The 144,179-nt window shown below is 41.2% G+C and overlaps 3 protein-coding genes across 4 annotated transcripts; all 3 read left to right on the forward strand.

Annotated features, from left to right (window-relative positions):
* The first annotated feature begins 1,119 nt into the window (after nucleotides 1–1,119).
* On the forward strand, nucleotides 1,120–51,270 carry POLA2 (DNA polymerase alpha 2, accessory subunit). The gene is made up of 18 exons (XM_063438456.1): nucleotides 1,120–1,552; nucleotides 2,451–2,572; nucleotides 6,795–6,883; nucleotides 8,305–8,362; nucleotides 13,837–13,943; nucleotides 16,123–16,316; nucleotides 28,726–28,814; nucleotides 30,619–30,774; nucleotides 34,692–34,754; nucleotides 35,285–35,327; nucleotides 40,307–40,431; nucleotides 40,541–40,579; nucleotides 41,819–41,892; nucleotides 44,716–44,824; nucleotides 47,874–47,980; nucleotides 48,489–48,551; nucleotides 48,999–49,125; nucleotides 50,896–51,270. Exons 1-18 carry the CDS (start codon nucleotides 1,471–1,473, stop codon nucleotides 51,043–51,045), a joined length of 1,797 nt encoding a protein of 598 aa, XP_063294526.1. The 5' UTR covers nucleotides 1,120–1,470; the 3' UTR covers nucleotides 51,046–51,270.
* A 356-nt stretch (nucleotides 51,271–51,626) lies between these two features.
* On the forward strand, nucleotides 51,627–62,991 carry CDC42EP2 (CDC42 effector protein 2). Its single transcript, XM_063438769.1, has 2 exons — nucleotides 51,627–51,752; nucleotides 61,580–62,991. Exon 2 carries the CDS (start codon nucleotides 61,954–61,956, stop codon nucleotides 62,506–62,508), a length of 555 nt encoding a protein of 184 aa, XP_063294839.1. The 5' UTR covers nucleotides 51,627–51,752; nucleotides 61,580–61,953; the 3' UTR covers nucleotides 62,509–62,991.
* A 50,055-nt stretch (nucleotides 62,992–113,046) lies between these two features.
* Nucleotides 113,047–137,277, forward strand: DPF2 (double PHD fingers 2). Of its 2 annotated transcripts, XM_063437967.1 has the most exons (12): nucleotides 113,047–113,096; nucleotides 114,527–114,687; nucleotides 117,087–117,194; nucleotides 118,118–118,278; nucleotides 122,063–122,155; nucleotides 123,686–123,764; nucleotides 126,987–127,028; nucleotides 130,474–130,620; nucleotides 130,821–130,949; nucleotides 134,129–134,241; nucleotides 135,608–135,689; nucleotides 135,774–137,277. In XM_063437967.1, exons 1-12 carry the CDS (start codon nucleotides 113,074–113,076, stop codon nucleotides 135,845–135,847), a joined length of 1,212 nt encoding a protein of 403 aa, XP_063294037.1. In that variant the 5' UTR covers nucleotides 113,047–113,073; the 3' UTR covers nucleotides 135,848–137,277. The 2 variants fall into 2 exon arrangements, with proteins under 2 accessions (XP_063294037.1, XP_063294038.1); XM_063437968.1 differs by lacking the exon at nucleotides 126,987–127,028.
* The last annotated feature ends 6,902 nt before the right edge of the window (nucleotides 137,278–144,179 follow it).

Raw genomic sequence — 144,179 nt, forward strand, 5'->3', positions numbered from 1 at the left:
TACTTTGCTTTTTATTCAGGAGACAACCATTTTAATACATGACGTATTAATATTATGTTAACAAACTATGCATTGGATGTGTTCTGCTCTGCTATTCACTGTTGATTAGTCACATAACTCCCAATCATACTGAATATAATAATAATGTTTGCTAAAAATCTAGGCTACAATTTTTCTAAGAAAAAAAAAGAAAATTCTCCAAGTCAGCTAATGTCACAGATCATTTTTTTCCAGAATTAATTGCACAATTCGGAGTTTTGTGAATAACATGGCTTATGACCCCCGAGGGGGGGAGAAGGGAGGGAGATGGAGGGTGCTCCCTAGTGGTGTCTGCTCAGTAACCAGCACCATTTGTAAACACACTAAGCCCCGCCCACAGGTTCCTTAGCAACCGCTCGCTGATTGGCTGCCTGTCAGGTCGCTGAGGCAGGCGGATGTGCGAAGCCGCTCTCCTCCAGTGTGCTCGGCAGCGCGGGAAATTTCATTCCGGAACCGAACCTGCCGGCTGCCGCGTTCTGCTGTGTCCTAGCGCGGGCCGCCTGCCGCCACCTCCTCCTCCTGTCATACAGTGTGCTGCTTGGTGATCCATTTCCGGGTGTCATGTCCTCACTATGACTGGTGTCTGTCTGTGATACCAGGGTCTCTGGGTTCGGTTCTGGTCGGGTTCCATGTCTCTGGGTCACCTGGCAGCCCTGGCACCCCAATAATAACCTGGTTATAATATCACTGCAGAACTAGACCATCAGGTTCTGTCTGTTCTGTGTTCTTGTTTAGGATTCGTTTTAGACTCTACTAGTACTTTATAGTATTGTGATTGTTGTGTGTTCTCAAACCCTGTCTTGGTTTCATATTATTATTATTATTATTTTGCTAACTGTGGTCAGGGGCCCTAGTTGTATGTTGTACTGTTATTGTCATACCGTAATTTAGTGATTGCATTGTTTTGTCTGCACCATACAGTGCATTGTATTAAATTTATTATTGTCATAGTCTGCTGATCACTTTTTATTTTCAAGCCCTGCCTTGGTTTAATATTCTTTTTGGTTAGGGGCCCATAGCTGTATTTTGTGTTGTTCTTGTAATTTAGTGATTGCATTGTTTTGTCTGCACCATACAGTGCATTGTGTTCTATTATTGTCATAGTCTGCTGATCACTTTTTGTGTTTAAGCCCTTTATTGCTTAAATATTGTTGGATCTGATTTATATTAAGGGTTGAAGCTGTGCATGTTGTTGTTTCTGTGAATACCCTTTATTTTCGAGTGCTGTGTTGTGCTTTTTGTTTCTGTATATTGTCTCGGGTCTAAGAAGTTGCCCTCACACATTCTGAGTTGATATCAAGATATATCCTTGATTAAAACATCCAGACTTATTTCACTGTTTTACCAGTTGGTTATTTTTTTGTGGTGGAAAGGATTTTTGCAGATTAAGCTAAGTTTGTAAGGATTTTAGTGACACATTTTGTCGCCACAATGACAGTCTCAGTGAAGAGCATTGCAGATGAGCTGATTTTCTTTGATGTCAAGTTTGAAGATGAAGACGTCCCTGATAAATGTAAGGAGCAAGAATTATATAGGAGAAGGATTGGGACTGATTGGGGTTCTAGATGGTAGTTTTAACACTATAGAGTCAGGAATACATGTTTGTGCTCTTTACCCTATAGTGTGCCTTTAAATATCACTGTTTTCACTATGTACGTAATAAATTATGAACACGGGCAGAATGCCACAACACCAGGCGAAGTTCCAATTTTTTATATACTGCAATAATTACCTTGCAGGGTTAACTCCACCTCTAGTGGCTGTCTACTAGACAGCCACTAGAGGTCACTTCCTGCTTCATAGCACAGGAAACCTGTGCTAGAGCGTCGCTGGACGTCCTCACGCTCAAATCCCCATAGGAAAGCATTGAAATTCGTTTTCAATGCTTTCCTATGGGGAGCGCTAATGCGCATTAGGTCTCCTCGGCCGGTGGGCGGGATCAGTCTCGCCCACCGGCCGACGGAAGCACAGGGAGGAGCGGCGCAGAGGAGGAGGCAGCGACAAGGGACATCGCCGCTGCCTCAGGTAAGTGACTGAAGGGGTTTTCACCCCTTCAGTAACTGGGGATTGGTGGGTGGGAGGGAGAGGGACCCTCCAGTGCCAGGAAAACTGATCGTTTCCTGGCACTGGAGTTTCCCTTTAATTTGTAAAGTATTAAATGTTTTCACAATTGGTGTTATACGCTGTAAATGCTTCTCATGCTGAAACATTAAAATCAGTGCTTCTCTATGAGAAACATATAATTGGCTGAGTGTGGTGTTTGCTGCACTTGCCCAATAGATCCCCAGTTCCGCTCTATGCAAAGTGTTGAAACGGAGAACATCATTCTCTCAGATTGATTTCTTTATGTTACAAGAGGGTGGAGGTTGGTAGGTGTTTTTTATCACAGAATTTCCCTTTTTATTTTCTAGTGGTAGAACTCTGCACTCTTCATCGTCTGAAGGAAGATGATATGGTCAATGAATGGATGGCCTTCGGTACAACTCGTAACTTGCCACTCACAGTTGGTAATCTCAGTCTTTTGGAACACGAGGTATAACACATGTATAGTGCTGTGCAACATGTATATTAAGCTTTTCTAAACAAAGGACTGTAAATCATATTCATAGGTTTAATAAAATCTTAATTAGATTAATCAGTGTTTTATATATCACATAAGTGTGTTATGACATTGGCTCAGTCGTTTTTTTTTTTTTTTAGATTAAAGTGACACTATAGTCACGAGAACAATTAGAACTGCAGCTTAATTTAGTTGTTCTTGTGGTTATAGCATGTGCCTACAGGCTTTTTGCAGTAAACACTGTCTTTTCAGAGAAAAGGCAGTGTTTACATTACAGCCTAGGGACACTCCCAGTGGCTACTCCTCAGATGGCTACTAGAGGTGCTTTTCGGGCAGTGCTGCACAGTGCGCGGAACTGACGATCAATGTCTCCACCCTCTACTTGGAGACACTGAACTTTCCTCATAGATATGCACTGATTCAATACATCTCTATGAGGAGATGATGTTTGGCTCCACTCCGAGGCCCACCTCTTTGACTGAGATAATCAGAATTGACAATCGTAGCCAACCCAATGCTTTCCTATAGGAAAGCATTGTGGTTGACTGAGATCATCACTTCTGATGTCAGCCAAGGAGGCAGATCAATGGCAGAGCCAGCATCAGCAAACTGAAATAAAGGAAAGATTGTACTATATTTAATGAGTCAGGGGGACTAGATAGGGATTTTTAAAACTACTGGGTCAGGAGTACATGTTTGTGATCCCAGTTGTAGCATTGTTTTCCTTTGTCTTTTGTGCATATCCCACATATCCACTCTAAAATAATTGTACCAAGTGTTGCAGACCCAGCAGCAGTGAGTAGTTTAATTAATGAAAATGTAATCATCTTGTGTGAGGTAATCGAGGCAGTGTCAGCTTTTGTTAACGTGCTGAGTAGTTTCATTTATAGTTTTTGCAAATTAAATTAGTTGTGACATGGATTCTAAACAAATTTTGGCATAAAAAGTTGTCAGCCACCAAGATTACGTTGGAAAAGCGTGATGTGCCCCAATTAGCGCCATGAATTCCAGAACTAGTTTTGAACATAAACTGGTCCACTAGAAAACACATTGTGAATTTATCATCTTCATCCCAATGAAATAGGATAGAAGAGAAAAACCCAAACCAATGTGCTATTTAACTAACTATTTTCTAGAGGGTCATATAATGGAAAGCTAGCACAGTAGAAGCCCTTTTATATGTCTCTTTTGTAGTGTGACTGGTTTCCTTTGAAAGCCAACCAATCACTGAATCATCACTACTAAGACTTTCTGGGTAATCTCTTTAGTGACTTATATAGGTAGGTTGACTTGGGGACCCTTAAATTCTCATGTCCCAATTACTCTTGGAGCAGAGCCTCTGGTCCTAGAGTAATTAGGACATGGGAATTTGGCATCTGGTGGTCCTCTTATCTTTGGGCTAGGGGGCTTGGCTATTCTAGTCCACCATTGTATAATACATTCTTGGAACCTCCAGTCCTTACTTGCCCTACAGGAAGGACAAACGGGTAACAGAATTATTGTGTAGGTGGTGTAGCACAGGTTGCTTGCAAGCCTTTTTGGGTGTCAGACTGGCATATTTAGTCTTTTCTCATCGTACAGGGAGAGAGAGACCTGCTTGTCTGTCAGGCTGAATGGTCTAAGCATTTGGATCACAAGCATGCAAGTTTTTTTCTGTATTTATTTGTTTATTGGCCATTTCAGGATTACAGAGGCGTACAAAGCATCACACAGCTTAATACTGTGGCTCAGTTTACCTAGTACTAATAGTACATGTTAAGTGGGGCTATGCTAGTAATTAGAACTTGTAAGTAGGAATGTTACCTATTAGATAAGGTGTTCGGTAGATAACCCCCTTTTTTTTCTGAGTGTGTTATATAAAACTTTATGTATTTGTTAGGGGTAAAGAGAAAAAAAATCAAAACCTATGAAAAATTACTCCTTGTTGACTTGATTGGTAATTGTTGGGATAAACAAGGACAGGACAAAAATACCTGTATCAGACACATTGGTTCATTGAGAGAACTATTAGGGAAGGTGTATTTAGACTGCCATGGAATTGACTACATAATAGAAGGGATCCTACCAATCGTATATGTAGTTCATCTAGGATAACCAACCAGATTAGCATACATGAGACTCGTCTTCTGATGAAAAAAGATCAGCTCTGCGTGAATCTGTTCTGTCAGACCTATGGCAACCATGCCGCCAGTAACTGGGTATAAGAGAAATGCCGCAATGACAATGATTTTTATGGTTTGTGTATTTTTTTTAGATCTTTTAGGAGGTTCAGTAGCTGGTTTTGTGGAATGTTATTATAAACTAAGATACAGATCTCAATGTTGTATTACTGGAGAATATGTCATAGAATTACTTATTGATACACTTATTGCTTACATATACTTAACCAACATTTTACCCATTAACTATATAACTGTCAACAGGTTGCTTTAACGCTATACATAATTGCCGGTGAATTAGTATTTCTCTTAGAATAAGAATATCTGTAATATTTTAGATTTTAAATTAACTCTGGAATACACAGAAACGTATAACTTTGTTTTCTTTAGGTTAGAAACCTTGACTAGAGAATGTGACCACTGTGCTTTAACTTAATGGCGTTTTTTCTCTCTCTCCCTTTTTTTTTTTTTTTTTAAAACGTTAAAACAGGTCCTTTTAATTGGAAAACAAAATGGTCAATAGGATGCCTTATTTTTAAGTAGATAATACATGCACAAAAAAAGTCAACTTTACCAACAGGTCTTCCTGTTGCTATAGGCAACCCCCAAACAAGAAAAAGGGAGTGCTTGAATCTGTCCTGTCGTATTTATTATTGTCCCCTGAATCTTTGTTAAGCAGGGCTTTATGAGATAAGTCTATTATTCCCAAGCGCAGGTCCACTCATTAGATACAATGATGGAACAATTCTGTAAACTGACAACAGCCATACATTGGAATCTACCAGTTTATACATAGCATTGTTCACGATTTAGTCCAAGGTATAGTAGCGGTCTTCAGCTCTCACTCCTTATTATAAGTTATGCGTTGCACTCACAACTTGGGTGAAATTGATTTTCCTAACCAAGAAAACATGCATAGCTGTCTGAAAGTCTGAAGGTGGAGCTAAATGTTCCAAATCAAAGCTCATGGTCTTGCAAGGTAATGAGGTTTGAAAGGGGAAAGTGCATAGGCAGATCTTTGCCCTTTAATAACTGATGTGATTTTAGTGTTTAGAGTGTTTTTTTTTTTTTTTTTAAAGGAACACTCCAAGCACTATAACCACTACAGCCAGCTGTATTGGGTATTGTTGGCACCCTCCCACATTAAGTAGTTAAACCACATTCCTAGAGCCAGAACATACAGAGAAGTATAGATGTATCTTGAATAAAATTAAGCAACAAGGTTAAACTACAGCCTGATGGGCGTAGTTCTCTAGTTTACCCCTTAAGTTCATAATAATTATGTCTCTAATTTTATTTAATTTCAACATATCCAGTTATGGTTGAATAGTTCGACCTTTGGCACCATTTGAACTGAGGATGGGACAGAGGACTGAGTGGGGGGAGGGATGTTATGATAGGGTGCACACCTTAAGCCATTGTCTCTTACACGTCTACTCATACTCACAGTTAAATTATTGAGAGAACAAGATACAACAAATACAGGGTGCGCTAAGTAGGACAATGAGAGATAATAAACAAAAATAATATAAAGATTCTCTTAAAGTACAGCAAAGACCTGGAGTGTATATTCTTCAGTTCTTGCTTTGAATCCTCAGTGGTAAATATGAAATACAAAAGCAAAAATAGAGACCAATAGTGCAAAACCATTTTAGGAAAGCTGGATCAAAAAACAGCTTTCCTAAAACGGTTTTGCACTATGTTTGGCAAACTTATTATTGCTCTATAGTTGGCACCACTCTCTGTTAATGGAATGTAATCTTAATGTAGTACAGACAAAAACAAATGGGATTCTAAAAAGAACATAAACAGAACATAGTGTAATACAGTTTAAAGTGAATAATTGCACTTGAATAAAATGCACAGGAAGATGGTAAAAAAAAAATGTGCTCAATGGGTGTTCCCTATTTGTGTGTTATCGAAAGAAATCTACATGTGATCCATAAAATATGATTTGAAATTCTAATGCTAATGTACATCATCCGTCTGTTTCGTACTCTTTTTTTTTTTTATTTTATTTTTTTTTCTCCTGTCAGGTTCTGAATAAAAAAGACATTCGGTCCCGCCAAAAAGTAATGAAAGAGAAACATTGTGGCACTAGAGACAAAAATACAATTGAAGACCTGTATCCTTTGTGTTTCTGTGTGGATTACAGTGAGTGGTGCAGCAAGGATAGTTAAGGAAGGCCCACTAGTATCATTGAATACCTTGGTCATATATTTAATGTGAGCTTGTAACATGTTAGGATTTTTGTCTCATTAAATTCACATACAGGAACAGGTTGTATGTTTGGATTCAAACATGACAGGCTGTGAGCACTGGGGGTGACTCAGCTCAGTGATTGCACCATGTGATTGAATTTTAAATTGAAGCAGATTTGCCTGGATAAAAGCAAATGTGACTTTTCCACATCATTGATGTGCCATCGGAAACCCCAGTTTTAATCCAACCAGTCAAGTGTTTTAACAGAAACCACACGGTCTGTACTCTAGGACTCTGTAACAATAGCTCCTGCTGTACATTTTAGTGTTTATGATGCTTGGAGTGTTGCCTAAATTCAGTAAAAGAAAACTTGTTTTTTTTCTTCTTCTATTTGGTTTTTTACTATTACTGAAAATAAGAATACATGCATCTTGTGCAGTCATTCATCATAAACATATAAATATTAAAATATTTTGAGTGTGTTCAATGGCGTATTATTGCTCAACGAAGGTGGCCGTTTTTAGCCATCTCTGTCAAAAGCGCCGCCTGCCTGCTAAAACCATACACAATTTAAAGGTCTGAAGTCCTCAGTGGATGTTTTCTGATAAGCACAGAGCTTGCTCGTCATTATTATTTATAGAGCACCCACAAATTCCGCAGCGCTGTACAGTGGGATTTATAAATGTACTTTGCAGTGTTTTTACCTGGATAAGCTATGCTCTTTTTCTTTGAAATTCCAACACAATCAAAATATATCATAAGATAGCTTGTGGTAAAGCCTCAAGTTGACAAAAGGCAAAGCTACCTCCATCAGCTAAGGATCATTAAATGTCATCATGCCCAACATGATGGCCGAATGGTGTTAATGCTTTTCATTATATTAGGAGCGAGGCAATTGCCATACATATCTACCCAACGTTTCTCTTTGAAAAAGCATTTGATTGGACAAAAGTCCTCAACGCTGATGATTTTATGAGAGGCAAAGAAGTTGTTCTGAGAGCATTAACCAGAGGCTGAATTTAAGGACATTTTTATGCTGGTGTATGGTGTTGTTGTTTTTTTTTTTTTTTTTTTATTGTGTTTTTGTTTTTAAACTTCAGAAATAGGAGGGGGCTGAATCTAAACGGAGTTCCTTTAAAACAGTCGTCACTGGACAGTTTAGATTTTTATGCAGAATAAAGTTGGACAATGAGATTGTAAAGATTAGATGTATCATTTATTTCTATGGATTTCTCTTGTAAGCTATTTAAAGAAGATGCAATATTAATGACACTTAAACAAATAGTTGTATATGTCCTAATAACTATTGTAATTTAGATATTTATCCTTAATGTATAATGTTAGTATCGAGGTGGAGACAGAAGAAGAGAACCTCCTGGAATCATACACCACGCCTGCCAAGGTGAGGAAAGAAAACTACGAGTGACAAGGTCTGATGGTTGTACTAAATGCAAAATTATAGCTTGTGTTCAAATTATATAACACAGCGGATATTCCTGAAACTAAAGGTACTTGCTAAGTAAAAACTCTTCAGTGAAATGGCAATGTTTACATTTGTCTGATACCACCCCTCTTGTGGGTGTTTGGCTGAGAGCCACTAAAGGCTTTTTTTTTCCTCATAAAGTTCTTTGAAAATTTGCCATGGAACCATCTCGCTCAGCGTGACATTGATTGCTCCTAATGCTTTGCTCTGCCAATCAAATGCTTCTATTAGAGATGCCTAAATCCAGTGCTTCTATACGAGAAGCATTTGATTGGTGATTGCTGCACATGCACAATGCTCACAATGCATTTGTATGCAAGGTGAAGCTACAGCTTTGAGACTTGCCTCATGCTGGAATAATGGTTTGGGTAGTAATCTAAACTCTAACACTCTAAAATTAAAAATAGACCTGCACCTCCTATAGGACCTGCTCAAACCTCAGCATCGTAGGTTTAACCTCTTGGAGTTTAGACTCATAATTTCTTTCTTCTGAAGTCAATAAAACAAGCACCAGTGACTTGCCTATGAATAGTATGTATCTCCTCTGAAACACCCTTATCACATAACTCTTTGCATTAAATAGACAGTAGTAATCAATAAAAAAAGTGTGTGTGTGTGTGTATACAGTGCCTTGCAAAAGTATTCAACCCCCTTGGCATTTTTCGTGTTTTGTTGCCTCACAACCTGGAATTAACATGGATTGTTTGAGGATTTGCATTATTTAATTTACAGAACTTGTCTACAACTTTGAAGATGTATTTTTATTTTTTTTTATTATGAAGCAAACAACAAATATGACAAAATAACAGAAAAAGTCCATGTGTATAACTATTCACCCCCTAAAGTCAATACTTTGTAGAGCCACCTTTTCCGGCAATCACAGCTCCAAGTCGCTTTGGATAAGTCTCTATGAGCTTGCTACATCTTACCACTGGGATTTTTGCCCATTCCTCCTTGCAAAACTGCTCCAGCTCCTTCAAGTTGGATGGTTTGCGCTTGTGAACAGCAAACTTTAAGTCTGACCACACATTTTCTATTGGATTGAGGTCTGGGCTTTGACTAGGCCATTCTAACACATTTACATGTTTACCCTTAAACCACTCTAGTGTTGCTTTAGAAGTGTGTTTGGGGTCATTGTCCTGCTAGAAGGTGAACCTCCGTCCTAGCCTCAAATCACGCACAGAGTTGTACAGGTTTTTCTCAATAATATCCCTGTATTTAGCACCATCCATCTTTCCCTCAACTCTGACCAGTTTCCCAGTCCCGGCTGCTGAAAAACATCCCCACAGCATGATGCTGCCACCACTTTTCACTGTGGGGATGGTGTTCTTTGGGTGAAGTGATGTCTTAGGTTTGCGCCAGAAATAGCGTTTTCTTTGAAGGCCGAAAAGTTTTAATTTTAGTCTCATCAGACCAGAGCACCTTCCTCCATACATTTTGGGAGTATCCCACATGCCTTTTCTCAAACTTAAAATGTGCCATTTTGTTTTTTGCTGAAAGTAATGAATTTCTTCTGGCCATAAAGCCCAACTCTATGGAGCATACGGCTTATTGTCGTCCTATTTACAGATAGTGCAGTCTCTGCTGTGGAACTCTACAGCTCCTCCAGGTTTACCTTGGGTCTCTGTGCTGCCTCTCTGATTAATGCCCTCCTTGCCCGGTCCGTGAGTTTTGGTGGGCGGCCGTCTCTTGGCAGGTTTGCTGTTGTGCCATGTTCTTTCCATTTGGTTATGATAGATTTGATGGTGCTCCTGGGGTCATCAAAGATTTGGATATTTTTATTTTTTTATAACCTAACCCTGACTTGTACTTCTCAACAACATTGTCCCTTACTTGTTTGGAGAGTTCCTAGGTCTTCATGGCAGTGTTTGGTTAGTGGTGCCTCTTGCTTAGGTGTTGCAGCCTCTGGGGCCTTTCAACAAAGGTGTGTATGTATGTAATGACAGATCATGTGACACTTGGATTACACAGGTGGACATAATTTCACTAATTATGTAACTTCTGAAGGTAATTGGTTGCACCAGAGCTTTTTATGGGCTTCATAACAAAGGGTGAATACATACGCGCATGCCAATTTTCTGTTTTCTATTTCTAAAAAATAGTTTTATGTATATATTTTTCTCATTTCACTTCACCAAATTAGACTTGTGTTCTGATCCATCACATGAAATTCAGATTAATAAAACATTGAACTCAAGGCTGTAATGTAACAAAATAGGTAAAAAGTCAAGGGGGTGAATACTTTTGCAAGGCACTGCCCTATAGGAGAGAGCAAGAGACATTCACTCCCACCCTATTTGATTGATATTTCCTGTCCTAACGTGTCTTATACCCCACCTCCTATAGACTGTAAGCTCGTTTGAGCAGGGTCCAATTGAACCTATTGTTCCTGTAAGTGTTCTTGTAATTGTTCTATTTATAGTTACATCCCCCCTCTCATAATATTGTAAAGTGCTACGGAATCTGTTGGCGATATATAAATGGCAATAATAATAATAATGTGTGTGTGTGTGTGTGTGTGTGTGTGTGTATATATATATATATATATATATATATATATATTGATTGATTGATTGTATAAAATATGATGCCAGAGTATTACAGTATGCAATGATACCTTTTTTATTGGACTAACATAATATTCCAAAGACAAGCTTTTGAGAGTTTTCCTTTCTTCCTCGTGTCTAAAACAATACTGATCAATCTCAATCTGATAGAGTTTAACACTTAAAACAACTGATGTTAGGGGAAGGGGAGGGGGGGTGAGTGGGGTGTCATAAATAGCAGAACATGTGCCTGAAAGTGAAAGGTGCAGGTTGGCTGAGAATAGCCAGAAAAAGTAAATAAACAGAGGAGAGTCAATAAGCTAGTTAAAAAGAAAAACTGAAAACAGCAGAGCAGGGCATGCAAGTATATAGCTGCATATATGTGTGTATATAAATTGATCAAATAAAGGTGAAACGAGAAAATATTATGTTAGTCCAATAAAAAAGGTATAATTGCATACTGTAATACTCTGGTATGTATATGTGTGTACATGTATTTTTAAATGGACACTGCAGGCTGAATCACCACCCATCCCATTTTATATATTCTACAGGTTATGCTTTAAATGCCAAAAAAAATACAATACTCCTCTCACTTGTAAGTTCTGTGCACATTCAGAAGTAATGGGTAATAAGGAGCAATTCGTTTTGGTCTACAGTGTCTGAACAGATCTCATATATGGAATGGACGTACAGTAGGTTCTAATGGTGCTTCTGTTTCTTTAAATGCAGAACCTTAACCATGCAGCTTCAAAATGACTATTTAATATGGAATGCTTGGTGCCCAAGTGCAAACGTAAAACAGCCAAAATCGGTCTACACTAGGGGGACCCAGAGTCGTGTTAAAGGAACTAATACAATGAGGTTGACCAAGCTAACAAATGTAGTTATACTAAAATCTAAAACTTCCAGACTGAAAGTATTTAGAAAGAACAAGTCCCTTGAAGAGCAACAGAAAATAAAATCACTAAATAACTTTATTTATTATACATAAAAAGGGGACTTGGAGAGTCAATCAAAAATTGCTAAATCTTTATAAAACACCTCCTAAAAATTGCAAAGGAGATATGCAATTATTGCCTATCAGGTTTCTCAAAAATGCAATCACGTCTCCAAGTATGGTGTGAATATTTTAAAGGAGCACTATAGTGCCCTGAGGGTGCCCCTCTGTGATGAGGAAAGGGTTAAAACGTACCTTTATTCCAGCGCTGGGCGGGGAGCTCTCCTCCTCCTCTCTGCCTCCGATCCTCCCTTTCGGACACTTGCGTGCTTTCACTGTGATTTTCACAGTGAGAATCACGCAAGCACCTCTAGCGGCTGTAAGTGAGACAGCCACTAGAGGATTTGGAAGCTGGATTAACCCTATTATAAACACAGCAGTTTCTCTGAAACTGCTATGATTATAATAAAAAGGGTTAATCCTAGAGGGACCTGGCACCCAGACCACTTCATTAAGCTGAAGTGGTCTGGGTGCCTAGAGTGGTCCTTTAAGTAATTGAAATCCCCCTATCTTTTATATACCACAAGAGTTACTGAATGAGTCACTGTATCTCCCAGGATACACAAAGTAACAATATGGAAAATGATCTATGAAATATAGATCATATATACCGTTACAAAGTAATCAACATGATGGTAGGAGAGAGCCTGGGGAATAACGTTAACCTATTAATCTGGTGTAATAACTAAGTTGCCAACTACCATATCTACTTTTGAAAGCAAATGAATGAACAGAGTGTGTGTCCTTGTGCCCTAGTATAGAAATTTAATTAATAACCCTTTAAATACTTTCTCAGCCACAGAAGTTAGGCTCACAGGTCTATAATTTCCAGGCAAAGATTTTGAACCCTTTTAAATATAGGAACCACATCTGCCTCCCTCCGATACAATCCCAAAGACTAAAAACAGTTTTCCTTATTTCCATACTTGGCTCCTTAAAGTGACACTCCGGGGGGAGAGGAGAACAACACATAATTATATACATACGTGTTTTCATTGTAGGGTGTCTACTAAACAGTAATTAAAAAAAATATTTGGTCAGTGGAGTGTTCATTTAAGTATTTGTGGTTGAATACCATCAGGCCCTGGGGCTTTGTTTTCATATCTCTTGACATATGTTACTCCTTAATATATACGACGGAAAAAGTTATTCTAAATTTCTGCTCTTTCCTGGTCTTCATTAAAGGGGCACTCCGGGTACTAATACAATTTCAATGCATTTTGATAGATTTTGGCATTATTAATATGCTGCATTTGCATGCTCAAATCTCCACAGGTTCAGTAGATGAGAGAAAAAATAATTTTGGGACAAATCTTATATTTTGTGTTTTTGTTTTTTTCTATAGAACAATAAATACAAAAAAGATAATAGATGGAGGAAAATACAGTGGATCATACAGGACTACATGGCATTTTTTTTTTAAAGTCTGTAGAGTGTAATTATTTCTATGCAATATTCTAGTTGTTATGATCCTAAACAGTTACCAATTTAATTGTAAGTCTTGAGATATCAGGTTTTGTACAATGTTTAACAATTGCTTTCTTAGTCACCAGGAATATGTGGCACTACAGATTCTGGTTACTATGGGATAAATGAAAGGGGAATCTATGTAAAGTGGACAATAATTTGATCCGGTTGAAATCCAGCCTTGATAATGTGGCTAGCTTCATGTCAGAGAGGATTTAAGTGAAAGCCCACTGTATATGCTTGTGTGTACGCCAACTTTCACAGGAACTCCAGCATTGATCAGATTTAGAGGATTGTTGATTTCACTATTTAAAAATAAAAATCTCTCAATCGGTCCCCATAACTTTGTGTACGTTTTTGTTTGTTTTGATTTCCACTAGGGATCACAGAAACGTGTCTTGTCCACTCCAGAAAATCCTCATTCCAAGCGAATATCTGCTATAAGTCGAAGCCCTCACCTCTTCTCTCCTGCCAGCTTCTCACCTAGGTATTCAATGTGCTTGTACTAAACATTCATGTAAACTTTAGTTTAACCCCTTAAGGACCAAACTTCTGGAATAAAAGGGAATCATGACATGTCACACATGTCATGTGTCCTTAAGGGGTTAACCAGATGCCATTTTTCAGAATCACATAAAAACATAAAAACATTTTCATCGTGTTCCACATCGTAAAGATTATAATATCAAAAGGCTGTTTCATAATTTCAGGTTTTAAACAGGATAAGAAAACACAAGGTTGTACTCATTAACTAGGTCACTTGGCACGAGATTTATTGTAAAACAAATTATCTATTACAGTTAAACAGACTCTAGTGTGAAAAAGATATATTTATCGCATGGACTGGTGTCTTTCTTGAGCCATCACACTCCAATCCTGTTTAATAGATTATGCACAATGCGACCCAGACATGACTTAATATGTTATGCAGGTGTCAGCATGATTCTACAGGTTTTATTTAGCTGTGCAGCTTCCAAAAAAGGAGGTACTAAGAAATTGTGTATAGTTTTTCCTAATCTGATCCAATGTAGTTCTAGTCCATCCGCCAGAACCTCACGACCAGGCCTGCTGTAATCCCTGTGGAGGTCATATGGCCTTTCAAAATATTCTTCAGTACTCCTGATCCTCTCTACCCCACTCCACACCCAACCCCACGCAAATGTCATGCTTTCCTTGTCGATATAGCATTTCTGTACACTGGCAAACACACATGGAAGATTGTAAAGTGTGGATATTACAGTATAGGACAGAAACAAAGCAGATCTAGCTTATTACGCCATAAAACTGTACCCACGAATGTTTGCACTAAATCAGTACACAGAGTTCCCAATAAATTCACTAACCTATAGCTCCATCATGAGGAAATACTCTTGGAGGGGGATATGTCTAACCCAGACCAGTGATCAAAGTGCCTGGGTAGAGACAACTTTATTAGCCTGATGTTAACAAATTTCTTCTGACCTTCTGTTCATAAGTCTGGTCAAAGGCCAGAGGCCACAGCAAAGGGTAGCATGTGCCAGTGAAAAAAGGATTGATGCGCATGTTCACAGGCCTAAAAACATTTGTTCGTGAATCAAATTAATCTGTTTATCTGTGTTATGCACATTATTGCAAATGTTTCAGTCAATCGTAGCTGCAGTTATGTGTTAAAGCATGTTGTGACTTCAGGTGTGTTGTAAGTGACATTGGGGCCTGATGTAAAAAATTGGTTCACTTTCAGTATGCTCTCTGGAACATTAATTGAAGACCCCTGGCAATATGAGAATTTTTAAAGGGACCCTCCACTGCCCAAATACAAAGGAATCACTGTTTAGTAGATATGCCCCAAATAAAAATATGCACACTTTTAATTGTGTGTGTCTGTGTATCTAAAAACAATAAAGGGAAGGTGGAGTTATAAAGAATATAAAAATAAGGGGAAGAAAACACAACGCAGAGAAATGGGGGAGAAGGGGGTGTAATTCTGTAAGCCAAAAAAAAGTGTTTAATCCCATGATGTAGATGAAAATCTAACAAATAGTGGTTTGCACTAAGAAATACAATAAAACTTCCCTTTTAATACAGTATAAAACGCACCAAACCAAAGCTAAAAGTTATAAAATCCTTGTAATGGTAAATATCCTACAGAAACCAAATCGCACACATAGGATAACAAGCAGTAAAGTCAACAGGGAGAATCATAGTAAAGATACAATAATAGATAAGTAGTTGCAACTATGTAGTCAATATGTAACAGTATTACCAAAACCTTTATGAATCACTAAGGAAACCCACATAAAAGGAGATCGGGCAACTACAACTAAGGAGTGGAATAATACCATATAATGAAAAGAGCCTGTCACACTACCCCTATCATGCCTTCGTGGGCACCTACCTAGTAAAGTACTAAGTAAACTAATATCCCTAAAGAGAGATTGTGCCATAATAAATAAATGAAAAGTCTAAAATGGTTAAGGAGAATAATATGACTGCATTCCAGAGCAAAGTCAAAGATCAAATGCCGTAGGGGAATGCACTATAAGAGCCCCTGACGCACGTGTTTTGCCACAAGGCTCGACTTGACTTGACTTTAAGGACATCTCTGTAATTTCTTATGCATTGTTCATAAAGTAGATTTGTAATATGTGTTGGTTTTAAACGTTCCCATTTGTTGACCTTTACACTAGTGCCACACCATCACAGAAGTACAGCACAAGAGGTAACCGTGGTGAAGTGGTGACATCGTATGGAGAAGTTCATGGGACAACGTGGAGTGGAGGAAGCGGAAGAAATACTTCTGTAGGACTGCTTACTTCCCAGGATGAATCGCTGACAAAAATGTATAAATTCATGTTTCAAAAGCTGTTGGACATCAGAGACGGTATGTTTCCATCTTTAAATTATCATGTAACTAACAAAGATACTATGTTATTAAAATATATATCCAAGAAAACAGATACATACACACAGTGACACATACACACATCTTGACTCACAAATACACACACATTCAGATACACACAGTGACATAAAGACACAATTGCACCTACAGATACACACACTCGGATACACACACTGACGCACACACAGTGATACATACACACACATACTCAATATGACATACATCAGAGCCACCCTCATTTCATTTTAACTTACCTTGTGTGTTCAGGAGGGTGGCTTGCTTGTGGTCCTGGTGATGTTTTGGAGCCATGAGTCAGAATATTGACTCTCTTGCTCTCTCTGCAATGGAATAATTCTCCCTTATTATTTTGACCATTGAGCATTTATATTATATTATTCTTTAGGGTTGTGGCTAGGGGCATGGCAAGGGTAACATCTTGGGGGCATGGGCTGGTTAGGATTCCTATTATTAGAGCTAGGGTCAGAAATGTGTTTCCTGCTAATACACAGAAATTAAAGGCTGTGGACTGCGCAGTGGCATTCGCCCCCTGTGCTGTATGCAGTTTCAAATAAATATATGATCTGCCCATTATTTCAATGAGCAGATCAGGTTTAATTTTTTTTATATATACACACCATAATGGAAATGTTTGTTATTGTTTAACACATTGTTAACAAATACCATCATAAAAGCATTTCTGGTGTTTTAATTATTACAATTATTTAGTTTTTTGCTTGTAGGGCTTCGACATAATTTACAAAGCTATTACTATAACAAGATATGATTAGTGCAATCATTAAGGGAATTTCTCCTAAATGAGGATGTTCTCAAGCTAACAGTCTCCTGTCTCCTACCTCACTATCGCGCGGCAGCAACTCTGTGAAGCTGGGAGGAAGTGCTATCATTCCCGGTCATGCTCTTAAAGGGCCACGACTCCCGACCGGACCCCTGATTTACAATAAAATTTGGGGAAATCACGGCGGAACCCCATTTGTGTTCTCGCGGAACCCTGATTGGGAAAGGCTGCTTTAGAGTAACTTGTATGATAAGTCAAGAGCAGCAACATGTATTTGGAAAGCAGGGGTGTGGCATTCCTATCTCCTGATGTCAGAGACATGTAGTTAAGGGTTCACACCAACAGGCAGGCAGTTTATTTTTTGTTTTGTTTATTTCCTATTAGGCATGTGGCACAAAAGTGGCAGAGCTGCTACAGGGGGTCCAGGGCAGGGAATGTGTTGTCCTCACCCAGCAGATGTAGTCAGGGCCGGATTAACATAGGGGCTGATGGAGCTGCAGCTCCAGGCCCAGGCCCATGGAATAGGCCCATTGATTTTAAAAAAAAAAAAAAATTTTTTTTTTTTTTTTTTTTTTTACACACTACTCTTAGGGATTCCACCTGGCTTTTATTTTATTGGCACAGCCAGTATTTGAGGCTGCCTGGCTGGTTTCAATGTTACAGTGATACTGGCAATACAAATGCTGGTATTTTTCTCAGTATAAAGAGATTACTATGCAATACCAGCACTGGCCAGTAGGGGTCGCTGTGTGTGGAGACAGGCAGGGATAGGAAGTTCCAGCATATCCCTCCCTACCTATATATACTCACTGATCTGCAGGGGTGCAGCTACAGAGAGTCCAGACAGCAACTCCCACCCTGCAGAGACAGCCTACAGCTTAGGGAAGTAAGGGATGGGGGGAAAGGCTGCAAGGAGACATACACTGAGACACTAAGGGACATTGGGAGACATTATGACACAGACACATGGGGACACAGAGTCCCCATGCCTCTCAGTGTCCCCATGTCTCCCAGCCAGTGTCCCTGGTGTCTCAGTGACCCCTAGTCTCCCAGTGCCCCCAGCCTGCCAGTGTCTCACTGCCCCCATGTCTCCTAGTGCCTCCATGTCTCCCAGTGCCTCAAGTGTTTCAATGTCCCCATGTCTCCAAGCTAGTGTCCCTTGTGTCTGTGGCCCTGGTGTCTCAGTCTCCCCATGTCTCCCAGTACCCCCATGTCTCAATGTCCCCATGCCCCCCAGCCAGTGTCTCTAGTGTCTGTGTCCCCATGTCTTCAAGTGTCCCCTATTTTCCCAGTGTCCCCATGTGTCCCAGCCAGAGTCCCCTAGTCTTCCAGTGTCACTGGTGTCTCCGTGTCCCTAGGTCTCCCCGTGTCCCCAGGTCTCCCCATCTTCCTAGTGTCCTAGTGACATGGGGACCCTGGGATACATGGGGACACATGGAGACATGGGGCATTGAGACACTGTGATACATAGGATCACTGGGAGACCTGGGGACACGACACTAGGGGACACTGGGAGACATGGGGCACTGAGACACTGATACATAGGAACACTGAGACCTTGAGTAATCGACACATGGGGGCGCTGGGAGATATGGGGGCACTGGGAGGAATCCATCTATACAGCAGAATCAAACTAAGTAGTTTTTCGGTGATTTTACAGCATTTTCTCTTATGTCACTCCTTGTGATTTACATCATGTGATGTCACCCATACATATTTAATTATGCAAATTAGCAAGGCCAGTATGTTTTTCCAAGAAAGGTGGCAACCCTAACTACTTTTCACATACTCTTACTTAAGTATGGAAACTTAAGAGGGATGTATGGGAACAAAACTTGTGGAACCAGTGTGGACTGGCTGACAATGAATATAGTTAAAGGGACACTTTAGTCACCAGAACAACTACAGCTTATTGAATTTGTTCTGGTGAGTAGAATCATTACCTTCAGGCTCTTTGCTGTAAACACTGTCTTTTCAGAGAAAATGCAGTCTTTACATTACAGCCTAGTGATAACTCCACTGGCCACTCCTCAGATGGCTGTTAGAGATCCTTCCTGGGTCATGACTGCCTAAAATGCATCCAAACATTCAGTGTCTCCTCCCTCTGCATGCAGACACTGAACTTTCCTCATAGAGATTCATTGATTCAATTCATCTCTATGAGGAGATGCTAATTGGCCAGGGCTGTGTTTGAATCATGCTGGCTCTGCCCCTGATCTGCCTCTTTGTCAGTCTCAGCCAATCCTATGGGGAAGCAGTGTGATTGAATCAAGCCACCACTTCTAATGATGTCAGCAGACTGCTTGTTTTTCTGAGTCTAACAGCATGCAGAGTTACAGCTTCAGGCTTGAATACAGTAAGATTTTGCTATATTAATGGAGGCATGAGGGGCCCATGGGGGCTAGATGGTGGTGTTAACACTACAGGGTCATGAATTCATGTTTGTGTTCCTGACCCTATAGTGATCCTTTAACCCTTAAGGACCAAACTTCTGGAATAAAAGGGAATCATGACATGTCACACATGTCATGTGTCCTTAAGGGGTTAAGATAATGCTGACTTTGGTCTCTCTAACACTGTGGCATGTTCCCTTTCATTAGGCTGAAAAAACAAAACAAACAAAACAAAACAAAAACAAACAAAACAAACCCATCAGAGAGATGGCAAAAACATTAGGTGTAGCCAAATCAACTGTTTAGAACATCCTTAAAAAGAGAGAACGCACCGGTGAGCTCAGCAACACCAAAAGACCCGGAAGACCACGGAAAACAACTGTGGTGGATGACCAAAGAATTCTTTCCCTGGTGAAGAAAACACCCTTCACAACAGTTGGCCAGATCAAAAACTCTCTCCAGGAGGTAGGTGTATGTGTGTCAACAATCAAGAGAAGACTTCACCAGAGTGAATAGAGAGGATTCAACACAAGATGTAAACCATTGGTGAGCCTCAAAAACAGGAAGGCCAGATTAGAGTTTGCCAAACAACATCTAAAAAAGCCTTCACAGTTCTGGAACAACATCCTATGGACAGATGAGACCAAGATCAACTTGTACCAGAGTGATGGGAAGAGAAGAATCTGGAGAAGGAAAGGAACTGCTCGTGATCCAAAGCATACCACCTCATCAGTGAAGCATGGTGGTGGTAGTGTCATGGCATGGGCATGTATGGCTGCCAATGGAACTGGTTCTCTTGTATTTATTGATGATGTGACTGCTGCAGGATGAATTCTGAAGTGTTTCGGGCAATATTATCTCCTCAAATTCAGCCAAATGCTTCAGAACTCATTGGATGGCGCTTCACAGTGCAGATGGACAATGACCCGAAGCATACTGCAAAAGCAACCAAAGAGTTTTTTAAGGGAAAGAAGTGGAATGTTATGCAATGGCCAAGTCAGTCACCTGACCTGAATCCGATTGAGCATGCATTTCACTTGATGAAGACAAAACTGAATGGAAAATGCCCCAAGAACAAGCAGGAACTGATGACAGTTGCAGTAGAGGCCTGGCAGAGCATCACCAGGGTTGAAACCCAGCGTCTGGTGAAGTCTATGCATTCCAGACTTCAGGCTGTAATTGACTGCAAAGGATTTGCAACCAAGTATTAAAAAGTGAAAGTTGGGGGGGCGGGGCCAGGCCGCCAAGCAAGATGGTCGCATGTCGGATCAGCTCCTGACACTTACAAAGGAATAAGCATGAAAACTGGACTTTTGGCACAAAAAGCCGACCAGCTGAGGTGGACCACATCGGGTGGAGAGTACCGGACCCAGGGTGAGGCTGGCCTGCCTGGTTTCAGTCCCCTGGAGGAAGAATCCTCACTGGCACAACGAGGCCTACTCCGGCGGTGAGTGGGGCAGACGGCCGCTGCCCCACTATCCTGCCCATCGGTACTCAGCCAAGGCCAGACCCGTCAGGAAATGGCCCCGTTCCCCCCCCTCTGGACCGGGGGGGTGATCCCGGTCCTTACCATCGCATGCCCCGATCACCCAGGGCGCAGCAACAGGGCCGCCCTGCTCCGACACCAGGACGCGGCAGACAAGATGGCGGATGTTAAAAGCGATGGCGCCAATACCGGATCCACCACAGGCCTTCAAAAGAACTTACCTGCGGGCAGACCCGGCAAGAGGTGACACTCTAATAAGAGATTTCTGCCCGATTCATCTGTACAACGGGGCTGCAGCGTCTGACGACGGCCCAGCCGTGAGGGGCACCAGCACCTAAGAACTCCTCCTGCCGCAGCTGAAATCCATGGGCAACGTGGCTAGGCTAAAAAAGGACATCTGCTGTAGGTTCCTGGGACGCCTGAGAAGTCTGCCTTCGCCACGCTTCAGCACACGACACCAGGCTGAATGAGTGAGGGGTCAGGCCACCTACAGGGCACAGGAATGGATGGAGACCTCGGCTAGCCCAGGCCACATCATCGCCCCGGAGGGCCACAGGGCATCTGCCAGCACGCTGCCCCTACTCATGTGGCAACACAAGACCCCAATCCGACTCCGCTACCACTTTATTGGGAAGGACTTGAAACAGTCCTCAACACGGGCCCAGGGCCCCCACTCAAGCGACTCGACCACAGCCCCTCGGTGCTTCCTGAGTACTGGAATCGACTGACCCGGGACTCACACCATTAACCAGAGCTGGCCTCACGGGCCTTCTGAACTTCTGCAGCGCAATCCCACTAGCTGCAGCTTATACTTCACCTGCAGCTACGAACACTTCTTACTAAGCTGAGATATGTTGCCCATGCTGTTTCATTTATACCTGTCTAAACCTTGATAGCTATACCTTTCACCATAATAGGAATGGAGTGGCCTAGCACAGAACATATGTTGTATTATGCGCTGTTTTATATTGTGTCATAGCTAAACATGTACCTCACCTGTCCTAACAAGCAGAACAAATTAACATACTTAATCTAAGTTAATATAATATAAGACAAGCCCTGTCCACTATTTCGCCTAATTTCGCGACCTACCATATATTGCCTAAACAAACATTATGTATGTCACCAAATCTAGAGAGAAATGTTAGCATGATGTTTATATTTGTGTTTAGCCTCCTCCACTACCGCTCCATCATAGCTGGCAACATCCAGGTGTCACTCAGAGGCGATGCACCTTTAATTAAAAGACCAGCACGCTTCCATTGCGTTTTGAGAATCTAGTTACCCCATCTCCAGCTACCTTAAGCATTGTGTCGCACCCTGACTCATAGGATTTATATGCTATGCTTCTCCCATTATACTATAACAAAAAATGTGCAATGACCTAGCCTGCCATACTAATGTCTCGTGTTGCATGACACTGTACTGCTTGATGATGCTGTTGTGGCACTGTAAGATCAGATGTAATTCCCTGCACGCAAAAATAAAGAATTAAAAAAGAAAAAGAAAAAAAAAAGTGAACGTTTGATTCATGACTGTTAATCTGTCCCATTACTTTTGGTCCCTTAAAAAGTGGGAGGCACATATACAAACGGTTGAAATTCCTACACCGTTCACCTGATTTTGGTGTATAGAGCCAAAAAGATTAGAATTGTGTTGATGTCCCAATATTTATGGACCTGACTCTCTGTGTGTGTGTGTGTGTGTGTGTGTGTGTGTGTATATATATATACACAAAGAACGTAGCACACCATTGCCATCACACAAGACTACCAAGAGCTCAGACTGCCAAAAATAATATAGAGCATTGAGTGCTATTCCCATACAAAAAAATAGCAGCGCTCTGCCCAAAAAAAAGATATCTAAAATTTCGGCATTCAATGCCTTTTAGTCTTTTTGGGCGTCAGAACTCTCTGTATCCACGTCCGCCACAAACGCAGTAATGTCATGTGCTTTATTAAGAAGTGTGCACACTACTAAGGAGACAACAAATGAATTCTGATGTCTCTCTTTTTTATTAGGGTGTTATTTTAACACGTGGGTATTGCTATAAAACTGCAAACCGTGCAGAGCTAAGATGAGATCACCTTGAGAAAGGCTTCAAGCTGAAACGTTAGGGTTGTTGTCTCCACTCTCTCTGCCATTTATTGACCGTAACACTTAAAGGGACACTATAGTCACCAGAACAACTACAGCTTATTGTGTTTGTTCTGGTGACTATAATCATTCCCTTCAGGTTTTTTGCAGTAAACACTGACTTTTCAGAGAAAAAACAAGATGGTGGTTTTAACACTATAGAGTCAGGAATACAGGTTTGTGTTCCCAACCCTATAGTGTTCCTTTAAGGGCTTGAAGAGTTCTTTTGTATTTATTTATTTTATTTTTTAATTCTTTATTTTTGGTGCATATAAGAAAGTACAAGCTGACCTGTAATGCCACAACATCAAAATCAGGCCTTTACAGGCATGTTAAAACAACACAATGTCATGGCATAAGATTAAACTGCATATTTTTGTTATAGTAATCATGTTCATTTTGTTTAGTTATATTAGCTGGATTAATAAAACAGTGGTTAACAGACAGGCTTTTTCAAGCTAGTTTCTGCTATCCCTCAGGTTACTTATAGTGGGTCATATACTGTGCAATCTGTATTGTCAGTGACAGGTTATGATGATCCCTGCTTAAGGCTTAGTAGTTAAGTGACAGAGAGGAACGTAGTTACTGGGGTTAAATAATCAAGCTTAGTCGTTCCGTCTGATTTAGTAAGGGAGCTAAATCAGGTGCCATGTGACGACACTGCGTTTGTGACTGACTAGATAGGTAAGACATGGGAAGCATAAATTGTGAGTAGTTACTTGCTAACGTGTGATAACATGGCGTAGTGTTACCACCAGGGGACAGTGGATTGCTGGGCTGTCCAGGTTAGGGTATGCATGCCGAAGATTTAAGTGCTGTTGGTGGGAAGATGCAGAGTTAAAATCTACTGTTAGAAGCACAAAATAAAATTAAAATTAAAGCATGAAATGTAGAATATACAGTAGTCTGCTGTAAACTCGGGCCTGTGTGGCATGCAGCAGCTTAGTCGCTCCCGTTGTTGCGCTGGATTAGCCGATGTCATGACTGGGACCGGGTGTAGCTCACGCTGAATGCATGAGTGCTTGTCAGTTAGGAGTGTGTCCGCTGGCAGCATCCCCAGGCAGAGAAAAGGGCTTGCGCCCCTTTGTACCCACAAGTATAGGCTGGGTCATAGTCCCGGTAAAGTCTCTCTATACCCGCCAGTGCGGTTAGTGGACAGTGGAGGGTGATATCGCGGATGGTGTGGACGGTGCTCCTGTGATTGAGCCGGAATGTCTCTCCGCTATAGTGTTGAGCTGTCACCCTCTGGTGTTACCTGGTGGTCGGGGGGAACTGCGAGATTGTGCTGTCTTCGGAGTGCTGCCAGCGCGTTTATTTTTGTCGCCATCTATCCACAGAACGGTACACAGCCGCTACTCAAGTAATGCAGCCTCCACTCTCCATCATGTAGCAGACGCAGCGGCCATCCATGTGGGCCCAGGCTGGTCTCTCCACTGCCATGATACTGTGCGTGAGCAATGCATCCCTGGTGGGGGCCGGGATAACCCACGGGGCCCCGTATAGGCATGAGAGAGGTTCCGCCGGACTAAGCACGGGAGATCAGCTGTTTCTCCCGCCAGAGCCTCACAGCACGCCGCAAAGTCATCGGCTCATCATGCGGTGCCACGGGGAGGACAGGAGCCGACATTTGCCCGGTAGGTTGCTGCTCGGATTCCCCTTGTCATCTGACAATTTCTTGAGGTTAATTCGAGGCAGAAGGGGTGAGTATAGGCTTGTTAGTGAAGGTTTGTCGAGGAGCTGAAGTGCTCCATGTCCATCCAGTTCGACGGCCGGAACTTTTTTTTGTGTCAGAACAAGTAGATTGCACTTCCACTTTAGTGTCTTGGACAAGTAGTCCTTTTAATACAATTTCTCACCCTGGATTTGGGAAGTGTTTTATTAGGCAAGAAGTTATGTGTGTTTAAAAGATATTTTTTATTTTTTTATTTTTTTATTCCTGCTACACTTGGGTTAACTCGATTATCCAGTTTACAAAATACAACTCCAAATATTGGCCTATGATTAAGGGCAGCAAAACATAGAACATCTGTGTTCTATGAAACCATTCCAGTGAAAGGGAAAACAAACATTTGCTTATTTTACATAGTTACATAAGCTCAAAAGAGACATATATGTCCATCAAGTTCAGTCTTTCTAACATCTGTTTTTTTTCTATTGATCAAAAGAAGGCAAAAAAAAAAAAAACAATTTGAAGCAGTACAAATTTTGCAACAAACTAGGAAAGAATCCTTCTTGACTCCTGAATGGCAGTCAGATTTTTCCTTGGATCAAGAAGCTATTACCCCACAATTTAAAAATGATATCCTTGATTATTATGGTTTTGCTTTTTCTCTGTTGCTGTTTAAACCTCTGTACAGACTCTCTGATAAAACCACTTCTTCAGGCAGAGAATCTTATTGTCCTATGCAATAATCACTTAGGGCGATTAGGTAAGAAAGAAGCCAGATTAAATGTATCTTTTTTAGAAATCATCCTAATGGAATGCATGTTTTTAATAGAATTATGCTGAGATTGTTTTCTGGGGCAGTTAATTGCTGGTTTTGCAAATTTAGAACATTTTCTATGATTCCTGGGGCACTGTTGATTTTGTTCAGTACTTATGGATGCCATTTTTTTTATTTTTTTTTTTAAAGCATCTTTTAAATAAACTCCCAGGAATGGTGAACACATTAAAGGATTGATGTAGTTTTGTGGAAGAAAATAAATGACATGTCTAAATATGCTCTCTATTTGTTATATTGTTGAGTATACATGAAAACAGTTGCATTAGGGCTAACCTCATCAGATTTAGTGGAGCTGCACAGGAAGTAATGTGATAGCAGTCAGGAAATGATTTGATAGTACACAAAAGAAACTTTCTAGCAACAGTTGGTAGGTGTGTATACATTTCCATATCCATTATTATAAACAGACTATAATAACATTAAAATTGGACATTGCAGGTAATTATAGTATTAGTCTATTTATAAATTAACATAAGATATGCAACCATGCCGTGCAATACAAATCATTAGATAATTATCTTTATTGTGGTATTTAGCCACAAAACATTAGCATTGACATCCTGTTCCTACCACATTAATGTCTATGCAAACTGAAACACAAGACATGCTGGGTTTTTCAAGGTGAATTTCACATTTTAAAACCAAAATAGCTAAACGCAAAATATTCTGCAAGTCCGCTATGCTCCCAGTTTGGTGATTTGACCTTAAATTTTAAAGTTACCTTAAATTCTCGCTTTAAAGGACCACTCTAGGCACCCAGACCAATTCAGCTTAATGAAGTGGTCTGGGTGCCAGGTCCCTCTAGGAGTAACCCTTTTTTTTTTTTTTTTTTTTTATAAACATAGCAGTTTCAGAGAAACTGCTATGTTTATAAATGTGTTAATCCAGCCTCCAAATCCTCTAGTGGCTGTCTCACTGACAGCCGCTAGAGGCGCTTGCGTGATTCTCACTGTGAAAATCACAGTGAGAGCACGCAAGCGTCCATAGGAAAGCATTGTAAATGCTTTCCTATGAGACCGGCTGAATGCGCGCGTAGCTCTTGCCGCGCATGCGCATTCAGCCGAAAGGGAGGATCGGAGGCGGAGAGGAGGAGGAGAGCTCCCCGCCCGGCGCTGGAATAAAGGTAAGTTTTAACCCCTTCCTCACCATCCAGCCCGGCGGGAGGGGGTCCCTGAGGGTGGGGGCACCCTCAGGGCACTAGAGTGCCAGCAAAACGAGTATGTTTTCCTGGCACTATAGTGGTCCTTTAATGAATTACTCTCATAGTGTACTAATAGATCAGTGGCTCTTAAGACCTGCTCTAGGACCTTAAAAACAAAACAACAAAAAAACACTGTAATAGATGCATCTGGTGAACACTTTTTTTTTCTTATATTGACATCTAAAGAAAGATGCATTTTTCCTTTAGATAACCGGAAAGTTTTCTTATACCAGTGATGGCTAACCTTGACACTATAAATTGTTTCTGGACTACATTTCTCATGATGCTCAGCTAGCTTCTAGAATCTAAAAGCTAGCTGAGCATCATGGGAAATTTAGACCAGAAACTATTTATGGTGTCAAGGTTAGCCATCACTGCCCTATACTTTACTCCTAATACTGCACTGGACACAACATTAATCAGATAAATATTTGGAGTAAGACGTGAATATATTATATTCTCTTGTGTTTAAATTTCATACGCAACACTTAACAACATGACTGTGGCAAGATCTTTCATAGCTTACTTAAAAGGGTCATTTACTATAGTGAAGATTATTGGGAATTCAAAGTGTGTGTGTGTGTTTCAAATTTGAGTTCAAAGTAGTTAATCTGGAAAAATGTATCCAAGTCAGCTATGCTTCCAGTCTGGTTTCTTTTGCTTTATATTCCTAACAATCCTCACTTTATTAAATAACCCTGAGTGTTCCTGATAATGTGTAAGGCAAATGGTAAACTGATTCACCTTTTAGGAGTATCCCTGAAAAGTGTTCTTTCATATTTATTTCATATGTTATTTTGGAAGACTTGTAAAGCAGATTCTTAAAGGGACATACAGACCTCTGAAGCACTTCAGCCTGGTGCGTGAAGAGTGTGTCCTCACTTTTTTTTTTTTGCAAAACTTGTAAATACATGTGTATAATATTACAGGCATTCATATTCACTAGTTTCTCATGAGACTCTTTGCCCACAAACAAACAGCATTTCATTATCAAAAAACAATCACTTGGTTCAAACTTTATTATTATTATTATTATTATTACATTTTATTACCGTTGCATATAGATTTTTTTTTTTTTTTTTTTTAAAGAATTTAGTGTTACTCTTCCAGGCAGGATCTCTTACTTCCTGTTAAAGACACACTCCACGCACCATAACACCTTAATCAGAATTAAGTTGTTATTGTATCATAAAGTCCTTGGCACCAGCTTACCTTTAGAGGCTAGACTGTTAACAAACTATTTAACCCCAAAGTTAGCATGATTTAACCGTGGTTTACGTTTATCTCCTGATAAGTTGTTTTGGTGTCTGGAGTGTTTCTTTGAAATGAAGAGACTACAGGGTAGAGCTAGGCCCACGAGAAATATAAGACTCGCCAATATATTTGAACTCGAAATTTAGAAGGAAAGATCCCCAACTAGTTGAATGTCTAATCCCCCCACCCCCTCCTGTTGTCTCTTACACTACCCTTGTGTCTCTCCTCCCCTGTTTTCTTCACACCCCGTTTTTTTGTGTCTTTCCTTACCTCGTGTTTTAGCTTAACGTGTCCTTGTGGATCTCAACAGAGAAACTTATTTTATTTATTTTTTTTGTCCTCCAACCGGTCTGACAGAAAGGTGCTTCCAGTGAGTAGCTTTTTGTCAGACCAGGTAAAAGATAAATGTCAGGGGGTCACGCTACATGGAGCGACTGGCAGAGGGGTGCAAGGCGCTCTCTGCATCCTTTTGCCAGTCAACCAGACAATGTGCCAGGTGACATTTGCATTTTTATTTATTTATTTATTTATTTATTTTAGCCTAAATTTGGCCATACACCATAGATCTCGTAAACTTGTCAGCATATTTTAAGAACCTCTTCTTCTTTCCTTCTTTAGTTGTGAGCAGTAAGATTGAGGAGCTTGGGGAGGCTCTGAAGAATAATTTCCATATCGACGAATTTACCTCCGTCTCATTTCCGGCTCAGGTAAGTCAGCACTCCTCTGTTTAAATAAATAAATACATGTTCTAAACTGTAATATAAAACATCGGTTTTACCCAACCCTTCTTGCGATTAAGTAAATTAAACCTCACACATGTCATTATCCTTTAAATATCTTTGGCTGCCTTTTATGTTTATAATAATGCAATTTGATCCACCCAGAGTCTTTGATAATGAATTCAAATGGTCCTTACTTATTTTGTGAATGTATGTCAAACTACATCTTTTTTTTTTTTTTTAATACTGTATTGTTAACTATATATTTGTATTTTTTTAAATAATGGAGTGATGAGAGAGACTTATTCATGTTTGACACAATAAAAGTTTACTCCAAGTACCATAACCACTTCATTAATTTATAGTGGTCATGTTGCCGATAGCTTAAAATTAGTACAAAGGCAAATGTCACCCTGGGACATACAGTCAGTGTCCTAACTCACAGTCGTAGTAGTAACAGGCGGAAGTGACTGACAAACTAGCATTCATCTAAGCAAGTAACCAGTTAGATCAAAAAGAAAGAAACTAGATTTAGAAGAAAAGGGCTGATACAGAGACCAAGGTCCGGAAATCTCTCAACAGGCACTTGGGAAGGAGTTAAGACAGCAAGGAGCGAAAGTCCTCTGAACTAGAGATTACCAGCCATTGCTCCCATATTGCCGTTTATGTCTGTGACCTACCGGAAACATTTTGATATAATCATCTTCTTGAGGATGGAGGTGGGGCTATATAACTTCGTGGACCACAGCGGCCGGCATTGACCATGGATCGCTTCACGAGGGTGCTGGGTGGCAAGCTGACTTGCCTCAGTTAAGTAATTTATTTTACAAACCGCATCACCGCACCGATCGGATGAGGCCACGCTGTATCAAGGCAAGGGAGATGCCACAGTTAAAGGGAAGGTCGAGCTGGCTGTTTCCAAAATAACAGTATCAAGCTTTTACCTATATTCAGTATGCATATTGTCATTTATGTCTTATACACAGCCCTTGGGCTCGTTGTGAGGAGAAACAGGGCTTACTGGAAGGGGGGCAGTTTATCAGGGAAGCTGGTTACGATGGAGTGTATCTGATTCCAAAAAGAAGAATGTACTAACGATAAATGGATTTCACACACAAAACCCATGGCGATACCATTTATATTTGCTTTATGAAAAGAGAGATGCATTGATTTTTCTCACTGCAAAAAAGTAGAACCCAGAGCAGCTTCAGCATAGCTCTGTGCCAGGATGTAAATATTGAATTTTGAGCTCATTCTCCATGTCATCCATGGTGGTGTTGATCATTTCTGCATTAATGGGTAAAACATGATAATAACACAGTTCTACGATATTACCATTACCTAAGCTCTGATATGTAGAAGATTCCGTGGGGGATTTTCAGTTTTTCAGCACTTTTTATTTTTTTTTTTTTTTTATATACGGTCAATCTGTGGTGGCTTTTTTACCGTCTGTTGATTGTGTCTATTGTGCCCAATCTACACCAGAAAAAGTGAAAGATATCACGTTGGCATTTTTCACAGATATTGCTTACCATGGAAAAACCAACATGGTAAATACTTTTTATTTTTTTTTCCCTCCCCACTCAGCATGTGTTTAACTTGCTGTTTTTGTCCTGATTGTGTGGGTTCATGTAGTTATATATTGTAACAATCAAAGTTCTGTGTAACGTATTATCAAAGTGATCGAAGATGGTTAAAACAAAAAATCAAAAGTGCATGATTTGCCACATATCACAGTATCTTATACTTATCTCATTTATTCCTTAACTAATCAGATTATTTCCTCTCATAGGAGACTGTGACGGTTCTGGGACAGATTGGATGTGACAGTAATGGGAAGTTAAATTCCAAGTCTGTTATCCTAGAGGGAGACAGAGAGCACTCGTCAGGCCTGCACGTTCCAGTTGATTTAACAGAGCTAAAGGATTATTCATTATTTCCAGGGCAGGTAAGGAAAAAAATTGTACAAAAGTAAAGCAGCTATGCCAAACAGTTTGCTTACCCCATAAGCAACTGACCCACTTAGGGGTTTCTTCACTAAACCCTAAATTTGTCTGAAACTGAATTGTGAAATTTAGACAGAAAACTACTAGTTGGGGAAAAAACAAAAACATAAAACTCCACTATTTTCACATCTTGGTTATTTTAGCCAGAATGTTGCAGTTTGGATGTCCTATCGACTGTAAGCTCGTTTGAGCAGGGTCCTCTTCAACCTATTGTTCCTGTAAGTTTTCTAGTAATTGTCCTATTTATAGTTAAATCCCCCCCTGTCATAATATTGTAAAGCGCTACGGAATCTGTTGGCGCTATATAAATGGCGATAATAATAATAATAATTACACTTTGATTTGGTTTTGTGTGAATGATCCCCTTCGCATTTCGCACAGTTACACGCAACAACAGTGACGCAGTTAGTATCTGCCTATTCAAAGTGCCTTAACAGGAGTGAAACACATTAAGCTAGCATTGTTTGTTGCCCCCTGACATTTTTTTACCCATACAACCATGCTGTAGACCTTATGATGCCAAGAATTTGTTTGACAACTACCTGGCAGTACTGTTGGGAACCTGGTCTTGACAGCTGTGCTAAAGTGGGAGTTCATACTACAACTTTACCATACCAAGTCTTAACATTATTCACTGGCTTAGAGAATCAGCATGCTGCAGTGGTTATGGTGTTTAGAATGTCCCTTGACAATTTATTTTAAATGGTTTATATTTTCCATACACGGGCAGGGAAGTGTGTCTGTGTCGCAATTATTAATCTCCTTACGTTATTGTCTTATCCATGCTAATGTTGAACATTTGCTCTAGATAAAGTAACCAGAAAATTTGAAAATCCTTCCAAGTATTGCAGGTATTATAGTAACAACACATATGGTGGTCATTAATCTGACTCATATGACAGACAAAAAAAAAGTAGAATTCTGTTTGGTAGCAGAGGATATCTAGTTACATGTGTCAGCAGGCTTGCTAGGGTTTCTATAAGAGCAGATGGAGGAAAGGTCAGAGGTTAAAAGACAAGGAAAGGACATAAAAGCTTAGTGCTCTGTTATGAGAAAAATGTGGGGAGGAAGACAGATGAGCGACTGATTATGTTTAAAGAGAATTATCTGACTGAAAGGGAAAGGGGTACAGTGAACTGGGTACAGTGAATTCTGAGTTTAGGAAATATCATACCCTGTATCTCTTGACCATGGCACATTGGTTAAAGTGGAACTATTACACCCTCCCCCCAACAAAATGAGTATTTCTTAAAGAAAAAAAATATTTGCTATACTCATACTGACTGTGTTGGAGTTTCCATGAAATCAAAGATTTACTGAGACAAAGTAGGGACTACTTTGCCTCGGTATTTTTCCTACGCCTGACACTGGGTGGAGCTACGACGTCTAGAAGTGTTGATTTTCCAGCCGTCATCAGTGAAGGTTACGGAGATATTAGCTGTATCTATGTAAGATCTCGCTGGATCTTCCAAAGACATCAATGCTGTACTCTCGCACATGCGCAAAAGTACAGCAGTGACGTTGGCTCCTGGTGCTAAAGCATTCCAGCCAGAAGAAAATGGCGGCGCCCACGAGGGATAGGTTCAAGTAAATAAATCTCACCTTTCCCTGCCGACACAGGAACACCAGTGTCGACGTCATCATCGATGGTCTTTGCAAATTATGATGCTGACAGTACGGCTTTAAGACCAGTTGGTTAGTGACACAAGGCAATGTGCATTCCCAGGAAAGACAGTGCTTGCTAACAGAACCTTCAGATGTACACACCAAGCCAAGCACATTCAATAGAGTATCAATTAAAATAGTGCCTCTAAAACTCCAAGTTTAAATTGTAATTTGAACAATGCGGTAATAGCATTGTATTTGTAAAAATGCAGTCTCGTTACAGTGATGTAAATATAATGCAATTTGTAATGTTGCTCTTAGAGTTAAGGTGTGCTTTCATCAACCTTAGTTTGAGGGTTCATCGGCACTTCTAATGTGTAATCTGACACTCTTGTCATACCTGGCAAAGCTGGTCAGAGAACAATGGCGGCTACGATATTAAAACCACTGACAGGTGACATGAATAACATTGATTAGGCAGGTGGTTTTAATTCCGCGAATGATTGGTGGATGTTCTACAGCATCACCAGTGTCGACATTACTTCAGGATACTTTCCAAGTGTAACTTTATAATAATCAGTGAGGTAAAGTCTGGATGAGAATGATGCGATGGGAGCTATAATTTTTAGGATCTCCAGTTTCCACATTAACTGCTGTGACAATTGCACTGAATAAAAACTTTGAAAATCACCTTCAACTTGTATTAACCCCTTAAGGACCAAACTTCTGGAATAAAAGGGAATCATGACATGTCATGTGTCCTTAAGGGGTTAAATCTTTTTTTTCCCTCTCATATGATGCTCAGTTATTGTTTCAATATATTAAAGATTTAGCAGATGACATCACAATTAATTTCAGTCCAGGTACAGCAAGGGTGTATGTTGCAAATGTGAGTGAAATATAAACTTTGTATTTCTTCTCTTCTCCCTGGGTATCGACAAGACCCAGTTGCTCAATAAAGAGTGCATTTTTACATGTAACCATTTATTTTCTTGCCTTAATTCAACGCTGGGCTCCCTCTGCACTGGTGACCTCTCCTCCTTCATCGTCAGCTCCCGAGTGGAGCGGAATGCGCATGCTTGGCCAGAGGAGCACGCGCGCTTTCAAACCCGCCCATAGGAAAGCATTACTCAATGCTTTCCTATAGGGATCTTTTTTGACACTGGACGTGAGGACGTCCAGCATCAATAAAGTGTGATTTACTCTGTGTAAATCGCAGAAGCGGCCTCTAGTGGCTGTCGGGGAGACAGCCATTAGAGGCTGGATTAACCCTGCAATGTAAACATAGCAGTTTCTCTGAAACTGCTATGTTTTCAGCTGCAGGGTTAAAACTAGGGTTACCTGGCACCCAGACCACTTCATTGAGCTGAAACGGTCTGGGTGCCTGTAGTGGTCCTTTAAAAAGCTAGGAAGTGATCGTTCCCCTTTTACGTTAAATGATTATACAAGGGTTACTGAATGCAATGTTGAACCCCAACACCAAGCATACTGTGACAGCGTGTGCACCACAATATGTCCTGTAATTACAGAAATCGTTACACATTTAGTCAACTACAATGCTGCACTAAAAATATTGCACCATTAAATGTATCTCCAACCATTATTAAAGAGATTCTTTAATGGGGCAACATTTTTAGCTTGCAGATTTTACTTTATTTTTAGTGAGTGAATCATCAAACAGAACAGCTGTTATAAGAAACTAAAAGAAACACAAGATTCGAAATCTTATAGGGATATTAACATTGCACATTATAATAAATAGGTCCTTCTCGTTCCCAAAGAACATTTCATGTCAGCTAATGTGCTCAGCCTGTCAATTCTGTCCAAATGTGGACAAAATGTTCTGGTAATTCAGGAAATGCAATTTCATATTCATAATACAGTGAGAAAGGGGGGCCTCTGCCAGAGTGTTCTGGGAGAACCCAGTTATAGTCAAACCATACACAGAGCAAGGCATCCGCAAACAACTAAAATCATAATCACTACAACTGACATTGTAGTGCTTAACATGGTCCTTTAATTATGCTAATATGCAGTCTACTTATGCATTTACCTTGAAACACTCTTGGAGTGCTCATGGGGACAATCCTGTCCTCTGAGTAAAGGGAAACTGAATGGTTTCAGTCTCCTACAAGATCAATTGCCATAAATCTGTAAACCGTGCTACTTGAATATGTAAAGCTTGTCGCTAGACTACAATATATGCAGAGAAAGAGAATGGCATATATATATATTTTTATTTATTTTTTTTTAGGTGGTGATTATGGAGGGGACAAACAGCACTGGCAGAAAATTTGTTCCTACAAAACTTTACGAGGTGAGAATTTACAGCATCACCTGTATTATCACATCACTGCTCAACACGCAACAGAACCAAAATAAATCTGCTTTTTTTTATCAGTAATACACTGATGGGGGAGATTTATCATTTGTATATTCCTACAGATTTGTGTGATGCCCCAGTTATGTCCCACTTCAGCAAGTATCATGCCTCGTTTTCTAACACTTTAATAAATCCGTTTTCTACTGCAGTAAACAAAAAGTTTTCCATTTGCATGCCAGAGGTATAAAAAGGTGAATAACTTGATATACTGGACAGTAAATAACGTTCCAATTTTCCTTAAAGAAACACTAAAGTGACAGGAATACAAATGTGTATTACTGACGTTGTAGGTCTAAAACACCATTTAGTCATACATAAATGCTGCGCATACAGACTTTAGGCAACATGGCCACTTTAAATCACCGAAGCAGTCATGGTGCTTGGAATAACCCTTTAACTTGTTTAATACTGTACATGTGAAAAAAAGGAATTAAATTCAAGAATTTTGATATGTCTTGTTTTAGGGGGTCCCACTTCCATTCCACGAGCCTTCTGAAATATTTGAAGGTAAGCATTTTTGTTGTTAAAGATGTGTGGCAATTAGAAAAAAAAAAAGACTACGTGCTCCCTGCCCCCGATCTATCTCCATCAATTATATTCCGCAAACTACTCTGTATTCCAGCTATATATTTATTTTTCCTTACAGGTACATAGCAGTCGAAAATAAACTGCCTTGTTTGTGCTCTGGAACTACATATACTGGGCATCAGCAAAATTCCACATCCCTGTATTGACTAGTTTACTTTGCATTATGAATCCTAATACACCTTTCCCTGCATCTGTTTAGAGAATAATTGAGGCAATATTAAATATAAATAAAATATAACATTACAGTTGCAATGCTTTTTGTCTATGTTGAGCACCCCAAAAAAGGCTACTGCACCCTGCTTATTTACTTGGTATATATATTCTCTATACGCTCCTACTGCCTCCCCTTTCTCTTTTCCTTTCTCACACTTTGTTTTTGAAGGCCTACATATACTTTTAATGTCCCACAGTGTGTTTTTGCTCCTTTCTACTCATTGTGGCATTGCGAAAACAATTCTATCACGCCTTCCTCCCCCAGTGTGCTGCAAACCATTTCAGCCAACTATATTCGCTGTTTTTGTTTAATATTTTTTTTTATTGTTAAAACAGCTAGTTCAGTATTTTGTTTTCAAAATAAGGACAACATTCTTTCAATGGACCTAGAATACTTTTTTTTTTTTTTTCTTGTTTTTAAAACCTTCAGAAAACTCACATTATTTTTAGTTCAAATGCCTGATGTGCTTAGATTTAGATGGATACATAAATGCATTGTGTTAAGGCATTCTAAATTAGAAGGGATCCTGTGTCAGCCATGTGCTTTTAACGCCTTTCAGAACACTAGATAATTGTATTTAAAAGTGTTACTTGCATAATTGGATAATACCACAACTCCACAGACTTCAAAGGTAATTATACCTGAAATATAAATAGAGAATGGGATTAAATAGACCTGCTATTTTGAATATACAGAGGCTAAAACAGCATTGTAAAATGAAGTAAAATTAAAAAATGTATAAAAAAAAAACAACCAAAAAACATAAAACGTTGCATTAACAATGCCCATAAATACTCATGCTTCAGTAGCATATAATAAATATGGAATGTTTTTGGCCTCCAGCCTTGAGTGGGGGCAGTGTAGATTTCGGGTGTTTCAGAAGACTCCCAACCTTAGCCTTGATTTAAGGAGATTTCCAAATTATTCAAACTGTTTGAAAATAAACTTTTCTAATTATTTATCTACTAAAATTACCATAGAATTTAATTGTAATTGCTGTAGAGAAATCATTTGTAAAGTTTTTTAACCCCTTAAGACCGCAGGACGTACTATGCCGTCCTTATTTTGGTGGCTCTAAACGCCGCAGGACGGCATAGTACGTCCTGGGCGGTCTTCAGCCCCACGTGGCCGGCGGAACATGGCCGCTGCAGATCGCGGTCGGGGGGCATGCCTGGCCCCCAGGCAGCCCCCCTGTGCCTGGGGACCGCGGTCTGCAGCTTCCGATCGCAGTGACAGGCTGTCACTGCGATCGGTATTTACCATGTGTCAGCCGATTTTAAAATCGGCTGACACATGGAGCCGGCGGAATTCTCTGCAGCAGATCGCGGTCGGGGGACATGCCTGCCCCCCCAGGCAGTCCCCCTGCGGTCAGTGACCGCGATCTGCAGAGTATGATCGCAGGGAGAGGCTGTCTCTGCGATCTGAATGCAGAGACAGCCTCTCCCTGCGATCTGATCGCAGTGACAGCCTGTCACTGCGATCAGAGTTACTATGTGTCAGCCTATTGGCTGACACATAGTAACTGCAGGCAGGATCCCCCTGCAGATCGCGGTGGGGGGCATGCCTGGCCACCCAGGCACTCCCCCTGTGGCCAATTACCGCGATCTGCAGGAGGTGATCACAGTGACAGCCTGTCACTGTGATCACTGATCCTGTGTGTCAGCCAGTGATGTAAAATCACTGGCTGACACTGTCTCTGCCCCTCTCCTCCCCTATTAACCCCTTAATGTAAAAAAAAAAAAAAATTAGAGTTAAAAATAAAATACACTTACATCATTTATATATATATTATATATATGATCTATATATAATATATATATATATATATACGCACACATTTACACATACACTAAGTGTATTTTAATATTTATATATATATAATTATATATATATATATATATTAATATCAAAATACACGTAGAAGGATATTGATTAAATATATACATAATTATATATATATATATATATATATATATATATATATTATAATAAAAAAATATGTAAATACGTAAAAAAAATTAAAATAAAAAAATAAATAATTAAAAATATATATGTGTGTAATTTCGTTCTAACTGTATTTTGATAATATATATATATATATATATATCTATATATATATATATATATAGATCAAAATACACGTAGAACGAAATAATATACCCAAGTATATACGTATACATCACTATATGTATACCTATATATAAATAAAAATAATAGTAAAAAAATTATATACATATATATACATATATATATATACACACACGTGTATATATAATAATTTTACATATATATTTATGTAATAATTTTACATAATTAGGTATCCTAATTAATTACAATTAGCGGGACCTGCCTAACAACCCAGGCCGAAAGTATAGGGAATTTAATTTGCTAGCACTATATTTAACCCTATAACTTTCCAAGACACTATAAAACCTGTACATGGGGGGTACTGTTTTACTCGGGAGACATCGCTGAATACAAATATTTGTGTTTCAAAACCGTAAAATTTATTACAACAATGATATCGTCAGGGAAAGTGAAATTTATTGCCTTTTTCGCACACAAACGGCACTTACACTGACGATATTTTTGCTGTCATACTTTTAACTGTTTTGAAACACAAATATTTGTGTTCAGCAAAGTCTCCTGAGTATAACAGTACCCCTCATGTACAGGTTTTATGGTGTTTTCAAAAGTTACAGAGTCAAATATAAGGCTTGCGTTTCAGTTTTTTCACAATGAAATTCGCCAGATTGGTTACGTTGGCTTTGAGACCGTATAGTAGCCCAGAAATAAGAATTACCTCCATAATGGCATACCATTTGCAAAAGTAGACAACCCAAGGTATTGCAAATGGGGTATGTTCAGTCTTTTTTAGTAGCCACTTAGTCACAAACACTGGCCAAAATTGGCTTTCAAATTAGTTTTTTGCATTTTTCACACACAAACAAATATTAACGTTAACTTTGGCTAGTGTTTGTGACCAAGTGGCTACTAAAAAAGACTGGACATACCCCATTTGCAATACCTTGGGTTGTCTACTTTTGCAAATGGTATGCCATCATGGGGGTAATTTTCATTCCTGGGCTACCATACAGTCTCAAAGGCAACATAACCAAACTGGCAAATTTCAATGTGAAAAAACTGAAAAGTGTAACATGCTATATTTGACCCTGTAACTTCCCAAAACACCATAAAACCTGTACATAGGGGGTACTGTTTTACACGTGAGACATCGCTGAATACAAATATGTGTATTTTATTGCAGTAAAAGCAAACAGTATTATGACATTCACAGTTAGAATGTCACATAGAACTAAGAAAATTTTAAAAAAATCATATTTTCTCTCATTTTTTTATATTTTATTCATATTACGTTATGTTCCATACCTAAATATTGGATGTTAAATGAAAGCCCTGTTTCCCCTGAACAAAATGATATATAATAAGTGTGGGTGCATTTAATATGAAAGAGGTAAATTATTGTTGAACAGACATATAGTCAAAATCTGTGGTTTGTTTACATTTTTTTTGGTTCACAACTTGTACATTTGGCTGCGGTCTTAAGGGGTTAAAAAGTATTGAATCATTTCGAAAGCTTAAGAAAACCAGGCCTTTGTCATCAAGTAAATAAGGTTCAAAGTTGACAACCCTCTTGTCTATGGGTAGTACTGAAGAACCCCTATAGAAAATGCCATGGGTCCCACTAGGCATTCATGGCCACATACCCTGCTTCCATTTCTATTCTATATTTTCCTGAAGGAGAATATCTTTAGCGCTACAGAGTTAAGCAGGACCACATGTATTAACTGAGAGTGTGTGCTTAGTGATCTCCAGTGAGTTTTATTCTATAGATAGTCCAACTTCTCCAGCAGGATATACCTGGATGCAGCATGGGCCACGTGTAAGTTGTTAAACTGTATTATAAAGGCTTGACTTCTTACTGTGGGACATAGCCAGGGCATTCTTGGCACCATAACCACTACAGCAGGCTTTAGTAGTTATGGTGCTTGGAGTGTTCCGTTAGGGATTCCCAATAAGCCCTGATTAATTTGCAGTCTGCTGTGAATTTTGAGATCTTTACTCAAAGGCTTTGTCTTATTTAGCCCTTGCAGGGTTGTGAGGTTTTAGAGATGGAAAGACTCAAGCACATTTGCATAAATGAGGAGGAAATGTAATTCACAAACAGGTCTAATAGTATTAGAGACTTGAATATTGTAACATCAGGGAACAAAGGGAACTGCACACAATATACTCCTATATTTATCAGAGTTTAGAGAGATATTGATCTGTGTGAAACCAATATATCTTGTGTAAAGAACCCCAATTTAGGTAGTATGCAAGGAGCTGTCTTTTTGGGATTCAAAATTTATATTGTGCAATGGTAAATCCCAAAAAATATTTTGGAAAACAATATGGAGGGGAGGGGGGTTGAGTTTAAAACAAATAGGGAAAATAAATAAATTGATATATAGCAATCATTGGGCAAATACAATTGGGAAGACCTCACTGTGTTCAACCCTGACAAGTGAAACAAGGGAAATTCACACCTTTTTGACAATTACTTTTCTGCTAATCTACGTTTTGCCCTCTGTTTAATTTTGCACAAAGAGCTGTAGCTGTCTCTTATTTCTCTTTCAAACCGTGCAGTCAGCAACGTGTTAATAATGCACTATTTCTCCAGATTGCCCCCCGCAGATGGTTCTGACTGCCTGTGGTCCATTCACTACATCCGACTCAATCACCTACGATGCACTAAAGGACCTTGTGGATGTTATTAACAGAGATCGACCAGATGTCTGCATCCTGGTTAGAATAAAATTATAACTGGAATATATTTTCGATTTCTATACTGTGTCATAATAATTCATGCCATTTTTTTTCTTTATTTATTTTTATATTTTTTTCTTTTTTGTAGCTTGGTCCCTTTTTGGATGCTAAAAATGAACAAATAGAGGTAAATGTCTCATGAATAAAGCTGTGGGCACATAAGTGACAGTAATGTGATTTTTGGGTAAATTCTTTTGATGTTTTCAGATTGCTCCCTTGATTCTCTAAACTTGATCCTCATTTGCATTACCAACTACTGAAGTTTCAGAAGCTGTAGATTATGCAGTAGATAGCGACCCAATTATATAGGGGTACTCCTGAAAGAGAAAAATGTTAAACATGTTGACTTAAAGGACCACTATAGGCACCCAGACACTTCAGCTTAATGAAGTGGTCTGGGTGCCAGATCCAGCTAGGATTCACCCTTTTTTCTATAAACATAGCAGTTTCAGTTTGGTTAATCCAGCCTCTAGTGGCTGTCTCACTGACAGCCGCTAGAGGCGCTTCTGCGCGTCTCACTGTGAAAATCACAGTGCGAAGATGCCAGCGTCCATAGGAAAGCATTGTGAATGCTTTCCTATGAGACTGGCTGAATGCGCGCGCGGCTCTTGCCGCGCATGCGCATTCAGCTGAGGAGGTGGAGAGTCCCCCGCTCGGCGCTGGAGAAAGAGGTAAGTTTAACCCCTTCCACCCCCTAGAGCCCGGCGGGAGGGGGACCCTGAGGGTGGGGGAACCCTCAGGGCACTATAGTGCCAGGAAAATGAGTGTTTTCCTGGCACTATAGTGGTCTTTTAACATAGAAATACATTCTTTTATTTCCCTTTATAACAAGTACACTAATTGTAGCCAAGTGCTGCTACAACTCTGCTTCGCTTTAGTGAATGCAACACTATTCCCAAATCTTCATAGATACTGAACTATGGTAATGTTTCAATAGGGAGGCCACTGAGGGGAATGATACGCGTGTCTTGGAAACACAAGCTTGATGAACAACAGATTTAAAAAAAAAAACATACACCGGAAAAACAGCACTTTGAAATTGATTGATTTGATAGTACGGGGGTACTTGAAAGGCGCGTGTGCCTCCTTTCATTGGTCAGGTGTAGAGCAGAAAAAAGTCTAAGTGTATCACAAGCGCTGACAGATTATGTGCTTTTCCGGAACTAGCTTGGCTGTTTAGGATTAGAAAATACTTGTTAGATTGGTTTCAGTGTTTGACAAGGCTGCTTTGTTTCCACTACTGGGAGAAATGAGAAGGCACTCCTTTTGCTTGACCGTGCGATCTATAGTATTGCGTGCATTGTACTGTAAAATGCATGTTCTAGCTTACTACTTCATTTGTTTTTGCTTTTCCCATTACTTTCAGAACCTACAGCTCACAGTGACATTTGAAGATGTTTTTAAGTGCTGTCTTAAAATGATCGTTGAAGGCACCCGTCCGTAAGTGAAGAGGAATAAGTGGTTCAATTTTCTTGAAGAGAGCAGTGTTCTTATCATTTTTTTTTTCAGTATTCATTGTCTCAGTATTCAAGTTAAATGGTATACCTACATACGCATAGTCTGCTCAGATTTGTTTCTGCATAGACAGTTTAAATAGATTTTATCATCAATAGGTTAGCTAGAAGGGCCTATTCGCTAATTTGGGAATCTCAAATTTGACAACATAATAACCAAATTGGAAGCATAGCTGACTGGGAGAATATGTCCATTTATGACATTTTGTCTTAAAATATTAAAATCTTTTTGAATTCCTAGCATCCTGGGAAACAACTGCACTACCATCACCTCTACCTTGCAGACTAACTGCCTAGGTGTTCTCTTTGACACCGACCTATCCTTCACCCCTCATGTCCAGTCGATCGCCAAATCCTGATGCTTTCATCTCAAAAACATAGTGCCCATCCACCTCCATTTAATGCCAGATGCGGCTAAGGTGCTGGCCCATGCCGTTGTTCTCTCTTGCCTTGACTACTGCATTCCTGTTCTCAGTGGTCTTACGTGCCCTGTTGCAGTCTATAATGAATGTGGCTACAAAGCTCATCTTCCTGTCCGCCCACGCCTCCCCCCTCTGTCAGTCCCTAGATTAGCTTCCAGTAAGATATAATAGGGCTCAATAAGATTCTGGTGCTTGCTTACAAGTCTCTACATAATGCTGCTCCAACCTATCTATCCTCCCTAATACACAAGTAATTGCAGTCTTAGACCCCTGCGTTCTGCTGAAGGGCTATGTCTATCCTCTGTCCGTACTCCCACCTCTGATGCTTGTCTTATAGACTTGTCCAGGGCTGTACCGTTCCTGTGAAATCCCTTCCCTTCTCAGTTACTTTCACCCAGTCTCCATTTCTTCAAAAAATAATTGAAAACTTCTTCAGGAAAGCATATCAATTAAACTGTTAACAGCTTTCCCTCCCTGCACCCTGATTTCTCTCTGGCAACTTTCAAAAATAACCTACTAACCCCTCAGTGGATACTTTTCTACCCCTACCTTTAGCCTTTGTATCACTATACTCCACAACCTCTAGCATGTAAGCTCATTGAGCAGGGCCTTCAACCCCTCTTGTCTGGTTACAATTACGTGTCCGAATTTGCTGGTGGCGCTTTTTAAATAATAAAAGAATAATAATATTGTAGACTGAAGCTGCAGTCTTCCACATCCCATTTGTTATTCTGCGGTATAGATAGGAGATGCAGAGTGAGGCTGCCCATGGTTTTCACTTGACATATCTAGTGATGCAGTCTGTAACGCAGCTCTTTCTGCACATGTGCAGCCTGCAGCAGAGCAAGTTTCCTCCCTTTGTGGCCGCTTCCTCCTACTTTCAAGTAGTATAGGTAGCAGCTGTGGTACCCAATAAAGTTTCTTGCTTCCTGTGTTTTAATGAGAGATGTGCAGAGCACTCTGCTGACTCACTGTAGTTGCAAAGTGGTCCGGATAGGAGCTGCTGTAGACAAGATATGCTGCCAGGGCCTGATTATATATCAATTCTATCTAAATGGCAAGGGCACAAGGCTGGGGTTAGTTGCAAATAATTCCCTAACTGAAGATGTGTTTTTTTATTTTATTTTTTTACATAATATTGTTCTTTACTGAAATAAGAATTTTACAGTGAATTTCAAATTTAAGGCCAGAGTAGCTGAACTGAAAGAATAGAGATTTTTTTTTTCCATTTTGGCTATTTTGACCATAAATATAAAATTCTCTTTAAATTCAAACAGAAGTTTCACTTTAGTGAATAATCCTGATGGATATATTGAATATTTTTTCAAAGTATTTGTACTTTATGTCCCAGCCTTATTCAGAACATATCAATCTGTACATCATTATCTAAGAGATTGATTCATTGAACATCAAGTCGTGGAGGGTTGGCAGCCATGATACAAAATGAAACCAAAATAAGAGATTTGGGGGGTAAATCCTTTTTATTCACCTTCTTGAATAAGCCCCTGTTCGTGCTTGCTGCTATGGACCAATTCTCCAGTGCTTTCCATTGAAAACAAGTGCAAAGGATTACAGCAACCCTACCACGGTGGCTGTGTAGTGATGCAGGAGGCAGGAGCCCTCATAATGTGCATTAGGAAAAACATTTTTTTTTTTTTATATATTTATTAACATGGTTTTGACAGGGAGAAAAAAATGAATCTTTTATTAAAAAAAAAAAAAAAAATACATATTAGATGTTAGTTTCCATTGCAGTGGGCCTGCCAGCACATTCTAATCCTCTTTGCAGATTTGTTGGTTACTGACCAGTAGGAGGAAGGTTAAACTGTAATTAATTGGTACGTAGCAAATGGAAAATTCCTCAGTGCAAGAGATTACCGTACTTTTTATAGTATGAAATACTTTATAGATGTGTCAGAATACACAGGAGGGTGGTCAAACCCATAATATATCTTAATTAGATTTAGTCGAATAATATGGCCATGTCCTGCTTAGTCTGCCACTATACTAAATCACTCATGTTTTGGCAGATTCTAAGCTAATGCACTACTTCTAGAGGTGAACAGCTATTAATAATACACCCATGGCACATATAAATCTTCTAAATCTTGTTTATTTTATTGGTATATGAGTGGCTGACAGCAGAAAGCAAGTAGGTTGTACCTTGCTGTAAAAATGTGTTTTAGGTCTAAAGTTGATAACGGTAAGGACGCTGTCAGTCACTCCTCTGCATAGACAATTCACTTTATCCACCTAGAAAGATGTATAAAATTTTTAATACCTGGATAAAATGCTGTTCTTCTGTTACACTCGGACTTCTATTTTAGATCTGGCTCCCACCTGGTGTTTGTGCCATCCATTCGAGATGTCCACCATTATCCAGTCTATCCTCAGCCCCCATTTACCTGCTATGAACCAGCCAAAGAAGACAAGCCGGTAAATATGCCACTCGTAGAAACGTAGTCACTACACACGTCTCATAGTTCTGACCATCAACTGTTGTTGCTCTTTCTGGCTGAATCTGTAAGTCATGTATGTTTGGTCGCTATAGTTTTTATGTATATTCCATTATTATTTATTTATAATTTCTGAGTTTTCTCAGACATCACAGTCTAGTTGAGTTGTACTGATCATTGTACTTTTTCTGCCATGGTTTTTGAAAGACTATATTGTTATAAATATTGGTTATATTATACTCATCCACAGATGCTATTTTCTCAGTTCATTCTTAGACTATATGATAGATGTATAATACATATACATTGCAAATAACAAGAGCTAAACCATGCAGTAAACAAACATCTAGCGTTTGAATTATTTTTTTTTTTTTAAATTCTTTATTTATAAACAAGGTAAGGTAACCACAGGCACGTGGAAGCAGTATAAAGAGATACATAGTGCAATAACATTGTCCCACATATATAAAACCGTTAGTCCATGAACATACAGTTGGTTTGAAAACATTACGTTAAAGAAAGCAAAAATAATAATCAGTCCACAGTTTTCATAGCTCGTGAGAGTTCCATTGTTATAGATGCAAGAACATGTGTGGAGTTACACCTTGTTGTTTTTTATTTTAGTAATATAGGAAAATAACAGTCCTCCTCTGTACACCGCTCAGGTCTACATACATCCTTAGCGTGTTAGAGCAGTAGGCCTCGGTTTTCCGTCTAAAAAGCCACAGAATCCCAGTTTTATATACAAGGCTAGTTGGTTTACATGAGATCTTTGACCTCGTATCATTTATGGGCGTCGCCTTAGGCATTGGATCGGCACGTATGCGATACAGTGTCCTAAGCCTTCAGTGGGCGGTGTCACTTTGATAGAGGACCGAGCGATGATAAGGCCTGGTGTACATGGAGTCGGACGAAGAAAGGATAAAGAAGATAGGGTGAAGGAACTTAGTGAGAAGAGGGGGAGGGTGTGGGGAAGGAAAGGAGGGAGGGGAGGGTGGAAGGAGTAGGTTCAATCCGTAGTAGCGTGTTACAATTATAGGAAAGTGTCATGGATTAAATTTAAACTGTAAGGCATTGGGCCCTGGTGGAAATCAAGGTGCTGCAAGCATCTTCTCCAAGCCATAACCGGTCCCGACGAGGACGAAGTCTCGGGCGAGGTTCCGGGGTAAATCCCCTTTCCTCTCCCTTAGTCTCCGATTCCGCTGTTTATCCACGGGGCCCAGACCCTATCAAACTTTTTAGTAGTGCCTCTAACTAGCGCCGTCAGCTTATCCATAAGGAAAGCGTCCTTGATCTTTTGCACGACTACGTCGACAGGGGGGGTGTCTGGTTGGAGCCACACTTGGGCCAGGGCTCTTCTGGCAGCTAAGTTCACTTTGTGCAACAGGTTTTGTTCCACTCTGGGCCAGTCATCAAGAGGTCTGGCCAGGAGGAATACCCATGGGTCCAACTTAAGCTCTCTATCAAAAATATCCTTCAAAAGTCCTACCACCCGTTTCCAAAAGTTCTGTGCTGCAGGGCATTCCCACCACATATGTATGTAGGATCCCTTCTGGCCACAGCCTCTCCAGCACAGGTCCGTGGGTGTTTTGCGCATTTTATATAACTTCACCGGGGTGGTATACCACCGAAAGAGGGTCTTATATGCCTGTTCCTGCATGGAGACACATATCGACGAAGAGGCTGCTGCCTCCCAGATCTCCTGCTAGCGTTTGAATTATTAACGAACTTTGAACAACTTCACATCTAAATGAGATACCAATGAAAATAAAGCATAGTTGGAAATATTTAACTAAAACATTGTTTTCCATAACGTTGGTATTTACGAAGAATTTTCAATAAAACTGTAAAGCTTTACAGCTGAACCAGCTATGTGTGAATAGCTCCACTAAGTATGGAGATGGCTTAGTAGCTTATTTTTGACAAAATTTTACAGCACATTTGTATCAACGCAGAAAATACATATTGATATAAATATCATATTGACCCCAGTTAATATTAGAAACCACATCTGTATGTTTTGACTAACTCAGGAGTCCTCATTGAGGTATGGCTATGTTCCACTAGATATAGAATGTAAGGGGTCCACATCTTAGCTTGTACTTAAAAGGTTACTCCAAGCAACATTACCACGTCAGTGATTTTATAAGTGGCCATGGTGCCTGAAGTCTATGTGGAGCATTTCATAGTGAACGATTATGAGGAATGAGCTTGTCTTACACATTGATTTCTAATTTGTATATTCGCAAGTACTTTCCTTAATGGTAAAGGTTATGATCAGATGTGGATCTCTTGCTTTCTGGGCCTAGTCACACATTAGTCATATACCAATCAGTCTATATCTGACATTGTTGTGTAAGGGGATTTGACACTCAGATCTGGAATGCCTTTAGAGACATGCTCATGGATATGTTGTCTTTGGAATGGCACATGCAGCAGAAAATGTGTTGCGTGCTATTGGATAGGAAATAAATTAGTGAATAAAACTACCTGCATTCACATTACCACCATTCCCTTTACTGCTCTTCTTGTGTAACTTTGAGAATGTGCAAATTAAAACTTTTGATCATTTCTTGCACCTTGCAATTATCTAGACTTACAATAAAAATCAAGCAGCCCGTGTTTTTATTTATTTTTTAATCTGTTTTGGAAGCTACCATTTTTGCACCTTGACATCCTGTTACTCTATACATCTGAGCACCTACTAAAAGGGAATATTTTATATATCTTGATATGCAAAAGTGTTCCTTTTTTTTTGTTTCTGTAGCTGTGATGAGTCCAAAACGCATGTGTATAATACCCATTTCATAAAATGTTTAAATGACTTTTTTCTATTTATTTTAATTTATTTCAAATCAGAAATAGTTTATTTTTTGGTCATTTATTTATTTATTTTATTTTTTATTTTTATTTTTGGAAGCATTGGGTTCAGTACCAGGATATTTGAACACAAATGCAATTTGAATTCTTCAGGTATTGTTTAAGCTTTTTGGCACTTTAATACCAACCATTATTTTATTACTTTTTAGAGAGTTCACTTTGTCTCCGATCCTTGCACTTTGACTGTGAACAGTGTTGTTTTTGGCTTCACCTCGACAGACTTGCTCTTCCACATGGGTGCAGAGGAAATCAGCAGGTATGTCTTAAACATCGGAAAAGGGTTGGAGAGTGCTTAATTCAGGTGCAGTAAATACAACGTTTAAGTAAACTTCTTTTAGGAGCTGTAAATCATGTGATCTCCAAAATAATGGTTATAGAAAAGACTTGATTACGCTAACACTCTTTGCCCACCTTATACATGGCAGCAATATTAGCAGTGGAGATTCTTTCCACCAAGCATAGGAATGCTGACACAGGGGCATCTTGCCCATGCACTTGTGTTAATTATTCCCAGTGATTTCAGAAGCCTGACATACTGTCTTATTTGTAATATTTTGTACCATAATTATCCCTACAATACTTTAATTGTTTCTTTAGTTTTGGTGCTGATGCCTAGGTCATGCATCAATAGATAGTGGCATGAAAACATTAAAGCCTACTTGGCAAGCTTCCATTGTGCACCCTGCTTATCTCTTTGCCTGCAACTCCATGACTAAATGCTTAAACCCTGGTTTTGATGAAGTCTTTTTGTTTTATCCAAACAGCAGCTCAGCAGGGGCACCAGATCGGTTCAGCCGGATCCTCAAGCACATTCTGACTCAGAGGAGGTGAAGTTTCTTTTTTAGCATAACTATACAAACCAAACAAACTGCATGTTCCACTTTGATTAATGTTTCACTAGAATCATCATACGAGTAGTGTTCTATTAATGCAAGTGTACAAAAGTTGTGTAACAAAATATCTGCCTTGGTGTTGCATATGAAGAGCAATACCGAGTTACTGTCCTAAAAAGTGGCGCAATTAACATTGGTTTCTATGGAATTACATTCCCTATATTTTTTATTTTTCTTATTTTGGCCCAAAAGTTTGTTAGTTTTAAATTCCCCACAATTCACACTTTCATGAATGATTCTGAAGATAAAACATCTTGCCAATGGATTCTGCTGTCACTTCCTGCACAGATCTTATGGACACCTGTAGCGTATTCTAGAGAACATTGCTTGTGCGAAGTTCACCATTATTGATAATAAACTTTTTGTTTTTTTCTCTTCCAGTTACTACCCACTGTACCCACCAAGTGAGGAAATGAATATTGACTATGAAGGTCTCTATAGCTTTGCATCCATGCCTGTCACACCAGATATCTTTATAATACCTTCGGAGCTGCGCTATTTCATTAAGGTTAGCCTTGTGTTCCACTCCAAAATACTTGTATGCATGGCAGTGCTTTTATTCAAATTAAAAAAAAAAACACAGGTGGTAAATCCCAGCTTGGTATCCTTTTTAATCTGCAAGTTGTCTAATAGACTTGGATCTCTACTTGAGAGAAGCTGGACAGAAAATCACCCTAAATGTATTCCCATTTTCAATGCAAATTTGCACTTGGTAACAAAACAACTGTCAGTGTCTTCAACGTATTCCTATCGAAGACCCAGATTCCCCCAACATTTTTCACGTGCATGCTGTTTGTGTTTGAGTTATACAGTGACAAAATGGTCTGGTTAGCCTCTAAACACCTGTTGAGAATTTTAAAAAAATGTTACCGTATCTTCTTTCTCAGTACGATTTTTAAATGGCTGTCATAAATCATAATGTTAACTTAAAACTGATGTAAATCTCCAGTCTGATGAGTTAGATCAGGGACATTTATAACAAGTGGATGATTTGGCCTGGCAAATACACTCCCACATTATAAATAAATGCATTTAAAGATAATGCCAGAGTGTTGGGAAAGTTCTATGCCCCTTATGCCCGCACCTGTAAATAAAGGGTCAATTTATCATAAATCCAGCAGGCTCCATTTTGCCTGCCAGAGATCATTAGTACCAATGATTTCCCAGCCAATCTAACAGAGAAGCACTGTAATGCAGGAAACCTATATGGCAATTGATATGCTGCGTCTCCAATGCTTACATTTTGTGCTGGGGCAGGAAGCAATCAGGAAGAGCACCCTCCAAACTGTCTGACAGCTGGGAGGCTGCAACCATGTCTGTTTATAAGAGTGCAGGTTTCTATTGAAATCAGCATTTTTATAAAGTGATAAGGAAATTACACTCTGTACACAGAACACTCTTAGCACCTTAACCACTACAGCCAATTGTGGTGGTTATGGTGACAGGAGTGCGTTGGTGCTTTCCCACAGTAAGTAGTCAAATCACCTCTGCCTCCACTGCAAGGAGCTTTGGCTAGCACACTGAGCTAAGCTTTGTTGTACAGGGCTGGCTCATTAGCGGAGTGTCAGATTTCATATATACGTATATTTCTAAAGCATTTTTCTCAATAGGAGGCAAGTGATAAACTGAGAGCATCAGCTGATGTTCTCAGCCTACCACCAGTGCACATGGAAAGGCCTCCTCAGTGAAGCCAGGTGGATGGAACTCAATGGGATTAAACCGTTCATAAGACGGAGCCTCACTGAGATTAAGTTGTTATGGTGCCTGGAGTGATCCTTTAATGGAAGATTTTAATGTTCTACAGCACTGGAACCTACATGCCACTGTGTTGCTTGAGATTAGTGGGAGTTGTGCACTAGGGCTGCATGCTATTGCCATTGATTCAATGTGAGACAGCTGAATTCAAACTGCGGCAGCTGCCTCTCAAGATCTCTACTCCCACTAATTTTAGGCAGATCAGGACATGTATGTCATTACAGGGAATAATTGTGCGGGCGATAGCACCATCTGTGAACTACCAGATTCTGGTATTTGAAATAAATGGCAGATCGTGACACATTGATCTATGTAAATGTATTTATGTGCATCTTAATAGGATTTTATATCTATGAGTAAAGCAAGTCACTAAAGTAAAGCATTTAACATAATTTGTGTGGGAAGAGACATTCTCTGAATGAAGATGTGGGAGGAAAACTACTATGAAGTTCTTTGTGCTTCAAGTTCTTTGCAAATTCTTTTAATAACTTTTTTTTCCCCTTTAAATTCCATTCTACTAAAGGATATCAGCGGCTGTATCTGCATTAACCCTGGACGCCTCACGAAAGGTCTTGTAGGGGGTACCTATAGCCGTTTCCTAATTAAGAGGGAAGCTGCAGGCGCAGAAGGAAGAAAGTCTCCCTGTGTGTCTGCCCAGGTGGTCAGGATCTGATGAAGTACCTCTAGACTGCATTTTGGTTAAGATGATGATGCCTGAAGAAGAATGGACTTTGGAAAAATCTCCCTGAAGATACTTTGAACTGGAGTCAATTATCAGGGGAAGAAACAACTACAATACCAACTTCACTCTGCAGAGTCTCATCATTTGCATTGATTAATAGTGTTTATTAAGAAAGGGTGTGAAATCCTATTTACAAGATCTGGTGCACTGAAAATCAGCTCATCAGCATCAGCTCATGCCTCAGGCCGTGGCTGCTCTTCTTCCTGTTTAATTATATGAATATAATTATTATTATTATTTTTTTGTATCTACTAGTGCAACAATCCCCTGCTTCCTGAGACTGATAGATTAATGAGTTTAGCAACAACAACAAAAAAAAGAATCTTAAGGTGCTATGTATCCTCTTTGGGAAAAAAAAAAAAACCCCAAGCATTGTTTGCTTTTTTTATTGTTGTACAAATAAAGCTTATGCGAGTTGTGTGAAAGAAAAAAAAAAAAAACACGTACTTGGTGCCTGATTGGTCGGGCGTCCTGATTGGCTGCGTGCTGCAGAGGGTGTGTGTATGTGAGCTCCCCTCGGCAGTCTCGGCTGGGCTGCTGAGCGCGCCGTGCTGGATGCTGGTTACTGGGACACTGAGAACCGGAAGTACTAACCACTCCCCGACCACGTCCGCAGGAGACCCGGGACCCCGCTGGAGGTATATTCTATATATTGTAACTATTCTATATGTTATAATGCCACCTATTACTGACTGTGATTACTATTCCCTCTTACAGTCTGCATAGTGTAAGGGCGTGGAAGCCTATTATCAGGGATTGTGGGTTAGCTTGCAGGAAGGTTTCTATGACATCCAAACATAATGCTGTGTGTGACAAACTGCAGGGGTCAATGCTACAGGCTGTGGGGATGGTATATAGTCATATTGTGATTGTAGTTTATATCTGCTTATTATTAATATTAGGTACTAGCTGTGTTCTCCTCATTCGTGGAGTGCTGGTTTGCTCACACCACAGAGTTAAACTGATTTATTTTTGTATTCCCCATTTGTATACAGAAATCTGGCTACACATGCAGTATTTAGTGTTTCTACAGAACGTGTGTATTATAGAAATATGAGACTTAAGTTCAAACTAATCTACTTATTAAAAGGGGGAATATTGTTTAAATATGTATATTAAATAAGTAGGTTAATTTTGAGTTCAGCTTAGTTTCATTTATCTATCTGCACACACATTTTCTGTAGACACAATAAATACTGCATGTGTAGCTAGATATCTGTATACAAGCGGGAAAAACAAAGATTTAAAAAAAAAAAAACACTTAAGCTCAAAAAACCTATTTTATTAAAAGTGGGAATATATATTTTTAAAAATATATTTATTCCCTTTTAATAAGTAGGTTATTTTGAGCTTAGTCTCATTTCAGATGTTACCTGAAAAACTAATATGTTACATATTGATATTGGCAGTCATGTAGTTTTGTTGCAAATTGAAATTGAGGTTAATCTGGAGGCCAAGCCATTATCCATTGTAACAGTTCTTGTCTAACATTACTCTGGTCACTTAGTGCCAATACCGGTTTTCTGAACATGCACCCAAACTGAGTTTTTGTCAGTATCCAATAATACTTTGCATCTTTTGTGGCTGTGCATTAGTAGCAATTTTTGTTAAGATATAGTATGGTGCCCACAGGCTGCATAGAATTAAAATGTAACAAGGTCATACCACACCCTTAGCCATCACAACAAACAGTTCAACATGTTGGTGAGCTGTGTGCCCTGTTTTTGCTGAGTATATTTTGAGGGGTGTGGTAGAAACTGAATTTGGTGTGTTTTGTCAGTTTAATATTGAATCTGCAGCTCACTGTTGGTTTAGCTTATATTCTTTTGTGAAATTCTACACAGGCATTTTAGTGCTTGTATAGAATTTCACAAAATAAGACAATTGCTTCAGTTGTTAAAAGATTCACTCAAAGATTATCAAGTACTCAAAGTTTATCTAAACACTCGAGGTGTGGTAGGTAGTATTGTATACAACAGTACAAACAAGCCTTTATTTGTAGGTTTTTTTTGTGTTTTTTTTTTCTTTCTCTTATAGTAGTCCACTCACTGTACACTTGGAGCTGATGGACACGGCAATTTTTAATAAGCAAAGTTTGGTGGGCTATACCATTGCACTAGACCCGTAAACCGTAGTTTAATATGGGTAGCGTTAAAAAAAAAAATAGATATATATATATATATATATTTTTTATAGGCATTTATATTCAAAGTGCACTAGGACAGGTTAAAATATTTCCAGGGCTCAGTTTTATATTCATATTTTCCTTTATATGCCACTCATAATCATCATGCATTGTTCTAGTTGTTGTATGAGCACTCACACGAGGCTCAGCTAGTCCAATTTATCCTTCTTTTCTTAAGGATGTCTGAGCATCATGGGTTATACAGTTCATCAGTTGGAGAGCTGCTTAAATGCTAGCTCGATGACTCTCATTCATTATCAGTGACTGTAGGGCAGAATTTCAGGAGGAAGTCATAATGTTTCACCCTTATGGACTTTTGTCAAGCAAAACTAAATTCCACACCTGCTTGTAAGACTACAGTTGTTGAGGACATTCTTTTATTTTCTTGGTAAATGTAATTCATGTATTTTTAAGGGTGCTACTTGGTGCTAAACTAACAGGGGTGTTCTGTGAGACAAGGTATCGCTTTAAAAATAACAAAACTAATAAAAGCCTGCATGTAGATGGTGTGTGTGGGTATATAATAGTTTAGAGTCAACACTTTTTTCCAGTGATTAAGCCTTTAAAGTAACACTCAAAACTCCAAGCACCAGTAGTGTTTTAAAGTGGTCATGGTGAAATCTGTGTGTTCAAGTGTTTCAATATGAAGAGGTGCACAAATAGAGATAATTAAAGGTACACTATAGACCACAGAACCAGTACAGATTAATGTAATGGTTCTTTGACATATATAACCTGTCCCTGCAGGCTATAACACTGTAAATAGTGCATTGCTGCTTATGATCACCTTAATGGTATTGGTCCTCTGTATATTTCAGGGCTAACATTTTTAGTGTATCCATGCTCTGCTGTATGCTCTCCAATAGAGATGCATTAATTTATCAAATCTTTGAGGGAAAGCATTTGATTGGATGACCTCAGGGATGCAGGGTGGGGGGCAAGTGATATACAATTAATAAAGCTCCGTTTTTAAATGCTTACAGGTGGGCGATAATATAATTATGAGTAGAACACTATAGCTTGAAGAATATATGTTTGTATGCTTAATGCTGTAGTGATCCTCTAAAGTGACACTGTAGGTACTTTAACAACTTCATCTTATTAAAGGACCACTCTAGGCACCCAGACCACTTCAGCTTAATGAAGTGGTCTGGGTGCCAGATCCAGCTAGGGTTAACCCAATTTTTTATAAACAAAGCAGTTTCAGAGAAACTGCTATGTTTTTATAAATTGGTTAAGCCTTCCCCCTAATCCTCTAGTGGCTGTCTCATTGACAGCCGCTAGAGGCGCTTGCCTGATTCTCACTGTGAAAATCAGTGAGAGCACGCAAGCGTCCATAGGAAAGCATTATAAATGCTTTTCTATGCGACGGCTGAATGCGCGCGCAGCTCTTGCCGCGCGTGCGCATTCAGCCGACGGAGAGGAGGAGGAGAGCTCCCCGCCCAGCGCTGGAAATAGGTAAGTTTTACCCCTTTTTCCCTTTCCAGAGCCGGGCGGGAGGGGGACCCTGAGGGTGGGGGCACTCTAGTGCCAGGAAAACGAGTGTTTTCCTTGCACTAGAGTGGTCCTTTAAAGATGTTATAGTACCTTCAGTGCTGGCCCCCCTGTGGTTCTCTATGGAGGAATTATAAGGACATCGCGGAGAGCGTCGCTCTTGTGCCTACGTTTCCCAATACTCCTCTATGAGGAGCATTAAATTAGTTATCCTGTAGAGACACAGGGTGACCTAACACATAACCTGAGGATGAGATTGTGGAGCTGCAGAAAAGGTAAGTAATTTGTTTTAAAAGTTGGGGTGGCCTACTTGATAAGTGGCAACAGATCTGTAGCCTTAGCAATACAGATGTGTATTCCTAATGCTACTGCCTTCCTTTAATGTTGTCACCAGTGGTGTAACTTCTCTGGCAGCTTTCATTAGCCAGCCCGCAAAAAGAGTTCAGACTTAATGTTAAAGGAATACTGTACTGCATTATAACCATTTCATCTCATTGATACTGGTACTGTCCCTTTACTCAGTGGTAAACCATTTTTAGCAGTTTAACACTACATAAGCATCCTTTGCCACCCAAAGCCAAGTTCCTACTGGAGGTATAGCTGAGGCAGAGATTATACACTTCCTTCTAGCCCTACCGATTCATACCTGAAATAGGTGCATTGATGGGCTGAAAACGGTCAACTTACCTATGTATTCCTGACTCTATAGTGTTAATATCACAGTCTGGCCCCCCCTAAATATAGTAAATTCTTACCTTTATTCCAGTATGCTGCTGGTGGCTCTGTCCCTGATTTGCCTGCTTGGCTGACAAAATCAGAAGTGCTGTTCTGAGCCAATCACCATGCTTTCACATAGTAAAGCATTGGATTGGCTGAGAGTGTCACAGAGGCAGATCAAGGGCAGAGCCAGCACAAGACAAACACAGCCCTGGCCAATCAGCATTTCCTCATAGAGATGTATTGAATCAATGCATCTCTATGAGGAAAGTTCAGTGTCTCCATGCAGGGGGTGGAGACACTGAATGTCAGTCACACTGTGCAGCACTTCCCCAGGAAGCACCTCTAATAGCTATCTGAGGAGTGGGCAGTGGAGGTATCCCTAGGATGTAATGCAAACGCAGCCTTTTCTCTGAAAAGACAGTGTTTACTGCAAAAAGCATGAAGGTAATGATTCTACTAACTGGAACAAATATATGAAGCTGTAGTTGTTCTGGTGACTATAAGAGATATCGGTGTAAATCCCCTTGGAAACAGTGATGCCTTTCTTGCTCATATGAGACGCTTTGCTTCTGAATATCTGCACTTACTGCCCATGTGCCCTTTGTCCAGTGCTTCTGTGAGACTGGCCGGGAGATCATTACTAGAAGATGGTGAGATGTAAAACGTGTTTTGAGGGGTATATAGGGTTGTTCACTAAAGTGAGAATTTGAAGTGAATTTCACATTTAAGGCCAAAGTAACTGAACTGAAAGTTGGGCTATTTTGACTTTAAAATTTACATTTACTTTAGATTCTCACTTTAGTGAATAAACCTGCCTGAATGACAATACTTTGATTTCATTTCCTTTCTCCTGATGTATGCATTTCCTGTTGCAGAATGTCCCCTTTTAGTTTACTTTATATCTCTTTAAAGATTTGTTACTTTTGATTTCTTACTTTCATGCTTTTTTTGTAGTATTTTTTTCCACGCATGAGAAGATAAGTTGCAAACAAGTTTATTTACTCTAGAATAACTTGATATATTTATCATATAAGCTTATGAGGGAACGAGTAGCACCACATATTTTTTGTTTCTTTGGGGCTGAGGGTCTGTTCTAGGCTGCTGTGTCACTTAAGTATTTAATAATAGTGATAAGTTGATTTTGTTTTAACCCCTTAAAGACTGAGGCAGTTTTAAAAGTTCAGATCAAAACGTAAACTAAACGTTGAATTTGCCCTTTACGTTTGTTCAACCATAATTAACCTCTTTCATATTCTGTGCACCCACACTTATTATACGTCATTTTGTTCAGGAGAAACTGGGCTTTCGATTCATCTCAAATATTAATATATGAAACTAATTTAATCTGAATAAAATATTTAAAAAAAATTAAGAAATTTTATTTTTTTAGTTCTGCATGGCATTTTAACTGTGAATGTCATAATAAGTACACATATTACTGCAATAAGTACACATATTTGTATTCAGCTATGTCTCACGTGTAAAACCGTACCCCATGTATGTTGTTTTGGAAAGTTACAGGGTCAAATATAGCACGTTAATTTTTCTGTTTATACACATTGAAATTTGACAGATTGGTTACGGTGCCTTTGAGACCAAATGGTAGCTCTGGAATAAGAATTAACCCCATGATAGCATACCATTTGTAAAAGTAGGCCACCCAATGTATTACAAATGGGGTATGTCCAGTTTTTTTTACTAGCCACTTAGTCACAAACACTGGCCTAAGTTAGCGTTCATATTTGTTTGTGTGTGAAAAATGCAAAAAAACTCATTTGATCACTAATTTTAGAATTGTGCCTGGATTTCAATATGTCCGAACGCTGCCAGCTGGTTGGCCCAGATTTTAAATGTTTTATTTGCCAACTGGCAGTGGTAGATTCTGGCATTTTACAACCGGTTAAGTCGTCCTGAGATCACTCTCAAGCATATAATATGTTTAATAGGGACGGACTTTGAATTTATTTATTTTATATGCCATCACAAGTTAAATACAAAAAAAAGTACTTATGTAGGATAAATACATTATGACCATATGTAAATAAATTGCATAAAAAAAAAACAAATATCAGCTAAATACCAAGCATGTTCCCTGTAAAGTGCAGTTTGTGAAACGATAGAGGTTGAAGTATATAGTACATCACTATTGGAGGGTATGGGAAGGCTTCTCTACATTTCCCGCCAGCGTGTTTTTTTTTGTAAATCACTTGCCTTCTTGCTAAACTTTTAAAGTACCTAACTCAAGAAAATTGAATTTACCACTCATTTAGAAGTCATAGGTCTGTATACAACTGCTAGTGTTTAAATGTTAAGTCTAGACAACATAACTCCGCTGAAGGAGTCTGCCAATAAATAGTTTTAAAATATGTATCAAATTAATATTGCTAATGCAGTAGAGGGGCCAGACCACTAGTGCTTTGTGGCGTTTATGCAGATTAAACAACAAAGAACATATTACTTTCTATGTGTCACTTGAATTTTGGTCAAACTGCAAAGTAGACCACGCACCATGGAATTGCATCTACAGCAAAATGGCACTATAATTTCCTCATGTTGATGTTGTGGTTATGGTACCTAGACTGGCACTTCTATAAGAACGGCCCTTTGGAAAGCATATGTTAATGATGGCACTAACTATGATGGGTCTTAAATAGATTAAAACTTAGATTTTTCAATTTTTCTTTGTGCTTTTATTGCTTCATTGTCAGGTTTCAATAACTTTCAGTAATAAATGACAGACTTGTGTGGGAAACACAGCATGGAATTTGCCAATCTGTGCCTGTTTACTTGTTGCAAAGCTTGCTTTTCCCTGGAAAATATTAGATGGAAGATTTAGCCAGCTCAGAGAATATGCAAAGGCAGCAGCTCTAGAAGAGTTATTCCAGAATCCTTTGCTTTTGGCCGCATGACAACCACACTAACCAAACCCCCCTGAATCAGCAGTTTGTCTTGGTGACAGAGGGTCACAGTGATGTGTGATACTGTATTTAATTGTTTATCACCCCAGTTATTTTTGTTTCCTGTATATAGGTATTCCATTGGAGGTGAAACATTTGTTAATTAATATATGTAATTGAGGTAAATAGATTCCCTGTAAGCACACAAACTATAGGAATTAACGTATAAAGCTGACTGTCTTGTGCTGGTATTATACCAAGCTGGGAATTACCACCTGTGACAGCAGAGTTCATTGCCAAGATGTTTTATCTACAGCATCATTCATGAAAGTGGGAATTGTGGGGAATTTAAAGGGACACTATAGTCACCAGAACTACTACAGCTTATTGAATTTGTTCTGGTAAGTAGAATAATTCCCTGCAGACTTTTTAGCAGTAAACCCTGTCTTTTCAGAGAATATGCTGTGTTTACATTACAGCCTTGTGATAACTCCACTGGCGACTCCTCAGATGGCTACTAGAGGTGCTTCCTGGGGCAAACTACTAAACGCTGTTTGCAACTTACCTGGATCCCAGTGGGCACATACAATGTTACCGGGATTCTCCTGCAGAATATGCCAACAGCTGTACTTGGCTAAGCAGGGCCATGCTCATTGGCCGAGAGCATCATCATTCAGCACAGAACGCTCAAGCAATGAACATTGTCCTTTATTGACTGAGCTTAGATGAATTAAAACATCCAGCTTCTCCTGCATTAGAAGACTGGAAGTGACATGAGTGACACAGGAAAGTTATTAAACCATACTAAAGCAATTTGACTACTTTGGGTGGTGCAATCCTGATGCCATACGTATCACAGCTGCAGTAGTGGTTATAGTACTTAGAGTGTTAATTTATCCATATGAATCGATACAGTTAATCTAGCTAGTATGCTCAATGTCTGTCATGTGTGGTCTGAAAGATGCCTGAAATTGTAATGAGAGAGTTTGTTAAAATGTTTAGAGACGAAGAAGAATGAGCAGAAACAGTATGGAGTACAGGGAGAAATGGGTTGATGGGTGACTGAATGGAGAGGATGAGTAGAGCATTCCTTGGCTATTTGCATTTTAAACTCAAGGTAAGTGGTTGTAATGCTTACTGTGCAGACTGTTAGAAATCGTTTTCTGGAATTCCAGGCTCTCTATTCTCTCAACTGCTCTCACCCCCAGCATTATATCTACTCTTCTAGCCTTTACTTTTATCTCTGGAATGTTCAATTTAGCCCCAAGCCTGCGGTCACAGACCCAGCAACCAATAAAACAAGTGTCCTGTGACTCACTCATACCTTCTATCTTCCAAGAATTCATTAGAAGAAAAAAAAAGTTTGGCTTGTTTTTTAAAATGTTGTTCTAAATGTATGGCGAGTTTGGTAGCATGAGCAGACATTGGGTGTTGGGTTGGTGATTATTAAAAACTTATACTCTATTGGGGCGTATACTTCTGGTCTACTACTCAACATACTTTAATGGGGCGTATACTTCTGGTTTATGTGCTGGTGTGTTTATTTTGTGTGTGGTTTTTTTTTCGGTGTACGCCTTTTTATTGGAAAAGTTTAGGAAATTGATACAAGGAGACATACTTATAGCTCCTATTTGCATGTAACGGAGCTCAAAAGCTAGAAACCATACATTGTATAAAAAAAAAGAGAAAGTAACAATATACTGTTGAAGGACAATGTTGCATATCAGTGACCTAAAAATAGTCTCGCCAACCAGCTCATATGAAAACGGGGTGTTAAACCCTGAGACCTAGGTCACACTTCGACCTGCTGCAGCTGATATCCATCCAAAGCCACCAGACTCCCAAAATGACCACATGCATATTGGTATTTTGTAATCTTACTACTGGCGTATAAAGTAAGGCTCTCTGCAACATCTCTAACGGAGACCAGAAACCGAGGAAAATGCATGGGCTAGATGTTGGGGAACTGAACAAAATCTCATTAAAAGTTGCCGTGTGTATGTGTGTATATATATATATATATATATATATATATATATATATATATATATACTAAAACATAATAACAGAAAATGTCATGATTAGAAGTTGTAGAAAAGAAGACTTTGCATTTCCTTTTTCATTTAGAGACTTATATGATCATTTGCTCTACTAACAAGTCTGTTTTAAAAGCACAAACATATTTTACTTTGTTTTGAGAGAGAGAGGTTTAAATGGAATCCCAAGCATTCTTGAATTCTTTTGCTTTGTCCACATGTCCTTAGGCTATTCCAGTTACTACTCTTTCAATAACGTAGTATTTCAGCACATTAAAGGTGCTGTCAAACTACCATAACTAGTATGCTACAGGCGCCACCTCGTAGTTCTGCATCAAACCGTTTTAGTGACCCAGAGACTCTCGTGGCCCAGTATATATATCGTGGCTTCCAGATTAACACAGAAGTTTGACTTGTGCATTGATTATCCTGTTTGCCAATATTTGAACAATGTTAGTTTTCTGAGCCAACAAAGAACTGACTAACCCTGATCTAAGCCTACTGGTACTATAATGGAAGCATGGCTTTGTGAGGGCACGCTCTATAGATCACTCACCAGTTTCTTCAGTTTAGTCAATAAGGTCATTTAAAAGCAACATTGAGTTGCATATGTTTATACATTCAAAAGGTAGTAGACCCAGGCTGATCTGTCCATTTCAGGGATGTATTTACGTCTGTTTCAGTCACTTTGGAAGTGAATGAGATTTGTCACCTGTGAAAGTCAGTTGCTTGGCACAGATTTTCATGTATGTCCCAGAAGTATTAATGCTAATTCATATATTCAGTTTAATAGGTACACCTTGTTCTCTATAATTATAAGAACATGTACCTGTCAGAGTGAGATCAGATCATTTTATTGATCATGTCTTCAATTTAGCCTTTTTGAAGGAGACAGAGGAACGCTGCAAGTAAGAATATTCTGTCGTTTTACTGTACATTTTGTCAGTATAGTGTATAAATAATGTTTATATACCTACTGGAAGTTGACTTGTTCCTTATTGAACTTTTCAGTGTTGTACTATATTGTTGTAAAAGTGCACTATCCAAGACATGGTAGCATGTTACTGTTGAAAACTGTATTTTATTTACATCAATATTAATTATGTAAACCCTCCTGTCCCTTTTTCTTTCAGATTTGACTTCAATCTCTCGCTTGGAAAAACCCTATAACCCTGAAAAGTTTCCATTGCTATTTAAGGGCCTCAAGGCGTCCAAGTCTCCTTTTTTGTGGAACGATTTTCTTCTCCCTTGCAAAAATTGATCAAAAGAGTTGATCCAGGATTTCAAAGACGTCTGATACATTTTGCAATTTCATATATCTTCTGTATGACTCTTGATCCAAAGACTTGCCGTTCTGTCACACCACTGGCTTTTGTTATTTTAGTACAGATATCTGTTGCTTTCATAGATGAAACTGTTGATTGTTGTCCTACAGCTGGACTCTGCAACATGTAAGCTAGAGTGAGACTTTCAGGATCTGCGTCAACTGTGAGGAAGCTTTATAAAAATGTCAACCAAAGCCCCAATCTACCTAAAGAGGGGCAGCCGTAAAGGAAAGTTAAGGGACCTGTTGTCTCCAGACATGATCAGTCCTCCACTTGGAGATTTTAGACATACCATTCATATAGGTTGTGGTGAAGGAGATGTGTTTGGGGATGTTTCTTTCTTACAAGGCAAATTTCACCTCCTTCCTAGATCACACCCTGGATCCTCAGCCTCTTCTCCGTGCTCTACTCCACCTCCCTCTCACCCAGACCTTCCATCTCCTCTGCTAAAGAATGCTATCTCACTCCCTGTTATAGGTGGACCTCAGGCTCTGTCATTGCCACAGGCTCCCCCTCCAAAACCACCACGACTTCACCTAGACGAAAGAAGTAAGAGTCCAGTGATGGAGGTGGAAGGAGGAGCCCTTCGACCTTTACTGAGCCCCTCAGATAATGGAATTTCAGCGCAAGAGAGGGAAGAACGTATCCTTGCCCATGCTGGATCTCTTCTGTCCCTGCATGTGGATCTTGGACCCTCCATTCTAGATGATGTTCTGGAGATCATGGATAAGGTCTAGACCTTGGTCAGTTGGATGACTGGGAGACTAACTTTGCTTATTCACCAAAAATTGGTTTTTAACACTACAATTATTATCCGGAACAATATCATTGACTGTGGAGTAAACCATGCTGCCTTATATAACAAAAACTATTGCTTTTAAAGCAATCTTATGTGGGGCCAAGCATTTATATTGTGACTAAAACACATTTTAAAGCTTCATATATTTCCACATGGGTTTACTGGAATTGGAAAGGTTCCTTCATTTTTTCTTCTTTTTTTTTTTTTTTTCTTTTTCAGCTCCCCCATTGATCTTTAAGTTTACAGGACACAAACTGTTCATTTCAGGGATCATCTGAATTTGATCTCCATTGTAAATGGTGAGATTTGAATTCTTTACTAGTGCCTTTGCCAGGATTATCACATGAAACTTTTTCTTTTAATTTTCTTATGACCAAAATTTGTAAATTGTAAATGATCAAATATAGGGAGAAAACATATTTTCAAATTGTGTCCACTGTCTGTGTTTTTATTGAGACTGTGTCTTTGATGTCTGTGTGTTTTCTAATGATATACAGTAATGAATTATACAAACTGTGTAATAGCAGAACATTCACTCTTGTAGTTCCAATAGCTCAGTTTTACGTTTCTGGTCCATCGTTAAAAAGGTGTTTTTACTCTGCTTTTTTTCCAGAGCCGCTTTGATCTTGCCACCGCTGGCTCTGCCCCTCCTTGGCCGAGATCATCAAACTTGATGATCTCAGCCAATCCAATGCGTTCCTATAGGAAAGCATTGAGAGGCTACTGCGCATATACAGCAAAGCGGTGCGCCAATCAGCATCTCCTAATAGAGATGCATTGAATCAGTGCATCTCTATGAGGCATGTTCAGTGCCTCCATGCAGAGCGTGGAGACTCTTAACGTCAGTGCGGCACATTGTGGCCGTTTGCATGACTGCTGCTAGAGTAGTTGTTACGCAGAAATGTGAAAAGACAATGTTTACGTTTAAAAGCCTGCAGGGACAGGTAGTAGACAAGAACAACTACATTAAGCTATAGTTATGACGATAGTGTCCCTTTAACCCCTTAGTGACCAGACTGTTTTTACATTTTCTTACAGTTAAGGACCAGGGCTCTTTTTACATTTCTGCGGTGTTTGTGTTCAGCTGTAATTTTTCTCTTACTCATTTACTGTACCCACACATAATATATATACTGTTTTTCTCGCCTTTAAATGGTCTTTCCAAAGATACAATTATTTTCATCATATCTAAATATATATATATATATAAAATATGATTAAAAAAAAACTTTGACAACCAAAATCTGTTACGCATCTACAACCGCAAAAAAAAACACCCATGCTTAATAGTTTATAAATTTTGTTTTGATTTTAGAAATACCCAATGTTAACATGTTCTTGGCTTTTTTTGGAATGTTATAAAGCTGTTTCCAAACCATTTTATTTTTATTGTTTTTAATTAACGCAAGTTACATTGTAACACTGATCCGTCAGGAATCCCTGAATAACCGTTCACATGTATATATATATATTTTTTTAAAAAGAAGATAACCTAAGGTATTAAACTTCGGGCATTTTGACTCTTTTCATGCAACCATTTAACCACCAATCTATGCCAAATAATTTTTTTTTAACAATTGGTGATTATTTTTTTTTTTTTTTACACGCATAGCATTTTAAGAATACATGTATGGAGAACTTTAACCTCCCTGGCGGTATTCCCGAGCGTGACTCGGGGTTAATTTTCGCTGCCAGAAGCGGTAACCCCGAGTCACGCTCGGGGTAGATAAGATTTACTTACCTCCGCCGCGATCCGCTTCGGGAGGACTGCCTCACAGCCCAGGCAGCCCTCCCACGGCAAATCAGGCCCCCGGGGGCCATGTGATCGCTCTCAAAGAGCGATCACATGGCCCTCTATAGCTGGCTGTGGATCTGCCAGCAGGGGGACTGTTTGAAATATCAGACAGTCCCCCTGCTGGTGGGAAGTATAAAAAAAATAAAAAAAGACAAGTGTAAAAATAAATTAAATATATTTTTATATATATATATATATATAATATGTATATATATTATATATATATATATATATAATAGATGTACATATATATTCTATATATATATATATATATATAAAATACAAATAAGCGCAAATATATATATATATAGATAAATACATATAATTACATAAAAGATTACATTAGTATACACGTAGAATTTAAATACCTATAAATGCATATATATTAAAATTCTACATGTATATTTAAATAATCTTTTAACGTAATTATGTGATTTGAGTAATTAAAATTTGATTGACATGCCTGACATGGGGGCGGAACTGGGCGGGTAATTCAAATGAAAAAAAATGGTACCGCTTTTGGTACAAAATTCCTGACATAATCATACCGCCAGGGAGGTTAAAGGACCACTATAGTGCCAGGAAAAAAAAACTTGTTTTCCTGGCAATATAGGGTCATGCGGTCCCCCACATCCTCAGGTGCCCCCTCGGCACTGGGCTGAAGGGGTTAAAACCCCTTCAGCCACTTACCTTTCTCCAGCACCGGGCTCCCTCGGCGCTGGTGACCTCTCCTCCCCCTGCTGACATCTGATCTAAATGTGCATGCGAGGTAAGAGCAGCGCGCGCATTCAATCCGCCCATAGGAAAGCATTACTCAATGCTTTCCTATGTGCGTCCAGCGTCTTCTCACTGTGATTTTCACACTGAGAATCGTGGAAGCGGCCTCTAGTGGCTGCCAGGGAGCCAGTCACTGGAGGCTGGATTAACCCTCAGTGAAACATGTTTTCAGGTGCAGGGTTAAAACTAGAGGGACCTGGTACCCAGACCACTTCATTGAACTGAGGTGGTCTGGGTGCCTATAGTGGTCCTTTAAGGGTTACTGCCAAAGAACACCCTAATATGTCTTTTTCAAACTTTTGGGTAGTAATTTAGTTTTTATTTTTCTCTCACATTGTACTTTAGGCATGGATTCTCAGTTCCTGTTATGTGTTGCTGACAAAGAACACCCCAATATGTGTTCTGCAACAACTGGCCCCCAATGTACAGGTTTTATGGGTTTTTGTAGAAATACAGGGGTCAAATGTAGGGCTTTCCCATTTTCTATGTTTGCACATTAAAATTTGCCAGATTGGTTTGCTGCGCCTATGTTGACTTTGAGACCATATAGCAGCCCAGGAATGAAAATTAATGCCATCATGGCATACCATTTGTAAAAGTAGACAACCCACGGTATTCCAAATGGGGTATTTCCAGTCTTTTGTACTAGCCACTTAGCCACAAACACTGGCCAAACTTAGCTTTTTTTTTTTTTTTTTTAAACACAAACTGCACTGTTATTGGTGATTTCATCATCGTGATAAGTTTTACGTTTTAAAAAAAACTCATATTTGTTTTCAGCAAAGTTTCCTGAGTATAACAATACCCCCCATGTACAGGTTTTATGGTGTTTTGGAAAGTTACAGGATCAATATAGGGCTTGCCCGATTCAGTTTGCCAGATTGATTTGCTGTGTCTGTGTTGCCTTTTGAGACCATATGGTAGCCCAGGAATGTGAAATAACGCCATCATGGCATACCATTTTCAAATGTAGATAACCCAGGGTACTTCAAATGGGGTATTTCCAGTCTTTTGTATTAGCCACTTAGTCACAAACGCTGGCCAAATTTAGTGTTTTTATAAACATTTTTTTTCCTATTTATATATATATATATATATTATACACACACAAACATGAATATATATATATATATATATATATATATATATATATATATACACACACACTTATTTCCTATATATATATTATAATGTAAGCATTTTATAATATATTATATATATGTGTGTATGTATGTATATATATATAGTATATTATACATATGGCTGGCAGCTCCTAGACTCCTCTTGCGGCGATGTGATCACATGGCCCTGGAGGGCCGTGGTAGCCGGAGCTGCTGCAGGGGGACTGCCCCCCGACCGTGATCGTTGCGGATCGCCGGTCCGGGTAAATCCAGGGCTCCTATATGCCGCGGTCATACTAGGTACGTCCGTGGTCCTTAACGACTGTTTTTTATTTTTGTCAGACTTGCGTAGTGCGTAGTATTTTATTGATATATGTGTATATTTAAAAAAAATATATATATATGCTTAGTATGACTTATGACGAGGCACTCAGTACAGACAGAGCATCGGAAGCCGGCCTTACTGCCGAGGTCCACGTGGAGCAACCCGGAAGTGATCGCTCCGGGTGTTCTCCGGCGGCCACCGGCAGTGAGGAGGGTATTGCAGCAATGCCTCAACATCATGATCGCTTCCAGCACTCTAATTCCCCGCGGACGTATCGGGTATGTCCGTGATCCTTAAGGACCGTTTTTTGTCGGCCGTACCTGACACGTCCACGGACGGGAAGGGGTTAAAGTGATAAGGAGTAAAAAGCTGTATTTCTGGTATTATAGCTCCCTCCTCCCTTACCTAAACCCAACTCTGGGTCGTGGCTCCTCCGACGTCCCACACCGAGCAGGCGCATTAGACCTACCTGTTGCTGTTTTGTGAGTGCGCTCGATACACGGACTTCTTAAAGGGAAACTCCAGTGCCAGGAAAACAATCCGTTTTCCTGGCACTGCAGGTCCCCTCTCCCTCCCACCTCCCATCCCCGGTTGCTGAAGGGGTGAAATCCTCTTCAGGTCACTTACCTGAGACCTTGCCGATGTCCCTTGGCGGTGGTTTTGGGTCCGCGTCGCTCCTCCCAGTAATTACGTCAGCCGGTGGGCGAGACTGATCCCGTCCGCCGGCTGAGGAAACCTAATGCGCATGCGCGGCAATGCTGCGCACGCGCATTAGTTCTCCCCATAGGAAAGCATTGAAAAAGATTTTCAATGCTTTCCTATAAGGGAATTGAGCGACGCAATAATTACACTTACACTAATTACACTTACAGGGTTAGGAGTAGTGGGAGTTGGCACCCAGACCACTCCAATGGACAGAAGTGGTCTGGGTGACTGGAGTGTCCCTTTAAGGAGCCACACCTGTATATCTATTGTACAGATCCCTTTACTGTATACTATTAAATTAAAAACGGATTCAATACTTCCCACTATTCTCTGACTGGATACAATAATCACTAACTAATTAAATGTTTTTATACATCCTTTATAAATGTATCTTTTCACAAGAGAAGTTTAACCCCTTAAGGACACATGACATGTGTGACATGTCATGATTCCCTTTTATTCCAAAAGTTTGGTCCTTAAGGGGTTAAACATTTTGTACATATATATATATATTTTTTTTTTTACAACAGTGTCGGTGTGATAATGTTTATTATATACATCGCTTAAGGTTACTTGCACACTGTTGTGATTTTGGGAATGTGCATTCCGAACCTGCTAGAAGATCCATAACAAATAATGATTGTAGTAATTGTCACATACATTAAATGCAGTTGAATGGCTGAAACCAAGAATCTGTTTTGTTTTTTGTTTTTTAATAAATTCTTTATTTTTGTCGTGCATATTGTAGGTAACATCCAACATATTGATCCGCTGGGCCCCTACAGCTTCAGTGGGTTTAGTCAACATCAAGCATTTATATGGGGAAAACAGCCAAACGATAACTTTTGCACGTTTTTTTTAAATGTTTGGACGCGTGAGTAGTAGTGTGTCTAAGATGGGTAGTGGGGTTGGTTGTGAGTGTGAGGCGGAGCCATCGTATTACTACGTGAGTTATGGTTGTTGAGTGTGAGTGAACTTGCCCTCCTTAGGTGTTACCCCTTACCAAGGGGGTAACGGGGGGGAGAGCTGGCCGGTGTGGAGCCAGACACCTGCCTTTTAGCGCCCTATCTCTAGGCTTTAGAGGTCTAGGGGTGTTAGGTACTCCTAAGAGGCCTCTCGTGTGTGTGTGGTGTGTGTTCATATGGATAGTAACTGTGAGTAACATAAAACAAGTTCTGGTTTAACTTTCTGGCAAACAGATTTACAGTCTCCTGGGACTTCAGGTCCCTGTCTGCACGGCTGGGTTGGCAGTGGGTTCGAACGGGGCCACTCGGGATGGGTTCCTGCAGCGGGCATTTGTCTGTCCGCCATCTGTCGGTGCCTGCGTTGGCAAGCCCAGTGCCGTGAGGAGAGTCGGGGCGTCTGCCATTGACAAGAATCTATGTACTGTTCCTTCATGGTTCACTACCAGTGTCCTGGGGGACATCCAGCGGTATGTGATGCCAGCAGTTTTCAACTGGCTTGTGAGAGGTTGGAGGGAGCTCCGCCACTGCAGGGTGGATCTCGTGAGGTCCTGATAGAAGGTGAGGCTAGCGCCTTCAAAGATGAGTGGTGTCTTGCCCCGCAGTGCCGACCAGACGGCTATTTTGCCATAGGAGTGAGAGAATCGCACTATGGCGTCTGCTGGATCTAGGTAGGCGATATGTCCCGTCTAGAGTGACTTTTTTGGCTTGTGCAGCCGGTACGATGGTGGAGACCAGTCGTCTCACATAATGGGGGAGTTCGTCTGGAGTTACCAAATCTGGAATGTCCATTATCTTAAGGTGGTTTCTTTTGGACCTGTCATCCAGTGCGGCTTGGTGCAGAGAAAGGGCTTGTTTCATGATTTGTATGTGTTGGATGGTTTCTTGTACTGTGTTCATACCTTGTTTCAGGTCAGCAATAACCCCCTCTGCTGTTTGCACTCTGTCACTGACTTTCTGCATATCTGCCTGTATGGCTGCTATGTTTGCTGCTAGGAGGTGTTTGATTTCTTCCACCAGGTTGTGGAAGTCCCTTTGGCTGACCGGAGCTGAGCCATCCCCTGCAGACATTATGGTAAGTCCATTTTGTGGCAGGGCATGCTGTGAGTGTGGTGTTGTTGATGGGGTGCCCTCCAGCGTTTCCGCAGCCTTGCTTGTCCTGGCCGGCGCCATTTTAGATGGTGGCTGCTGTTGAAGCATTGTTTCTATTTTCCTTGCCCCTGCTGGGGTATGTGGGGGCGATTTTTGGGACTTACATCCCATCTCAGCGGGTGCTGTATCTTGTTGCGCCGGCTTCCCTCCAGTTATGCCCGGCGGTGTGTAGGCGCCAAACAGAGCCGTCAGGTCCAGGCTTGAGCGGTACAGTAGGCCCCGGCTTTTCTTTTTTTTCCTGGGTGTTTTGACCGCTTGAAAGAACTGCATATGGCGTGTTGGGGTTGCGGTCTCGATGTATTCAGGTGAGTTGCCCGTGTGTGAGTCGCCCTCAGCTTGTTTTAGGTGGTTTTTCTGAGGATGGCGACCGTTCTGGTCCGAGCTCAGGCTCCGCCCTGTTTTTTTCTTTTTTAAAGGATAGTACAGGCTACCATTTATTTATTTATACACACACATACACACACACGTCACAAATTCTGTTTGGAGGTTTTGCATACGTTTGCCTTCAAATGGAAACAGGGAGTTGGTTTTGCAACAAAAGAAATGCTTATTTTGCAACTTGATACTGAAAAAGGAAAACATTTTGAAATATTCTATGGGTATGCATTAATAAACTAAAGGGACAAACACACTGCAAATGGAGTGTGCCAAATTCCAGTAACAAAATCAATGAACATGTTGAACATTAAATGAGGGGGAGGAGGGGTACATCATGGTACAGTACGTTTATTCAAATGATGTAAATATAAAGGTTGTAATAAATGAATCACAAACAAATATGCATAGAAACACTATGTGCAAACAATAACCTAAAAAGGCAAAGGATGAGTTGACCACTTATGGAGCTTGGAATAAGACATGCCGATCTGGTAGAAAGTGTAGTAGAATCGTCACATGTATTGGGTCACTCACAACTCTCAAATCAAGTGTAACTAATGGAGCGGCAGGAATGGTGAGAAGAAAAAAAAATATTGTATCACACTTATCGTTTGTTGGACTTCCTCAGAGATATATATTTACATTTCCTATCCATACCATTTGAGTACCCAAGTTAACCCTGTGTCGACGTAAAAACATTGTATTGGCCATATTTGCTTGGATGCACTCCTATGAGTGGAACGTAAAAAAAAAACTATATGGACCAAATCAAACAGTGCGCTTAATACATATCTCCCCATCAACCAATAGTAATGTGTGTATGTAAAATATGTGAGGTGAGTATGTGCACACTGAAGTCAGTGTCCCAATAGATAAAGAACAAAATCAATATGCACATTAAGGGTTAATAAGTGGGTTTTAGAAAAATGGCCATATCTGTCTCATAAGAGATTTTACCTTTCAGCTTAAAGAAGCAAGGTTAATTGCTATTGTAGGACTCACCTAAGAGGGTTTGCCTTGAGGTGGCAGGTGAGTTTATCTTTAATGGCCATTTGAGTGATGCTAAAAAAAAAAACCTCCAGTTATTTAAATATGCATAGGGATTTGGCCCTGGTCCTAGCAGGGACTCTACTCCGCTGGTTTCTCCAACATACACTCAGGAACAAGTAGAATGCTCCAAAACAGCCAAACAGTAAAAAATACTGCAGAAATCTCCCACCTCCTCCCCAGCAACTGGACGACACTCCGCTCTGGGGGTATAACTGATTTTAATGGAGCCACACACGGTGAATGAGAGAATCTCCATGCAAGGGGTTTCCAAACACACGTTCCAGGGGCATTCCTGAGAGTAGATTAAGACAAAATACACAACATAATTACATTAACTCTCAGGTCCAGGACATGTATAATAATAATAATCACCCCAAAACATACAGTTCCCCACAAGATAGCCTGGATCTAAGAGCCCAATATATCCAAAAAATCACTCAGATCCCACTAACACAGCCGAAACGCCATCAGGGTATAATTTAGGCCGGCCGCACACGAGGTGCCTGCCCAAAAAGGTTCCATGAAATTAGGCTGTGCAGTCGGTCTCTTTTGGCAGTATCAAATAGGCAAAAGATAAGACATGAACTGTTCGTGCAGACATTTTTTCTGTGTATCTTGTTCGGGAGTTTGCTCCCCCCAAACACCACTCTGTTCGTCTGAATCCCCACGAACATAACTGAGGGTGGAAGTTCCAGCGGTGTCGAGTGTCCGATTTTAGTTCCATGCACTCGATGACCAAACACCGCTGTCTCTGTTCGTGGCTAAAGATGGCCGCCGCCACGTGTTCACACAAACGAATGGCAGCTGACCGCTTGGAATGCAGGTTATTGCGGTTGGTGGAGGTGTGAACATAGGTTACTAGGGTTAACGAGCGTCACACTCCACATATGGGTGGTCTGGCGTTCGTAGATTTTTTCAGTTGTCGAACAAGATGCTGTTAATATGTGAGGTGGCTGCTATTTTACCGAACGGCCAGACGAACAGGGGAAAGAACAAGATGATCCAGGGACTTTGAGCACGAAACATAGGAAATATCAGGGGGGGCAAGATACGGACAGACCATAGCAGGAATAAGGAATAGTCCAAGGTTCATTCCGCTACAGATTTCTTTTTTCTGTGCATCAATACCTTTGCAATAAGGAAAATTTGTGAATGTGCTGTGAGTGATTACTTTGACCTTCTTTGTAAGCTTTTTCACACAAAAAAAAGTTAAAATCCTGCATGGCTCTTGACCGGTTACTGGTTTCCCGCTCACTCTTTACTCTTGATATAAAAATGTTGAATGGTGATAATAGTGGCCAAGCATCCTCACGTTATCCAGGCCACAGTCTTATCGTCTGGTCCTTAGGTGAGCAGGCATCTTTGGTTAACTTATAGTTAATAAACTATGCTTCTACAGCGGCGCTTCCGTATTGGTGTTCAGCGAGAACAAAATTGGGGCCCCTATTGTATGGGATGCTGAGAGGAAGTGTCAGCACTTCCTCCCAGACAGAGCGCACGGGCTGGAGGAAGAGAGAGCAGCGGGAACTGAGCTACTGCCGACCTCGCACACCAATCTCAGTCAGCAGCACTAAAGGAAGTCACCCTCCTACAGAAAAAAGGTAAGTGAACAGGAGGGTGACTGCAAATATAAACGTGTGTACCTGTGTCAGTTTGTGTATCTGTCAGTGTGTGTAACTGTATGTCAATGTGTATCTGTGTGCCATTGAATGTCTGTCAGTGTGTGTATCTGTGTGTCAGTGTGTGTGTATATATATATATATATATATATATATATATAGTGTGTATCTGTTTGTAAATGTGTAAGTATGTATGTGACAGTGCATGTACAGAAATCCCAGCGATCAACCACCAACACAACACACACTCCTGCAAACACAAACATGACATAAAAAGACACCCCTGAAGACTTACTCCAAAATTATATACAAACACAAATACTACACCCAAATGTACATCCACATTTTAACACTACATCCAAACACACCTCTGCACACAAATGCAAACATTACATACAAACACACCCCTGCATTAAAATGCTAAGATTATATACAAACGCCATCTCTACACACAGAAACACACCTGCTATAAAAATAACAAAATAAAATCCCAAATTTCCCAATAAGGGACAAAGCAGCATGCCTAACCTTTCCCAAGTCCATCCATAAATAGGGCTATTCACCAGTCCCATCAATGGTTCCATGGGAGGTGTTTCTTCCTCAGCTGCGGCCAATTCATCTTTATTCATCCATAATTCTTACAGATGTTTCCCATCAGTTTCGTCCGTCGTGTCACCTCTGTGTGAACCGGAAGTGATTCCATACATCCACCATTTGAGTTCCAGTTTGTTTCCAAGACCTGGGGTATGTGGAGGATGAGGGTGTATAATAATTAAAGGGACACTGAAGGCACCCAGACCTCTTCAGCTCATTAAAGTGGTCTGGGTGTTGTGTCCCTTTTGCACATAGTGCTGCAATGTTAAATCCCTGATTTTTTTTTTCCCTTTATGAAAGCATTGATTCGATGCTTTCCTATGGGGAGGTCTAATGCACGCGTGGCATTTTCGGCGCATGCACATTAGAGCTCGCTCGCCACAGGGCAGAGGAGGGAGCAGAGCTTGGACCCAGCTTCGAGGGACAACGGCACTGGGATCAGGTAAATAAGTATTGGGTTTTAACCCTTTATTTACCAAGTAGGAGGGGACGCAAGGGAGGGGGGAGTCAGAGGGATTGGTAGTGCCAGGAATAAAGCTTTGTATTCCCTCTTCACTGAAGCCTATTTTATCCACCTTATAATATCGTAGATATCAGAAATTTCAGGCAGTGGAAAGAGAAATAGGGAAGACTATATGACCTGCCTTCTGCATTACCTGGTTTAGAGAATAGTGGATATGACTATTTGATCTCTGGTAACTTAATATTTCACCTCATATGACTTCTAAAGTTATGTGTCATTCTTTGATACTTGTATGCCTGTCTTTGTTACATCATTGCATCCTTTCATTTCCAGGTGTTGAGGTGTAATATTTCAGTTCTTAGATCCCTTTACGGAAAAGTGTCTACAAAACGTTAAGCAACAGAAATAGATTAGTACAGGGGTGCCCAAAGGCAGATCCCCAGATGTTTTAAAACTACAGGTTTCATACAATGCATCATGAGCATTGTAATTCTGCAACATCTGGGGATCTACCTTTTAGGCACCCCTGGACTAGAACATTTTAACAGATATCTCAATGTGGAATTCACTATCTTATTTCTATTTATGCGTTATGTGGGTAATACATTTACCCCCTTCAGATGATGCGTCAGGACCAGGGATGTGAAGTCGATACACAACCTTCGACTCAGACTCTTCAATTCATGGTACCTCCAACTCATATTATTTTACACTAGTAGCCAAAATTGTGGGAATCTTTTGGAGAATTTGTATTTCTGTATTTCAGAGCTAGTAGACATTATTACAACGTGTGGCTTTCCGGGGTCGACTTATATGCCAGCTATATATCATAGATTTAGTCGTAACTTTTTATTTATTTATTTTAAAAAAAAACGTTATCAACTCCAGCAAGCGCAAATTGCTTCCTACTCCACAGCCATGGTTAGAGCTGTAAAGATATCAGGATTTGTCAGTACTTTTGAAGAACAATGCTAGGTCATCTAATTTATATTACACCTCTGCCACATCACAGATCATTCTTTAACATGTCCAGTCTTACATGATGCATTTTGTTAATAGAAAATCTAGAGCAATACTTTGCAATAAAATAAGAACAAATTACATAGAAAGCACTTATTTAAAACAATTTGGTTTCAAAACTTTGAATAGTTATTTATTTATATACGTGGTGTGTAGGACTCTAATGATGGTATGAAAACGTGTGCTTTTTATATATATATATATATATATATATATATATATATACTATCTTACTACAATTTTTTTTATTGTATATAAAACATTCCTTTTGCCTCTTATATGTTCATATTCTACATTTTACTCTGATATAATTTGGAATGCTTTCTATCACTATGCTGCTAATCATAACGACGGAACTACTGGTGGTTGCACTCAAAACACAACGCTGTTCTAGGAGGCATAAGTAGCCCAGGGCTCAAAATCTTGACTTGTCATTGATATTCAGGTGCAGGCTTGAGAGTGGAGATGTGGAGGTAAAATAAGTCAATTAATGTCAGAACCTAAATAAAACTACTGTGGCTGCAATTTATCTCGCGAAACCAGTTTTCATATTTCTACAAATGAAAAAGTAGCCAAGGCCTCAAGCTGTACAATTTTTAATAGAAATGCAAGGGCAAGGTTTGGCTAAGAAAGCTTCCTTCTGTTCATTGTTGAAGCAGCGGACTCCTGTGAATATGCAGCAAATTATTAGAATATTTTTTTAATTTATTTTTTCAGTTATACATTCAGTATTGCATTATTTACATAAAAGAGAGGCTGCTTCAGGCATATATTATTATTATTATTGTTTAAAGTGAATATTTACTAGATAGTCAAGATTTGTTTCCCCAGATTAGATTCTTTGCAGTATCGATTTAGTAGCAAGGAAAGGATGCATGTATTAAGTGTACTGTAATGGATATACAATGATGTGATGTCAGCGTAAAATAGACCGGCCACCTGCAAAGCAAAAACACTTTATACTAATTACTAGACCACTACAAAATGGTGCAAACATCTAAAAAAGATTAACGTACACTGAAATCAACCCAGATATATTGTCCTAGTAATTTTACCCATATTTCCATGGAACCTTCAGAGGAATGATGCAAAAGGATCAAGGATAATTTTAGAGTTACAATATCCAACTGCCCAATGTCAAGACATGCAAACCTTCAAGCAATCAGCCTTGATTAAGCCACAACATTTCTTCATCATTGTTACTTTCAGCTGACAGGAAATTAAAGTGTCATACTCTAGTGGTTATGATTGAGACCTGAGAAGGAAAGGGCAAAAGCGGAAGTCCTTTTAAAGGGAATAGTGTGGTAGTATGATGTAAGAGCCCGTCGAAGTGCATTGGTAAAGGTTTGGACTGTGTTCGTGAAAGATTTATGGGTTCAATCAATAACAGAACACAGGTATCACTTGATGTTCACCTCCACTCACATAAAGCACAGATTAGGCCAGGAGTCTCAATTCCAATCAAAAAAGAGGCGAAGGAGCAATTAAGCTATCAGTAACGTTTCCAAGGATATTGTTGTTTTTTTGTGCTGTTTGTTTTTTTGTGCAGTGACATATGTACATTGTGTACAGTTTGTGCATTCCAACAGCTACACATCGACTCCAACCTGCGGCCCCCCAGATGTTGCTGAACTACAACTCCCACGATTCCGTCTGTCTTTTTAATTGAAAGAATCATGGGAGTTGTAGTTCAGCAACATCTGGGGGGGGCGCAGGTTGGACAGCCCTGACTTAGGCGATATAGATATTTTAACAAGCAATGATATATGCAAAAGTTGTTGAGATATTTTAACTGTTGAATAATAAAATCTTGCAAAATAGGGGCATGTCTATTAAACAGTGAGCAGCCTGTGGCTGCTCAACATTTTTTAACCCCTTCAGGTGACTAGGGGTCCCCAAGCCCCTAGTCACCGCCTCCACAAAAAAATAACCCCTACCTACCCCCTTACCCTAAAAATAATGAGAGGGGACCATAAACTAGATACCTGTAAAAAAAAAACCTTACCATTTAATGTCTTCTAAAAACAAAAAAAAACCAGAGCGCAAAAAAAAAATAATTCTTCTTCACCCATGGAGGGCTCCGCGAAGACTGAGCTCTGCAGGGCGAGGGAAGGCTTATAAAGCCTTGCCCCGCCCTGCAATTAGGCTCAGAGCACTCTGGTTGGTTGGTTTAGGCCATCCAATCAGAATGCTCTGACAGGTAAATGAAGAGACTGACCGGTAAGTCTCTACATTTACCTGTCACAGCACTCTGATTGGTTAGCTGAAAGACCAATTTAGGTCTTTCAGCCTTTTGGTAGATATCTCCCTAATACCGTGGGAATTAGGGAGTTATCTATTAAGCGGCTGCAAGATAAGTCCCGAATTTCCGAATGCCGAACCGAACCGAAATTTTTCCCATGCACATCCCTACGAGTTGGTTCCCCTGGACTGCAACAATGTGTACAATTGTGAAATTCCTCTGCTGATGTGTTCACCTCTAGCACACAGGATTTTGAAGGAAGCCAGTTCCATGTGTACCAAATGCTTTTCTCCAATCTGGGCATAAAATGCCCATACCTGGAAATAGCGGAGTCTTTGTAGGGCTGATGGTGCTTTTTTGTGCATCAAGTCAGGCAACGTTTTCAACAAAGTTGAAGTACACCATTGGTGTAGGTATAACCAATCGGAATCCCCAAAGTTGCGCAAATCAGCAGGAGACAATTCTTCCACTATTGCTGAATTGAACACCAGTGGCATCAGTGAGCAGGGTGTTGACATAAGTTGTCGTTTTAGTCTCAACGAATTCTGTACATTTATTGATGCACCAGTGAAAGGATAATGCATGAGGAGATGGCCTTGTGTAAGTTGCCAAATTGTCGCCATGCAACTTCCCACCTGCCTGTCCTTTCTCTAACTGCATCCATTTTTTAGTCAGGGGGCTTACGTGCCAAACTAGGATGCGGACCACATGTTATATTATGATATGAGAGTGGACCAAGTCAAATGCAACCCCCCTTCCCCAATGTTGTGTGGCTTTGTAATATATTATGAGTCGCTGGTAGTCCCAATCCCCCTAAACGCTTCGGGAGCTGTAGTAGTGTTCGCCAAACTTTAGGTGTTCCTCCTTTCAAAACAAACACTATTATAGCAGTCAACTACCCGAAAAAAGGCCAGCGGAAAAGCAATCTGAATCATCTGGAAGAGGGAGCAACCTAGGCAGGAGGTTGATTTTGATGGCATTTAAAAGCCTGAACCAAGAAACACATAGGCCTCCCCCACCGAGCCTTTTCCATCTCTAGAGTCTGTAATATGGTTGTTAAATTATCTTTGTACAATAGGTCCAACTTTTCTGTAAACCATAAGCCCAGGTACCATATTTTACTAGTGCACCACATGAACTTAAAGAGGTGTTGCACCACCCTCTCTGCCGTTGCTATCAGCAGTGCCTATGATTTATCAGTGTTGAGTTTGTTTGACAATTCACCGTATTCTGCAAAAGCTGAGAATTTCAGTCTAAGCTCAGCTCCCATAAGATTTTTGGATGTCCTAAAAACCACTAGAGCAGAGCTCTGAGAAAAATAAGTCAATAATTTCCATTATTAAGATGAAATTCGCCTTGCAGTAAAAAAAAATATGGCTTGCAGAGACAGTGGTGGAGATGCTCAACGGTTTTGGTTGGATTATAAATAAACAAAATAGAGGATCCACTAGCAAAAAGCAAGTGGGAACTCCAATCCACTGAGCTATACCTCCTAAAGTAAACGTAACATAAATAGGGTAAATTAACCTTTATTATAAATATAATAGGGAAATATATACACCAAATATTGTGTAAAAATAAAGTGAAAACCAACACACAATAAAAAACTTGGGCGAGACCTACGGGTTACCTTGAACTTGGTACAAGGTAGGAGCAAGTGCTAATGTAAAGTATATAATATAAAGTATACAACTTGAAGAAAGTCACTGAGCCCCTAAAGAGACAGCATTAGTATGGAGGTAACCAAATAGTAACGTCTCAAAAAGAAAAATATGGATAGAATAATGAGTGTCTAGCAGTTGTTATGGTACCATAGGTAAGTAGAAAAAGGAGACAGTTGTAAGAAAGATAAGGGATAAATAAGTACACTGGGTCCTGGTAAGTCTAAACAGGCAAGAAAAAAGGTAGCCTATGGAGTAACAGACCTCAAAATAGTAATAAGTAGTAATAGTAATAAAGAGACCCTACAAATGAGGATGGAAAAATCACTTTAGAGTAGAAAACTAAAGTCAAAATAGGAGTATGTGTAAATAGTAAGGAGAATACACCTCCAGGACCTGGTACAGCCCTAAACTAACTGTATAGAGAAGCCCCAACTGACTGCTGCTTCGAGGCAGCCTAACAAAATCCCTCCAAGTTAAATAATAAGACGCATGAATAGCGTCATAGCAGCCCAAGTTAAGTAAAATAAAATTAAATAAAGGGTAGAATCAATCAAGAGTCATAGCGTCGGCTACTGGCAGCTCGACGCGCGTTTCGGCGTATTTAGAATGCCTTTGTCAAGAGCAAACCGGCAAGTTCAAAAAAGGCGCTAATAAAGGGGTAAATGCCCGCCTCTCCTAGTACAGCCTCCAATAGAGTGACGAGAATCCCGGAGATTGACATAATAGTCGTCCGGAAATCGGACCAATCACGAGCGGTGGGCGGGATAATATCGCATCCTAGATTGTCAGAGGACAAATACGGAAAAAGAGGAGAGACAATCTTAGTGACTGCGAAGCATATCGCTAGTTACTGAAAAACGAAAGTGGAAAAGAAACAAAGTATTTAGTCAGAGAGATGTACTGACTATGTAATAGTAACAGATAATAAACTTATATTGATTAGTAATCCATTCAAGGATAAAGTGTCAATGTTGCTAAGAAAAAAATGTAACCAGATATAGGTAATCAGAAGAACTTGGAAAATTAACAGTAATACATCTTAGATAGAAATGCATAACAAGCAGTCAAAAAGAAGGGCCTAATAGGAAAATGCAAAAAATAAAGGAATATTACCATGTAATGTGTACTGAGAATGATCACTATAGTAAAGAAACGGCCACTTAAAGAAAAACGGCCACTTAAAGAAAAATAAACATATGAAATAAGAAATTAAATAATAATAATATAGGTGTAAAGATATGCTGATAAAGAAGAGCTAATAATTAATATTAATAGCAATAGCAATGGTGAGGACATCTGGAAATCAGATGTAGGGGGAGAAAGAGAAACCTTCATTTAAACCTCATGGGTTCAGTGTATTTAAATTGTAGATCCATCTACATTCTCTTTGACGCAGAATTTTGTCAAAATCCCCACGTCTTTGTTCTCGTCTGACGCGTTCAAGGCCGCAAAAGCGAATATCTTTAGAAGACCCACCATGCTGTTCCTTAAGATGTCTTGAGATGGGAGTATCAAGACGATTTTTGGGGGATCTCACATGTTCTTTAATGCGCTCCTTAAAGGGCCGGAATGTTTTGCCAACATACATTAGCTTGCAACTACAGGTAAGTAAATATACTACCCCTGTAGAGTTGCAATTAAAGAACTGGGTAATTTTGAAAGAATGTTTCCCTTCGCGGTCGCTTACTGTTTTGGAGTCTCTAAGGATATACCTGCCAGCTACGCATCTACCACAGGAAAAAGAGCCTGTAGGGATATTGCGTCCAAGCCAGGTAGTATTAGAAGGTTGTTTAATAACAAAGTGACTAGGTACCAAAATGTCACAGAGATTTTTACCCCGCCGGGCCGTGATAGTAACATGTGGACCTAGGACTTTGTTGAGATGAACATCCTTCAAAAGTATCGGCCAGAATTTATGAATATAACGTTTCACTTCATCCCAACCAGTGTCAAACGTGCCAATCATCCTAATGGTTTTGTTGGGACTTTGATGTAATGTTGGGGGGTCTGCCAGCAGATCAGACCTATCCGTTGTCAATGCTCTAAGGTAAGCTCTCTTGAGACACCTGTTCGGGTAACCTTTCTCTTTGAATTGTTGTCTCAAGATCTTAGCTTTAATTTGGAAATCTTTAACATCAGTGCAGTTACGTCGCAATCTGAGGTACTGGCCGGTAGGAATACCCTGTTTAAGAGATCTTGGATGGAAACTGTCCCATTTAAGGAGGGAATTTGTTGCAGAAGGTTTCCTAAATAGAGTAGTTTTAAGACAGCCATCTTGAGAAATTGAAATTGTGAGATCCAAAAAATTCAAAGAGGATCCACCAAATTCTGCAGTGAATCTGAGATTATCAACATTAGTATTGAGGAGTGTCACAAAACTGTCAAATTCATCCTTAGTACCCTGCCAAACTAGAATAACGTCATCTATATATCTGTACCAGAAAATAATTTTGGACAAAAAAGGTGACAATTGGGTGGATGTCTTAATATTCTCTTCCCACCAGCCTAGGTGGAGATTAGCGTAGGAAGGTGCACAAGCAGTGCCCATTGCTGTACCTCGTATCTGGTGGTAGTACTTATTGTGGAATAGAAAGTAGTTGTGGGAAAGGATGAAGTTTAACAGTTTGAGAGTAAAGGTCGTGTGTGTGGGGCAGCCTCAGGAGCACTGGAGATGGGTGCTGCAGGGATGATTCTAACCAATATGGCAGACTTAAAAATTCAACTTTATTATGGGCACCATAACCACTGTATGGTCCCAGACAGATATATACATATAGAGAAAGGAAACTTAATATCCCACAACCGCTATGAACCAAACGGGGAAAACAAAAAATATAATAGGTTGTACCTACAAAATGGCTATAGGAACCTGTGGAAGCTAGCCCTGCTGTATACTGCTTTTGACTGGAGAAAAGCTTGGAATGTATACGCAGAGGCTGGGTAACAGGTATTGCACAGTGCAGACTTATGCTCTTACTGGCAGCTGACCTCTACGACAGGGATAGGTGAGTGAAAAAGGCTCTAGAATGACAGGAACAGGTTGGACCAAACGGTTCGATCCAAGTACTGGAACACTGTGAGTCAATGATAGAGCACACTCAATCCTGTCTATAAAGGAATCTGATGTTGCCTTGGAAAGAGACTATACTCCGTGCTGGAATTACTCAAAACACCCTTGAACCGCTGGTGATGGCACAATCTACCAAACAGGGAGAGTGCCTAGCGGTAACTGACTGTGAGAAGGTAGAGGGAGTTGGAACTTACTAGATAGCAAGGCCTCTAATCGGTGCCAATTGCTAAGGAGCCCCTCCCAAAAAAAATAAATAATAAATAACAGTCTTGCTATAGAGCTTGTCGGTATAACAGCTGGACGGAACAGACTCTCCTATGTATGGAGAGGACCCAATATGGGTAGGGAGACACAGATGTATCCACACTTGGAACGTACAGACGCTACCATTAGGTGCAGTAAAACTGTCTCCCAGTAACCCGTTAGCTGTTTCTGCTTTGTGTCAGCAGCTTGCCGGTATGACAGCTGGACGAGACAACTCTCCAATATGGAGCAAGACCCAATGTGGGTATGGAGACACAGATATATCCACACTGTTAAACGTAAGAACGCTACAGGTGAGTGCAGTAACGCCGTCTCTCCAATAGCCCACTTGTTGTCTTTACTTGATGTCAACAGCTGGAGAGGCTTCTCTCACACGAGTGGAGAGGAGCTAAAGTAATTCACCTGTAAGGAGTAAAAAAAGATTCTGCACTGAAATTATTAGAGTAGCTAAAGAGCTACTTGCTAGCTCAGTAGGTGCTAAGGTAGTTTCCCCTGGTGATCACATCAAATCGTGTAGGTTTAAAATAAAGAAGTTGGCGACCTAACGCACGTTTCGGCGCTGCTACAGCGCCTTTGTCAAAGGTGAGGTATGTACTGCTGCCTACAGCGTTTAAATGCCGATCTAGGCGGCTTTTGCAACCAATCAGGACGATGGGCGTGTACTGCCCCCTGGTGTCTGATTGTGATTGGCTGTATTCGCTGTCACTCCACTTATTCACAGTCTCTGCCGTGGTTGGAGAGATTCAGTGTGGTAGAATGGGAGCTGCAAGTACATGATGAAATACTCTATTGATTCGAAAAGCTTAAAAGAATTAATTAGGAGGGGCCAATGGTGTGAATCAAAAATACTACATATCTATATACATATATACATGAGGTGCTAAAGAATCAAGAGTCAATGAACGGGGTGAAGGTGAACCCTTCATTTAGGCCTTTGGGTGATAGTGTATCCAGTTTATAGATCCAATAACACTCCCTCCTTCTGAGGGTCATATCAAGGTCCCCACCTCTTTTGCCCAGTTGGATTCTCTCGATGCCAGCGAACTTAATGCATTTGGGAGTATCCATGTGATGGATTCTGATATGTCTAGCTACTGGTGTGTCTTTGCTGGAGGTAACGGAGTGGACATGCTCCATAATACGTCTTTTGAATGGGCGTATGGTTTTGCCCACGTATTTCAAGCCACATTTGCATGTTAATAGATACACTATCCCAGAGGTGTTGCAATTAAAAAATTGTTTTATAGGGATAGCTATAGTATTGGTCGAGTCCATGATAGTTTTGGACCCCTTGGCTATATGTATGCATGCAACACATTTGCCGCACTGGTATGTGCCATGTACATTTAGCCAGGTAGTGTTCTTCTTTTTCTTAGATGCGGTGAAGTGACTGGGTACCAGTATCTCCTTCATATTCCTGCCTCTCCTGGCTGTGACCGACACTTTGCTGGAGATGACGTCCTTCAAATGCGGGTCCTGAGTTAACAGGGGCCAGAAGCGGCCCATGACCTTTTTGACTTCGTTCCAACCGGCGTCGTAGCTTGCTATGCATCTGATAAGTTTCTGAGGGTCTTGGTCAGGCTTGTCTGCTAGTAGGTCATCACGTGTACTGCTTAGAGCCCTCTGATAGGCATGTTTGAGACATCTATTTGGATAGCCTTTTTGTTTGAATCTGTGTCTCAGTTCAGTGGCTTTAAGTTTGAAGTCCTCAATGGATGAACAGTTTCTCCTGAGTCTAAGGTACTGGCCCACTGGGATCCCCCTCTTAAGGGGTATGGGATGGTGACTTTCCCAGCGTAACATGCTGTTAGTGGATGTGGGCTTGCGGTATAGTGTGGTCTCAATCATGAGATCCCCAGTGATCCTTAGTGAGCAGTCTAGGAAGTTTAGTGTCTGGTCACCGAACTCCATAGTGAGCCTGAGATTAAGGTCATTCTTATTGAGAGTCTCTACAAACTTGACGAAGTGTGTTAAGGTGCCCGTCCAAATGATAAGGACGTCGTCAATATACCTCTTCCATAGGAAGATACAATCCGTAAATTCTTTGAGAGACCCAGAGAAAACCAACTCCCTCTCCCACCATCCCAGATGCAGGTTGGCATAGGATGGGGCACAAGACGTCCCCATCGCAGTACCCTGCACCTGGTGATAGTGTTTGTTTTGGAAGAGAAAGAAGTTGTGAGTAAGAATGAACCTTAGTAGATTTAATACAAATAGGGTATGGGTGGTGTGTTCGGTGCCCCTTGTCTTCAGGAAGTATTCGACATGATCCAGACCACTAGAGTGTGGTATGGAGGAGTATAGGGCCTCCACATCCAGACTACATAGTGCTGATCCCTCTGGTACCTTAAGTGACGCTAGGCATTTGAGGGTGTCCTTGGTGTCTTTTAGGTAGGATGGTAATTTTTCTACGAATGGGCGTAGAATCCTATCCACATAAATACTGCCTTTGCTTGTAAAATTGTTAGAGCCTGAGACTATTGGTCTTGCTGTCAGGTCTTTATGTTGCTTATGTATTTTAGGGAGGCAGTAGAATGTGGATGTTGTTGGGTTCTTGATATAAATACTGCCATACTCATCCTTCGTGAGTACACCCTGGTCAAAGGCTTGATCCAAAAGGATCTTATAATCACGTTGGTACTTTATAGAGGGGTCAGTGGTCAACACTTTGTAGGTCTTGTCATCGTTAAGGATGACTTCAGCCATCCGTACATAATGTGCTCTATTGAGTAGGACTACGTTACCCCCCTTGTCAGCAGGTTTGATTACAATTCCCTCATTATCTCTGAGATCACACAGGGCTCGCCATTCGCTACCCGAGAGATTGCCCCTTGGTTTGACTGTCAGCATGTCAGTATTCATGGTCTTGATCATGTTAGTGATTGAATCAATGAACGTATCTATATTCTTAAACTCCCTGAAATTTGGAGTGAATTTACTACGCTGGCAGAGATCGGTGTAGGGGGCTGTGGGATTGGTGTCATTATCATCGAGGAGAGATACTAGCTCCTGTAGGCATTGATACTCTCTGGGGTTGAAGCCTAGTTCCTTTGCCCTTTTCTCATCTTTTAGTTTAAAGAACTTATGTAGGGCCAATTTCCTCCCAAAGAGATTAATGTCCTTAATCCATTCGAAATGGTTGAACGGTGGAGTTGGGACAAAGGATAGTCCTCTCGTGAGGACCCTAACTTGTGTGGGGGTGAGGGTGACATCTGACAAGTTGACAACTTTTAATTCGTCGGTTAATAGCGTCTGCGCGCTCTCCCTCTGTATCTGGTTTGTCTTTGATTTTGAGCCTCCCCCTCTCGGGGGGGTTGCCCTAAAAAAGCTACCCCTTTTTTGAGGATCCCTTTGTTAGACTGAGGATTGGAGTTGCCCGTTGGGGTAGTGGCTTGTTCGTTGTCTGTGTCGGACGTCTCATAATCGGAGGTCATGTACTGATCAGAGTCTGCTCTTGTGGTTTTCCTGAACCTTCTGTACACCTTTCCTTTTTTGTAATCATCATTGTCTCTGATGAATTTACTATGTTTTCGGCTTTTTACATTATTCTGATATTTATTAAGATTTTGCTGTAGCCTTTGTTCCTGCACACTGAAGGAAGGATCGTCTTTATAGCTCTGTATCCCTTCTACTGCTGTATTGACTTTCTCATTGACCGTTTTAAGCCTATCTGATTCAAACCTAAGTAGGATATCCATAAATTTGTTGGAGCAGACATTTGCTGCATCCTCCCATTCTTTCAAGAGCTCAGGACTATCTAGTTCGAGATTGGGGATGGTTTGTATTCTCAATCCCCTGGGTATCATTGATTTGCTCGTATATTTTTGCAATGATGTGACCTCCCATCCTAGCCGGATTTGTTGTTTACATAAGTTTGATAAAGTTCTGAACTTAGCGTTAATATTGTCCTGCTCAGGTAAGTATGTTACGTCTTTGTCAGAAAACACGGAGTCAATATCCGTGCACCACTGATTCGTCTCTTTCAGTTGGGACAAGAAATTACTCATGATTGATTACACCTCGTGGTAATCTAAAAATAGAAGATATGATAGCACACTCTATAGGTATTGAAACCTCTAGAACTAGATAAATATAAGAAAGTAGCACGTTAGTGCAAGTGTTCCCAGTGGGTGGGAACTAGAGTGTGTCTGCAGACCCAGGAGGGCATAACCCTTGTATGTGTACAAAATAGAAAAAAACGTGAACCCAAGCTGTGGGGCAGCCTCAGGAGCACTGGAGATGGGTGCTGCAGGGATGATTCTAACCAATATGGCAGACTTAAAAATTCAACTTTATTATGGGCACCATAACCACTGTATGGTCCCAGACAGATATATACATATAGAGAAAGGAAACTTAATATCCCACAACCGCTATGAACCAAACGGGGAAAACAAAAAATATAATAGGTTGTACCTACAAAATGGCTATAGGAACCTGTGGAAGCTAGCCCTGCTGTATACTGCTTTTGACTGGAGAAAAGCTTGGAATGTATACGCAGAGGCTGGGTAACAGGTATTGCACAGTGCAGACTTATGCTCTTACTGGCAGCTGACCTCTACGACAGGGATAGGTGAGTGAAAAAGGCTCTAGAATGACAGGAACAGGTTGGACCAAACGGTTCGATCCAAGTACTGGAACACTGTGAGTCAATGATAGAGCACACTCAATCCTGTCTATAAAGGAATCTGATGTTGTCAGATGTCACCCTCACCCCCACACAAGTTAGGGTCCTCACGAGAGGACTATCCTTTGTCCCAACTCCACCGTTCAACCATTTCGAATGGATTAAGGACATTAATCTCTTTGGGAGGAAATTGGCCCTACATAAGTTCTTTAAACTAAAAGATGAGAAAAGGGCAAAGGAACTAGGCTTCAACCCCAGAGAGTATCAATGCCTACAGGAGCTAGTATCTCTCCTCGATGATAATGACACCAATCCCACAGCCCCCTACACCGATCTCTGCCAGCGTAGTAAATTCACTCCAAATTTCAGGGAGTTTAAGAATATAGATACGTTCATTGATTCAATCACTAACATGATCAAGACCATGAATACTGACATGCTGACAGTCAAACCAAGGGGCAATCTCTCGGGTAGCGAATGGCGAGCCCTGTGTGATCTCAGAGATAATGAGGGAATTGTAATCAAACCTGCTGACAAGGGGGGTAACGTAGTCCTACTCAATAGAGCACATTATGTACGGATGGCTGAAGTCATCCTTAACGATGACAAGACCTACAAAGTGTTGACCACTGACCCCTCTATAAAGTACCAACGTGATTATAAGATCCTTTTGGATCAAGCCTTTGACCAGGGTGTACTCACGAAGGATGAGTATGGCAGTATTTATATCAAGAACCCAACAACATCCACATTCTACTGCCTCCCTAAAATACATAAGCAACATAAAGACCTGACAGCAAGACCAATAGTCTCAGGCTCTAACAATTTTACAAGCAAAGGCAGTATTTATGTGGATAGGATTCTACGCCCATTCGTAGAAAAATTACCATCCTACCTAAAAGACACCAAGGACACCCTCAAATGCCTAGCGTCACTTAAGGTACCAGAGGGATCAGCACTATGTAGTCTGGATGTGGAGGCCCTATACTCCTCCATACCACACTCTAGTGGTCTGGATCATGTCGAATACTTCCTGAAGACAAGGGGCACCGAACACACCACCCATACCCTATTTGTATTAAATCTACTAAGGTTCATTCTTACTCACAACTTCTTTCTCTTCCAAAACAAACACTATCACCAGGTGCAGGGTACTGCGATGGGGACGTCTTGTGCCCCATCCTATGCCAACCTGCATCTGGGATGGTGGGAGAGGGAGTTGGTTTTCTCTGGGTCTCTCAAAGAATTTACGGATTGTATCTTCCTATGGAAGAGGTATATTGACGACGTCCTTATCATTTGGACGGGCACCTTAACACACTTCGTCAAGTTTGTAGAGACTCTCAATAAGAATGACCTTAATCTCAGGCTCACTATGGAGTTCGGTGACCAGACACTAAACTTCCTAGACTGCTCACTAAGGATCACTGGGGATCTCATGATTGAGACCACACTATACCGCAAGCCCACATCCACTAACAGCATGTTACGCTGGGAAAGTCACCATCCCATACCCCTTAAGAGGGGGATCCCAGTGGGCCAGTACCTTAGACTCAGGAGAAACTGTTCATCCATTGAGGACTTCAAACTTAAAGCCACTGAACTGAGACACAGATTCAAACAAAAAGGCTATCCAAATAGATGTCTCAAACATGCCTATCAGAGGGCTCTAAGCAGTACACGTGATGACCTACTAGCAGACAAGCCTGACCAAGACCCTCAGAAACTTATCAGATGCATAGCAAGCTACGACGCCGGTTGGAACGAAGTCAAAAAGGTCATGGGCCGCTTCTGGCCCCTGTTAACTCAGGACCCGCATTTGAAGGACGTCATCTCCAGCAAAGTGTCGGTCACAGCCAGGAGAGGCAGGAATATGAAGGAGATACTGGTACCCAGTCACTTCACCGCATCTAAGAAAAAGAAGAACACTACCTGGCTAAATGTACATGGCACATACCAGTGCGGCAAATGTGTTGCATGCATACATATAGCCAAGGGGTCCAAAACTATCATGGACTCGACCAATACTATAGCTATCCCTATAAAACAATTTTTTAATTGCAACACCTCTGGGATAGTGTATCTATTAACATGCAAATGTGGCTTGAAATACGTGGGCAAAACCATACGCCCATTCAAAAGACGTATTATGGAGCATGTCCACTCCGTTACCTCCAGCAAAGACACACCAGTAGCTAGACATATCAGAATCCATCACATGGATACTCCCAAATGCATTAAGTTCGCTGGCATCGAGAGAATCCAACTGGGCAAAAGAGGTGGGGACCTTGATATGACCCTCAGAAGGAGGGAGTGTTATTGGATCTATAAACTGGATACACTATCACCCAAAGGCCTAAATGAAGGGTTCACCTTCACCCCGTTCATTGACTCTTGATTCTTTAGCACCTCATGTATATATGTATATAGATATGTAGTATTTTTGATTCACACCATTGGCCCCTCCTAATTAATTCTTTTAAGCTTTTCGAATCAATAGAGTATTTCATCATGTACTTGCAGCTCCCATTCTACCACACTGAATCTCTCCAACCACGGCAGAGACTGTGAATAAGTGGAGTGACAGCGAATACAGCCAATCACAATCAGACACCAGGTGGCAGTACACGCCCATCGTCCTGATTGGCTGCAAAAGCCGCCTAGATCGGCATTTAAACGCTGTAGGCAGCAGTACATACCTCACCTTTGACAAAGGCGCTGTAGCAGCGCCGAAACGTGCGTTAGGTCGCCAACTTCTTTATTTTAAACCTACACGATTTGATGTGATCACCAGGGGAAACTACCTTAGCACCTACTGAGCTAGCAAGTAGCTCTTTAGCTACTCTAATAATTTCAGTGCAGAATCTTTTTTTACTCCTTACAGGTGAATTACTTTAGCTCCTCTCCACTCGTGTGAGAGAAGCCTCTCCAGCTGTTGACATCAAGTAAAGACAACAAGTGGGCTATTGGAGAGACGGCGTTACTGCACTCACCTGTAGCGTTCTTACGTTTAACAGTGTGGATATATCTGTGTCTCCATACCCACATTGGGTCTTGCTCCATATTGGAGAGTTGTCTCGTCCAGCTGTCATACCGGCAAGCTGCTGACACAAAGCAGAAACAGCTAACGGGTTACTGGGAGACAGTTTTACTGCACCTAATGGTAGCGTCTGTACGTTCCAAGTGTGGATACATCTGTGTCTCCCTACCCATATTGGGTCCTCTCCATACATAGGAGAGTCTGTTCCGTCCAGCTGTTATACCGACAAGCTCTATAGCAAGACTGTTATTTATTATTTATTTTTTTTGGGAGGGGCTCCTTAGCAATTGGCACCGATTAGAGGCCTTGCTATCTAGTAAGTTCCAACTCCCTCTACCTTCTCACAGTCAGTTACCGCTAGGCACTCTCCCTGTTTGGTAGATTGTGCCATCACCAGCGGTTCAAGGGTGTTTTGAGTAATTCCAGCACGGAGTATAGTCTCTTTCCAAGGCAACATCAGATTCCTTTATAGACAGGATTGAGTGTGCTCTATCATTGACTCACAGTGTTCCAGTACTTGGATCGAACCGTTTGGTCCAACCTGTTCCTGTCATTCTAGAGCCTTTTTCACTCACCTATCCCTGTCGTAGAGGTCAGCTGCCAGTAAGAGCATAAGTCTGCACTGTGCAATACCTGTTACCCAGCCTCTGCGTATACATTCCAAGCTTTTCTCCAGTCAAAAGCAGTATACAGCAGGGCTAGCTTCCACAGGTTCCTATAGCCATTTTGTAGGTACAACCTATTATATTTTTTGTTTTCCCCGTTTGGTTCATAGCGGTTGTGGGATATTAAGTTTCCTTTCTCTATATGTATATATCTGTCTGGGACCATACAGTGGTTATGGTGCCCATAATAAAGTTGAATTTTTAAGTCTGCCATATTGGTTAGAATCATCCCTGCAGCACCCATCTCCAGTGCTCCTGAGGCTGCCCCACAGCTTGGGTTCACGTTTTTTTCTTTTTTGTTTTTTTCTATTTTGTACACATACAAGGGTTATGCCCTCCTGGGTCTGCAGACACACTCTAGTTCCCACCCACTGGGAACACTTGCACTAACGTGCTACTTTCTTATAAAGGTCGTGTGTGCCTGTAGTTCAGGGCCTCTTCTACACAGGAAATATTTAACATGTTCGATGCCCCTATGGTGTGGAATAGAGGAATATAAAGCCTCCTCATCAAGGCTGCACAAATTAGCTGTGGGGTCAAAATGAAGGTTCGAAAGGAGGGAAAGTGCCTGTTTCGTGTCCCTAATGTAGGAAGGAAGGAGTTCGACATGTGGTCTAAGAATCTTGTCGATATACAGGCTACCATTTTGGGCTAAATTGTCAACCCCCGACACTATAGGACGACCAGGTGGATCCTCAAGGCGTTTATGGATCTTTGGCAGGCAGTAGAAGGTTGCTGTCCTCGGATGACGATTCAGAATAAAATTGTATTCCTCGTTGGAGAGCAACCGTCCACTTTTTTTTTTTATTGGGTGTTGGTTTTCACTTTTTTTACACAATATTTGGTGTATACATTTCCCTATTATATTTACAATAAAGGTTAATTTACCCTATTTATGTTACGTTTACTTTAGGAGGTATAGCTCAGTGGATTGGAGCTCCCACTTGCTTTTTGCTAGTGGACAGGGCCGGCGCGTCCATAAGGCGGCACAGGCGGCCGCCTTAGGGCGCCAGAGGAGGGGGGGCGCAAAAATCCGAATCTCCTGCCTCTGGCTGGAGACTCGGATTTGTAATCTCACCTCTCTCCCTGCAGCCAGCACGCAGCAGGAGCCTGGCAGTGAAGTCAGCCGTCCTCCTCTGATGATGTCAGAAGGGGGCGGGACTTCTACTGCTCCCAGACTCCCCAGCGGTCCTGACTGCAGCTCCAGCCTCCCAGCCGACCACCAGTTGTAAGGTTCTCCCTCCCTGGCCCAAGGTAAGCTTCTGGGAGGGGAAGGGGGTGGGGAAGAACTTTAAGCATTTTTATTTGTATTTTTTTTAAATCAAAACGGGTTTTTTTCAGCCCCTTTATACAGCCCCTGCCCCCACTATACTCCCCCTGCCCCCACCATACTCCCACTGCCCCCACCATACTCCCCCTGCCCCCACTATTCTCCCCCTGCCCCACTATACTCCCCCTGCCCCACTATACTACCCCTGCCCCCACCATTCTCCCCCTGCCCCCACCATTCTCCCCCTGCCCCCACTATACTCCCCCTGCCCCCACTATACTCCCCCTGCCCCCACTATACTCCCCCTGCCACCTCTATAGCCCCTGTCCCCACCATACTCCCCCTGCCCCCACCATACTCCCCCTGCCCCCACTATTCTCCCCCTGCCCCACTATTCTCCCCCTGCCCCATTATACTACCCCTGCCCCCACCATTCTCCCCCTGCCCCCACTATACTCCCCCTGCCCCCACTATACTCCCCCTGCCACCTCTATAGCCCCTGCCCCCACCATACTACCCCTGCCCCCACTATACGGCCCCTGCCCCCACCATACTCCCCTGCCACCTCTATAGCTCCTGCCCCCACCATACTACCCCTGCCCCTTTACAGCCCCTCTATAGCCCCTGCCCCACCATAGTGCCCCTGCCCCCTCTACTGCCCCATTTGCCCCTCTACAGCACTTCTATTTCCCTCTATAGCCCCTGCCCCACCATACTGCCCCCTTTACAGCCCCACTATAGTCCCCCTGCCCCCACTATAGTCCCCCTGCCCCCACTATAGTCCCCCTGCCCCACCATAGTCCCCCTGCCCCCACCATACTCCCCCTGCCCCACCATACTCCCCCTGCCCCACCATACTCCCCCTGCCCCCACCATACTCCCCCTGCCCCCACCATACTCCCCCTGCCCCCCCATACTCCCCCTGCCCCACTATACTCCCCCTGCCCCCACTATACTCCCCCTGCCCCCACTATACGGCCCCTGCCACCTCTATAGCCCCTGCCCCCACCATACTACCCCTGCCCCCACCATACTACCCCTGCCACCTCCAAACTGCCCCACCATACTACCCCTGCCCCCTTTACAGCCCCTGCCCCACCATAGTGCCCCTGCCCCTCTACTGCCCCATTTGCCCCTCTACAGCACTTCTATTTCCCTCTATAGCACCTGCCCCCACCATACTGCCCCCTTTACAGCCCCTCTATAGCCCCCACCCCTCTATGTCCCTCTATAGCCCCTGCCCCACCATACTGCCCCTGCCCCCGCCCCCTCTACAGCCCCTCTATGCCCCTGCCCCACTATACTGCCCCTGCCCCCTCTATAGCCCCTGCCCCACCGTACTACCCCTGCCCCCTCTACAGCCCCTCTACAGCCTCTGCCCCACCATACTACCCCTGCCCCTTAACAGCCCCTCTATAGCCCCTGCCCCCACCATACTACCCCTGCCCCTTAACAGCCCCTCTATAGCCTCTGTCCCCACTCTACTGCCCCATGTGCCCCTCTCCAGCACTTCTATTTCCCTCTATAGACCCTGCCCCACCATACTGCCCATGTCCCCTCTACGTCCCTCTATAGCCCCTGCCCCACCATACTGCCCCATGTGCCCCTCTACAGCACCTCTATAGCCCCTGCCCCCACCATACTGACCCTGTCCTCCTCTACTGCCCCCTGTGCCACTCTACAGCACCTCTATTTCCCTCCATAACCCCTGCCCCACCATACTGCCCCTCTACAGCTCCTCTATTTCCCTCTACAGCCCCTCTTTCCCTCTAAAGCCTCTGCCCATGCGCCCCCTATACAGCCCATGCCCCCCTCTACAGCCCCTGTCCCCACTATACTGCCCATGCCCCCCTCTATTGCTTTTGTGCCCCCCTCTTTATCCCGTGTGCCTCCTCTATTTCCCTCTACGCCCCCTGCCTCTGCCCCCCTTTCACACGCCTCTACTGCCCCTGTCTCCCCCCTCTACTTCCTCTACCCGCCTCAACAACCCCTGTCCCCCCTCTACTTCCCATTTAACCCCTACCATACTGTCCCTGTGACACCACTTTATTGCCTCAATGTCCCTCGTTACAGCCTGTGCCCACACCATACTGCCCATGTGTCCCCCTCTACTGCCCGTTTCCAACCACATTGCCCCTTTGCTCCTTTACTCCCACCACAGCCCCTATACTCCCTTTTACACCCCATAACTCCAGTACAGCCCCTATTCCCTTACTACAGTCCTTACCCCCACTACAGCCCCTCTCCCCCAAAATTCATCTTCGCCTGTGTAGCCAAAAATCCTTGCACCGGCCCTGCTAGTGGATCCTCTACTCCACTTTCTCTTTCTCTGATTATTATATTTGGGGTCAAGCCCCTTATACCTCCTGTAACCCCTTCTTTGGGTATTGGCGGTGGTTTTTTCCACTACCTATTCCCCTTTCTTTTTTTGTTTAATAAACAAAATAGTTTTCTGTTTCTGTTTCTTCCTCAAAGTATTCAGTTTTTGTCAGGCATTTAAAGCAAATGTTCACAAAGTCAGGGCCCCTGAGGCCTACTGCTTGCTAGTTCATATTGGGGTTTAATGTGTATGTAGGTAGCTGAGTGAAGGGTGATGCCCCCTGCCCCTTCCCAATTCTACTGCTTAATACTTCTTGGCACATTCACAGTTACTTGCAGACACACGCACGCAAACTATTTCTTTAAGTACAAGGTGTGTCTAATGATCCCTGATAATCCCCGTCTTCTGTTATTAGTTTTTTTATTTTTTTATTAAACTGTTGGTTTTGCATGGTATTCTGAGTACACTCTACTCAGCTGACTTGCAGACACATATGAAGCAGCTAACAGTAGACCTTACCAGCCCTGGCTTTCAAAAATTTGCTTTAAATGCGTAATACTTAGGGGCAGCAATAAATACTCTCAATTTGCCCAAAATGTCCTTCCAGCAGGAGGTAACAATAACATAGTACATCATATAGACATGGGCATATTTGTTCTGCAAATAAATATGTTTCCTAACGAAAGTGATCAACTGTAATAGGTTTGACCTGCTGTAATACCGAGCACTAGGGACCCAGCCCCCTGTACACTGACCTCTCTCCTTTTCACCTCTGAAGGTTCATTGCAGTTTGTTGACACTGTCCCTGCTCTCTGCTCTACCTGCCCGTGCTGGTATCCTCAATGGGGCTCAGCCTGGAGCAGAAAAAATATGACACTCTATCATATTACCTGTATTTCTGTTATTGCGCTAGTCTTAGACTCACTTTGGAGACCAGAGGTGGGCAGGGAGAACAGAGCAGGGGAAGAAGACCAACAAGATCTGGGTCTATGGTGGGCCACATTCAGGACTTCAGCCCCCCAGTCCCTATTATCGTAGCCCCTCCCCTTGTTTACAGACACATTACTCTATTTTTGCTATGGAGCTCTGTTATACACCAAGACCCACCTACAATATACATCTCATAGAAAAGTGGGACATTAGGATAAGAAGGAGCTACAGAGGGATTTGGGTCTAACACTGGGACTGTCCCTCCTACATAGGGACACTTGGGCGGTATGACTTAACACCCTCAAATATCTCAATAATATATATCATGGTTAGTATTGATAATCTATCCATTAACAAATGGTTTTATATGCATAATAGTATCCTTGATGTCAACTGGAGAGATTAGTGGGTGTTTTGTTTTTTGTTTTTATTTTTGCTTGTTCAGTGTTTTTGACTTTAAATCACAGCCTATCCCACATGAACAGGCAGCCGCAGAAAGGCAGCCGCAGAAACCTAGATCTTGGCAGCAGATTAACAATAACTGGAACATCTAGTCAGACCATTCCCTATTAAGAAAGCATAAGCTTATATTTGTGGTTATTACTTTTTTGCTGCCTCTCTCTATTGTATGTAAACTTTTCCATAGAAACCGTACATAGGAAACATAAACCTATGTTTGTGCCGATTATTTTTTTCCGGTCTCTCTCTCTCTCTCTTATTTTATTTTTTTTGTTGTTGCAAATACATGGATGCAAATGCAGACAAACCTGTAATGCCACAACAGCATCAACAAGCATAGTAACATATAATAATCAAAAAGAAAGGAACTTCGAAATTCTGTACAATTTGTATTATCTAATAAACAGGTTAATCACACATTTCTAGGTTTCATTGCTAACTGCAGGAAAAATAATATTTTAGAAAAGACATGGTAGGTGTAGGTTAACAGCATAATATACCACCCTAAACCGCCATAGAGACAGGTTGGTGATATCCTACATAAATGGGAGCACAGAACATTGCGTTTTTTTATCTGGAGCTTATTAACATAGAGTATAGATAAGGAAGAACAAAAATAGCTTGGGTCTACTAGCGAACAAGAATGAGCGATATAAGGTTAGCGTTAACTACTGCTGTGCCAGCAGTTATATTGTCAAATTTGTAAGCTCCTGTTTCTACTCCATGGCCTGTGGGATAGGAATATATTATGATATGAGAGTGGACGAAGTCAAATGCAACCCCCGTCCCCCAATATTAGGAGCAAGAAGCTTGTATATCCTCTGGATCCTGCCCCCACCACCTGTGCTCTGTGATAGGGATAGCCTGCCTTTCCCCTATCCCTCAATTCATTTCGGCATAGGGGCATTTAAAGGGAAACAATCTGAGCTCAACAATGCATAAGGAGAGTTTCTGCTCTGTAGTGACTGCCTATTTAGCAACCCCTATTGTACCTGCTGTGGCAAAAATATATACCCCCAACTGTGCTAAAACTACAACTGTCGTGATGCATAGCAAGGAGGGACTGTCCCACCTAACCTGGGAGTATTGGTATGTATCAAGTGGTGTGATCTGCATTGAAGTTAGTCAGTAAACCAGTTGTTGTAAGGAAATGACAAAGAAATTTCCAAACTGGAAAATTTCTCCAACCCTGCTTTTGTTTCCAGCTTGGTTACTTTTGCCTAAAATTCAATTTCTCTGGTAATTCTTAGTTTAGTTACCAAACAGCTTGAAACTGCAAACCAAGTTGCAAATTTCAGATGCAAAAAGTCAAACTGTGAATACAGTTGATGTGTAGAATCTTTCATATGTCTGCTTAAATTAACTCTTCAAGCACCATAACCTGTGCAATCCGCTGTTGGTGTTATGGTGCCAGGAATGTCCTGGCGCCTATCCTTAGTAAGTAGTCAAACCACTTAACAATGGTTTTACAACTTTTAACTGATGCTATCACATAATCCCCAACATCAGCTCCCCGTGAAGTAGGATGGTATTGGATAGGGAAAAAATAGGGGCAGACCAGTGATGCAATTTGCATCACTGAATTATGCCCAAATTGGGTGGACCTGCCATAAAATAATTGGAGGGTGAGCCTGGCGTGAATGTATGCCAGGCTGCCTGCCAATTAGGAAGACAAGTCCACCAATTACAGACCATTCAGAGAGAACTGTTGTAGCACTCTCTGCAGGGTCCTTGTGCATAGAGTTGGAATGTCCAACATACGGACCATGGGTCAAATGGCCCGCAGAAAATCGAGTAGGCCCCGGTGCAATAATAAAGCAGAACAGGCAGCCCCCTTAGGGCACAGACGGGTTTGTGCAGATAAAGGCACAGTGAGGAAGATTTCTGCCAGATCCATGCATCGGATCAAGAGAGAAGCTGCTAAAATACTATTTGTGGCAGCAGCAGCCATCTTTATGTCAATCGTATTTTATTGATAGGTTTTCACAGGTAACAGTAACAGCACATTGTTCATAAGTCACACAGAAATGTATATTTAACATTTGGCATCAAGGAAACAGCTAAACAGGTTTCGGATCATTATTAAAGAGCAAATTTCTAGGAAACATAGGTAGCTAAGTTGTCCTTGACATATACACTTGACTACTTCCACCTGGGTTTGCCTGGTATCAATTGGGCGCCTCTGAAATTGGCAGTACCCGTTCCCAATTCCCCATTTACTGGCAACGTATTTCCTGTATCCACACCTCGGGGACATCCCCATATTACCCCAATACCTATGTTGTAACAGGTCAGGAATGCTCGGTACCTGCGTGGGTACATCGTGAGGGACCAGTTTCGGTAGGCCATGTTGTGGTATTTGGACCAATGCGTCCCCCCGGAGAGTAAAGTAGGGAGTATGCAGCCCCTTGTGATTCCTCTCTCGGTGGGGTGCCTTTTCAGGGCTATCAGCCGTGTCTAATGGTCCGAAGTGGTCTGTGGGTTCGTGTCTAAGCGATGGCTAACTGTTGTGTCTATGTCCGTATGGATTACTGTTCCGGTTGTGTAAGTCTACCCAATTTGGCATTATTCAGTTCTATGTCGTGCGGCCAGGTTTCGATTCTGATCCTTGAGTGTAATCGGGGTTACCTGTCTGTCAGTGTAATGTCTTGTCAGTTGGGAGCCAGATTCGTCTGGTGTCCTGTAGTGTAGAAAGTCCGTCAGGTTGAGGCTTGGTACAAGGGAAGTGGGGGGGGGAGAGCGGGGTAGGTACAAGAGGGGTAGGGGGGGGGGGGGTCAGGAGCCCGGGTGAGGTCTCCTCATTCTAAGCAGTTTCCTTGTCCCGTCTGTACGGGGTGTGTTCCGACCAGTCTACACAGCTCAGATAGCTACTCTGAGCTCCTTGCCTGTCCCGGAAATTTTACGCGATCCCCCTGGAGACAAAAAGCCTCCAGGGGTACCATTGCAGTGCGCACTTGTCTGAGCATCCCTGCAGGGAGGCTGTCAGTATCTCCATATCATAGATGCTCTCCACCTTGTCCACCCATTGTCTGAATGAAGGTGCGGATGTGAGTTTCCAGTGCAGGGGAATCAATGCTTTTGCAGCATTTAACAGATGAATGGTGAGGGAGTGTTTGTATTTCTGCGTGGGTGTGGGAGTGTGATGTAAAAGCATCGTCATAGGTTGTAAGGGGATGGTTTCTCCTGTAACTTCTCTTATTTTTGTGTTTATCATCTGCCAGTATGTTACTATGCGCGGGCAAGACCACCATATGTGTAGGTTCGTTCCCAGGGCCGTGCCACACCTCCAGCAGTCGCCCGCACCAGTTCCGCCGAAGTGCATGAGGGTATCCGGTGTTCGATACCATAGTGATAATAATTTGTAACCGGTCTCTTGAATCTTCGAGCTGATCGAGCATTTGTGGGTTAGGCGGACTATCTTGTCCCATTCTTGGTCTGAGAGTTGTGTGCCTGTTTCCCTTTCCCACTTGCTCTTGTATCCCAGCGGGCAGGTGTCCAGGACCCTTCTCAGGGATTCGTACATGCGCGATACCCCGTGGTCTATGTGACACCTCTTCGTGCATATCCTTTCAAAGTCCGTTAGTTGCCTATGAAGGTGGTCCCTACCGGCTAGGCTGGCGACATACGATTGCACCTGGTGGTAACGGAAATTGTCTAATTGTGTGGGTTGTGTGTTCCCCATCAGGTCAGGTAGGGGCCGGAGCTGTCCCCTCGAGCACCACTGATCCAGATATACCCAGTCCGCCTGTTGGAAGTTCCGCAGCGCCGCTGGGTGGAGTCCCCCCGCCAGGTTCGGGTTGCAGGCAATCGGGGTCAGCGGGCTCGGCGATGTAGTTAACTGGTGGGTATAGCGGACTTTGCACCAGACATTGAGCGTCGCGTCTATCATGGGGTTGCCTGTACGCAGCTCTGCGAACGTGGTGCCCCCCAGCCACATTCTCCAGGGGATCTTACCACCCGTTTGCTGTAGCTCCATAGCCACCCAACGTTTTGGGCTCGTGTCAACATGCCAGTCTGTGATCCTGTGCAAGTGTGTGGCTTTATAGTACGTGGATGCCGAAGGCAATCCCAGACCCCCGGCTAGTTTGGGTCTCTCCATCGTTGACTTGCGGACGCGCGAGGGTCTATGGTTCCAGACGAACCCGCGGATAGCCGTATCTAGTGATTTGAAGAATGATTGTGGGATTAAGAGTGGCAGGGTGGCAAAGAGATACAGCAACCGTGGTAACACGTTCATCTTGATCGCATTAATTCGTCCGAACCAGGTGATGTAGTAGGCCGTCCAGCGTTGGAGATCCGATTGTATTTTCCGGAGGAGGGGCAGGAAATTTAGTTGGTAAGTTTGTGAAAGGTCTTTCGGCAGCCAGGTACCGAGGTACCTTATCTTCCCCGTGCACCACGAGAAGGCAAATTGGGTGCCGAGTCTGTGGGCATCGCCTTCGTTCTTCATTATCGGCATTGCTTCCGACTTGTCAAGGTTCAGCTTCAGGTTTGACACTTGGCGGAAGCCATCGAAAGCCTTTAGTAGGTTGGGCACTGAGACCAGGGGTTGTTCCAAGAAGAACAACATATCATCGGCGTATGCCGCTACCCTATGTTCCTCCGTGCCCATGCGAACCCCCGTTATACCCCCGTCCCGCCTGACCGCCTCCAGGAAAGGTTCCAGGGTGAGGGCAAACAGGAGGGGGGACAGGGGACAGCCTTGTCGCGTCCCATTACATATCGGGAAAGATTGTGTGAGGGCTCCATTTATCCGTATCCGAGCAGTCGGGGTAGTGTACAGGGCCAAGATCCACGCGCGCATATACGTGCCAAAGCCCAGGTGACGCAGCGTTTCTTTCAGGTATACCCAATCCACTCGATCAAACGCCTTTTCGGCGTCCGTCGAGAGGAGGACGACGTCCGGTTTCCTGGCTTGTGCGCTATGGATTATGTTCAATGCCCGTATGGTGTCATCTCGGGCTTCCCTGCCTGGGATGAAGCCCACCTGATCCGGGTGGATCAGGTCCGGCAGCATCCGGGATATCCTCAGTGAGAGGGCCTTCGTGAACATTTTTAGATCTGCGTTTAGCAGTGAAATTGGCCTATAGCTGGCACATTTACTCGGGTCCTTCCCTTCCTTGGGGATCACCGTGACTATGGCCGCTAGGGTGTCAGTGGGGAACGCACCTCCATCCCGTAAGGCGTTTAGGCTCGCCAGAAGTCTCGGCAAGAGCTCTTCCCGGAATGTCCGTAGGTACGTCAGGGGGAAGCCGTCGGGGCCCGGCGCTCGGTGCGGTTTCGATTGTTTCATTGCGGCCGCTAATTCTTCCAGGGTGAGGGGGTTGTCAAGTTCCTCTGCGAGTTCCGGTGTAAGTTTACGGGTGACATGCTGAGCCAGGTAGTCCGTTACTCGTCGGTAATGGGTTTGTGCTGCGGCTCCTTGTTGGGTCTGGGACTGGTTGTACAGGTCCATATAATAGGTCCTGAAAGCGTCCAGAATGCCTTCAGGCATCCCTGTAGTTCGCCCATTTTGTGTACTGATCTTGTGTACGTGTTGGGATCTACGCTTCTCCTGGAGCATCTTTGCCAGGAGTTTACCACTTTTGTTGGAATGCTCATAGAAGAACCTGGCGGATTTTCGCATGGTGTGTAGCAGGCCCTGGGAAAGGTGATTCGTGAGTGCCCTACGGGCTTCTGTGAGCCGTAAATGTATGTTGTCGTCTAGTGTGTGCAGGGCCGGCCTTAGGCATTTAGACGCCCTGTGCGAAAAATCTTCACAGCGCCCCCCCCCCCCCCCCGTCATCCATGTATGCTGTTATGTTTGTGTTGTCTGTGTATGTAATAGTACGTGTGATGACTGTGTGTGATATGTATGCTATGTGTGATAATTGTAATGGGTATATTAACAGTGTGTGATATGCGTGTATTGGTTGTATGTGACACACACACACACAGAGTCAGACGGCCATACACACACAGGAAGACATCCACACACACACAAGCAGACAGTCATACACACACACACACAGACACACACAGGCAGACAGTCACACACACACACAGGCAGACAGTCAGTCATACACACAGACACACACAGACAGTAATACACACAGACACACACAGAGGCAGACAGTCATACACACACACACGCAGACAGTCATACACACAGACACACACAGGCAGACAGTCATACACACACACACAGACAGTAATACACACAAACACACACAGGCAGACAGTCATACACACAGACACACACACACAGAGGCAGACAGTAATACACACAGACACACAGTGGCAGACAGTCATATACACACACACACACACACACGCAGACAGTCATACACACAGACACACAGAGGCAGACAGTCATACACACAGACACACACACAGATGCAGACAGTAACACACACAGACACACAGTGGCAGACAGTCATATACACACACACACACACACGCAGACAGTCATACACACAGACACACAGAGGCAGACAGTCATACACACAGACACACAGAGGCAGACAGTCATACACACAGAGGCAGACAGTCATACACACAGAAGCAGACAGTCATACACAGTCACACACACAGAGGGCAGACAGTAATACACACAGACAAACACACAGAGGCAGACAGTAATACACACAGACACACAGTGGCAGACAGTCATATACACACACACAGACACACAGAGGCAGACAGTCATACACACAGACACACACACAGAGGCAGACAGTAATACACACAGACACAGTGGCAGACAGTCATATACACACACATACAGTCATACACACACACACAGGCAGACAGTCATACATACACACACACACACACACAGAGACACACACAGGCAGACAGTCATACACACAGACATACAGAGGCAGACAGTCATATACACACACACACACACACATAGGCAGACAGTCATACACACAGGCAGAGAGTTACACTCACCTGACAATCACACAGTTACCTGTGGAGTTCATTGTTGAGGCAGTGCAGCTCCTGGTGACTGTTTGGTGGGGAAGCAGGGACTCCTTCCTGCTTCCCCTGCAGCCGTTTTCCGGCGCTTTTAGCTCCGCCCCCGCCGCACGGTAAGCTCCGCCCCCGCTGCAAATTTAAAAAAAAAAAAAAAAAAATTTTTTTTTTTTAAATCGGCTGTGCGGCCGCACGGCGCCCCCTGCTCCATGGCGCCCTGTGCGGCCGCACAGCTCGCACACCCCTAAGGCCGGCCCTGAGTGTGTGCTTGTGTGAGTTTTCTAAGTCGGCTATCTGTTTCGTGAGGTCAGTAAGTTCGCGTGCCCTGTCTTTTCTGAGCTGCGTGCACACGGATATAAAGTGCCCTCGGACAACACATTTATGGGCTTCCCACAGTGTCAGTGGGGACATGTCCACTGTGTCGTTTTCCACAAAGTAGTTCGTGATAGTCTGTCGGGCAATGGTACAGGTCCCTAGATCGTCCAGCAGGGACTCATTGAGCCTCCACTGGCGCTCCACGGGTTTGAGCAATGGGGATTTTATTCTCAACGAGACTGGTGCGTGGTCTGACTGGTGTATGAGTCCAATATTGGCCTCTCGGAGAAGAGACAGGCTTTCCTGGGGCATAAATATGTAATCTATCCTGCTGTATTGTTTGTGCATCGGGGAATAGTAGGAAAAATCTTTGTGCTCAGGGTGCGCCACTCTCCAACAGTCCACTAACCCAGCTTTGGTCAGGGATCGTCGGATCGATCTAAGGCAGTGCGCCGGGACCGTGCTTGCGCCCCGAGAGGAGTCCATTCGTGGGTCAAGAGGGACATTAAGGTCCCCAGCCAGCACCAAGAGGCCTTCCCTGAACCTGTCCAGCTTGGTCAGTGTCCTGGCTATGAATGTGTGCTGTTTTCGATTGGGGCTATATATGCAAGCGAACGTGTGGGGAACATCTCTTATGGAGCCTTTAAGGAAGATATATCGACCCCCAGGATCAGTGAGTGTAGCCTTGTGTTGGAATTGTATAGTGTGGGCGAGTAGGATTGCCACTCCCGCCTTCTTCACGTCTGGGTGGTTGGCAAAGTAACCCTGTGGAAAGCGCCTATTCTCCAGTTTTGGAGCGTCAATACCTCTGAAATGCGTCTCCTGCAGGAACGCTATGGACACTCTGTCAGCCCAAAGCCTGCGCAACAGTTGAGCACGTTTCTCAGGGAGATTAAGACCCCTAACATTGTGGGACCATAGTTTAAGCAGCGCCGGTTTAAAGGACTCCATAACCGTCCCGAGAGAGTCCCCCGCCCGGGCTCACTGGGAAATAATGGAGGGTGAGCCCCTTCGGGCTGAGTTAGGTATATTAGGGAAAGAGGAAAATTGGGGGGGGAGGGGTAGGTCAGAGTTGTAGTCGACTGTCTGGGTTAGTCGAGTCAGTCGGGAAACAAAAAGCAACTTCGAACCTTGGTCAGGAATAGAATGTCGGGGGAACTATAGTAGAGCCCTCTCCAAACCCAGACCAGTATTTACAGTGTAGGTCAGTTGCGTGGGGTGTGAGGGAGGCCACCTATGGTGTCAGTCGCCTTCTCTGGTAGGTGAAGTCATTAGCGGACTCCCTCAGCTCCCAACCCGCTGAGTGCATCCACAGGTGGGTCAAAACCCGATATGTCTCCCTGTCCTAAGTATCGTGGGGTACCCATAGTGGTCCGAGTCACCCTCCCGGACCCATGAGTCGGTCGTGCTATGTGCTGAGAATGGGTAGAGACCTCCGTTTTCTGAGGCCTAGCCTGTTCAGTAGTGATCGGGGCTCCTGCAGTCCCTAACTCCATGTCTACATGGGCCAGAACACTTCCTGAGCCTCCCCGCTTCCTGGAGTGGGTACATAGCATACAGTGTTTAGGGGAGATCCCAGCGTCATACTGGGTAGCCCGCTTGTGGGACTAGTAAACCAAAACAATATCAAAACCTGGTAAAACATGAACATAACATTCAATTACGCGGGCCTAAAATCTCTCCATCCCGCGTTATCTACAAGTTCCCCCGGAGACGCAGTCGTTCCGCACCGCGTCCGACTCCGCACCCGCCAGAGCAGGGCCTACGGCCGGAGCCCAGTCGGCCGCACGTGCATCTCGGGTGCGTGGCCAGGTCCCCCTTGCCCGCACCCCTCCCTCCCCCGGCCCCAACAGCGGCCTGCGGCCTTATCAAATCAGTCATATAGCAGTTAATGTCCGGGAGGTCTTCGGCCCCCGTACCCTCATCTCGTGGCCGGTGGAAGGCAGTGTCCAGCAAACACCCCGTCCCCTCGTGGGTGTTGGGTCCCTGGGCCGACAAGGCCGTCCCCCAGTGTCCATCCCGGACCCACCACCCCACCTATCGTATCCCCGGGGTTTGCAGGACCCCGTAATGGGCGCTTGCGAAACTGCCTCGGTATGCTTAGCCTCCCCTGTCCCGTACCCCTCCCCAAAGCACTGATCCCCCAGGAGTGGGGAAGACCTCAGGGATGACTCGGGGCCTTAGTCCCAGGGGGGTGGGGGGGGAGCAGTACATACCCCTGGTGAACAGTCTCGGTGTCTCTGGGCCACTGCGTACCTTCCGATGCGATGGGAGGCGATGAGCGGTCCGCCGCTCAGGCATGGCGGGTCTAATGGCGTGCAGATTTTTCTTCAGTGGGGGTTCTGCGTCCCCGGGGCTCGACCGTAGCTTATTCCTCCGGTGCGACCGGACCACCCCTGCGTTGGGGGGTTCCAGGCAAGGCTCCCACTCTGAGCATGTCGGCCGGGGTTGTTGGGCCAGTAGGCCTTGCGGGTGGATAGTCCAAAATCCAGTTAGGTACAGGCATGTCCGGTAGGCCCAGCGCGTGTAAGAAGCGTGGGACTTCAGTGGGCCATCTCAAGACGTGCCACTGGTTTCCAATTCTTGCTTGTAGACTGAACGGGTATCCCCATTTATATTGAATCCTCTTCTCTTGTAGCGCATTTGTGATCGGTTTCAGGGCTCGCCGTGCATCTAGGGTAATGGCGGACAGATCTTGGTATAGCGCAATTGGCGATTCCATGTACCGGAGTGAGCGTTGCGTTCGGGCAGCCCTCATTATGGCCTCCTTTAATTGAAATGACCGGAGGCAGCAAATCAGGTTTCTCGGTTGGCCATCTCTACGCGGGGCTCTGAGCGCCCTGTGTGCCCTCTCGAGTCCAAAGTCTAGTGGGGCTGCATCACCCATGATTTGGGCAAACAGGCCTTCAAGCAGCTCCCGTGGTGATTCACCGTCAGATTCCGGCATGCCCCTAATGCGTATGTTGTTGCGTCTACCTCGATTATCGAGGTCCTCCACTTGGCGTCTCAAATCTAGTAAGATATTGCCCTGCCTTGTGGCTGTCAGCTCTGATGCCCGTTGATGCTGGGTGGCCTGTAGTCTATGTACCTCCAGATCGTCTACTCTCTGTTCCAGCACCGCTAGGTCTCGCCTCACAGCCGTGATTTCTTCACGCACGGCTGCTCGGAGCTCCGCAATGAGTTCCGCTTTATCCCCCCTTGTAAGCATGTTTGCCGCAATAGCCGCCATATCCGTGGACAACTGGGTGAGAGTGTCTTTCTGGGTGTCTCTTGCAGGGGATCCCCGTGGGGATTCAGTGCGGCTGCTCATACCTGGGGACGAGGGCTCCATATTGTTTGGGCCTCGTGCGCCGGCCAGCGGTTGCGGGGTGGAGAGGTAATCGTCCATAGGTCCCGTCGAGTGTCCCGAGGAGGGTAATGTCGGGCCGTGAGTAGCCCCTCTCTTAGTTTTCCCCATCAGCGTGGTTGTGAGGGTGTTTAACGCTTCGTTTTAGGGGCTTTAGCGGGTTAGGGCCTGGGAGCTCAGAAAGCGTGCGTCCTACTCCATCTGCAGCCAGGCCACGCCCCGCAGCAGCCATCTTTAAAACTGTATTTTCTTTAATATGTATGTACCACTTTAAGAACCAAGGGTATGCGTGGGTAATGTATTGCAGGTCTATGGCGTTCGTATGCTGGCGGCATAAAAACCCGTCGGCATTCAGGTAATCGTTCCACGAACAGTAATTTCCATCTCTGTTCGTGAAACGAACAAACTGCCGAATGGAGACCACCCTCAGGAGGTCGTGTGGCTCTCGTTAACGATTGCAACATTGTTGCAATCGGTAAATTAAGAGGATTCAGGGTGGCCGTCGTTCGGCTACCGACCACGCGGCGGTCGGCCATCTTGGATCCTTTGTTAGCCCAGCGCTACTTGGTCGTCGAGTGCCTGGAACTAAAATCGGCTACTCGACGGAAAGAATACCGCTGGACTTCCAAGCCGTTCGGGAGCCCCGGTCCTTCAGTAATAGGTTTCTATGGAGTCCTTCGGTAGTTTGAGGGGAACTTAGAATATATGTGTATTTCATGCGGCGTTCGGTTAGTTAAGCTGGGATCTAAGCGGCACTTTCACGAAATGTGCGCTCCGACCCCAGCTATCTACCGAACGTCCGTTCGTCTAACGAACAATATCCAACTTATGTATTTTTATGTAAAATATTGTTTCTGCTGCACGAGGGGATAATCCACTTAACTGTATATGCTGGTAGGAGTGTCCCTCTCGTGCAGCAGTGTATTATGTGAGAAATGTCCAGCTTGTTCAGTTTCCCATGTAGTCCCCTATTGCATAACGGTACAATATAATATACACACTACTATAGATAGTAACCGTAGTGAAATGTATAAAAGTACTTAACTTAATTATAATACAGCCTCCCAAGATCGTTACCCAGAGAAGACGACCTTTTCATACATAGATAACCAAAAAACAACACAGAACTTCGGGATACGGCTGGAAGTTAATCTGAAAGGAACATAAAAGTATACAACAATAGTGAAGCACAGTTAACACGTTTTCTATGCGCTAAATACAAATGCACTCACAGAATTAAGTAGAATATATCGCTCATAGGGTGCCTCCCCTGGTTGAAATGGGGGGTTGATAATCCCTTGGCTCCTTTATCGGCTTCCTTAATGATGCTCAGGACTCCAAACAGGTAATGGTAGAAAAAGATGTTTTTTTATTGATTAAAAGTGAATAATCACCATCAATATAAAATATATTTAAAAGAAAGAACGGGAGGGGGCGGGGCCTGACAATCATGGCGGATGGCAGCATTATGCAGGAGCTCCCTAATAAACTACCCTCCCGAGCGTCTTACCGGGACTCCTGCCGTCCACAAACCGCATCAAACTGGTACTTACCCAGCGAGAAAGACGGGTGGAGCGTTCCGATGCCGAAAACCGGAATGCCGCCCGACCAAGACGAGACAGTGAGGCTGCGGCCTGGTGACGGCTCCGGGCGGGAGAGACGGCCGGTCTCCCGTCCCCTGCCCGAACCCCCAGCAGGACTACAAAGAGTCCCGTCCCCCCCCTCAGGGCCGGGGGGGATATCCCGGTCCACAAGCTATCGACAGCAGAGCGGAAGGCTCCAGGCAGCACACGCGACGGAGCAACAGAGAGGGCTCCTATACACAAAATGGCGGACGCACCTCTCTGCAGCAGCCGAGCCAAGCAAACGAGCTCACATAGCAGACAGTTGCCTCAGGAGGGCCTAGAGGCTAAACTTACAACCATCCTGGAGGCCTTCTGGGAGAAGCTGAAGGCTAGAGAGGCAAGCTACAAACGAGACCTCCAGGCAAAAGACCAGGGGTGGGAGACGCAAAATAGCCGCGGAATACGAAGCGGTACACGCCAACACCCAGCACCCGCCATAGGCAAAAACTGCCTACCCAGATCCGGACCCAGGGTCGCCAAAAGAACAGCCCTTCGGCGCCAACCAGGCAGGCGGAGCAGTTTACCCACACAGCGACGCAAAACCCCGACCCGGCCCCACTCTCCCCAAATGGAGAACGATCTGGGCTCTGCAAGGCCCTTGACCGGTGGCACAAAGAAGCGGACCCTGGCACGGGCCTGGTGCCGGAGAACTCCCTCACCACCCCTCCAATCCACAACGGGAGCCAGAACCTGCGGAGGCTCGCCCCACGGCGCTTACCCCATGGCGGATACGGGAGAAGATCGCCTGCAGTGGCCCACAAGAGGCATTGGCTGACTTTCTCTGGTAGTCTACAACTGGGGCACCCTAACTGTTGCCGGACTTTCTGCGACTACCGACCACTCTATCCACTCATATGACATCACCCCTACCTATGCCCCAGAAGGTCTGCAAAGTAACCCGATCATCTATCCCGGGGCTGGATGTGGGCTGACAGCAGGCACTCATGCAGGACTCTCAGAGGCACAAACTCAAAACCTCTGCCACAACGGAAGCTGGGTTTACCACCCTGCAGCCTCCTAAATAGCGACCCACCAAACCAGGAGTCCTTTAGAAGATACGCCTAGAATGACTATGTGCCAAAAAGCGATCTGTTCCCCTCTTTAGAATTACCTATGACTAACAAAGCACAGGACTGCTACATAAACCTGTGATATAAGCATATGATGTAAACGTGCAGACCTGTCGATAATCTACAAAATGTATGTTTCTTACTCATGCGTGTTCAAGCATAACTAGATAGCAAGCCCTAGGGCAGTCACACACTTAAGGCAGCAAGCATGTTATCTATCATATGTAGACCAAGTGTTCATATAATGTCTAACCTGAAGCCTTGTTGATTCAACTATACACAGCTGCTGCCCACAAATAGTCAGTTTCGAGACACCTTTCTGTTATGTACTGAAAAAACCTAAGCAATGTAAATCGCTACTGTTTCTATGCTTTAAAAAAAAAAAAAAGAGTGCTAGACCCACTGTCTACCCCAATGTTTAATTTGTTTATGATGCGCTAGAGGACTGCCTTTGGGGTACCTCACAAGCAAATGTTAACGTATGCACTACAAAAATAAAGAATTAAAAAAAAATAAAAATAAAAAAATAAAAGAAAGAACGGTATGGTCCTACGCGTTTCGTTCTGCAAAGAACTTCATCAGGGACCGTATTCAAAATAAGATAAAATCAATATGCAATTACAGCATGTGAAAAATACATGCTATTCCCCCCATCCGCGAGTCCTCTTTAAATAGGGCTACTCCCTGTGTCCATTGGTGGTTCCGTGGGTGGTGTCCAGTGTCCATTGCTTGATTGGTTCTATGGGGGAGCTGATCAGCTGCTTTCCATCCTCCTCGTATTGCTGTGATCAAATTTTGCCGCGTTCGAATAACCGGAACCGGAAGTAGGGGTTGAACCGCACTTCCGCGTTCCATTTGCGTTCCACCTGCGGTTCATATGCGTTCCACCTTCGTTATAATTCAGCATAAATATACAATCGAAAAAATACAATATATTCTATCTGCTAAAGAGAAAATGGTATTAATGACCTTATTGACTGCATATTTTGTGTGTAATTAGAAAAAATATATGCATAATCAATCGCTATTAACTGCTATGTTATTGTTTAACATAGCAGTTAATAGCGATTGATTATGCATTATTTTTTCTAATTACACACAAAATATGCAGTCAATAAGGTCATTAATACCATTTTCTCTTTTCTCAGTGTTTCTCAGTGTCATTGTTTAACATAGAAGTTAATAGCGATTGATTATGCATATATTTTTTCTAATTACACACAAAATATGCAGTCAATAAGGTCATTAATACCATTTTCTCTTTAGCAGATAGAATATATTGTTTTTTTTCGATTGTATATTTATGCTGAATTATAACGAAGGTGGAACGCATATGAACCGCAGGTGGAACGCAAATGGAACGCAAGTGGAACGCGGAAGTGCGGTTCAACCCGTACTTCCGGTTCCGGTTATTCGAACGCGCCAAAATTTGATGACAGCAATACGAGGAGGATGGAAAGCAGCTGATCAGCTCCCCCATAGAACCAATCAAGCAATGGACACTGGACACCACCCACGGAACCACCAATGGACACAGGGAGTAGCCCTATTTAAAGAGGACTCGGGGATGGGGGGAATAGGATGTATTTTTCACATGCTGTAATTGCATATTGATTTTATCTTATTTTGTATACGGTCCCTGATGAAGTTCTTTGCAGAACGAAACGCGTAGGACCATACCGTTCTTTCTTTTAAATATATTTTATATTGATGGTGATTATTCACTTTTAATCAATAAAAAAACATCTTTTTCTACCATTACCTGTTTGGAGTCCTGAGCATCATTAAGGAAGCCGATAAAGGAGCCAAGGGATTATCAACCCCCCATTTCAACCAGGGGAGGCACCCTATGAGCGATATATTCTACTTAATTCTGTGAGTGCATTTGTATTTAGCGCATAGAAAACGTGTTAACTATTGTTGTATACTTTTATGTTCCTTTCAGATTAACTTCCAGCCGTATCCCGAAGTTCCCTATTGCATAACCCCTGAATTGTCTGTAGGGAAACCCCTTGCATAGGAAATCCCATAAATACTGGAAGTGTGTGAATAAAACCTCAGTTGACCTCCAAGCTATGTGTCGTCTAGTTCTTGGAGGGAAGGGATTGTAACTACGCTACCTGTCTTGTACCTGTTTTGGATTGCCTTTCCTGTCTACCAGCAGAAATACCTTGGATAATACTGCTACTCTGCTACACCATTACATAGCAGCAAATAGATATTTGAAGCTGCTGGTGCCTCTGTAGTCCCACGGACATCAAGGTGTAGAGTCCTCCAGAGTCTTGCAACTGTGCATAAACCTTCTATTCGGCCACCACTAACCAATGCTCACAAGCAGAACCGGCTGCATTTGGCAGAAAAATACATGAAGACTAATTTTCAAACATTCCTGTTCACTGAAGAGTGCCATGCAACCCTGGATGGTCCAGATAGATGGAGTAGTGGATGGTTGATGGACGGCCACCCTGTTCCAACAAGGCTGTGACGTGGTGGTGGAGTCATGTTTTTAGGCCGGAATCATGGGAAGAGAGCTGGTCGGCCCCTTTAGGGTCCCCGAAGGTGAAGGTTTGACTGACCACTTTCTTCCCTGGTACAGAAGGAGGAACTATGCTTTCCGTAATAAAATCATCTTCATGCATGACAATGCACCATCTCATGCTGCAAAGAATACCTCTGCATCAATGGCTGCTATAGGGATAAAAGGAGAGAAAGTCATGGTGTGGCCTCCATCCTCCCCTGACCTCAATCCTATTGAGAACCTTTGGAGCATCCTCAAGCAAAAGATCTATGAGGGTGGGAGGCAGTTTACATCCAAACAGCAGCTCTGGGAGTCTATTCTGACATCTTGCAAACAAATTCAAGCAGAAACTGTCCAAAATCTCACAAGTTCAATGGATGCAAGACTTGTGAAGCTGCTATCAAATAAGGGGTCCTGTGTTAAAACGTAACATGACGTGTTAAAATGTTTAAAAAGTTAAAATGTTGTATAAGTTTGATTGAAATAGCTTTTGATTTCGGTAAATATGCTGCAAACACAACAAATGGCAATTTTCAGTTCTTTACAACCTATAAAGTGTTTTGAAACTTACTGTGCGTAATAATTTGGAACAATACTGTTATCATTAGGAGGTTTGTTCAATAAAATTTGAATTGTACTCGTAATAGTTGATAATATGAGAATTATGCTGACTGTTATTTACATCAGTTATTTAGGTAAATGAGAAAAATATAATTTGCATAATAATTTGGAACAGGGTGTAATACTAGAAGACATCAGAGGGCTGATGTTTAAAGACAACTTAGAATTAAGCGACTTTAAGACTAAAGGGATGGTTAGGGCTTACCTTCAATATGGTGTGAACTGCAACTCCCATGCCTTCTTAGGATATGACATTCTTGTTTGTGGGTGATAGAAGTTACAGTCCTCAGGATCTTAAAGGCAGGTATCCCAAGCCACCTAACCCAACATTACCAACTCCTAAATCTAAAGCAAATTGTAAGTTGCTGTACCTTACATTACAGGGTTAAGAAATAAACCCATGCACCCCATGTAAGGCACTCAAAGGGGCGCAGCACCCAACCGGGCCTCTTATCAGTGATAAACAAATAATGCCCATCGGGTGGCTGCAAATTATTTACAATATCCTGTAAATCACACACACAATCTGATATACATTGTGTGATTTCGGGGATACTGTATATGATTTGCGGGTGTCAGTGAGCTGCTAAGAAAATGCGGTTGTCTCCTGGAGCTCCCGGGAGACTTGGGATCTCTGAAAAGACCATATTTTATCTAACTGAAAAATGAGTGTGGCCTGCGCACACAAACATTTCTGATGAATAGGCCCACTGCAGAAAAAACTTGAACAGCTCTGGCCTCGAGTATTGCACAAGCATGTTAATGCAACATTCGTTGGGCACAAACTTGGGATGGCAGGACAGGACCCTGAAATCAATACTGTTCTGCTAGAATCGGAACTATTGGGAGGCTTGCTCAAAGTGAATAAGCAAACTGTGCACTACAGGATTTAGCTCAAAGGAAATTACTTGCAGAAGTTTCCAACTCTAGAGGAAGCGGTGCACCCAAGGGACCCAGGTAAGTTGTTTGACTTACTGGGAGAGGGTTGCCAGGGCACTCCTGGCACCATGACCACTACAGAGGGGCGTTAAATGTTTCAATTCACTGATCACCTTTGCTGTGTTTTATGTGTTGAATACAGGTAGTTTACCATTATTAGCCAGCATTGTAAATTCTTTTTACGTGAGTCACACAATAAAATATTATTTTCGAAATAAAAAAAAAATATATATATATGTTAAAGTTGCAATTCAAGTTTACAACTCACTACTCTACCCCTGAACATAAAAAAGCCAAAATAGATTAGTTTCAAATAATGGCGGCGTTTTAAAAACAAAAAGTTAAAAAAAAAAGAACGAAAAAAAACCCAAAGACAAACAAACAACACAGTCACGCATGCGCGTTGCAGAACCAAGTCTAACATGGAACTACCCAACCAACACGTTTTAGAGAGGCTTGGCTACTGCGCATGCGCGCAGCTGGCGGCTCCCAGCGAATCCCAGCATGGGAGGAAAGAGTGCGTCGCCGCGCCGATGACGTCACGCGCGACGCGCAGCCTCAGTGAGGTTGTTGGGTGTCGCGGGAGAGAGTGAGAAGATGGCGGCTGCGGTGGAGAAGATGTGAGTTGTGAAGAGTGTAATGGGGTAATGGGTTCAAGCAGTGCCGCACTGGCTGCTGGAAGAGTGTCAGCCTATGGGCCGGTGTGAGGAAAGCCCTGATAGAATCCAATAGGGGGGATAGTGATGGAGTGGGTAGTTAAAATGCTGGGGATGGGTAGGACAAGGAAGGGACAAGGTATGAAGTAACCAGGAGGAGAGGCTGAGAGCAATGGGATGGGTCCAGAGGCAGCCTATAGACCCTGTACCAGGGGCATGTAGGGCTATCAGACAGCCTTAAACTACTGAATAGCATTTTATTGTGGGTGGTTGAGCTGGTCTAGGTCCACATATTTCCTAGTTTAATATTTTAATATTTATTTTATGTTTAAATGTTTAGTTCGTATTGCCTACATTCTGATCCCTAACCCAATTTACTCTCCTATAAAAGGTATTTTTGATTTAGTCTAGTCCTAGTGAAAAAAAAAAGCTAAAATCATATTCTCATTTTTTGAAAAATAAATTTAAAGAAACACTTCAAGTACCATAACCGCCACAGCACACTGTAATAGTCTGTTTTTGAACAGTTTGATTTAAACCGTTACTCCAAGCACATGAAGATTTCTGGGATTTGAAGCGTTCATGGTGTCTGGAGGCTGCCTGTGCAGCGTGTAGCTATGAAACGCTGCATATCCTGAGATTAACATTTTAGCTGCCAGATGTATAACAAATTTGTGGGCTGGCTTATATCAGTTATGTTCATGCACATGCACTCCTCAGTGACACGGGGCAAGGGAGACCTCGGCCTGGGCGCTGATAAAGGGGTATGTTTAAGTTTTTGATTTTTTTTTTTTTCTTGTGGCGGAAGGGGTTCTGATCACCACAGAAAGCGTTGCTGCAACTAACACCAGGGTTTTATGCAAACACTAATTTCTGGTTACAGCAGTGATCCTCCCGGCTCTGTCACCCCCGCCCCACCCAAAAAAGTCTTTCATAAAGAGTAGTATTCATGAAATGTTCACATTGACTGTGTTTGCACTATCCCCATGTGATATAAGCCCTTTAGGTACTGTTTGACATACAGAAAATTTGTCAGCTTCCGAGGACTATCCACTTCAACAACCTGCATCTCAGAGGGCAAGAGGCTCATCCTTTGAATTGCAAGATTCTGCCCTTTTAAACCAGGGAACTCTTGCCCAGCTGGATGGTGGTTATTGCAGTAGCAAATGGTCCCCACCACCCCCACAAATTTATCTTAACATGTATTTTAAGAATGCGTGTTTGCAAAAGAATTGAAAGTGACCGTCGATATTTCCTTGCTATTTTTGTAGTCTGTCCACAAGTTCATCCCTATCCTGCTTTGACTTTTTACGTTTGGCAGAATCTTGTGAAATGAGTTTTGAGTACACCAGCCATGTGTTTTATAACAATTATCCTTTTGTTCTCTCACTCAGCCTTGGGGAGCAGTATTACAGAGATGCCATGGAACAGTGCCACAATTACAATGCTCGCTTATGTGCAGAGCGCAGTGTTCGCATGCCCTTCCTGGACTCACAGACTGGAGTTGCTCAGAGCAACTGTTACATTTGGATGGAGAAACGGCATCGAGGTCCAGGTACACCAAACATGTTTCAGTTACTACAAAACAAGATACACCTCCTTTTGGGAGGGGTGTGTATACAAACAAGTGATAACTTACAGTAGTGATGGTGCGCAACAACAAAAAATCGTATTCACTATGGACCTCTTATAGAAAGTGAAAGTAACCCTGTATACATGAAATGAGGTGTTTACAGAGTGGAAATATTATAAATATTTGAAAAACAAACAGTGGTTGTGGTGAAACAAAGCACAATCTGTAGGTATACTTGCAAACATGGAACTCACTCTGACACCTATTAAGGAGACAAAAACAGAGAGAGCTCCTAGTGCAGCATAGTAATTTACTTATAAATATATAGAATAAAGCAAACAGAGGTGCCCTCTAGGTGTTACACTCACAAGACTGGAGTGGTAAAAGCACCACTCGTTGCTATAGCACTCAGGGAGGATCAGCCCCTAGAGTGCGTGGGATCCGTGGAAAGGAAGCTTGCAATCCGGATCTCAGGTAAGTATACTTTATTAATTGAAATTTAAAAACAGCAAAACTTGTTGTGTAGGTAGTTAGTCCGCTCACCAGCCTCAGGAAACCGCAAAGAAAGTTCCATATACTCATGTAATGTAAAAAAATCTTCCGGCTGCTATCCTGGCTGCTGTTGCCGACTGTCTCCAAATAACTTCCTGGTTCCGGGTCCGTAATGCATTTCGCCCCACCCACAGGGCTTTGTCAAACGGCAAACAAGTGCCAAAGTGAATAAACAGCAGCTCTGTACCCTTGTGTGGAATACCCTCTCATCCACACCCAAAATCTATAGAGTGGTCTAAGTAAAACCTACATCTTAAGTGGAGCGCTAAAATATCTATGCAGACGGTGTAAAAATTACCCAATGTTACCTTGTTAAAATCTTTGACTTGTGGTACATATAAATGATAAAATTAGATACAATATAGTGCAGATGGTATAAAGAATTGGATAGAATAAATGGTAGAAAAGTAAAAACACTCACATGTGAAGGAGCCTTTAAATAAATACTGGCTCCGTAACTGGGCTTTTATTTGCGTAGTAATGGACGTCCTTTCTGCTTTGTATGTATACTGACACTCCCCTTCAATTTCCCTTTGCCAGAAAAGGGTGCTACACCTGGCAGTGGGAAATTGAAGGAGAGTTTATGGTTTTTAGTTCGCAATAGATTAAAAATGGAAAATAAAGAGACATAGTAAAAAAGAAAAGAGCAGGCGATTGGAAAATGTTCACTATGGCATGACTGTGATGCTTTAAGATTACATTCCAAACACCTAAGGCACCTTAGCTTGCTGACAGGTTTTATGTGTGCAGTGTGTCCTGTTTTTTTTTTTTTTTTTCCTGCTCCATACTACAAAAAGTGAAGATTTCAATAGATACGTGTTGCACCTTCATAGCTGTCAAGCAGACAACTGCGATCCTGTTACTTCCTTGTAGTTTAGCTCAGTGGAGCTGAATTGGAGGGAAGCAAGAGCCCAGAGCACCTGCCTTGCAAAGATTTCTCAATGAGCTACATTGATAAGTCTGTGATTAGAAAAGTACAGAAAGTCTGCGCTGGGGAAAAAGGGAGAGGGTTTGCAATGGCTGCAGATAAGAGATCTGCAGCTTTTGCAAGCTATTTTAGCTATACCGCCAGTGAAAACAAAATGCATAATTGACCCAGGACATACTTGAAAACGAGAGAAATCTCAATGTATCCATCCTGGTAAAATATTTTATAAATAAATAAAATGCATGCACATTTCTTTATGGGTATCTCTACTGAACAGTCCCTTTAAAACTAGCACAGTACGTTTGACATAATTCAAAAATCACGTTTCAGTAGTGATTTTACTATGTTTACATCACAAGTGATTATTTTGTAATTCACATTATATTTATAATACCTTAGACGACTGACACCACGACTTGTGGTGTTTTTTTTTTTATATATATTTAAAAGACATAATACATACAGCATGAATATATAGTAGGTGACAGATGAGCAACTATGGGGAAAACATGAACAGAAAATGGAAAAAAGAAGAGGAGGACTAGGGTACCATTGAGAGATAGCGAGGATGATGACCTTAAACGAAAGGCACCACATGAAAGCCACACATAATAATGAAGCAAATCAATTGGAATTAAGTTAACCAAGGATTCCATATCTCATGAAATGTGAAGGTAGAATTCTTAACTATCACAGTTAATGTCAATTGGGTAATTATCCTTTATTTTATATAGTGTCCCTGTGTCAAAATTCCTGCTAGCAACCAATGGCCAATTAGTGATTGCTCATGTCTTTAAAGATGTAAATGATTAAAGTGTCTCCCCTGCCTGTAGGTGGTAGGCCTAATGTAACTACCTGCATGTAGATAGCAACCCTATTTATTATGTTCTCTGTATTTAAGGTACTGCACCAGGGCAACTTTACACCTACCCTTCTCGACGCTGGCGTAAAAAGAGGAGAGCGCACCCTCCTGAGGATCCCAGGCTCTCGTTTCCTTCTCTCAAACCTGGTAATGTGACTAATAACGGTTTGTGGTGCTGCCATTTTTTTAATTAAATTTTTTACAGTTTTACCTTCTTTATTTTTCAATCAATACTTAAACTTTCAGCTGATATGGGAGATAATTACCTAATATTGATATAGAATGTTTTATTGTCTTCTAATAATGAGCAGTGATTTGATCACGTCTACTTTGGTGTGCATCTTCTTACCCAATCTTGGCCTGCACTCCAGTGCACATACAAAATGGGACAGTGATGACCAAATAAATTCCAGATTAAGAAAATTATTCAGCCCTCGAATACTTGTGCATTTAGCTTGTATTTATCACTTACAGCAAAGATCACATTTCAGTTTTACTCTTTCTTCTCGTAAAAAAATAATTCTAATTTGGAGTGTTATTTAACCTATGTTGGTAACTACCATCCCCACCCCCTTTTTTATGTTTTAACAATTAAACTTAGTAGTGCTATGACAGACTACTTAGTGAAACTGATCCTCCTTCACTGAAGTCATCGGTCCTGATTAGTTTTATCCAATGAGATGCTGTGACATAAATCTGTGAAATGGTCTTTGTTCAGCTAGTTTTAATCACATTTTTTTTTGTCCTCCACTTGCTTACAAACATATGCTTTTTAGAATAAGCTAATTACAAACCACTAGCCTGGAGTTAGATATTTTGATTCCCTTTTAGCTATAACTTTTTTACAATTATTTTACTTTGTATCCATGTGCGGTCCCTAGGGGCTTTCAAAAATACTAACAGGAATCCATAACAGGTCAGGACATGACATCTTCCAGCTGAAATACAGACAAACGACCGTTTTATTGACAATTGTGTCTAAACAAAGGCTATTAGACTTGTTAAAGGTTTCATAAAGAATCTGTATTATTGACTTTGCCATTAAGATTTTTATTTATTCCATTTTGTAGATCCAGAACAGATCCTGAAAAAGGAAGGTCTAATACCACAGGACGGTAGCAGCTTAGAGGCTTTGCTTCGATCAGACACCATTGAGAAGAGAGTTGTGCCGGACCCTCGTGATGATGACAGCCTTACTGAATTCCCTCCTGTTGCCAGCCGCGCACGGAAGGTACAGGCCTACAGCACGAGACAGCGTTACGTATCGAGCGGTATTATCACGGTAAAGACAGTGAGGCCACACACAGTCTGGGGGGAGAAGGAGCTGCGATCCCGTGTCCTTCTTTACAGGGCATATTATAGTTTTGTGTAAAATTAATGTACTCATACATATGTATATTGGTGCTTTATAGAATAGAAACTTTCCTAATACATTTTTTTTCTTCAGTATTCTACACACTATTTTTGTAGAATCGTAAAATCTTCAATCATAGTAATTTCAAGGATTTTAAACTAAATGTGGGGGCTCTAAATGATGATCTGATGCATCATTTACCTGTTGGTTAAATTATTTAGAATTAAAGCACCACTATAGTGCCAGGAAAACATACTCGTTTTCCTGGCTCTATAGGGTCTCTAGGGGCACCCTCCTGCCGGGCTCTAGGGTGGTGGAAGGGGTTAAATTTACCTATTTTTCCGGCGGGGGACTCTTCTCCTCTCCTTCGCGTCATCGGCTGAATGCGCATGCGCGGCACGAGCCGCGCGCGCATTCAGCCAGTCCATAGGAAAGCATTCTGAATGCTTTCCTATGGACGCTGGCGTCTTCTCACTGTGAAAATCACAGTGAGAAGCGCGGAAGAGCCTCTAGCGGCTGTCAATGAGACAGCCACTAGAGCCTGGATTAACCCTATTATAAACATAACAGTTTTTCTGAAATTGCTATGTTTATAGAAGAAAGGGTTAATCCTAGCTGGACCTGGCACCCAGACCACTTCATTAAGCTGAAGTGGTCTGGGTGCCTATAGTGGTCCTTTAAGCACCATAACAATTCTCCTGTTTTGTTTATTTTTTTTAAGGAGTACATTTACAACCTGTGGTCACACAGTACTGGCCCAGGCAAGAATAAAAAAAAAAAAAAACTGTTTACACCTCCATCTATATTAAATGTAATTGTTGCAGCTTGCAGATGCCGGAGGTGCACAGATGTGCAGCTCTTTGTTGTGGTTACCAAGGCATGGGATGTAGTTAGAATAATGTATAAAGATAACCTCTTGAGTAAAGCCAATGCATTTACTATGTTATGATCCCAAAACTGTTAGGCCAGGATAGTGGGGCACATCTTAGTTTTAGGCATTTATAGACAAATATAAAAAAAAACAAGTTGTGTTCTATGTATGCCAGTGCCTCAAATGGCAGTCAGTATTGTGTATATACATGTGCATAGAGGTTTGCACATGTAAAACAAAAACGGTTTCTCCATTGGATATGTTTTCGCTGGAGCTCACTAATCACTTTAAATAGTCACATCATCTGGTATTGTATCAGAGATGTCAACAGTTGCTGCATTATCATTAATAGGGCAGTAGTGACTGATGTGGCCCAACTGTTGTGGGTTAGCTTTACTATTCTCTGTCTTTTATTGAAACCTATTCCATGTGTGGCTGGCTAAAGGTCATCTGTAAATACAACAGTGACTGCACACCTATATATTTGCATTTGACAACATATTTAGTTCCCGACGAAGGTGCCAGCTTGTGCCCAAATTTGCGTTGAACTACAGTTTCATTTATTATTTTTCTCACACAATTACGGGGGTGATGTGAGTGTTACGATTTGGAGGTGAAATTGAGTGGGGAAGATTCAGGGTATTACTTTAGCACAGCTGCTTTGCTATGGACTAGGTATTCTATGTAGAGACTGATACCCCCCAAGACATTCAACAGTGATTCATCTCAAACGTGCAGCCCTAAAAGTTCTGTCCTTTTATGTATATATCAAGAGACCAATTGGTATCTTTATATGTAGAATTAATTTTTACAGGCATTCAATGCAGTGAAATGCAGATATATGGGTCATGGCTGTAAGAAGGAGAACTGAGAACGAGCCAAAATGTTAAATGGTACACTGGAAAACTGGGGGTAAAACCAAATAGGAAACTAATATGAATAGGCAAAGAGTAGTGTACCAGTAGTGACTGGGATATGTAATATACTCTGATAAGAGTACCAGCTAACTTCAGGAGAGAACTGTAAAATAGCTTCCAGAATAGGAACAAAAGAGAATAATAAAAGAAGAAATAAATAAATGTTATTAAATATAATGTAAAACTATAATATACTATAAGGTGCTAGTGTAGAAAAAGTAAATGAACTAACAAGTGTTAGATGGATAAAGCTCAACCAGTAATGATGTAACGTAAAAAAATGCTATTTCTGCAGAGTTAATCTCGAAATATCAAACTAGCCTATTCTACAATAATATTAGGCTATCTCTTATAGTGGTATAAGGATGAATAGGAATAGCAATATACGGATGCTCTGTTGAAACTGGTTGAAGTAAATATGCTAAGTAGCAAAACAACCTGTTACGGGATCATGGTAAGTTATTTAACAAAACCTGATATTGATATTGCCTAGTATACGTCTGTGCCAGGGTATATATCTCAGTTAAATACGGCAAGCAGAAGAGATAAAATAGCAATAGAAATTTGGAGGGGGGAGAAGAGTTATAAGAGGCAGATCCCCCATTAAATTCAGATAATATACTCCAGTCACGACCTGTAGTTTTAATATAGCCAATTGGTAGATGTTCATTGAAGTGATTTGGGAATAATTTCTTATATTGGTTCCATGCTTGGTGGCTATCTGATAAGGATAATGCTGTATTAAATGCTATGAAGCAATTCTCTGATAGTGTCTTTCTATTAACACACTAGATAATGGGTTGGCTGAGAGAGTACTCCTGTGTCTTGAAGGGTACCTAAATAAAATCCCACATTCCAAGATAGTAAAAAGATAATAGTCAAGAATCAGATACTGTAAACTCAACAGCTTCCCTCCCGTGCCTTCGAGGGCACCTATTGCTAGTCCCGCTGTGTACTATTATTCCATGATCCCTAAGAAAGTTTAGCGTGATCGGTAGGTGAGTAAGTGAATAAATAAAAGCATTAGCACGGTGGTAAGTCCGTGTGCTAGCATTAGGTAATCGAAATAGCACTAAAAGGACCCCTTGACGCACGCGTTTCGCCCAACCCGGCTCATCAGAAGGGAACCCTGGGTCATATCTGCTTCCAATTATAGGCTAAGACGTCCATTATAATTAAATGTACTGGTTACTCCCAGACTATGGATGTCAATTTCAGGTTAGCAAAAAAAAAACGCAGCTAACCGTATTTAGCCAATATGTTGGATGACAAATGAAAAACATTACATGTTACAGTATGAGTCTGATGTAGATTCTCATCTAGCATTGTGCCTCTAAATGCTCATTGCTGCATCTGCAATGCCAAACTAGTGCAACTGCCATTGAGTTTAGCAGATGTCTTGTTGTCTTTGTGTTACCATATCAGTTGTATGCGAGGTGTTCACTTTGTCTTCTGATTGTTTATCTACTGTCGATAATTTTTCATTCTGCCACGATTAAATAATCATTTACACAGCTATTTTGTTTTGCTTTTTTTTGTAAAAGTGAAAAATGACATTGATCTTGCTAACATTTTAATATTTCCCCATTTGTAGAAGTGAGTATTTAAAAATATCTCTGTACATATAGTAAGCAAAAGGGTCTTACACAGCCTAAAACCGTGAACCTGGAAACTTCACATTTTAGTGAGCTACATTTCCCGTGATGTTACTGCCATCCTTCGGGCATTCATACACAAATGAGCTGACTGGTTCATAAATGTCAATATTGTTAAGATAGGCTCCTACACGCCTAGAATTTGAGATTGTTAAAAATCAGAGATGTTAGCAACCTATTCTTGCAGCTTCTCAACATTTTTACCTCTGTCCATTTAGCGCATTCTGGAACCTGATGACTTCTTGGATGACCTGGACGATGAAGATTATGAAGAAGATACGCCAAAAAGACGTGGAAAAGGCAAAGCAAAGGTGAGGTGTGAAGTGTGGTTGATTTAATAATGTACTACGGAACTCCTAGAAGTAAGTAATAGGGCATTTCACTTTTAAACTAGGCTATATTTCTTCTATGACATTCACAGAAAAATAAAACCTATACATTTTTATCTAGTTTTACCAGTATTTTTTTGTGCTTGCGGCAATACACGGTCATGAATTCATTGTCTAATTAAACAAGCTCGAAAGTAGGCAGTCCTGAGGGTTGGGAAAAAAAATCTTATCTTGAAAATTTTAGGCACCAAAATCACTTGTCAATCAATAATGTTGACCGAAGTCCCTTAGCAGTTTTTTCGCATTTTTGAAGCATTACTCACTATTTTCTGCCAGTGATAGACAGCCCATACATTCTCATCCTATCACTGATGCTTGAGTAGATGCTTCTCATTTTACAGAGAGCAGAGGAGATTAAATCAGACAGGCACCTGGGGACTCCACTACAGTGTTAAAATGTTCACAAATGGTTTAACACTTGTAGGTAAGAAGGCCTGAGGGACTCTGGGAGCCATAATGACCTCATTGACACAAAGTGTTTTTGGTGGCTAGGGTGTTCCTTTTTATATATATCTAGCTTCACTTCCGAATATACAAAATCCATCCACCGGTTTAAAAGCTGCTTCTTATAATGTATTAATTGATAACACTTTTTGGTGCGTTGTTCTATAAATATCCTGTTCTAGAGGCATCCATGACATTATTATAATAATGCATTGTCTCAGGGAGCTTTCTTTTTCGCAGTTGTAAAAAAAAAAAAAAAAAAAACTTACTGAAGCACTACTGATGTGATTTTTGCAGTCCAAAATGAGTCCAAATGAAAGGAGAAAATCAGTGTGCTGTCTTTAAAGCTGGGTAGTCACATGCTCTTTCTCTCACGCCAGTGAACACATTTGGAGAGTTTCCTGCGGTCAGCAATGCAGCAGAGGTGAAAAACAAAACACACCTCCTTGGTCCTTCCATCTTCAGGGCAAAGTGTTTGACCCATGCTTACATACCTGAATAGAGATTCCATACGAGTGCATGCATGTTTGAGCATTCGTTCCATTTGTGGCTTACATTCATTTGCATGAAGGTAAACCTCAAATGCTCCCCAATCACTCACCGCTCATCAACTGGGAGTGTCTCTACAGCAAAACCTTTACACCGGTGAGTGACGTTTTTCATTTTTTGAGCAGTGAGAAGTGCAGATTTGTACTTGGAATCGGTGTATGACCTCTAGCTTTTCTTCATAATGCAAGAACAGTGAGTGCTTTTTGCCAGCCAGAACCCTCTGTCTACTTCATTCGGTAACATGTGGTTTCTGGTCAAAGAAAAAAAAAAAAACAGTATCCATCTTAAAAAGCACATTTCCACTTTAGCCCTTTCTTGGCTGCATTTTAAATCTGACTTGCTTACGAGAATGTTTACTCTCACTTGACTTACTCTGCATCACAATGTAAATTAAGAAAGCACTTTGTTGGAGCCTCTGGCACATTTTTCTTCTGTTCTAAATAATTCTTTTGATTTCAGGGAAAAGGTATAGGCAGTGCCAGGAAAAAGTTGGATGCAGCTGCTTTGGACGACAGAGATAAACCATACGCTTGTGACAGTAAGACTTATATTCCTCACTTCAATACTAATTATTCATTATTGGCCATACATTTCAGACTTCCCAGAAATATATCACTCTTTAAAGATGCCTTTTGCAACCTTTTCCTATTGTAATGACACATTTTATCAACAGGGACTAGAGAGCTCTAAAGGAGTCTTCTAGAGTAGTGACTGCTAACTTTTGGCACTCATTTCTTTTGTAGGGTATGATGCTCATTCAGTCCTCTGGCATTATAGCAAGAGCTAAATGTTAGCACGTCAGTCTATGCCACCTGTAGATAATTTTTGTAATTCTCTGCCAGGCTAATGACTCTTAGAGTTGTAGTCATCAACTCTTCGTTAGCCGTCACTGTTCAAGACCCATGGTTTAGTAGAACATGCATGATTACTTATATTTTAGCTAGTGTCTAGGTAGATACACAGGTATATCTCGTACTTTGTGCTGAAACTACATACGTAGAATTACGTGTGCGTGCCTATGGTTGTATGCGCTTATACAAGTTAAACAAAATACCACCTCAATCACAAGAAAATATATGGTCACTTTTATATTCTCATGAGGATTTTCTGAAAACAGGTGTACATGCTTGCACTTTTGATTACGTGAGTTGGCGTATGGTAAACTAGCATCTTCACTTACATTTCCATCAAACGAGCTATGACTCTCCCTCTTTTAAATAGGCCTTTGAAGTAGGATATCCACGCTGATCCCTCTTTGCCCATCGTGGTATTAAGAAAAGTGTTGTCTTGCAGTGTAACACTTTGGCTACTGAACTATTATTCTTTTAATCCTCCCAATATGAGCATTTGCGAGTAGTGGTGGTTTTCTCTTTTCTCCTGCGGCATTTCCTGCTCAGTGTAAACTTCTTGAGTAGGCAGTTGCTTGTTCCTTTCTTGTGTAACTTCACATATGTGCTGCTTGTAGACAGCCAATTACTATAATTATGTGGGCATTTGGTGCATGCTCAATTTTGGCAACATACTACTAAATAGTGCTAATAGAAAAGAAAAAAATGCATGCTAGTTTCCTTCCATTCTAAGTTGCCCTGCCTTTAATGTAGCACTAGACTTATGCCCATTATTTCTCTCTGCACAGTGACATTATCCTTCACTCACATTGAAACAGTCCCCACTATGAGACCTCTAACTTAAAGCAGGTTGCTGTTGCTAATAGCCATGACATGCATTTGAGATGCCTTGTTTTGAAGAAGGGAAAAAAAAGTCCAGAAATAGCTTCAATCTCTGATCTGTATAATCAACAAACATAATGAAACAATTGCATTCAAAATGCTTTTGTGTGCTTGGCTTTGTGTGTTTATTTTTGTATTTGGTTTTGGTGGGATATGTATTTTTTAAGAGGACGGAGGATGGTTGCTTCCAGCAGACTGATCCACTGTTCAACTACTACTGACAGGGAAATAATAAGGGAAAATGTATCCTTCTCTGGAGCAGGGTATTTCCCATAATTTGAAAACAAATGCTTAAATGGTCAGGCAACATATATCACTACACATGCACTGGTGCTAAATTAGAATGTGGCATGGGGTATTGCTACATTCCAGAAACACCTGGGGCGTAAGCCCAATGCAAATTCAATGACACCTCTCCCTAACAGGGAGATTAGCATATGTCCTGTCTACCCTATGGACACTGCACTGCTGGGATCTCAAAGTATAGCTAGAAATAGGCACATGCTGTACATTCATTGCCTTCATGATACACTACATAACTAATAGAATGCACCAAAGTTCAGTTCCTCAATAATTGCCTCTTCCACCATTGGGTCCAAAGCCCTGTTTGTCAATGGCATGTGGTGGCGTAGCACCCATGTTTTTAACATAATTGATATCTCTAGTGCAGAAGGGGACCCTCTGTTTTTAACTAAATCTGAAGAAAGGGCTGTAATTTTCAAACTATATGAAAACCGTGTCATGCTTACATGGGCAACAGCACATTGGGATTACTGGCATCATAACCCAGGACTACAGTGCACTGTAGAACATATGGTGCTAAGACTTCCCTTTTAAGTGGTTATTGTTGTATTTCCTTTTGAGCAGTTATATTATACCACTTTTGTTACTCTGCGCAAAACAAATATAAAGCTGCTTTATACATTAATGTCTTACTTTTTCATTAGAAACTCATCACAATTGTTGGTCTACTCAGTAGACTGTTTAAATTTTTTTTTTCTCCCTAAAGCCAGTATTCACATGAAACACTGTAAATAACCGTAGAAATGTGTGGTTATTTTTTTCAGAATATTCTGTTAAGCTCTGGTGAACGCAGCAGTCAGTTAGTTGATTGAGTTCAAACAACTTGAGTTATTTTCATTTGCAAGTGGCTCTTGGGAGAATATTTTAGGAATCTTGCTCTAAACGGTTATTTACTATGCCCAATACCTCTTTATAAATTTCTAATTTTGTTATTTGTTTCAACTTTTCGGTTTACCAGCTTTGCTGGATATAATACCCTGAATTGTGATTGACACTTACTCATTGCACTGTCTCTTTATTCTTTTGGACGGTAAAAACCTGCTTGATATACACACATACGAAAGAGAGGCAGAGTTATAAAAAAATAAATTTAAAAATCATGCATGTGCTAGGAGAGCCGCAGGAGAAGAGAAAGATCAACCATCTGGTATTGCAAAAAGGTCCAGTTGGACTTTTAGAGCTTTAAAAGAGTTTGGGGTCTCTTCAGCTGGCATTTTCCCCTTTGCTTCTGAACTAAATCTTTTAAATGTTCTACATATACTTCTAAAGTCCACAATAAGTCATATTCACTTTTGTTCTTGTTCCCAAGAATGAGTGGTTTCCAGCCCTCCCTCCCCCTTTTTATATTGACTCATTTGTGACTTCAAGCTTTCCATTTGCACGTCTCCTTTAGAATGTGTGTGAAGTGTGTATGCATTGATTTTATTTTAAAGCTTGTATTTTGGACAAATGCATCCAGAGGTGTTTTTTTTTTTTTTTGGTCAGTGTTTGTGGCTGCGTGCCCCGGGGATTGGTCTCTGCACATTTGGAGACTGAGTAGTTTAATTCCTAGCTTTTGCTCGCCTCTGTCAGAGGAGGGAGTGATCTCTTATTAAGGTTTGCAGGGTGTCTCACTTGTACTCACTGATCTTTTGCTACACTTGGCGCTCTCTGCTCTGTATGTGTGGTTAGTCGACTCACTCCTATCTCTGTTTCTCTGTGTGTCTTTCTTTCTCTCCTCATTTCAGACAGTTACAAACCAAAGCAAACCTCGAAATTCTCCGAAAGAGGTAGTTGAACTTGCTTGTTTGTGCAGCTAGATTGGCATCTTCTCCCCACTCTGCCCATCTTCCCTGGCACTGCAGCTTGGCATGCTATGTCTTTTTTGTCTCTCTCACACACCAATCCCCCTTAATGGTGGCATCCGTAAACATGCGTCCATCTGTCCATTATTTTCCCATGTTATAAATGTTACTCGTCATGGCACATTGGCTTTTCATCATGAAACAAAGTGGTTATTGTGTTAACTCTTTATATGACTATAAGGTGTACTACATTGGAAGGAATGATGAAACTTAAGTATTCATAAACCTTCCTTTGTACTGCGTCTTATATTTTCATATAAGGTATTGTGGCCAATCATGGTAAAGATGGTGTTGCTTCTGCACTTCTTTTTACAGATGTGTATCTCCTATTTTACTTCATATCTTTTCTTCCTCTTTCAGTAGATGTAAAAGATTAATAACAGAAACTAGAATCTTCTGTGAGTTGGTGAACCTATATGGTTTTCAAGGTCCTCTGATTTTACACAATCTTCATGCTATCTGCAGAATATGCTTAATGAGTTGCTTGCATGTTCCTGCATTACAATTCAGTCCTTGTTGAATCAACTTTCAGTTAAAATCAACAGCAAGTTGGATAAACTTTAAAAAATTGTATATTTTATTCAAAATCAGTAATTCAATGTGGTGTTTAATTAAAAAAAAACAAAAAAAAAAAAACTTGCCTTCACTAACTAGTAAGATAAGTGCATGGGGCATTCTGTGGGTAAATGGCACTCATGGTGTTACCATTGGCAAATGTGGAATGCCTCTTGAACGGATATAATCTCAAGATGAACTTTTTTTTTATTTTTTTTTTTATAAGGAATATTAGTGTTTCAAAATTATACCTATTGTATTGTATACAATGCTTTTTTTCGAACAAACATCTGTAACTTAGAGAAAACGGTTTTACCTTTTCCAGGCAATGTTATAGAAGCAGTATTTTCTGCTTATCCTCAGTGCCACTGCCATTTCAGCACGTCTTGGCATTTTGAATCTAATTTTGGCTGCTAAAATCATAATTGTAATTGGATCTACAGCAAAAACAGATGTTGGAAAAGCTGAACTTGATGGACGCAAGTCTCTTTTCAGCCTATGTAACACTTATCTCTAAAAAATCAGACATAAAACAAGAATTTAAATCCCTAAACAGTAATATTCCTTTAAAACTTGGAATGGTTTCATCCCTAGATCAACGTGATGTTGCCTGATCACATATTTCCAAATCATGATAGTCTCTTCTGTTCCATTTTCTATCACAAACGGCATCTAACTTTCTATGACCACTGCTAAAACTGAAAAGGAAATAACTCCTTTAGATGTAGTCAGTCCTCTTGGTTTCCATACTTCTTCCCATTTCATGTTCGTCTGATTTTACTGCCCTAAATATAAAGACAGACTATACCCCAAGCCAATCAAGTGTATGATGAAACAAACCATTTCAAATAGAACTAGCGTATTCACCTTTTGGTGATACTTTATAAACAAGAGAATGAAAACCTTTGGTTTTGTATTACGATTATATTTGGTTTGTTTTTTTTGTACAGAACTCTTTCTTATATCAAACTCATTGAAAACTCTACATGAAGTGAAAGTAAATGGCCTCCCCAAAAAAGGAGTGTATCTAGATTATGATTTGTTGTTTTACAACTCTTGTAAATATATAATATAAAATGAAGGGCAGATTATTTTTTTCCTTTTTTTTTTTTTTTTTTTTAAATATAAATGGGGTGTAGTTGTCTTTATACTTTGAAAGAATCACCTTCAGTATGTTACTTTAATTTTGTGCTGAACATTCTCTAATTTCTCCAGTTTTATTTTTTTGATCTAGATTAATGATTCATAAACCATTGGTAAGGATACCACCTACAAGTTTTATTACTTTCTAAACTTGTGACCGTTGGTGATCCGCGAGAACCACTCATCTAGATCATACTTGAATCGCTATGCACCCTTAAAGCAGCAGTCCATACATCACGCTAAATATATTGTTTTTATACATAATTTTACCTGAATTGGGGCTCGGTCCCTGTGCAGCTTCTAAGTGGTAACAAAATGATCACAGGACTGTACCAAATAGTCACAATAGAAAATGTAATTTAATTTATAATTTTTGTATTTTCTATGACTTTTGGTTGTTCTATTATAAGTTATGAGGACTAAATAAAGTTGCATATTCCAATATATAGTGGAAACACAGTGGCAGGGAGTGGGAGAGGATTGAGCATATGCATTTGTGACATCCTACTCCAAACAGGGGATGCTAAACTAATGAAACATTTCTATCATTTTAATTAATCTTCTTTCTCTTTTATCTTTACCACTCTGAAAGAAATCTGTTGACCAAGTTATTTTGCAACCGTGTTTACCTTAAAGTCACATGATTCAGTATTCCCATCTTTTGTTAATAAATGCTTCCTGCATTAACTTGATTGATCACAAGATCATTCTTATACTGTGGCTCCAATTTGCCACTCTTCTATATACCAGGCAAAATTTTGTGTGTTTGGGTAACAACACGTTTCATACAAAGGCTAGATTAGTGGAACATTTTAAAAATGCCATATTTAACTGAAGCTGGCTGTAGAATTGTAATATGCCATATTTACCATAATTCTCTGCCTGCTACATGTGAGGTTTAATGTGCATTGTCAGCTACATTTTTATATGAAGCTCCATTGATTATTACTGCTCTAGTGTATTGACAGAATCTTACTGAATCCATTTCAGATGATTAATCATGTAAAGTTTATAAAATTTTACAACACTGTGCATAATGTTATGCATGAATTGGATTTTGCATTTGAATCTTTGCTTCTTATACACAAGACTTTTATTTGAGTCCTTTTTTGTTTAGCCCGGAGAGACTGTGGCAGAATTACTCTGCCGCTGTGTAAGCAGAAGTGGCAAGTCTGCTTTTTCTTAATTTCCATGTCTCAAAGTAACATACCAACTAGCTAGGTGCCCATATAATATGCTCAAGATATCCCCAGTTCAGGTAACAAGAAAAAAAAAACCCACATGGTGAGGAAGGGAGATTGAAACATCAAAGTGTAGTAAAATTCTAACTACTGATACCTGAATTGAAGGCAGAAACATTCACTTTTGACTTTTATAGGTTGGCCATGTGTTTTAGTGTGGGTAGCTGCTATTGGGTCTTTGAGCTTCCAGCCCATAAATGATGGCCCCCGTTCTCAGTCATTCCCTTTTCCTCCCTAGGCTTTGCTTTTTACGTTGTGTATGCCTCCAGAGCTGGGGAGATAGTTGTTAGCTGTCCAGCTCTCACTTCCACTTCACTCACCCGCCTCCTCCCTTTCTGCTTTTCTATTCATTCAAATTACTCTTTTCTGCTCTTACCCTCTCTGCCCACCCTTTCTTGCCTTGCCCTATTTTTTTTTTTTCCCCCTCCCAGTCTGTGGAAAACGCTACAAAAATCGCCCTGGTCTGAGCTATCACTATGCACACTCCCATTTGGCGGACGAGGAGGGAGCTGGAGCAGAGGATAAGGAAGATTCACAGCCACCCACTCCCATCATGCATAGGCCAGAGGAGCAAAAATGTAAGTTCTCTATGATCATATTTCACCAACATATACCCCTTTCTATTGCATAGTCTATATAATTTTTTATTTTATTTGTTTTGTGATGCTTCTATTCTCTTGCTGCCTCTCTCTTTCCTCTATATATACCTATGAATCTTATATTTCCATCTGCCCTTGTCTTTTTGTCTTCACAACACTTTTTTCCCTTCTTTCTTCAGCTAAGAAGGGCCCGGATGGCCTTGCTTTGCCTAACAACTATTGTGACTTCTGTCTTGGAGATTCCAAGATCAACAAGAAGACCAATCAAGCGGAGGAGCTGGTGTCCTGCTCAGACTGCGGCCGTTCGGGTATGAAAGGCAGGGGAAAGAGGAAAGGGACATAATGATCAACTCTCAATGTCAAAGTCTCTCTCTGTGTGAATTTGGGGACACTTTGTGATCATCCAGTTTTTGGGTATGTGAGATAAGGAGAAATGGTGAGCGGCAAACACTGAGAACCCTTCACTGCAGGTTTAGTCACACCTTACTAGTAAAATCTCCTACTCTTCATCTGGGTGACGATGTCTCCATTCCCCATCTGCTGTTTCCCTTCTCTAGAGTAAGAAAATAATTTATGTGGATATTCGTAAAGAGGCTGTGATCAACCATATAAATTTCCATTTTAATAAGTGTGAGTGTGTGTACAAGTGATTCTGATGCTCAGCAGCCAGAAAAGCAGAAGTGACCAGTCCATGTGGTATGTATAGGATATAAAATAGGACTTGTTTGTCACTCCTGTATTTCTTAGGCTAGTGAAAGATGCCTGTTTACATTAACATTTCTATATGACTTGAAGATATCTACATATGTCTAACATTGGGCGAACTTTCCACACTAGAAATATTCACTAAACTGGATTTTGTTGCAAGTTCTCAACAAAGTTGTGAACATTTAAGCTAATTTGGCAGAGTTGGATTATTTCTTTTTTTTCTCTTTAAAAAAACCAACAAAAAAAAAACCTAAATATTGCAACTCTGAGGCCATCTCGCTCTTAAGAGAATTAATCCATTTGGTCTTTTCTGGCTAGCGGCTTTTTAAACTGTTTGGGTATCTTCTCTTTTATCAGAGTTCTTGCTATCTTATATGTGTGTATATGTATGTATGTACGTATGTAGATATTATATAAAAAAAAACCAATAATATAAAAAGCGACATAATAAAACTTAAAAATCAATGTGTGCAGCATTTTAATAATGAGATGCAAACAAAAAGAACAATGTAAATAAATGTGAATTGCGGTCCCTCAAGGGATAGATTCCTGTATATTTCAATAAAACTCTACAAATTAACAAGGCCAGACTAATTCAGTTAAAAGAACACTCATGAAGAGTAAAGTGTATGTCAAGGAAAACATAAACTTTTGGAACATAACTCAACTGTAAATATAATCAAGTCACATTTGTAGGATAACCTTGGGAGGCTTTGGATTGTTAAGGCTATAGAGGAAATGTTAGCCCTTTTGCATTCCTTGGGGTACAAATGCCATCGTGGCCACATACTGACTGTGAATTATGTGAGATGTACACCAGCATCACTTGATTGTAACAGTGCCTGCTCTTGCCTGTTTGGTGTGCTCATATCTAGTTTAGTATGTCTGTAAGCCTGAATACTCTTGACCATAGGCTTCTTACTATGCACTGCACATATATGCCATTGGCTGATTTTCAGTTCTCTGCTCTTATAGTATAACAGGATACTGATTGGTGGGTTTCATTCCAATGTTTTTTTATTTAAAGACTCGCTGAACATCAATGCTTTCTGCATATAAGCTGTAAATAAAGTATGATGCTTAATTGCATTAAAGTGGAACATGTTCACTACTCTTAACTTGACATCATTTCTTGAATGATTGAGAGCATCTACAACTCTCCACTGGCACTTACACACTTCATTTCCGATGTACAAGTGATGCCCTCTTATTATAAACCAAAAAAGTTGTTCTCTAATTGTACATATAGGGGTCACCGTTCTCTTCAAGTGGCATTACATTTATAATAAATTGTGCAGTGGACATACTAACACACTCCGCCCAAAAAAGTTTGTAAGGAATGAATGCTGCTGAAGTCTGGTATTGATACAGAAGTTACTGAGGAACATTCATATTGTGTCAATGGCAATCTTTTGGTTGGTAGACCTTCACCTAGATACATTTTATAAGACATGTACAAAGTTATTTTAAAATGTTCACCAATACAAGGGTTTGCTCTGGAATTCAGATTGCATGATCAAGGTGAAACCATGAAGTGTTTGGAGGCCCTGCAGTGGGACGTTCTCATGTGTTGCCGCATTTAGCCTTGATTTTTAGGCAGAATCGGGGACTACATGTTACAGTGAAAAGATCAGGTGTTATGCCAACCCCATATGCCAGTGAGCCAAAATATACTTTAAACCTCTCTCAAAGCATAGTTAATGGTACAAGGATGACCACCACCCTGTCTCTCTATCCGCAACTGTTTATAACACCATCAGTTGGTCAATACCCCTGCAAATATTATATTTCTCCTTGCCCCACTGTAGTCACCACGTACTCAAAACAGGCATCTTCACAGCTTACTCTGGGGAAGCCTGATCTGCATCTTTGCAATTGCATACTCCACTCCATTCACAGAACTAAATGGAGATGTTGGTAAAGTGATATCGCCTACAGTGCAAGTGATTTATCTTATTCCTGTCAGTGCCAATTGTTGAGCTACATTTCCCACATACTACAACTGGGCAGGATTTTATGGCATATACGATATACTTGGCTACCTTAAAATTTTTTTTAAAAAAAAATACTGTAAGCATCTGGGTTGGCTGAGTCGGTGCCTGGTTTGGATAGAGCTTATTGCTGTGCCAGGAATCCTGCAACCATAAAGGTGAATATCTTCTATTTATTTAGTATTTTAACACATTTTCTATAAAGTACATCTTTACTGCACTTCAGTATCCAAGGCAAACTTTATAATCCGTGTTTCTCTTGGCACTCAAACGCACACTGTAGTATCTGATTATACCTTTCAAGTGCATATTACTTTCTGTAGATAGGCACCCTTGTAATATAATGAAAGTTAAATTAATTTGCATAGTGTGCTTTGTGCAATGAATGGCATACATTGTAAATAAAAAACAAATGCACAGTTTTTTTGTTTTACAAAAAATGAAAAGCACAACCCATAGCGAACTTTAAGTTTCTAGTTTCCTTAAAAAAATAAAATAAAAAAAGAGGGTCCACTCCAGCTCAGTGTTCCTTTTAAAATTATTGCAGAGATGGCTTTGCAAGAGTATAATTCTTTAAATCTGTTAACAGTAGATCATCCTTGTTCAAAGGCATTATATCTGTAACATGATACAGTTCCTAATTGGAGAAAGAAAAGTAAAATCAAGTACATGAAGATATTTATCAAATCAAAAAAATTCAGTGGGTAGTTTAGTACATATATAGACATACACTCCCATCTATAGTCTCCAGACTCTCTTCTGAGTCCCGCTCTCTCTTGCGGTCATAGGACACCCCTCCTGTTTGCAGTTCACACCGGTGATGATGGCTGCAGTGAAGACGTACCGTTGGCAGTGCATCGAGTGCAAGTGTTGTAACATTTGTGGGACCTCTGAAAACGATGTGAGTAAACTATTCCTCTACATATCATATGTCCTTCCACTGATGGTACAGTGCAAACAATGCATGTTTAGTTATGCGGAATATTGAGCAACAGGCATCCTTCTTGTTCATGAGCTCCTTTTTTAAATAACCTAACCTTATACGTTTAATATATAATTAAAGAAACTGAGAGATTCTTCAGTATACAGACCAGATTGAGAAGATCATTAAGGTCATCCACCACCACATTCATTGACCAACGTTAGGGCACAATGTATGTTGTGCACCTCAATGCCAACTCATGGATCTCTAGAGCTGCTCTTACCCATCTGAATATTCCACTAGTGTATATAGCCCTTTATTTCTGAGTTATCCTTCTTGGTATCATGTTTCCATTTAAAGTGAATGCACCTGGTTAACTTGCAGGAAAAGCCTTTTCCACTTTACTTTTTGTTTTGTCATTATATCACAGTGGTGACACCACAAGAAGATACTAAACCTGGATCATTGATTATACAAAACCTATTGCCCTCTTTATGGTTTTAGAATTTTTTTCCCCCCTCCAATCTTTTTTTTATTTTGTAGTGGTGGGGAACGAAAGACATTGGCTTCCTATGTGGTTTCTATAGGGTTGTTCACTAGTTCCATGTCATTCTTGGCAGGAACTAACAGAAGATACTAGATGGGATTATTGTAATACCATACTTGTGCTGCTCTATAAATTTCAAAGGATCAGTTGAGACATGAGAAAATAGAAAACGTTATTTGTCCAAAATTGAGAGCCCAGTGCTATAAAATTAATCTGCAACAAGTGTTGTTGCATTAGCTGATGCAAATGTTGAATTTTCCCCGCTACAGCCTTGTGGTTAATCATGTTGTGTTGACTTTATAATTCCTTTATCGTGATGTATATTGCTCCTTAGAGACTTTCATTGTATCTACTTAAAGTTGTTTCATCATAGTGCATGCAATTTTGATATCAAGTTTATGGTTGTGTAGTTCACCATAATCTTTTGGGGGACATGCGTTGCAGTGTTCTGGAATAATAGTTTAACTTCATCTGGGGTTTTGTGTTTGGTTTACTGTGACTTTTTTTTTATCTTCTAGAGCAGTGGTTCCCAAACCATGCTTCTAGGTCCACCAACAGTGTATAGGATTCCTGCACTTCTCAATTCAGTTCTTTGGGAATACTGATAAAACCTGTATCCTTGGTGTGCCTTGAAGACTAGGCTGCGAAACTGTTCTAGGCCAGTGATTTCCAACCTTGAGCTTCCAGCTGTTGTTGGAATGCATGGTTGGTCGCCTCTGTTCTAGCAACATTCTCCCCCCCACCCCCCTTCACGACCACCATTGTTCTCCAAGTGTTCTGAGCTCCGTGTTTCCATAGGATCAGTTGCTGTTCTGTGATGACTGTGACCGTGGATATCATATGTACTGTCTTTCTCCTCCAATGGCTGAGCCTCCTGAAGGTGAGTTATCTGAATATGAAGTTGGCTGCACTGCTCGTTTCACTTGACTAATATTAACGTTCCACTTTCGTTCTTTCCTTTAAGGGAGTTGGAGTTGTCATCTCTGTCTGGATCTTTTGAAGGACAAAGCTTCTATTTACCAGAATCAGAACTCCTGATGGGTGCCTGCATTCCTGCCGATGGTGAGGGATGGATCGAGGACGTAGTAGCACCGCACAGCCTGTAGAAAATAAATATTTAGGAAATGGAAAAGAAGTTTCCAATGGAGCAATCTCACTTCTCATGATGTACCAGTTGATATGTAAATGTATGTGTATACCAACTTATGAATTTGCACATGCATACACACACACACACACACACACACACGTGTGAATGGTCCCATCATTACATCACTATACATCTCACATCAACTCTTATGAGAATATGCATTAAGTTTTCTTAAATAGCCATTAGTGAGATTTCAGGTTTGTTTAGACCCCGTATCTAAACCTGATGTAAGGAATTACTGTGTCGTCAAATATAGTCTTGAAAGGTCAGTCGAAGGAGAATAGTGATGGCTAAACTTGGCATCCCAAATGGTTGTGAAGTCAATTTCCCAGAATGCTCAGCCATCCTCCAACCCTTCAAGGCTGACTGAGCAGCAAGAAATATATCTAGTTTGCAAACATCTGGGCTACCAAGCTTCGCCATCTCTGAGACAGAATGTTCTATGACAGCGTGTTCTCTTTCTGAGACCTGTTATTTTGCTCCAGTAAATAGTGGTCTGCAGCATATTTCTAATAAATCCTTAAGACTTATGGATATGTCACAAAAATATATCCATTAGGGAGACTCCTAGAAAAGCATGATAATTACTCGTGACAATGTTGTGTTTTGATTTTTGCCAATGTGGATCAGATTATAACTGCTCACTAGTAGGAATTGTGCAAGAGGAAAGACGAGATTTAATAAATTGCGAAAATGATCCTATAAAATAGATAATTCCAGTTTCCTGTTTATTTCACATTTCTAAATGGATAGTCTATATCGACACATTAACGTTCTAAATTAGTGTTTTAATGTATTTGCTAATGAGGGGAAAAAGGTGGCAAAAGGTACACTTCTTTATACTTACAAATTATGTGTCAATATAAACCCAATTGGAATATTTGTGTGCAGTTATCTCATTGGCGTCAAAACACTCCAGAATTCACACTCACAAAAAAAAAATCAAACATCTGACTCATCCACAACATGCTGCTGTTTGAAGCCTAAAAACTCTGCTAGTTATGTCATTCAGCAGTAAAATATCCTTTATTTTATTTTTTTACTAAACCTTTTTATGTAAGTAAATTTGCTTTGAAAATGTCAGCATTCATTTCCCCCCCAACATTTTTAGTAGCTAATTTTGGGATGTGTTTGAGTGATACTTAACCCTTTTAAGACGAATGATATATATACCATAAACGAAATGTCTCACAAATTAACGAATGCAGGTCAAATGCAAAATAAGAACATTTCATGGATTGGGTATTTCAAGACCACTATGCAATTCTTAAAGGTTAAAGGGGAACATCCCATTAAATATTATGTTTACTTAGTCCCCCCCCCCCCCCCCCCTTTTTTTTTATTAAACCAAATGTATTTATGAGGTCTGGAAAAAAAATAAACTAATAAAATGTAGACACGCACACTGCTGTATTTACCTCTATTCTGGAACTTCATATTGGCTACATGTCACTTACTGTTATAAGCTCAGTCCCTTGCACCTATCTGCATAGAGAGGACGAGCAACGTAGACAATGTTTATATATCACCAGTGCAGTGTGAGCAATGGATGCACCTGTAAGGACCTGAATTATAATGTCACTTGCTAAATCTTTAATAAACTTTTAAAAGAAAAACGATTATTAGATGAAAAAAGTCTAACACAATTTATAAGATTTTTAATGGTTCAAACAATGGTGTAATTGCGAGAAAAGTGGCGGTTCCTCTTTCATTTTTCCCCATATCAAAAATGTGCATTAATGGTTGGATTCCTCTAAATTTACTGCAAACCTGTTCTCCCTTTACAAACCTTGACTTGCAGTCTTCTGCATTTAGCCTAATGTTCTTTTTTAGTCGGGGCATTATATGATGGGTAATGCATACCTGAGAACTGAAGAATAAAAAGAATCATATAAGGAATCCAGGAGAACAAGGGTCCAGCACCTGCAAGTGTCTTCTTTAGACGTATTTATAAATAACGTTTTTAAAGACATTTCACCCACAGAGTTATTATGGCGGGGAAACCCATGTCAGATTTTAATCTAGATGTAGTTTAACTTTATTGAAAAATAAATGCAATGTTTCTAGGTTTCTGTATTTTGTTTCCACTACTCTGCTGGTTAGAAATCCTTAAATGAAAATTTTATCATAGCGGATTTATCTTTATTACTTAATATGGGAAGGTAGTGGGCTGAAAAGAAAGCGTAGAAAATCTCTGGATTTAAACCATTGCTCAGACCCCTATTTGCGGACATTTGTGGTTTAAAAAAAAAAAAAAAAGGTTTTTGGAGCAAGCTCAAAATATTGTGAAGTATTAAATGGAGAACATTCTGCCATAGCATCTTGTTTAACCATTTCAGCAACATAAGAAGACTCTGCTGTTTTTCTTGATTGTTGCCAATGTACCAATTAATGGTAAAGTCAGCCTCCATATCGCTGGTGTTCCTTGTGATTGAACCTCTGCTCACAGTAGCATTGTTAATGGCAATTCTTAGAGTGTGGGATCCATGTAGAAGGGGCTATCAAGTTTGCCAGATTAGAATGCTTATTAATGTGGCTGCAACAGAGCCAATGTTTGGGTTTTAGTGATCATTTTTTCCTGTTTTATAAAGGGTTTCTGGTAAATGTTTACACAAAGAAGTGGAAATGCCGTGCAGCCTTTGTATTAAAGAAAAATGTGCTAAAATGTTATTATTTAAAAAACGCTTTGAAATCCAGGGACAATGTATAAAACGTCCCATACATTTGTTTAACAGCATTCCAAAAAGTGTATTCTTTTTCTGTTAGATCTCTGATGGGGGGAAGGGGTTCAATATCCCCCTCAGTATTTTTCAGATCCATCTTCCTCTTGCTACAGTTCATAGCCCAGGATGATATGAGAGGTGCAAGGCATATTACTTCCCCTAGCCCGAGTTGAGAAACCGCAATTGTAACTTTATGTTCTGTCTTGGTATGGAAACGTTTACATATAAATGTAACAGATATGCAATATCCTGGCAGTTCCCCTTTGATTTTCCTTTTGAAAGTCAATTCTTCTATTGCTGTAAAGTTGCTTGTATCAGATGTCTGTCAGGCAATTGCTATAGCTTGTCCATCCTCACTGAATTCATGTAGATAAGGAGTCTTTCACTGTATAAACTCCAGTTCATTAGCAGTGTTATCAGACACAAAGGAAGAGTGCTGGGAACTTAATCATTCCACATATAAAAAAAACTAAAAACTGCCCTTTAAATGAAACTGTAAATACTACTTTACCATATTTGGTTAAAAAAAGAGCCATTGAATCTGACAAATGTTGTGTCCCTGCCATTCACACATTTCAGTATGGGGGCAATATTCACATTGAACACATCTGAGTATTGGAGTGTCTCCATGGCAAAGGAAGGGTGTAAGTGAAAGCATCTACTGGCTAACCCCTTAAGGACACATGGCATGTGTGACATGTCATGATTCCCTTTTATTCCAGAAGTTTGGTCCTTAAGGGGTTAAGGACTTATGACCTTTCGTGTCGTCTTCCCAGTGGGAACTTTAAAGACCCTGTGACAGCAGTGTCTTGCTTGTTTAGCATTGCTGTCAATTAATGAGTGTGATATTCCATTTTGATAAATGGTCTACTAAGACTAGACTGTCTTGATGGAATGTTTGTCATTGGTTATGTTGATTTGTGTCTCCTTTCTGGGCAGAATGTTCCAGCTTGCCATCATTGTAGCAATTTTTTAATATTTTTTTGTTATATAACAAAAGGCTCACGAGAAAGCTCACTAGTGATTCCACCACCACCTTAAATATTAACATGCCACTAAGGTTTTCTGTGCTGCTTTGGGGTTTTTTTTTTGTCACCTCGTCACCAATGCTAGGTCTCTGTCTCACCTTAATGAATAGATCTATATTACGGCACATCCACTTCTGCAGTATATACAAGACTGACCGGTCCACCTACCTCAATTCATTTACACTGCAGTCGTGTTTAGTGACCTATCATGTACCACATAGATTGTATTTTTCCCCCACCTCATTTGTGTGTGAGTGAAACTTTCTTTACATGTCATCAAAAGTTCAGGTGAGCAATAAAGAACACCACTTTGTGTGGAATGCATGTTTTGCAAAGAATAAATTGCTTGAAATTCAAAGTGAATTCTAAATGGGGTGGGGAGATCTCCAACTGAGTTATATTTTCATTTTGGCTATTTGGTCACTAATGTAAAAATTCACTTTGCATTTCTAAATCTTCAGTAACATTGACTGTGTTGTTTAATAGGAATTAATCTGGTTCTAAAAGAGAACAAATCTACATTGAATCCTCTATTGCTCAAGTTTGTTCAATGCTTAAGATAAAAAGTATCAGAGGAATCCTTGATTTGGTTTGGAGTGTCTTTTAAGTTTTATTTGTTTTATGAGGGTGACATAGGAGCTGCCTCCTGTTTCCCCTGTTTCCGAAGTTGCTGCCCACGTCTCTGTAATGAGACAGGCTGGTGAACACAGAAAATTAAAAATAAACAGAATTAGTCTGGAATTTGTCTTTTACACCATCTTAAAATGTTTACATATTTTCGCTCTTGTTTTTCTCATTCTTTTGATCTATTTATAACCTCAAATCTTCCGGATCCTGTTACAATGCCTTTTTATATTTGCATAGTTTATTTTCCATGCTTTTCCCCATAGTGATTACAATTTTAATTTCCTGTCGTAGGAAGGTGGTGTTTTTGAGACACTGTAAACACCATGTGGAGTAAAAGGTTTTGTCACATAAAGTGACAGATCTTGAGAGCCCTTTAAAAAAAAAAAAATATATATATATATATTTTGTCCGAGTACTCTGGTATTATTGCAGAATATTGCTATAACTGGGGGATTTTTCTACTTCTGTTTGGAAGCAGGGTAGTCTGAGATGAGATACCATACCATTTGTATCTTTTAACAATAGAGAGCTCATTTTAGGTTTCTCTGGCAAAGTAGAGGTTAAATCCCTCGGAGTAACACATTTACCATATATAGTCCTGGCCATGCAATGCATTGACCTACCACAAGAGGTCACACACCGCCTGTCATCTTTGTTGCTCAGAAACCTCCAGTGCCTGAGGCTCTTGAAGCATCCTTTAACCCTTTGCTCAAATTAAACACTTCAGGTTGGAACTTGCTTACAGGGAACCAAGCTGTTTTGTGAATTTTTATGGGTGAGGTCAAAATATATTTCGTACATATAAGTCAGAATATGGTTATGTATATATCCACTTTTTTTTTTTTTATATATGGAAAATGTATGCAATCTATTCTGTCAACAGTGAGTCATGGTGACGTGATGATCATCTCCAAGATACTGTTTTGGTCTACCATTGGTCACGTCAACATCAACTCACTGTTTAGAACCTAAACCCCCTATGTATTTAATTCTCGGTTATACCGCTATATTGCAATATTTATTAAATACTTGTTAAGATTTAACTGCTCAGTAAATGGCAAGTTAGTGACTTGGTAAACAACTTGATTGGAGATTTTAGCCTAAATTTTGGCTTTTTGTTCTCAAGTCGGCAACTTGCCCTTTAATGAAAAACATGATATATCAAGCATTGCATTTATATGACTATTTGGGTAATCTAAGGGCTTCAAATATGAAATAATGTTGTCACGGGTTAACTAAATAAATATTATTCGTTATGAAGGGATGTTCCACAACTATTTCCGAATGTTGGGAAAAACGGAAATGATGAAAAAGGCTTCATATGATGTATGTTTGCTTTTCTCTTTTTTATGATCATATATATTTTCTGTTAAAGTTATTTTATTTTTTATCGGAAACCATGAATTCACTGTGCTATAAACTGTATAAAAAAAACAAACAAACAAACAAAAAAAAAAAAAACGTATATTTGGGGAGTATGATGCTTTTTTTTTTTTTAATTAAATATGAGTACTGTATTAAAACACTATAAGGAAATAAAGATTTTTACACACATCTCTGGGCTGAAACGCATTTAGTTGTCATGTTTTTATTTTTTATTTTTTTGCTTCCCCCCCTCTTCTTAGACCTGTAATTAGTGCATTCATAGGTCTGTGTTAATCAATACCCTTAATATCGTTAGTTTTTTTTTTAATTATTATTCCAAACCTTAAATTGCTGGTTTTGCCATTATATAGGAAGTTAGCTTCCTATATAAAATAGCACTACAACTCGTATGATAAGACTAGCAAGGGATCATGGGAGTTCTACATCATTCAGTGATCTACCATTTAACATTCCCTGCTATATTGCTGTTTGTATTATGCCTATTCTGCTTATGACCACTCCAGCCCTTAAGCACTTTAGCTTGCTGAAGTGTTTTGTGTCCCTTTTTTTTTCCTTCATTTTACAAAAAGTGCACATTTCAACAGAAATTGAGACTTTTATAAATTAGTCTTGTTACATCTACCCCCAGCTTGGTCATCAGTCAGATGACCGATCCTATTCCTGGGTTGGTTAGCTTATTGAAATGAAGTCAAGAGGCAGCAATTGCTCAGTGCCTTGCAAAGACTTCTCATTGAGCTGCATTGTGAAATATCTGATTGGACAGCCTCAGAAAGTTTGGGCGGACTTACAGGGGGAGGGCTTGCAAAGGCTTCAGACACGAAATCTACAGTTTTTACAAGCTGTTGAATATACCCCAATGAAAATAATGCATAATTGAATGTATGACTGTTTTCATTGAAATAGTGATTTATTTCAATTGTGTGGTAAATTGTTCATTTAAATCTAAAAACAACTGTGTGTGAATCTCATACACAATTGGGGTGACGGGGAACTATATATGTTATATTGGTATAGTATGCCTGTATACATATGCGTTATAGGAGCAAGGTGGGGGTGATATGTATGGGATTAAAGTGATAGGTGTGCAGATTTGACAGTGTCAGTGTGGGGAGTATGTGCAAGTAAGATAGTAGAATGACTGCTGTAAGTGTTGATCTAAAATGAAGCTGACCTGTTTCTGTTGGAGGAGAAGGACCCCATTGGGTTGTGTATTTAGTGTTGTGTTCTAAAAAGTGGTCTAAACTAAAAGTGGTGCAGTCACCATGGAAACCAGTGTAACCAGATGACTTGTACTGCTGACTCCAGCATGTTTCCATGTTTGCACCACTTGTTAGTAAAAGCACTTTTTATATATAATCCCTAATATTCATGTGATACAGCAGGATATCCCAGTATAGCTGATGCAGGAGCCGGATTGCAAGTGTGTCTTTGGTGAAAATGTGACAAGTGTACAAAACTAATACATTTATTTTAACATTAAAATGTTTCGTCATTTGTTTTGATTACAGCCAACAACCTCAGTTTCTTTAAAAAAGTAAGCAAAACTCTATCAAACTTATCGACTACACTCAAGTGCTGGATAGACGTGCAAACATTCATAAAACAATTAACCAAATTGTACGAATCAAAATTCTTTTAATTCACACTCAAATCAATCTGCCTTCATTTACCGGATTAATCGATTCCTTCTTGTTTGTTTATGAGCGAACCACATTTTTACACATGTTTAGTGCCAGGACAGTCTCTTCTCTGGAGCTGATTCATTTCCTATGAAACCATCAGTTCTGATGTCTTTTTTTTCCAATACAGTGCTTCTCGTAAAGAAGCATTGGGGGCATAGGGTGTGTGCGTGGCAGGCGTCCTGCTTAGCCAATCGAATAAGTGTCAAGCTGTGTGTAGAGGAGAGCTGATATCCCACAGCTATTCTCCACTAAAGATCCCAGGGAGGCTCAGGAACAAGGCAATAGTAAATCCACAGGCAGAGTTTCCAGCAGGCAAAATAACACCGCAGTATCCCCACAGCAATCCCAATAACTGGACGACACACAGTTTCAGGAGCAGAACTGACAATCTTTATTCCAGGGTTCCTTATAAAGCATGCTCCCATGCAAGGGAGGGATTTACATCAATTAGGACAGTAACCAATACTGTAAATGTTACCTCCCACACATCTCCTCCCCTCTGGGTGACTCATAATCCCCTTAACTTACACAGTGTTTTACCCCAAACATGGATGTACCCCTAAACCAACACATAACATTAATATTAGGGTCATGATCTGGGTGAACAATATATCCAAAATTCACCCAGATCGGACCAGGGGTTCGGTAGTTAGGTGGAGGGTGAAGTTTGACCGACCGCACACGAGGTGGTAGCCGAAAAGGGTTCCATACGTTTGGGCCCTGCGGTCGGTCTCCGTTCGGCAGATTAAATACACAATATTCTTAGCCATCCAG

The sequence above is a fragment of the Pelobates fuscus genome, chromosome 12, assembly GCF_036172605.1.
Source record: "Pelobates fuscus isolate aPelFus1 chromosome 12, aPelFus1.pri, whole genome shotgun sequence".
Lineage (NCBI taxonomy): Eukaryota > Metazoa > Chordata > Amphibia > Anura > Pelobatidae > Pelobates > Pelobates fuscus.

Coding starts and splice junctions, on each gene's coding strand:
- POLA2 (XM_063438456.1), top strand. CDS start 1,471: ATGACAGTCTCAGTGAAGAGCATTGCAGATGAGCTGATTTTCTTTGAT. Junction 40,432..40,540: donor GACCAGATGTCTGCATCCTG/GTTAGAATAAAA, acceptor TCTTTTTTGTAG/CTTGGTCCCTTTTTGGATGC. Junction 49,126..50,895: donor AGCTGCGCTATTTCATTAAG/GTTAGCCTTGTG, acceptor ATTCTACTAAAG/GATATCAGCGGCTGTATCTG.
- CDC42EP2 (XM_063438769.1), top strand. CDS start 61,954: ATGTCAACCAAAGCCCCAATCTACCTAAAGAGGGGCAGCCGTAAAGGA.
- DPF2 (XM_063437967.1), top strand. CDS start 113,074: ATGGCGGCTGCGGTGGAGAAGAT. Junction 118,279..122,062: donor TTGCCAGCCGCGCACGGAAG/GTACAGGCCTAC, acceptor CTGTCCATTTAG/CGCATTCTGGAACCTGATGA. Junction 123,765..126,986: donor TAAACCATACGCTTGTGACA/GTAAGACTTATA, acceptor TCCTCATTTCAG/ACAGTTACAAACCAAAGCAA.